This window comes from Cheilinus undulatus, linkage group 12 (genome assembly GCF_018320785.1).
Source record: "Cheilinus undulatus linkage group 12, ASM1832078v1, whole genome shotgun sequence".
In the NCBI taxonomy this organism is placed as follows: domain Eukaryota; kingdom Metazoa; phylum Chordata; class Actinopteri; order Labriformes; family Labridae; genus Cheilinus; species Cheilinus undulatus.
Window position 1 is genome coordinate 26,792,804 of NC_054876.1, and position 144,179 is coordinate 26,936,982.

The window sequence follows — 144,179 nt, forward strand, 5'->3', positions numbered from 1 at the left end:
GCTTTAAAGGTTAATGAGTTGTCTGATTCCGCCCCTGACTACACCCCTCTCAGGAAATGGATGTTGCTTAATGGATGTGACAGCGGAGAGGAGGATCAGGAAAGGAGGGCAGAACTTTCTTCCAAGCAGAGAGGGCCAATCAAACCTGGGGGCAGTGCTAACTCCCCACATGACATCTTGAGGGAAAAATCTGCAAATGGCTTGTTTTAGCACACATTTGAAAGGAAGAGAAAGGTGGTGGTGGTGGTGGTGGTGGTGGTGGACAGGCCAGGGGCACATATTTTTGCTAGAAAAGCCTTAGCTGTGGCTAAGTCTGAGCTAATCACTCCAGTAGTAGCCACTGTATACACCCACTCACTCAGCAACTAAACCCCCCCCCAGTTCTCACAAACGCATACCATGTGAAAGAGTTGTTTTTTATACTTTATTTCATTATTTCATGCAGAAAAGTGATCAAGTTCTGGTTAAACTGATGCCATACTAGAGATATACACTATAGTACCATAATTATTCGCTCACCTGCCTTGACTTGCATATGAACTTAAGTGACATCCTATTCTCAATCCATAGGGTTTAATATGACGTCAGTCAACACTCTGCAGCTATAACAGCTTCAACTCTTCTGGGAAGGCTTTCCACAAGGTTTAGGAGTGTGTTTAAGGGAATTTTTTACCATTCTTCCAGAAGCAGATTTGTGAGGTCACACACTGATGTTGGACAAGAAGGCCTGGCTCTCAGTCTACGCTTTAATTCATCCCAAAGGTGTTCTATCGGGTTGAGGTCAGGACTCTGTGTAGGCCAGTCAAGTTCATCCACACCAAACTCTCTCATCCATGTCTTTATGGACCTTGCTTTGTGCACTGGTGCACAGTCATGTTGGAACAGGAAGGGGCCATCCCCAAACTGTTCCACAAAGTTAGGAGCATGGAATTGTCCAAAACCTCTTGGTATGCTGAAGCATTCAGAGTTCCTTTCATTGGAACTAAGGAGCCAAGTCCAGCTCCTGAAAACAACCCCGCACCATAATCCCCCTCCACCAAACACTACACTTGGCACAATGCAGTCAGATAAGTACTGTTCTCCTGGCGACTGCCAAACCCAGACTCATCCATCAGATTGCCAGATGGAGAAGCACGATTCATCACTCCAGAAAATGCGTCTCCACTGCTCTAGAGTCCAGTGGCGGCATGCTTTACACCACTGCATCTGACGCTTTGCATTGCACTTGGTGATGTATGGCTTGGATGCAGCTGCTCAGCCATGGAAACCCATTGTATGAAGCTCTCTACGCACTGTTCTTGAGCTAATCTGGAGGCCACATGAAGTTTGGAGGTCTTTGGCGACCTCTGCGCACTATGTGCCTCAGCATCCGCTGACCCCGCTCCCGCATTTTACGTGACCTACCAATTCGTGGCTGAGCTGCTGTCGTTCCCAATTGCTTCTACTTCATTATAATACCACTGATAGTTGACCATGGAATATTTAGGAGCGAGGAAATTTCATGACTGGACTTTTTACACAAGTGGCATCCAATCACAGTACCATACTTTGAATTCACTGAGCTCCTTAGAGCGACTGATTCTTTTACAAATGTTTGTAGAAACAGTCTGCATGTCTAGGTGCTTGATTTTGTACACCTGTTGCCATGGAAGTGATTGGAACACCTGATTTCAATTATTTGGATGGGTGAGTGAATACTTTTGGCAATAAAGTGTATCTAAGCTAATTACCACAATGGAGGAAGCTATAGCAAACAGCTTTGAGTACATTGAAACCCCACCTGTAGCTACCAGCTTGCTCTCCTCAATTAACAGTGATTGGTCCAAACAGCATTCTCCACATTCCATAAAATGTCATTAGATGTTGCTACTCCTGCTGATGCAGCTCTGAAAGTATAGTCAGTCACTCAGGCAAGCAGGCAGGCAGGCAGTCACATACAGACCCATGTGTTGGGCTGACCCTAGCAGTCAGTAAAAAATAAATGCTCTCTGTGTATAATAGTTATTTTTAAAGTGTATCTAGCATTGCTCAGACTGTGTTTACCCCCAGCACAGCTCATCAGTGTTGATGATGTTATGGTATGAATTATGCTTGATTAAGGTTGTGGCTAAACTGAATGAAAGTGTCAAACAAAGTCAGGTTTAGATAGTATTTTCAATACAGTGATCTCCATCACTGGGCTTTAAAACTCTACTCCCAACACTAAGCTTGTCCACCAAAGGTAAACCATGACAAAGTGTGTGACAGTGTAAGTGCGTGGGAATAAAGCTGTTGGAACTTATCCAACACAACAATGGTGTGTGACATTATTTGCCGAAGTTCAAGTTTTTTCATCATGTTTGTAGTTATTTACTGCAAAAGTCAATGTCATGGCGCATGATGAACTAAGATGTGTTATCTGTGTACTCAGGCACAGTCATCTTTCGCTCTCTCTCTCTCACACACACACACACGCGCACAATTTCCATCATCTTGCCATGATTCCTGCAAACAAACCCTTGTTTACTGACATGACACAACACAAATGCCTTTTTGAAGCACAGGGGACATGCTTTTTTTATACCTCAGCACAGGACAGCCTTGCACAGGCAGAATGCATGGTATTTTACTACAGGGCTCAAAAAGCAGGCATTATATTTATGTAAGAGCAAAGACGCAGTAAGACAGCAAGAGAGAGGAGCTAAAGCCCTTTTGGGAAAGTTAGACAATTCAGTAAATCAAGCATTAAGAGCAGCATAGCAGGTCAACATATTTATTTGCTTGCATCAGTGCCAGTTTGTGAGGGATGTGAACATCCACCCACTGACTTTGAAGGGTTACAATACAAGTTTCTTCTTGATTTATACTCATAATATTGTAATTGCTGAAGCATTTTATGGATCCACCATCTGTTTGCCCTCCGATTAATATTAATGAGCTATGAAAGGCATGCTGAAGAGATCAGGAAATGTAAACCCTGATTGATTCTGATCCTCTCTCTCTCTCAACACCCCCCCAATACCCCCCCCCCCCCCACACACACACACACACACACACACACACACACACACACACACATGTCCAGACTTGTTTATTACTTAGAATTAGTGGCTTTGCATGCAGGAAAACAAAACATTTGAGTTTTAGTTCTGATGGAAGCGGGTTTTTTTTTTTTTTTTTTTTGAAAGGGGGGTTGATTACACAACTGATATAAAGTGTAGTGGCAGGCCCATTAGGAAAAATAGTGCCAGTTGTCATGAGTGTTTTTCCATGGTGCTGATCCCTCTGCACACAGGCAGTGTCTTGGTCACACTCCAGAGTTCTATTTGTTCTTATCAGAGGGTTACCAGATAGCACTACTACTCACCACTCTTACTGTTTTTGAGTAATTGGAGCAATGTATAGAACAGTTATTGTAGACTTGTGAGTGATACAAAAGTTAGAATACATGTAGATCAAACTGATAAAACAATGCCACCTAATGCTACCTCTGTCGTTTTGTTACTGCATAGACCAGTGGTTCTCAAGCGGTGGGTCGGGACCCAATAGTGGGTTACAAAGTTTTTCTAGTGGGTTGCATCTACAGTATCTGCAAGGAGAAAAAATATAGCAAGATGTCTGTTAAGTGGACATACAGTAAATCCACACATGTACTTTTGAGGTTTCTCTATCATGATGAGCAAATTAGAGTATTTGACTCAAAGTTTTGACTAATTTATCTCCTTTCCATTTGATAATATACCTGTTTTTCTTGGGAAATGGAGTAAAATGCATCCATGTCCTTCTGTAATGATATGACCCTGATCCCCACTTTGGGAACCACTGACTTAGAGGGCAACATCTATTTTATTCTCACTGCCTGAGGAGCTTTTTTTTCACAAATTGCAGGATACTCTCAATTGAATTTTCATAAATTATGATCCAATGTAAGGAACAAATATATAGATTCTATTACAATCTATTATACCATTTATATTTTTAAACTCCAATGCAAGTACTTATTTCAGTCAACTAAACACATAACTTACATCAATTTGAACTACTTTTGAATGCATTGACATAACCATTTCGAGTTAGTTTTGTATGTTTTATTTGCATACCTGCTTTTTTATACAAGTTAGTTGGCGGATCTAAAAGATTTTACAGAAAAAAATGATAGCTAATTATGTCTTTTATATCAGAGATAAAGACAAGATAAAGACAAGTTACATAATGTATTTTTTTTCTGTTTTTATTTTTACATGGCAAATTTTATCTTGTTTCCTTAATATTCACAGTTTCTTGAAATTTGAAATGGATTCCTGGGCCACGTTGGGTAAGGATGAGGGCCACATGTGGCCCCTGGGCCACAAGTTGCCCACCACTGATATACTGTAAATCACAAATGTGGTCTCAATGACATCCACCCCTGGATTTCTGAAAAATGCGTTATGAAATCAGATGACAGTGGTTGCCATTCTTGAAATGCAGGGCCTTTAACATTTTGGCAAACAGCGTCAATGTATTTACTTCAAATAGGCCACTAATAATGTATGTTTATACAAACTTTTAGACTTATTATAATCAAAACTGAGTCTACCCTGCATCCCTTTTCCAATAATACATAAGCTATGACAGTTTTTCTCAGTCATTTTAGTACATTTCTCAGAACAGAATTGAAATTCTCAAAACTACTTTTTCAATCATCACATCATTGTGTCACTTGTGCACATCAAAAAAGCAGTTTCTAATTTCTTTGAACAAGTTGCAAATGCTTTGGTACATCCATGCAAATGACGATGTACAATTCTCTGCTGTTTCCTATATTATCAGTTGCTTATGTCATGTTGTTCAAAATGTATCATAATGCCGAAATGTTGAATAGTCCCACCCCCCACAACATTTAGGCCTTAGTTCATCGCATAAGTCTTTATATGCAAAATGGCTGAACAAATTGTCATAATATGTCAAGCATATTTCTATAAATTTCCCTTAGACTTTTTTTTTCCTAAATCGGTCCTGAATTGGTGAATTATTCTCAGGTGAATCTTTACTTTCTCTAACGAAGGGATATGTGTGAAGCATTAGATCAACCAATGATCAAGGAATCTGATTAAGAAGAATTTGATGATTGAGGAATTTTCTCAGCATGGAGATGAAAAGTATATGATCACCGGCCACATACACAGATGACCCTCCTGGCCATGGATGCAGCGTTTGATGACATCACAGCAGATACCTGCAGAGGATGGATAAGACACTCTAAAAATTCTTTCCATTCTTTCTGCTGCATCGCAAGTGAAGACATTCGTTGTGATGTTTGTGGCCCAACAGACAGGAACGTCAGGAGGTGTAGGAAGACTACACTATAATTCAAACAGCACTGCATGTACAGTTTTCCTGAAGAAGATTGACCTATGTTCACATTTCTACTTTTGTTGTTTTTTTCTTTGTTTTTTTCTTTGTGCCATACAGTGCTGTCTTTCCTTTCTGTATTCCAATGACATCGTCTGTCAACAAATTACAGTGCAAACAGTAAAGCGTAAATGTGAATCTTGTCCAGTCTCTTACAATCAATCTCCCACATACACTAAGGTGTAACTTACAATTTACAATAATTGTCATCAAAACTTTAGCCATAGTTTACATCAGAACATCCCTCCAGAGCACACTGTTATATTGACAACATGCCTAAATAATTTGACTGTCTTATCCGTACACAATGACACAAGGACCTGTCATTCTGATGGCACTGACATGTTCATTGACACAGATATTTACTTTTGAGAGATGAACTAAGGATTTTGAGCAAGAGACTGGCTTTTGCAGGTAATCCATGGTGTTTTGCTATTTGAACGAATTGTTTTGAGAAATGCACTTACAGTTTTTCAAATGTCAAGGATGATTCAAGAAATGTACCGAAGCGACTGAGAAAAACTGTAAGCAGAAAACATCTTATTTTACCAAGGCTGATAACGTTTATGTATTCTGTAAAGTACACAGTTTAACATGAAGATTATGGTCCCAACCTTGAGATTTTTGCACTTCTGTGTTTGCTTTATTTCTTATTGATTGGTGGTTAGTGCTGATATGTGTTTTCTCTGTCTTCAAGTTACCATATAAGATAACAAGACAGTAATCTACAATACTTTTCAGATGACAAAAAATGGTTTACTTGCATGAGGGAGATTACAAAAACACTGCCGGTGAAGTGCCTTGGCTCAAAAGTAATTCATCAAAATAAAAATTTAAAAAATGTTGTTATGGAGGAGGCTCATCTGCCAATTTTATGCTACAAAAGAGGTCTGACATTTAGCACTGTTGACATGTGAGTAATTATGGCTAGACTGGGGCCAAATTATCTGTGCAGGTGCATCTTTTGAAAACTATTAAATGAATTGTAATGTCAAGTAGAACAGGATGGAGATCAGTGACAACACACTCTTTCAGAGATGCACATCCCAGTATGGATTTAGCTTTTGTATGTGTATTGTTATGATAGATAGATAGATAGATAGATAGATAGATAGATAGATAGATAGATAGATAGATAGATAGATAGATAGATAGATAGATAGATGTGTGCATTTAAGGGCTGCAGAATTATAAAGGATTTTTTGGCAAGAGCAGATTTAATTAAAAGGCATGAATGCAGCAAGCAAATTAAGGTTTGTTGCCAAGCAACTGCATATCAACCTCCTATAAATATGATATCACTGTGTGTAATGGGGATGGGAAAAAAATATGTTGAATTCGACTCTGAAAATCTTCACATTTCACAACGCCCCCCTAAGGTCATAGAGGACACAGAATAGTCAACTATAACTGTGATTTTTAAATTTTAAGAAACAACGAAATGCAATAAAATATCGAATGTTTAAATCATATGTAACACAGTCTTCATTTTCCATTAGTGCTTTTAAATCGCTGTACAACTAGCGTCTTCCTGCTCGGATCACTTCTGCCCCCCTCCTCTCCCGGGCAGGGGAGCCGCTGCAGGACTCCTACACAGAGCTCACTGCTAACATCCGCCTCTGATCCCACCATATCCATGACGTTTCGTGTCCGAGTTTAAACAGTGAGTGGCGCACATCCTGCTCACCAGTGCGTGGAGCTACAAGCGTGCATGTTTGCAAGAGATGCCTCTGACTGTAGGCTTCAGTGCCTACTGCTCTGCTCCATGCATCCCGCTTTCAACCCCGAGGCTCTGCACTGGCAACGTGCCTCTCAAAGTACGGAGCCCCACTTCTCTTTTGTCATCAGAGGCCCGAGTGCGTGGAGATCGATGCGTGAGCAAGTGTTGAAGCAGGGATGCATTGATAGCACGGAACCCCCCTTTGTGTCGAGAGAGAGGAGGCACATTCAGCACCATGGACAGCGTCAGAGGGAGGGGGCGAGTGAATTCAGGAATTTCAGCACCATGGACAGAGACACAAACTAATAGTGATTTCTAATCATCATATCAGACTGTCTTTTATCGATTTTTCTTTTTTTAATCTTTCACGAAGAATTTTTTTTTCAGTTCCCTCAGCCTGCCAGAATTAAGTAGCTATCTTATAATAATATCTATCATGAGCTGCAATTACAGTAACGATCTTATGTCACGAATCACTGTCAGTAATTTTGGCAACACCAAATTAGGGATATTTACCTAAAACTAAAAATCATGACCTTTGTCTCTTTTGTTGTTGTCTTTTGCACTTTTGGGTGGAATTTTGCATCATTTTATTTTATTTGAAAGAAAAAAAAGACCAAAATTGGTATTGATTTTCACTCTCAATAAGTCGCGCTCATTCGACCTATAGGAGATGTCCGGTCCAAACATCAGTCAAAAGAGTCCCAACAGTTCTGAAAGAGCAGCAGGGTTTACTGCCTTGCCTTTGCAGGGAACTCTCTGTAAGTTTGCAGCCGGATATGTAAAAAGCGAATGGAGAGAGACAACCCCCACCCACAGTTCCCCACACGCCCCCGTGGATTCAAACCACCAACTTTCCAGCTAGTGCTCTTAAAAGCTACTCCGGGTCTGAATAAAAGACAGAAAGAAAGAAAGAAAAAACCGGGGATATCCCAGCGTGCCCCAGAGCAACTTGAAGTCTTGGTTCTCCTTTAAATTTCCTCCGTGGCTGGGTGCTACCTCTGCCACTACCAGCAGCAGTAGCAGCAGCAGAGCCGCTTCTTGATGTTGTGGTCTCTAATACGCATGCGCCCGGCATTGGAATTACTGCACTGGCGAGAATAAGTTGCTCCTCGTCTCTCTTCACTAAAAGAAAAAAAAAACATTCACATAAAATAACAATGGCTGTGTTGAGAATAAGAAGAATGAGGTGTTTCTGCGTGTGGTTGTTTCCTCTCGTAGTGACCGTGGTAAGCGCCCAAAGGTAAGTGGAAGAGGTCGGAGGATGCTCCACTCATTTTTTACTTAGTGTAACAGACGGCGTGGAAAATACTTGGTACACTTTATGTCTCAAAAATGTTTCGTTTTAAAACCCCTGTGTTCCTTTTCTCTCTTTTTTCTTCCATAGTACGAGTGACAATGACCCAAGCAATATGTCTGTGGTTAAAGATACGGTGGATAGACTGTTGAAAGGTTATGATATACGATTGAGGCCAGATTTCGGAGGTAAATGATCTCGTTTTATCACCAACTCTGTTCGAGTTTGAGCCTTGTCAGCCTGTACTGGGGCACAGTGTTTATTATTTCTAAAATCATCGATAACTGAATGAGGTTTGGTTCGGAGAGTGAGGTGCCACTTTATTATGGCATTTATATGAAAGGCAACATGAAGTGCTGACAAAAACGCACGAGCTTAAGAGGCAACGTGATACATTTGGACGATAAATTCACGAGCTCGTGTATTATAAAGAATAATGAATGTTGTCACGTCTGTTGGAATTTAACATACAAAAAAAAGCCTGTTTCAGTTCATGATCCTGTCTAGGTGTTTACTGCCAGTGGAACATGTTTGGGCATGTCCGGGGTTTCATGATTAAATGTCAACAACTTTAGGGGAATTACCAGCACTTTTACCTCGGCTCAGCGAATGTAATCCCACCCGAAATGAACACTGTAAACTATTAACAGGCTGACAACTGCGAAATTCTCACATCTGTTCCCATCACGCACATATCAGTCACCGTTAACCGTAAATATATGTTGATGAATCATTCCGTTTGCGTTTCTTGTACCCTAATTTAATGGTAACCGTTGTTTTGGTGTGTCCCAGGTCCTCCGGTTGGCGTGGGGATGAATATTGACATAGCAAGCATAGACATGGTATCAGAAGTCAATATGGTAAGTAGGCCATTATTATCTTTTCTTCGAATGACCACTCTCGGCTGCTAAGAATTAAGCTAACAGGGGAACCGGGGAACCCCCTCTGAAAGTAGAGCTGTGTGCATGAGTGTTCCCCCAGTTCACGAGCTTAGATTTGTGCCTCTTGAAGCTTATACATTATAATAGTTTTCTTTCAGAGTTGATACCATGGGGTTTTACTATAGATTGGCATAGTTTGGAAAGCAAATGCACGAGCAAGCATTCACAAAATCAATTATTTCGGGACTTAAAAGTTCACATTTTTATCCCCAACACGGACAGAAGTATTAACTCGCATTAATCCGCAGCAGTATGTCACACTGGCACGTGTGTTGCTTTTTATTAAATGTTTAGCATGGTTGCTTTGCAGATGCTTCATCAGAAATAGTGTCAGTAGAAAAGTTGAGAGCTGTGGGTGTGAGAAGTGCAAGTCAAGTTTTGCTTCATCCAAGTGCACCTCCTAGTGTTAAGATATTAGAACTGCAAGACAGTGTCAGAAACTGAAGGCTGTATTTCATCATCAGAAGGTCACTCTTGACACTTATAATGCAGCCAACAAGGTGAGCAAAAATTGATATTAATGCTAATATGCATGAGATTCTGACAGGTCCATTGTCATCTGTAGTTTTTTTTCTTTTTTTCCATCTTTGACCTCTATTGAGGGAGTAAGCTGATTGTCATTTGCATCTCTTCTGTTCAATCGTGTCCTGCTGTTGCAGCTGCTACTTCTGTGTTACTAGCTGTGATGTGAGTCATGTTGTGATGTCGAGGAATGATTACATACTGGAATATTTTTGGCAGCAGCACCCAAAGGCTGTTTCTCATGTTGTTAGCTTTGTGCTCCTGGAGACTGTGTTGATGTGTGTGGATGAGGTGAGAAAATAGATGGTGAGTTTTTGCATGTATATACCCTAAAGACCTGTGCAATCATACAAACATACATGTACCATACATACACGTACAGACTCAGAGCAGGTCTATAGAGGCCTCCACAGCGGCCTTGAATGCTTAATTAAAATCCTGTTTTCCTTGTGTAACAGATGCAAGAGCTTGAAAGATACCATGCATTGTTTTCTTGCATTTGTGTTTGTGTACTTGAAAGTCAGTGTGTAGCCTCACAGGGAAATTGGATGTATTTTACAGGAATCAAATAAAATAGTGTTATGTAAGCCAGATCATGTATAATGCCTATTTCATGAAATCCATATGTAGCTTTATCTTAAGAAAGAAGATAATTTTTTTTAATGTTAAATTTTATGTCTCCATTGATAATGGGATAAAAAGAGAGGAATACACTGGATAATCTGACAGTGGTGTAAAGAAGCTGAAAAGTGTGATAAGAGGTTAAACCGGCACCAAGTGCTTCTGTTGGTAAGTTTTGCCAGACATGTGAGTATGGCTGTTCAAATGCTGCAGTGACTGTTTCCCTTGTTTGTTATGATTTCTTGAATAAGACTAAGTAGACAATGAAACAGAACTGCCCTTCTGGGATTGCCTACAAATTTTCCTGGGCTTATTTATGTATTGTTCAGTTAAAGAGAACTTGTTCTATCATGTATCTTTATATGATTTTCTTTTAGTGTATCAACTGTCACATGATTTCTTTACCACAATATTATTCTATGGATGAGGTAGGCCTAGGCAATATGGCCTTGATATCATATTACAGTATTTCTTGTCCGTTATGATAAAGGTTTTATATCGCACTATTACAAAATTGAAATAGATGGAAACCTGTGATGGCATACTGAACTCACTGGAGCTCACAGAAAAATTATCTAATATCCCTCATTCCTCCACTTCTTCAGTTCTTTGTTACTTCTTCTGAGGTTATAAGTCTCACTTCTGCAATGCTGAGGTGTGTCAAGCTGATACTGGCTATACCATATTTCCTAATGGGAGCATTCACAATACAAGTACTTGAGAAACAATAACAACTACAAATTTTAATCGTGAAGGGATTGATGGAAGTAGCGTGTTTATCATTAATTTAACTCTGCTTCAACTTTAGACGTCTTTAGACGGCTGCAGTGTTTACAGCTGCACCTGACTTCATTTAATGTCTAAGCTCACTTCTTGGACTTGACATGGACTCACCTTTAGAGAGTTGCCAAAGCTGAATCACAGAACGACAAATACACTCTGCAGCGTCAGCACAGTCGCTATGTTACATCAAACTTGGAGAGGTTTTACCAGTTTACTGTATTGCAAGTTAAGTGGAATGGTATAAGTATGTGACATTCGGCTGGTTACCGAGCTGCTCATAACACTACAGCAAAACTTGCTGCCAACCAGACTCAGAATGAGCTGTTGACTGTCACTTCACTTTGTTATTCCAGTGGTGGCATCGGTTAAGTACCATATGGGAACTACAACACAAAGCACGCAATTAAACCGGTGATGACAGTGTTGCAAACAATCCTTTGTGTAGCAGAAATTTTACCAGAGATGGTATTAATACCAGTTTACCACCCACCACTAGAACAAGGTATTGTGTGGTGTATCATATCATATGATATCGTATCATGAGTTAACCTGCAATTTTTTACCGCTGTTCTTTAGAAATTAAACGTATTCACCTCTTTAGAGAAGTGGACCTAAGAATTACAATTATGTAATCAAATTTGTTCCTTAATTTGTGTCTCCTATCATCAGATATCACCTATGTGGAATACTTTTGTCTGACCCAAACTGTGAGCTTTGGCCCAAACCTAACCAAAAGCTAATTAATATGCTCCTGTGTTTATGATTGCTTCACTCCCAAATCCAAAGAGCCATCAGGACAGTTTGTGGTTCTTTGCATCCATCATGTTGCATGGCAACTATATCAGTGCATTGTAGCTTTAAATAAAGTTTTAAAAATATGGTTGAGGATTAACATGACTCATGATGAGTCCAAACTAGTACTGTTAATTGATTTAAAAAAAAATCAAGTTAATCACATCACTATGCTTTGATTAATCATGATTAATCACAGCATTTCATTTTTAAATGTTCTTATTACCAAGTGTTTATTTTCATTATTTTAACTTTATGTACAGCTTTTTACTAAAAATGTATTATTATTATTATTATTATTATTATTATTATTATTATTATTCTATATATCAACATTTAAAATACTTGCATTTTTGTTTGAGATAAATTAGTACAAGTTTTACTTTTGAAGTTTTACTTCAGACTCGTGCTTTGGTGTAAAGACAGTTCATCACCTCAGTATGTACACACAACTTTTATCCAGACTTCCATTAGGCAGCTTTGGCCATGAAGCAGACCTGGGTCTGTGTCCTTACTCATCACTGCTGGCTGCATTTGACCCACCTTTAACTTTTTCACCCCAGGGACGTAAACATCCACGAAGAAGGACTACGGGAGGAAGTTGTGGTCAAATTTGGTCATATGATTAAATTGCGTCATTATTTTTTTTTACACGTTAAACTTTCCAGATTAATCAAGGGCATTAACGTGTTCATATTAACAGGCCTAGTCCAAACTAAAGCGTTTTATTTTCAGTAATCACATGCTCATTAGGGGCATTGTAGTTAAGATATCGTAACAGGGGAAACAGCCAGATGCCACTCACCTCAGCATCTTCCTTTTCCCACAGTAACGGAAAATGAGAATACTATTATTCTGCAGTGAAGCAAATGTTATCACCTTCAAGAAGTTATTTATTTTTCCCACAAAAAGGCATATTTCTATCAGAACAGGAAGTAAAATAGTCTTAGCTTAATTCAGTACATATACAAACTATAACTCAAAGTATAACAAAGAACACTTTGTTGAGAAAATCTCCTGGCCTTAATTGTTAATCTTAATTTAGTTTTTTTTTTTTTTTTTTTAACAGAGGAAGCAACTAACCTGGAGCTCCTTAAAAGACTAAATTCAGTAGTGTTAAACAATGGATACTGGATTTTTTTTTTTTTTTTTTTTTTTTCATATTTCTTCATGCGAAGTGGTTAAACAGCTAGGTTACCACTAGGTTGGGATTTCTGGCCTAACTGGTGTAACAGTGCAGTAGTCATTAATACAGTAATCAAAAAGTTTAGATCATATAGTATATTTCTTTGCATTCATTGGATTACTGGCTCAAAAAAAGGTGATAAGAATTGTTTCAGATTGTTGATGTGGAATTTTAAAATATATTTTAAAATGCAAAAAATATACTTAATCAAGATTAACTATCAAAATTCATTGATTAAACAAGATTTAATAATTTGACATCCCTAGTATGAAAATAAACCAGATGCATTTCCCCTGCCAAAAAGAACATCAGGTCTTGCTTGTGTCCTCACACCCTCCTACACACATGCCAAAACAAAAAAAAAAATCCCACTCTCCTGTCTTACAAAACCAGGGTTGCACGGCTTCTTTGATCATTCCACTCTTTTTTGTCAAGTTTGGCCCACTAAACACCCTCTAATGTGAAAGGGTAGTCATTACCACCTGACCCATTAGAGCCTCATGAAAAGAAGAGGCCACATGCGCGCGTAATGGTTTTTCGGCATCTTTGATCTGCTCCCCTTCCTGTAAATGTAACCACTTTTCAGGATAGCAGCTGGTGTAGAAGGACTCTTTTTTTCTTTCTTCCATTTCCTCTTGCCCATCTGGCTCTCTGTCTGCCACTTATTTTTGGGCAGGGAGAGAGAACCACCCTGGGTACTTTCTTTTAGAGAACAAATAAGAAACAGGGCTGAGGATAATGGAGAGATGCCACTGAGAAAGATGTATCCAACGGTGTCCCATTAGCCATTATGGCAGAGCGGGACATCCATGCTTTAGTGTGTATTAACAATATATTCTTCTATCCGCCCACCGCTACTCTCTGTCGAGGGCCTTGCATTAAAAGCAGAGACATGGACCCATGATAACATGGTGTATTATTTGATTTTTCCAGGGGGGCCATTAAAATAGAGAACTGCAAAGAGGGTTGTCTTAAACCATCTGTTTTAGCACTTTGTTACCAATGTCACAAAGCAGAAACCCATTTAGAAACAACATAGGCCTCTAGCACACTCCAGATGAGTCACCAAACTAAGTATGCAAGCCTTGGAGCGTCAGTGGCCCAGAGGACATGGAGTCCTCTTCTGTATTTTGTCACGTAAGCAGTTCTGATGTCCAGACACACAACCTGGACTCAAGCATTTTACAGGAATTACTCCCAAAAAGCCACAGGTTTTTTTTCTCTCTTTCAAAGTTCCTCAGTAAACTGTAGTAATGGCTGACTGTTAAGGTTCTCTAAGGATAAAGTACCAGCTTTACTGAGTCATATAGCATGCATAAAACTACATTACATGTCACTTAGGCTTGGAGCCAGACATGGGGATGAGGAGGCTGTGTCTGGTGTTCATTACATACCCATGAAAGGTCACTTGTTCTGCGGGTGTTATAGCCAAAGTCCCAAGCCTTCCGGGGTGAAAAGGCATACGATATAATTGTGCAACACCTAGGGGTCAAATTTTTCACCTCTGTGGGTGCGACAGAGAGAGAGAGACAGAGATAGACAGAGGCGAGAGAGTGACATTAACAAGTTACCATGTGGAGAGCCAGAAGCAGGGCATGGAGTTGGAAGGAAGGTCATGTACCTAGTGCTGCTGAGGGTTCATCCAGTATGACTCAGAGGTGGACATACAGAGAGGGCCACGCAATGAATACCAATGCCATGTTAGACATTCCACCCAAGGCCCAGTGACTTTGCAAGGCTTAATGCATGCACTGGTAGGAAGACTGAAAGATACAGTGCTTCCAAGAATAGAAAGGTTTATTTTATGTCCCTTATTCTGAAAGAATCTCTTTTTGGTGCCTCCTCCAATGCCATTTTAGTCTTAATATTTGCTTCTAGTTGAGCTTCTGAGCACTTGAATCCTAATCCACCAGTTTTCACAGTGGAAGAAATACTCCCGTCTGAGGATAAACTCAAATTTTTATCCTCCTCCAAAAGGCAGAAATACCATTATTGATGCTCATAAAGGTCAAGAGGAGCTTATTGATTGTTGGAGAGGGAGCCCCTTGAATTTTAGAGCCCAGTTATTTTTTCTTCTGAGAAGAAGATATCCCAGATGTCTGCTATAAATGCAAAAAGATTCCAGTGAAAACTATACCATATATTAAACAAATGTGATGCAATCTAATGGATGTTGGCTGGAAGGAAAGAGATTATTGCTTGGCATATGATAATAAAGGGAAGAAAGATTGCAAAGCACTTATGTGGTATTGAGTCATATCTCATCCAGACCTGAGAGCTTTAAAATGATATTAAGTCTGCATCTGTACTTGTGTCTGTGTCTATTCCACTGCAGTCATCAATATAATATCACTGATGTGGGCAGAACTGTAAATTGATGAGCAGCCAGAGTAATAAGTCAGAGTGATTTTAATAGATTTGCACAGCACGGATTTGATATTTAATGCTAAGTATATAATGTTGAGGAAACATCCACCTAATCAGCCTACTGTCATGTTAATGATACTTATCAAAGGATGAATGATAGAGTATAATTATTCTTTAATGTTAATGAATGCTGCTTAATTTTATTCTTCTGAAATACGACAATGAAAATGGCTGATTCTTTTGTCGTTCCAAATACACGTTTGCTGGCAGGGTTTTACCAGAAGAATTACACACAAGGCTGGAGACTTTGTCAAGCACTCATATTATCTCCAAACCTGCTCCATGACGGTTGTGCGGGAACTAATGAGAGTGTAGATGCAATGTGCGAAGAATCGCAGACTGCAACACAGTCCAAATGTGGTGGGAAATAAATAAAAAGTAAAGTGCGAGGCTCAATTAAAATGTGTGAATTCATGGAGGCACTGTCAAACTATTAAAACCATCCTCACGCTATCTTTGAAACTCATAACAAGCTTATGAGCAAATGGGGATTGGCCTGAGTCCCCAGATAAAATCATGGGTGATCAAGTGTTAAAATTAGTGGACAAGCTCAAGAAATAAGTGTAATAATGAGAGAGATGGGAATACTTAGTTTGCACTCTTCAAAAAAAGTTTAAAATCCTATTTTTCTTTGATTTATGATGTTCTTGAGTTATTTTTAAAGGGTAGTTCCTACTAAAAACCTACTCCATTAAAAGTTTTACTTCCTGAAGTCCTTCAGAGGACTCTTGCAGTGTCCTTTTCATACCCGCTGTCTATAATAAGCCTCCTATACATAGGGCAGACATGGACATACACTTTGAAAGCCTTGAGTGAGGATGTACACTTTCTATGTCTTCCATGTTCCTACTCAATTTTGGAAACCCTGATCCTCATGTTTCTAATAAACTGTTATTTTAATGTAGCTACCAGGAAAGTAGCTGTTATATTAGAGACAGAGTAGTCCAACAACAACAATGGGTCAGGAAGGGTTTGTTATAGAGAGAGATGGAGTGTATATAATGTATGAAGAAAGCCAGTCTGTAATGTTATTGATCCATTTTCACTGCTTGGGATGGGTGATGGATCAGTAAGAGACAACCTAGACTGCCTTTAAACTCTGTTTCCATGTCAATACCATTACAGATAGTTTGAGTATGTTTTGAAATACATTACAGGCCCCACTCATGTCTTGGTGCACTGTGCTGAAGAAGGGACCTTGCAGCATGTTTACAGTAGTGATGCATGTTAAGTATATTTTTGAATGATACTGATTGTTTCCTACTCCCGATGGTTGAATTCAGAATTCAGCTGATACTCATCCAATCAGACATGTTAATAGTAGAGTGCAATCCTCAGACAAAATTAAGGAACTTAAGGCCTGTTGTTAATTTGTGTGCCAATAAAACATACCAATGATAACACACTGTCATGCTTAATAAATGTAAAGGTTTGCATTTTTCTTTTGGTCAGGAGTCAGAAGATGCAAAATAACTTTTGAATAATAAAATAAAAATAAAGTTATTATATTGTATTGTTTTTGTCACATAAAGAAAAAGATCATGCAAAAATTGCAGAACAGCGACTTTATCAGTGGACACCATTTCTGCTATTATTCTTATACTTCAAAGTTTTTGATGTGCATGGACACCTTGGACATCCTCTCTGCCTGCACAAAATTGTCTGTACCATTCAAACAAATGTGCAATTCACATGCATTAATCCCCATACACCTCAGTTAATGTACAAAAAGATTCAGCTGCTGTTTTGTTCAGCTTCACCAAATAATATAGAGACCTAACAAGCATGTCTTTGGTGGTGTGAGGAAGCTGGAGTACCCGGAGAGAGCCCACGCATGCACAGGGAGAACATGTAAACTCTGCACAGAAAGGCCCTGACTGGGAAGTGAACCAGGGACCTTCTTGCTGTGAAGCAACAGTACTAACCCCCCACGCCGCCATGCAACCCTCTTTGAATCATCACGGACTTAAAACAAGCAAATCAACAGTTTAAACACACCTTTCAACAGTTATTAAGCCATTTGTAATACGAGTCACTGCAGCACTAGACTAAAGACAGACTGTCCTGAGATCTGCTCGTTTTAAAGCCGCAGCCCGGCTTAGGGGTTTAAGGCAATTCCGGCCTGTGGACCTTTGCCGCATGTCTCTCCCTGCTCTATTCCTTATTTCCGTCTCTATCCACTGTCCTCCTCTATGCAATAAAGGCACAAAATGCCCAAAAATAAATCTTTTAAAACATCAGTTGGCTCTCACTTAAGTGTCACAATAGTACACTATAGTAGAGGCAGAAACTGGATGCATTTTGTTTCAATCATTTCAATTTGCCACAAACCAACAGAATTCATCATTCATGCAGCAATGATATGAATACTGGTAACTTTCACCATGCTTTTTCAAGCACTGGATGATCACAATGCTAGAGCAAATGCTGATTTCTGTTTCTGGCCCCAGTGACTTTAAACCCTGGGGTTTCCTTCTTGTACTCTTAAAATGGTACGTAGGAAGTCATTTGAGAGATTTTTCTGGCTTTATCTGCTAAACTCTCATTTTGTGTAGCAGGTGGTTACCTATTTCCAGTTTGGTTCAAGGCAGGTGGCGTGCAGTATCTTAATCAGAACATTTTCTCTCACATCAGCCATGAAACTGTCGGAAACTGGGTAGTTGGAAGAACTGGAACTGAGCTCAAACAGTTAAAGGTGTAAACAATTAGTGGCATGTTTTAAAACCATGCCATTGATTTGATATATCTTTCAGTAGCGTTTCTAAAGACAAATTATTTGAAATATTTGTTAACGTTTCAATTTTTATCCGTCTGACATATCACTGTCCACCTGCTTTGAATTCACTAACTCATTCCCTTTACGTGCTTTTATTCAGCAAGTGTGAAACGGCCACTTTATAGGGTAGGCCATATGAACTGAAGCACACTTTTGGGCAAGATAAAGTTCCAATATTGCAACGGGATTCCCATTATTTTCACCGAGTATTTTTGAAGGGTTATGGCTGTAACCTAAGACCTTTTAAAGGATTATCCTTGATTCAGGTCTTTGACCATCATATAAGAGAAAGAGGATTATATCACTTGAACCTTCAATATCTTGGGGGGAAAAAAAATTGTTGCTCATTATTTTTCCTCCTATGTTTTGCAGCTCTATAGGAAACATTTTTATTTTTATAAGTTTCTATTTTACATTTGTTTTCACAAGCAGTATCATTACACCTTAAAATCAAACAATAGCCAGCTATACTGACCAAGCAACTGATCAGAAAAGGCAAAAGAAACTGGCAGAGAAACTGTATGTGCTGATTTTATAGCAGAGGAATACAGAAAATAAAGCAATCTCATGCTAAAGAAAGTCACAAGGGATCTAGGAGTGGATGTATTGTGTTGGTGGAGTGCAAAAACAGCCCATGCTCCAGGCTGCATTATTCATGCTCGGAGCTTCAGAAACAGAGCTGATCTGATTATTAGCTGTAGGGGTGACCTGGAGTAGTCGGCGATTCGACGATTCACTTCGGAGGAGTCTGATTCGACTATGAGCCTCAAAGTCGAATCAGACCCCACCCACTGTCCTGCCGTGCTGGGGTTGTTTATCACCTCAGATGGCAAGCACGTGGCTAAGTATGTATCCACAATGACTTCAAAGCAAGCCTATCTCTGCGCAAGCTCAGTATCGCTGGGGACTATGCAGGGAAAGTGGGAAAGTTTGACCAGAACTTCCTCGTAAAGCTGAATTTTAATCTAAGTGAGGTTTTCCTGGTTAACAAAAGGCTTCATATCATCACCGGTATGGAGGGATTTTGTGTCAACGCTGCGAGTGATGAAGAGGTTGAAACAAAGGGAACTTTAGCTGAGCGGCTGAAACACTGATGCAGCAGCAGAGAGAGAGAGGTCTATGCCAGCTAATTAGCAGAAGTAGTCTTGGATAAGCCGTTAATGAGAGGAGGACTGGACCGAACTATCTACTGTGGAGCTTTTGTCTTTCCGGGACTAGTCCAAATAAACCAGGATGGTTGGATTTCCAGCTTTAGCAGAGGTTACAGCTGTCATCATGAGGACTGATTTTAGCAACTTATGGTAAGACTCATTTTTCTGTGTTTGGATGCTTCGTTGTTGTCGCTGGAGGATGGTATTTGGCTGTTGTAAGCTGCTAATTTATAGTAGCAGCCAATGAGCCAACAGGCTAACGGTGCTGATGTGAAGCTAACTGTTGTTGTTTATGAGTTTAACGTTGGCGTATATTGTATAACTGACTGCGTGTGTAAGGAAAAGCACGCAGCTTTCATTTTGATACTTTAAACCACTTACACAAAAAAATAGAGAGATTTATGCGTTATGCTGCTGTTAATGCAGCAAAATAATGTTAAAGCAAATGTCCAGAAGTTGTTCTAAATGGCCAGAATTCTTGAGGACTGCCGGTCCGGGGACAAAAAAAGTCTAGCAGAAACACCGTTCAACTATGAGTCGACTATAGGCAAAATCTGATGAATCAGATTCGACTATGAAAAACCTTAGTCGTTGACACCCCTAATTAGCTGATAGTGTCACTGTTGGATAGTGTTACTTTTAAAGTAACTAAACTAGTTACTGCTAATTATAAATTTACTACTCCTTCTGGCACACAGCCAGCTGAATGTCTGCTGATTCAGTATTGCACATAGGCTTTGTACATTACGGCCAGGCGGTTCATAATTCTTCATGCCTCATTGGCTCTGTGGCAAAGCTGACAATACAAGGAACTTGAACTTTTCCCTGCAAACCTTTCATGCAAAAATTCATCATAATGTGGATATTTCCATAGTGTGATACCATCCTCGCTACCATCTCACTAGCTCAATAAGATAGGGAAATGTGCACAGACATGGCTGTGTTTATGTTCCACTGGCTACACACCAGAATGCCAGAATGTAGGAGAGAAACAGAAACTGTGCTTTATGTTTATGCACTGATCTGACACCTATGTTAATGTATACGACGAGAAGTGACAGAGGTTATTAAAAGTTGACTTTTAATCACTTTTGAACCATGAACATAGCCCCTTTTCTTCCTCTTGAAGCTAGCCATTGTGCTGTTCCAGTGATGCTATCCATACCTTCGTAGCCCTTAAAGTAGCTTTTCTAGGGAGCCTGGAACTCAAGTGACCATTGGGGACTTAAAACATTAAATCCACCCTAGGAGATCTGATATTGAATGTCTTTTATCCATGCTTTTATCCATTTTTGATTATTTATTGCCACTGGCTTGATTGCTAACAGCAGTATTTTCCCTAGAATGCTTTGTGAGGGGCTGTCAATCAATGGCAGGCTGTTCCATCATTACGTCATGCTGTGTCAAACTATGCATGCTTAAGCATGCAGATCCTTATAGAGTCTGCCAGAGAAGAGCATAATGGACAGAAAGGATAGAGAAACTTTGATTCCCCCCTATTTCTAATATTTAGCATTAAAACACAATAATTAACCAGAAAAACAACTTTTAAGTGTCACAGAGAGGCTGTACATAACATTTCTATTTGCTGAGCCATGTTCTGAGTTCACTATAGGGCTAAAATAATGTGACAGTTATCCACAGCACAGCCAGTCAAATCTGTGTTGGATTGGTACTCACTGGACTAGTATAGCCAATACCCAGTGCTCTGGTATCTAAATCGGTATTAGGAAGGAAAAAATGGTATTGAAAAATCTCTTCTATAGAAGACTCAATCCCACAATCCTAGAGTGTCACAGCGGCATCTCAGTAGAGTCGGCTCTTTCTCCCAAGCTTCTGTATTCCGGTGGTACTGCTATTTTAAAGTAATTTTATAACCATGGATGATTTGAAAGGGAAGTAATCGTACATGGTCTTCATGGTAGAAGAAACAGGCTTGAATGCTGGGTCTCATTTTAAGGAAAACATAGTTTATTAAAGGTTCCCATAATCTTTGAGTATCACAGCAAAATATCTGAATGGTGAATTTCACTGTTACCTGCAATTTCAGCTAACAGCCTTTACTGCTGAAGACAATAGAAGCTGAAAAAATGAGTAGCAATTCTGAGCTCTGTGGTGATAAAAGCTGGTACCGTATACACCATCTACCTCTAGATCTGAAAAATTTGTTTTAGTTAACTGGGTTTCAACCTGTAGATGGCCGTCACTATGTATATCCTTGACATTTTGTACTCAGCTCTTAAGATTTGGACCCAAACTGATCAACAACAGTCTTTGATAGTCACAGTGTGGAAGAGAATGGTTAACCAGGCGGAAGTCCTACATGCAAACAGGTAAACTGAGGGAAACCACTCAAGGCTGGAACAGCTATGCCATTTGAAGGCAACAACAGTCTGGATAACTGAGACAATATAAAAAAGGTTATGCTTTTTAAAATTTGTCGTTTGGATTTTCTGGGAGACTAAATCACAGTATGGGGCAGGTGAGAAAATTCTCATTTAAAATAGCGAAGGATTCAGAACAGAGGGAAATATTGGGATGAACTCAAGGCAGAGGAGGCTGAGGAGGGAGGGGATGTAGACGGAGCAGCTGTCATCATGACAAGATTACCACAGGTTTTTGTGCAGTCAAAATCTCATAAGCTGTGTGTACAAAGATGTCTGGGTAAATGGTGAATCAAGTATTATTTCTGTTCTCACTGTAGATTTCTCTGCAAATATCACAGGGTAGACAATACAACCATTTCTCCTTTTATTTAAACTTTTATGCATTGAATGATCTTTAAATGGACTTTTACCTCACATTTTAGAAAGGTTGCTGCCTTTCCAAATCACTTTTTTTATTTTGAAGTTTTTATCGCTCATTTTTCTCTATCTGAACCTAATTTTTTCTCCAACTCTTTGTCCCTTTATTCATGTCTTTATGGATGTCCTTATTGCTTTGACAAGTCTAATATTTTCTAACCAGTGACTTTAGTTAGGTCCTGAGTTCCCCACAAATGAAATATCGTGTCTCTCGAAAGGATAACCAGGAAATATAGCCACTAGCTGACCAGGTACTGATGTGTTTCATCACTTTTTTGTCTCTCTTTCTCCTTCTTTGAGCTATCTTGTTGAAAGTATTTGAATTTTTGTTTGTAGTCCCTCATCTTGAAATTTCGCTGGAACATGTCTTAGAAACTGCACAATGCTCATCTTCGGTGGAAGGCGGAGACACACTGAGAGATAACTGGGCTGATTTTGGGCTTGATGCCATCTTTGGCCCCAAATCAACAAAGGCCCAATTGTCTGATGGTTCTAGAGATCTTGAGAGATTTCCCTGTATGTAAGAGGTGCTGAGAGTGATTTGACTCTCTCTGGTGGAAGGTGATCAGGGCTGCCCTGATCTCAACAGTGCCTGCCCACTTTTTCAGTGGTGCTGGTTCCAGAAGTGAAATTCGCCATCAAAACCCTCATAGAAATTTTCCAGAATCGTTATTGCAACACTTTAAATGCTTGAACCAGGCTATAGCTACCTGAGCACTCATTAGTGTTAGGCATTTTTTTCAGCCCAAATATGACATTCCAAAATAGAGAAAAGGCAAAGTTGCAAGACTGTGCACATATTTCTGTATGAGGATGAAGGAACTACATAGCCCATAATCCATTGCAACTTCACATTATAATCATTATATCATTATAATCATTAATGATAGCTGCAGGGGGGGTAGCTATTTGATTTTATTTGACCAGCAATATATGCAACTCTTTTTTACACTTTACTTTATTGTAGTTGCATTTTTAATGATAATGTTGTAAAATATTATAGTTTGCAAATGTATTTCTTCATATTGCAGTGGCATGTGTTGTCATCAACAGTCGACAGCCCTCATTTGAGGGCTTAGTAGACATTTCCATGGTAACCAGAGACTCCACCAATCAGAGATGACACTGTGACACTCAAGCATTGTAGAAATTGTAGTATTTTTGGCTGAGATCACAAATAACCATTGTTGGCTAGAGGTTGATATGTTACAAACTTCTGTCTTCTATAGGAGCACATGAAGTATGGCTATTAAATAATGAGACTGCACTAAAACCACATGGTTCACAGTCACACTGAGTTTTTTATATTAAAGCTTGGGTATTCAGGCACAACTACTGTAAGTTTCCAATAAGTGACGTCTTTAGTTCACAGCTACTGGTTGAAGTTCACCTGTTTTACTAAGATGTTGGTCAAATTATAAGCTTAAAAGTTGAGCAATGCGTGAAGCTGAACAACACAGCAGCCGAATCTTTTTGTTCATTAACTGAGGTGTATAGGATTCAATGCATGTGAATTGCGAATCAACACAAACAGGTTCAAGAAAAACTGCGAGAAGAAGTCCAAAAAAAGAGACCACAATTGTGGAAAAATGGTTTCATTCTTCATCAAAACAACACAACAGCTCACATTCACACTGTGTTCTTTTTAAAGCAGTTTCTTGCCCAAAAAACAAATCACAGTGCTTGATCACCCTCCCTATTCACCTGATTTGGCACCTTGTGACTTTTTTCCTTTTTCCCGAAGATCAAATCTTTGCTCAAAGGAGCATGTTCTGAGTCTGTCAGAAGTTAAAAATAGAACAACAGGATCTGAGACAACTGTCCGAATTAGACCTAAAGCGCTGCTTTGATCAGTGGAAGACCTGAATGTGTGATGATGCAGAATATTGAAAGAGAAATACATGGAGAAATGTTTTTGTTCAATAAAATTGTATTATAGCATTAGTCCTCATAAATCATTGTTTCACTCTGAAGTAGCTCATGGTAAGTCTAAATTGTATACTTCTGAAAATATGTCTAATAATCAAATCTGCTATGGGGAAAATAAATGGGATTTTTCACTTCTGGAACTACACTGTTGAGCCATATATGGAGGCAGATTGGCAGAAAGAAGCACAACAAACGCACCAGTGGCAAAGAGAGTAAAAATGAAGTTAGACATGGAGGGCCAACTTCTGGATTTATGGCAACAACATGAGCATCGAACTGACAAAGAGAGGAGTTGGAATGAATTGCAACTGTGGTGGACGTACTTTTTCCTCACAATTTTTTTTTTCTGAATCAGCAGTTACACTAGCTTGCCAGCACTACATTTTAATATTGGCGTATGCCACTTTTTTTGCCAATGGATTGATGTATCAACTGATGCATCATGGCAGCACCTTGAAGTATAATTTGACCTTATGTTACCCTTGTATTTTTAAATGTAATATCTTAAAACTAGTGGAATTTCCATCATTCTAATGCTAAACAAAAAATTAAAATGGTATAATGTGGCCAAAAAGAGCTGCTTGCATTGTTTAATTTAGGGCTCTTTTTGTTCAAAAAGAATCCTTGACACAACTTTAGGGAAAACTTTATGTAACCGAAGCCTCGGCATTGACGTGATAAAAAGCCTTCTCCCAGTTTTCCTTTGCAAAACATGCTCTCTGACGCAGTTCAGCCTCTCTAGGAGCCCTGCAGCAACACTTTGTTGTCAGCCTGTGTGGAGTAATTCCTCATGTGTTTGATCTGAAACATAATACTACGTCCTTTTTAATTTCTTGTCATATGAAATTTTCAATTTTCAAAACCTGTGGCGTAATCCGGAGCATCTGACATTAATAAATGGAATGACGTACGTAGATCTGTCACAGTACATAAACACACACAGACATCATAAAGTACTAGCGTCATAAAGACATGCTGATCATTAATAATGGTTCAGACAGTGCTTATTGTACAATTAGTAGCACAACTCTAAATGTCAGGGGGAGGAAAGCGTGTAATCAATTCCCTCAGGTTAAACAAGCTCACTAGTTAAGCATCTGATTCACTGCTGCCTGTGACAGTGAATGATGGGCTGGATGTTCAGCCATCAAACAACAGGCCAGTCCCCGCAGCTGCAGGTCTGCTAAGCAGCAGCATCTTGTTGTCTTGTCGGTGGGGAATTGACAACATATTGCCGGGCAATAATTTCCACACCTGTCCCACATCAAGCTGATGTTATTCCCCTGGTACAGTCACTCGTCCCTCTGATTCTCTCTCACTCCCTGTTTCTCCCTCATATTCGTGTTCTCTTTGCCTGTGTGTTAATGACACAAGGCTTGGGCCCTGCTGCAGGGGGGATTACACAGAGTTACAAATCGAAGTGGGTTAATCGGCCAGCCTACCATTTCTGGAAGCATCTCTCGGTTCACTGGCCCCACTGCTCTATTTGTATGTGTGCCATTGCTTACAGTTTGATTTAGTCGTGGTGAAAACCCCACTAATCACATTTGCTGAGTTTCACATACACTTGTGCAAAATGAATTTCACCGTGAACCCATAAATACGTAAATATGCTTCGTTTTATGTTCCAAAAATGTAAGGAGATGCACTTTTAAATCTAACATGGCAAAGAATTCAGGTACCTTTTGCTTTTTTGTAACCTTTATTGAAGTTTAGAGACTATGACATTGAATAAAGACCAATAGGATACCCATTCACACAGTGTACGTGAATATGCAGTACGTTTTTGCTGTGAAACTTTAAAGTGGCTTCCCTTGACTGATTTTTACATGTCAAGTGTCCCAAGGTTTTTAAATCTGCTTTGTAAACATAAACATAATCCTGCACACAACCTCTGCAAGCCAGCTTATAGTTAAAATCTATACACTCGCTAACATCCATTGGCAGTTTTAGATTAAAAAAAACACAAATGACCTCACTCTGATTAAACACATGTTCAGTGTTCCTTTTAAAAGTACATTATGAAAACATTTTGCTCCGAAATGTCAACATTTATTAAAAATGACTACTAATATTTTATTTAAGTTATTGCATTACCTTAAATATTGGCAACATTTGTCAGAGAGAGAGAGAAATTCTTAATTTTTATAGTTTTAATGGTCTCATGAGAGTCATGTGATATTGCTACCATAATGGACGAAATAAACTGATATAGCCTATGGCAAGACCTGATGTTACGTCAGAGACTGCTACATATGAAAGTGTGAACTATGACCGAAAAATGTTGTGTTGCTGTATCTGGTTTATGTATTTTTTTGTCTTATATTTTAGTGGACCACAATAATTCTCTGCCATTGGATGCAGATTATATTGCCCACACTTACCCCAGTAATCCAGAACTCCATCCTCCCATATCTGAACCCCCCATCTCCCCAGGTGGGATTCCATAGGGTGTATGAATTTAGCAGTAAACAGGGGTCGAGTGCACCGGCTGGTTGCAACTGAAGTTGGTCTTATCTCCTACGTCCAATGTAGCTATGACCAACTTGAAGGCTCAACTATACACCAAGTGCATCAGGTGCATCCCACAGGGTTTTAGGAAACTATGGTGGGGGGAACTCGAACCTCCTTGGGGGGTCTGGGAGTGTGCTCCTCGGGAGAAAAATTTGGACATTTGAAATTAAATTCACTAATCTTGTGCATTTTAAGGGCAAAATGAGAGACTTTATCAATGGAAATTTTGTTCCATTTTCTAAAAAAATCTCTTCTCTTAATTAAATCAGAAGTTTACTGATTATAATTTCATTGGCTAATTACAGTTTTAACGTTTTTCCTTCAACATCAACTGTCTGTAAATGTTTAAAAATCTTCCAACCTGCAACAGGTTATAGTATGACCATCTCCAATTTAATTTAAACTAATCTCCACCAGAAAACTGTCTCACAGCTTTTATTTCCTCTATTAGTGTTTACTTTTATTCCATCATTTTTTGTGAAATTGATACTTTATGTTTGTTAGCCTAAGTAACACAAAATCTATTTGAATGCAAGGTAAATTTAACTTCTGTTAAGTTGCAATCCTGTAAAAGTTGCAATTTCTCAGCAACAAGCTCACCAGCTTAAATTTGAGAATAATAGCACATTAGGCAGCCAGCACGTGCCAAACATATCTGAACAGTGAAGAGAAACAAGTGTTCCTCCTGAAATGTCTCAGGCTTTGTCTCCTGTAGTTTGAATGTCTGAAGCTCAGTCACACAGTGCAGAGTGTTCATCCACACTTTAAAGACAGTTTATTAGCAATGCATTGTGTTTGCATGGCAGTTGACTTGCTTAGCTTATGTATGAACTGATGATGGACTGTAACAATCATCAGTGTCACCAGTAGCCTTAAGAAGTGCACCTCACCTCACTGGTGATGAAAAACAATGTGTCAGCTCTTCTGTGATTTACAATGCATTACTTGATTAAAGCTTTCTATAAAGGGCAGATCAATTTATTTGTCGTATCTCTAAGAGGTACATGGTTTTAAAAGACATCAAGCTTATAAGAATTTGCTAGTTAAACATGCCCTACCTTATAGGTGTAAATAGTATAACCCAAATGCATGCATTTTAGAACTAAACCTGAATGTGTAATGAGTGACAAATGAAAAATCAAGCATGCGCTGCATCATTTGAGAAACAGAAAAAAAGGATTCATAAAGATTCTACTTAACCAGTTCAAAAGTCTACAAAGACAAGGAAGAGTTGCACAATTTCATAGGAAGGACATATATTTAGTAAAGCTGAGTGTGGGTCAGACAGAATGAAACAAAGGAAACGACAGGATGAGAAGGTGACTGTGGGGTTACCTTTGTTTCCCTTTAATCTTTGCCATAATCCAGACACAACAGATGAGTTTTACTGCTGTGATCAGTTTTGCATTAACTCCAAAGCCCATTGTTGTCCACTTCTGCCTTCAGTGTGTAAGCATTCATGTGTTGTGCAGCGGGGATAACTCTCATTATTATGTGGGAGGACTATTTTTAGATTGTTAATCAAGGTAACATGTCCAGACTGACACACTCAGTATGATATCCCATAAAGTGTGAGTAGAGTGCGATTGCTTCATTTCAGCTCATCCATCCGCAGTGACCTAACAAAGGTTGTAATGGTGTGCATTAGGTGTGTGAGGGTGCTTGCTGTGTGTATTTGCTGAAACACCAAAGAGTGTCACTGCAGGTATGACGTAAAGGTGGAACGAAGCTTAACAATGGCTATCAGTATGTGCTGATTTGGTTTCCTTGACAGCTATCATAAAACCCCTTGATATACAGTATAAGGTATTGTTCCATTCCATTTTGTACAGTTATGTCCACAATGTGAACTTTACTGTATTGATATTATCTGTTTTCACCATGTGGAGTATGCATTACTGCTAGCTACAGGTACGGTATTTCAGCTCTATGTCTGTGGCAGCAGTTGTGAAGTACAGACCTAGACTCGGGGTCCACAGGTCACTTTTTGCATTTAATTGAGGAGTCTTAGTCGAACCAGCACATCACAAGATTATTTACTAAACTACTACTACTGCATCCTTTAAATGCAAGATTATGACTTTGGGAGAAAAGCTGTTAAAAATGTGTACACCAGCTTCGTCCATGTTGCTATCTTGCATGCTTTAAGCAGTGAAGCAGCCATTTGCAATATTCAAATATGTCAGATTTTAAGTTTAAGTTAAGATGATAAGAATGATATTTAATAAAAGATAAAAATGAAAAAGCCATTCCAAAAATAGACATTTTAATTTTACATTTTGTATGTACTTTGAAAAAAAAAAAAAGTCCTGCATGCCATCCATAGTTCCAGGCTCTAACGTGAGAACAACATTCAATAGCAACCAAAACCCATGGTTATCTCGAACAGTACAACTTGTGTATTATTTTCTGATACCAAATACTAAAAAAATCAAACTAGGCACTGCCTTAACATCCATGTTTTTGCAAAAAAAAAACAAAAAACAAGATGTTGTGGGCAAATATCAATAATTCAAAGTCATGCAGCTTTGTTTTACTTGCAGTTTCAGTTTACAACAACTTGAATTACTTAAGAGATTTACGGAAATGTCTAAATCTTGTATTAATTAGAAGATGTAAGGTTGTAAGACGTCTTTTATTAATCATCTTTAGGTGGCAAAAATGTGATGTAAAACCCAATTAGTGAAGCTTTAAAATAATCATACAAACTGATTTCCTGAAAAAGACTAAGTTAAAATAACTTTTTGACTTCAGTTAATTTAACTAGATATTATGTGTTGCATTTTTTTTTTAAAGCCTTTTTAGTGTTGTGCACTTGAACTTGAGTTTAAGTAACTAAAGATACTCTGCAATTGATACTGGATAAACTAAGTAAGGTGTACAATGGCTAAGTGAAGAGTTGAAGTAATGCTTCACACTACACTGTAAAACAGAACAGTTGAAGGTTGTTTAAAAAATGAGTTGTGTTTAATGTTTGATCCTACAGTGAAAGATTGAAAGGTGCAATTGGCCCAGAAAGTACTCTGTCATGGAGTTCAGTGTATCATGCTTTACATGATTACCGGTAAGTAGGTTATCACTCCTAACTGAGTCAGTAATTTCACTCATGGTGCAAAAGTGTCTAATACCAAAGGCATTCTGGGAAAACTCTGCAGATTAAGGGATGATTGTAAGATCGTTAGAGTAAAATGGCAAAAAAATATTGAACAACTTACTTTAAACTAAAATTGTGTTCTATCAGCTCAGAAAAAAATAGATTAGATTAGATTTTAAGTTAAAACAAATCATGATAATTTTTTAACAACCTTCAAGAGTTCGGACTTACTGGACAGTTGTGTAGTTTCTTGAGTACAAGATAATGTAATTTGATACATTGTTTCGCCTTTCTACTACTTTATCAAGAACAGCTAAAGTAGGAAAACAGCAGTCTGTCATGCTCTGCCCACATGTGTAAAGAGCATGTTGGCAGACTTTTTTTAGAATTTGCATCACAATAAACTTCTTACTATCAGAGTAAATATGCGGTTATATGCCTTACAGTAACTTGGCCGTACCTTCTGATTTCAAAATAGAGCCACGCAAAAATTGAAATAAAAAATGTTGTGTCGATCTCACTTCTGTTTCCAGTACAGGCAAACATTGGCTCAGTCACATGCTCAGATGACTCAGACTGGTACATTTCTTCTTCTTTTTCTGCTTGATGAGCGCTGCTTTAACATAACTTAATGAAACCTAAAACTTAAATTCTTGATTACTGAGGACAGTTAACTGAATTTGTGTGAGTCTGAATAGCTATCAGGGTTTTCAGTGTGCAGGTGCCCCATTTGGGTTCAGGTGTGAGAACTCTGCTCGTTCACCTTCAACTCTCATTTCTATTTTGTGTTTCGATAAATTAGTTTCACTACCACAGCTGCTGCCATTGATATATCTTTCTATTTCCTCTCTCAGACAACTCCACAAGTATCAAGCTGTAATTTATGACTGATTTGATCAATGTTACCTTTGCACCATGACTAATAACTGTCTCCTGGCTGCTGCATTTAGAGTCTGAATCAAATCAGTGTGTTATACACATCCTGCCAGCAACAGCATAGATATTTGTCAATGGCAGCACCTGTTATGTGTAAAATGATTTTGGAAGCATCTCTGAAGTGTAAATAGTAAGTAGGATATTACATAAAAGAGGATATCAGATTCAGGGTCTACTCAGTCTTGGCCCACTTGCCCCCTGCTGGCCTGACATTGCACCTGACCCACGCAGGCCTAAATGCAGTTTGCTCTAGTACAAACATCATCATTACGTCCCAATACACATATGACTTTGATTACAAGAAGCTGATGACTTTTTATACGACGCACACCTCTTCGTCCGTGCCAGAGCCAGGAAAGTGTACCTTGTTTGACCACGATACAAAGCACTCACACTAAAGTCAAACAAACTTGACTTTGGAGGTCAAATATGCTTAAAGATTGCCCAGTATGAGAGTGCTTTAAGTCATTTTGAATATTCTGGTATCCACATTTACACAAAGCCAATGGGATGAAGTGAATTTGAAAGGGCTCTCTATCTGATTTTTGCAGGATAAATGTGTTTTTGAGATGTATATCGATTTGTGTGTTTCTTACAAGCTGTAAAGATTTACCCACAAGGTTCTGCTGTTGTGTCCTGTCATCAAAGCCTTATAATTGGTCTTGTGGGTCGCTGCGGTTTGGCACTCACACAGATTTCACAGAGCGTGGAAACTCATACTTCCTGTTGTCAATAGAGCAAAACTCTGCAGTAGATTCTGTTTCCTCACAGCTTGTCAAAAATACAAGAAAGTTGATAATGGCCAAGCAGGAGAGGCACACGGGTGTGGATTGGTTTTCACAGCAGCTGAACATGACACCGAGAGCTGATAATAGGATCGCCTCCAGAGGGATAATGAAGCCATTGACCTGTGTTTGGAGTTACTTTTACCATTACTTTTATCTTGCAGTTGTCACCAGCTGTTAACTGATAAAAACTACTGTATGTACTGATGTGCAGCTTTAGCACAGTTTATTAATGTGCATTTCTTTGAGTGCAAAAAAAAAAAAAAACAATAGATAACAAGCTATTGCATTCACAGCCTTGTTGTTCAGGGTTTTCGGTTAATGTTTTCTTTGTAGTGCCCTCTCTGGATTCTAGGAGGTGGCACATTTTGGATAATGAAGCCGAAAACAATTGCTTGTGTTGTGATTTAAAGAGGCGAGTTTACGTCAGCACTGACGCCAAAGATGATGCCAGGAACAATTTCCAGCTTTTTTTTAATTATTAAGCCTTATATTGTCAGCTGTGGGAGTGTATTCAAGGATAAGAGATAAAGAGAAAGGAAACCTGGCTGTGAGGTTAGTCAAGCATGTAAGCATCTTGAAATGCTTTCCCTCTGATTGCTGTAATTCTTCCCACTTGTGCAGCTCCCACCCATGGAGGCTGTATGCAACAAATGCAAGTTCATGTCTTTGTATTTGTACATCTGCTTCTTTTTCACTGATGCACTCAAGATTTCCAACTTTTGTTTTTTGTGACTGAGGTTTTGCAAGAGTAGTGTTGACTTTGCTGGTAAGTTTAGGATGCAAAAAATAACATTCTGCAACAAAAAAGACTGCAAAATGAATAACATTATTTAATGTAACTGGGTTTGTATTTTTTTCTTTCAGTTGGAATGGAAAATGAAAAACAAGTGTACAACCTTGATCTCCTTTTCCAGTTAAACAGGTCAGATAGGGTGAGATGCAGGGAACATCTCCCCTGGAAAACAAATAACATTGTGAGGATTAGTGTTGACTACCATGTTTGTGCTGGTTTTTGTGAGATGCACTTTCATTCCTGAGTACTATGGGTATTAAAGCATCTTCATGCTCACGTCAGTGCATTACTGGTTGTTGCTCATATTAAACCAAATTCATGTTCTTTTTTTTCTGAAACACTTCATCAAGTTTTAATATGAAATTAAATCAGAGGAGCTTAGTCTTTAATGCAGACGTAAAATGAGACAATGTTACTGCCATCAGTTAAATTAGAAAGCTAAAGATAATAAAATGAACATGTTTTATGCACCCTGGCTGTACACTTCTATCAGGCTACAGCACACTGAGACCTTTGTCAAAGGGTGCTGTCGCCTGATAGAAGTATTATTCTTGTTTTTTGTCAATGGACTGTATTTGTAGATTCAGGTTGGTGTAATACTAGTGAGATTAAATTGAAGCATTTAAATGGATGATTTTAAGCCTACTATTCTGTATAGTCATAACAAAAAGATAAAAATGATTGTATTAAATGATGGCACTACATTGAGCTAGTGATAATACGTCCTCTAGCATTATTTATTTATTTAGGTACAGTAGATAGACCGAGTAAAATGACATAACTTTCTGGTTGTGTTTTAATCAGTTTTTGCTGTCTATGCCCCAATTTTTGTCACTATTTGCAATATTTTACCACTTTCAACCCATTCTGCCTCTTTTTCCCATTTTTCTGCCTATTTTCTCAATTTTTACTCAGTTTTTGCCCCTTTTTACACTATTTGCACTCCTAACCCTTTTTGTAACTTTTAAACCATTTTATGCCACACATTTTGCCACTTTTTGCATGGGCTGGGCGAATATGGTAAAAATCAAAATCACTATTAATTGAACTTTTTACCTTGATTATGGTTAATGAACAATTATTCCACTGCCAACCTCTGACTTTGTTTGTTCTGTGAATATTTGTATCATTTTAAAACCAATAACTGAAAGGCACAGGCCCAGTTAAAAAATGTATGGTTATTTATTGAAACAATTAAAATCAAAACACACTTCAGCTGAAATGAAAATGTTTTTTGTAAAAAGTAGAACTTTCCAAGAAAAGCAGAAAAAATCCTAACTTGTATTCCTTGGTAACAACCTACATTATTTTATACTGTTGTATGAAAAGTAGAAATAACTTACTCAAGCTGCACAGTCAGCTCCATGTTTGACTTCTAATGGACTGGATGGGATGGTGTCACATGATGTGGTGCATTTGTAGAGAGAGAATTGCACGGGGAAAAAAAAAGAAATAATTGACACAACAGGTTTACGTCAGTTAGAGGCTCTAAATGTTGGTTTTGATTATTTTTAGATTAATTATCTAGCCCTACTTTCTGCCCATTTCTGTCACTTCTTTGTAATGTCTGAGGGTCTGTGTCTGATTCTATCATAAAGAACCTGGTTGTATAAACACTTGTGTTATTGTCAACAAGCTGGTCCTCCATTTTTGATGTCCATTTAGCTTTATTCTTGTGTTTACCACCATTGTCATGGCTGTGTTTGTTGTGCCCAATCAGCAAAGTGATCATGTAGTGTATTCCCCTCCTTTGCACTTGGCTTCAATTTGTAACATGCTATTTAAAAATATGACTGTTTGTGCTATGTGTTGTCAATTGGAAAAATACCCTGTGGGATAAACATCTCCTTTGGCTCATAAGTGGACAAAAGGAAACTCGCTTTTTCGATGTTTAAAGCATTTTTTTTTTTTTAAATAGTGCAGGAATTATTTGAGTTTCAATTTTTGATTGGATTATTAAAGCAAGATAATCTTGATTGAATGATGACTGTGCCACATGTGGGGTTGAACTTTATTTTTTTTTTCCAAAATACTGTCTTTAGGTAATCTTTCAGTGTTAGTTGTGATATATTGACAATAAAAGCAAATCTTTTTGTCTATGAATTCTTATTATAGATCATTATTTTTATATAATGATGTTTATGAGTCATTTACACCATAAAATCATGCAGTAATTTTGCCCTGATTGAGCAGCCCTATGTAAGACAAAAAATATTTTGTCCCCTTTAGCTTTCAGGTCTTTTGTTGCTGAAGTGATAATGGCTAAGTCCGATGTTTGATGGCTTTGCCAGGTGCACACACACTCCTAAGCTGACACCCTCCCGAAGCACCCCCTGCATCTCTTGTAGGTCAGTCCAACTGTGAGGAGATATTGCTTCTTTGTGGGTGTCCTTGTTCAAGGAGATACTGTACGCAAGCCATCAAATCCAGACCCACACAACCTTGCCCATGGACAAAGAAAAAAGACATACACTGAAACACACACGTGTGTAAACTTAATTTGTGGTTCAGGCACAGGTTGATAAGCACTTTTGTGTACTTACACAGGCTCTATACAGGCCATCGATCCACACAACTCTACTACATATTGCATTATCTCATTGTTGACAATGTGTAGATGTGCTGTGGGCTTCTTGGTACTCTCTTTGAATAGCAATAGGCTTATTTCTTCCTTCTGCAGACTTCCATAATGCATGAGGCATGGGTCTCCTCTACTGGATCAGTGTGTTTGTGTGTTTATTGAGAATGTGGGAGTGAAAGGACAACTGTCAGGAGCCAAGGCAGCAACAGAAATGCAGAAATTTGGCACATATCTTGGAAAAACACACCGGTGCATCCATGCCACCCACACACATTATCTCTTCAAGCAACTGAAGTGGGGCAGAGGGACAGAGGCTCTTTTTATTCCTCGTCTTTTTGGCCTCCTAACCTTCCATCTTGTGTAAATGACGGCAATGAAACCTTCATCAGCTTCCTCTCTGTCTTCCAGTGGAATTCAAAAGCGCTCTAATAATCTGGTCCCAGCTCTGCCATGTCTCCTCTTCCCCTTCAACCCCTCTGACACACAAACAGCATACCCCTCTTTGAATTGCCACTCCACTCTACTCCTCTCCAGGGACACAAAAGGGCCTGCAGATGCTCCAATCGACTTTAATAAATTGCATGTAGTCAGTTAAGCTCTGCGGCTGCCAACTGGCAGAGCTGTGAGCCTATGCTTTGGGAGAGCTTTGAGAAAAAGAAAGAGAAGTAGGTCCCTCTAAATTTGATTCACCTTCAACAGTGAGCTCTTCTGAAAGCCATGTCCAGACAGGAGTAAATGATAAAAGAGCGCTGGAGTAAAGTGGATATACATACAAGAGAGAGAGGGCGGTGAGAGAGAGAGAGCGAGATGGGTGAGTAGTGTGATGGAAATGAAGGTTAGACAAAGAACAAGTAAACAAGCAGCAGTCTGGGCTTTATTGAAATCCGTCATCTAGTTTCCGACATGCCATAAACTCAGGAGAATGTCTTTAGGGAAGGAAAAATACAAAATGTGTAGTGTGCCTAAAAGCTTTGGTCTTAGTAATGTCCTTGTAGGAGTTCAATCTGGAGACAACACACAAACAAGCAAGCACATACTCCACAGGTGTCTGCACTTTTCATTTTTATTCAGAAACACATCCAAGGATCCACATCCCCATGTGCTATTAATTATTAGTTCATGATTAAAGGGAGTGTTTGCCACTGTTCAACCTTATCCGTCCTTATTCATTACTTTCTATTTGCATCTACTTCTATCCCACTTTTACAGCTCAAAACAGTTGAGGCAAAAGGCTGTTCAACATGAGTCTGGTTCTGTTCCAAGTTCTTTTCCCTCGAGACTTCTCTTTTCATGAACACTAGTGATGAATTGACACAATACAAAAAAATGTTTTTAATGATTGATATGTCTTTCCAGTTTGAATGAAACACAAGATACTTGTGCCTTACACAACTTGTTTTTATCTGTTTGACTAGAAAAAAAAACCTCTTTGAGATTAAGAATCCCTTTAGCAAGAGGGACCTGGCTGACACAGGCAGTTGCTCATTTAACAAAGTTACAGACTTAAAAGATATAAACTATAACTATGGCAGGCTGTTCTGTCATTGTGTCGCATCATGCTGTGTAAACTAAAACTTAGATTATGGTGGAGATGGCCTGAATAGCTCGTAATGGAGAGAAATAGAGACAGAGCCTGTGATGTGACCCTCTGTGTCACTGCAGACAGGAACTGCTTTGGATAATGGCACAAACAGAGTCAATACAAAGAAGCACAAGGACTTTTTTTGTAAATTTGTGAAGATTTTGAAGGTTTTTTTAGTCATACTTTGTCATCCCCAAGAGATGGAAGAACAAGTCCATGCAAAAAAATGTTATTCATTATTGTTTACTGTGAGTCATATATAAAATGTTTAAGTTTAGTTTCATTTTGTCTTTTATCTTCATAGTCCCATAACTTTTTGAAAATTCAAATGACATTGCTGCAGCACACAATTTTTTTTAAAGCCCAGGTTGTCCTGCAATATAAAGGATGTTTAGAGCTTGACTAGCTAACTGAGCTACATAGTTAACATTACTTGGGCTAAAGTACACATGCTCATGGATATCTATACTAATAACAAAGCTAATGTTAGCTTTGTAGGCTATGTAGCTACATTATCTATGTAGCTTGTGTAGCAACGTTTGTTACATTGGCTTATGTGGTTAACGTCATAACTAGTGTAGCTATGTTAACTTTTAGTGAAGCGCTGCTTGCGTATCTACTTCTTAAACAGGTCTACAGCCTACATAATTTACCCCAGGGTTAGTCCTCTTACTTTTTTATCTGTTTAATTTAAGAGGGGATGCTTCTTTGCAATGTAGTATGTGTCTGCCAGACTTTATGATACAGTTGAATATAGAAGAAAAATCTTATTCTGTAAATATGTTGTACTGGAAAATTGCAGCGCTGTCATTCTGATGGAGATAGTGTCTTACATTAATGGTTTGTGAGAGGGATCCAGTCTGCAGCCAGACTATCTTGAGATACTGATATCAAACCAATCCATGTGCGCCCCAAGTTTTCACTTTTCTGAGTATTTTTTTTTTTTAACTAGTAGTTTGATGTAACATCTTGACTGACAGCTCTGCTGGAAAACACACTTCTTTGTAGCATTTCCTACTGGATTTTCAGGGTGAGAAGAGCAAAAAAGGGATAAAAACAAACAATAGTCATTGTACTATCCTCAGTCTATTCTACTGTGGTTGGCACTGATCTGAGGGGACTTTTGACATTTATTAGTCGGTTAAATATGTGCTTTGATTAGTAAAAGGGGAGTGGTGTAAAATCTGTAGTTCCAAAAGCCAGCTCCTTTCTCCTTTCCATGTCGGCTCAAAATTAAGTCACAAGCACTAAATGTCAGCAGCCATCCCAGGGCTAGTTTAGCTTCATTTTTGTCCCAAGAAAGGAATTGGTGATCTGTTGTCACTTGTAATAGTCTCTGGTTTTAACCAAAACTAACAATGTACCAGTAAGTCTAGCTATTAATGCACAGTAAGTGGCTGGACTATTCACTTGACATATGAACTTAACAAATACACAGTGCTGTGAAAAGTGTTTGCCCCCTTTCTGATTCCTGACTTTTTTGCATATTTATCACACTTAAATGTTTCAGATCATCAAACCAATTTTTATATTTCACAAAGAAAACACAAGTAAATAGAAAATGTAGTGTCTGAATGATTATTTAATTTTTTTTTTGGGGGGGGGGGGGGTCCAAACGTATCTGACCCTGTGTGAAAAAGTATCTGTAGAAAATGCAATGAAAAATTCAAAGTACAGTATCTTTGAAGGGTCACAAAGGTTATCACAGTAAGGTCATGCCCCATGTGTAGAAGCTGGTATTCAAAGTGGGCAGCATTGGTTTAAATCCCACCTGTGGCTCCTTTCCAGAATGTCAATGTCATGTTTCCTCCAAATAAAGTCAGGAACCCCTCAAAAAGTGCACACCTTGTGTTTCTAGTGGAAGAGGACATAACTGATACAGTTTCCAAATAACCTCAAATACACATCCATCACTGTTTGTTTTGTTTTGTTTTGTTCTGTTTTGTTTTTTGTAACATTTCCTATATTTTAGGTCATTTGCTGTTAGTTTTACTGATGTGGTATAAATATATAGTTGTTATTTATTCTGGAGCAAATTGGCCAAATGAAACCCCTGCAGCAGTACCTGCATGCTCTCCTGTTGCAGATTTACTCCATGCAGTGCACAAGCTGTTCCAGAAAGAGAGCTGAATCGTAAAGACTGCATACACAGATCTCCAGAGACCAGTATATATGTCACTCAGCTCTGTGGGGATCACCGTGTTTATTATTAGGCATCTTTGGAAAGGCTGTGCCCTCTGCCAGGTGCCTTATACCCTGTCGCTGAAGGCATGAGGACAGGAAATTGAAAGCCACTTGTTGTTGGAGGGCTTTTTGGAGGGACTGAAGTAGGTGGATGACAGAGTGTGGTATGGACATATGGCTGAGCTGTGGAGGGATCACATTTCCTCTCGGCTCGAGGAATTTCAAAAAGGAGGAGGAGGAGAAAGAAAGATGGTCTCAGAGAGGATAGAGGCGGAGAGGGACTGGCTGCTTTACAATTCAGTCCCACGCTTCAAGGTTGGTGCACTATAGAAATAATTCATCGCGATGTATACCTTTTCAGGAGGGTCATTTTTCTCCTAAAATGGAAGAAAAAATCTGAATCACATCAAAACTACATCATTGACATAACTTTTATTAACATTTATGAAATATTTACTCCATCCATTTTTAGAAAACAATCATTTGGTTGACGTAAATGCGAAATGTACCATTGTGAAAATACAAGCGTTTTAGCTGCAGGCATCTATGAATTCTTCACCGGGTCCTTCAGAACCCATCTAGCACCTCAGAGGTTGATCCAACACCTGTCATGTTCTCTCGACGTCTCCCTTGACTCTTGTCAGTTTAGCAGTAATGATCTAAGCTATTCACACTCAGCATGTGTTAATGCTTCCTCCTTTTTTCTCCCATCACATGCACATGCAACAGGAATTCCACTGAGATTGAGTTGAATGTAGGGAGAGGGAATATTCAGAAGAGAGAGAGAGAGTGAGAGAGTGACGGAGGCCATAGGGAGAAGAAGATGGAAGGAGATTTGTGTTAAAGAATAGGGGAAAATCTGAGATGAAAAGAAGAAAAGTAACATAAAAGAAAAGGAGGATAAAGGGGCACATGAGGAGAAGGATAAAAGAGAAGGGGGAGGAAGGTAGCAGAGGGAGGTCACCGCTGGTACTGAAATCAGAGACTGGAAGTGGAAAGCTGTGAGAATAAAAGCAATTTGCATCACTGCTCCGCTGAGCTTTCCTGTGCCTTTCATTTACCCCCCCTCATCTAAAACCCTCCACCATCCACCCCCACCTCCATCCATCCATCCATCCCTTCCAGCAAATTCACCACACCATTCCTCGGCTCTCAAATGGAAAAACCAGCTTCAAGGGTAAAGTGGGAAAAAAAGGTATATATAACCAGTATTCACTATTTAGTCAGCTCCATTCTTCTCAATTCTATTTTCTCTCTCCCTGAAGACAACAAGCCCCCTTTCCCCTCCCTCAGTCCTCATCATCCCATCAGACCTCATCAGCTTTTCTCAGTGTTATATTTCCTGTTTCAAGACTTTCCTCGCATTCTTTTATTGCTGCTGTAGTCTAAGGTTCTGACTCATACTTCTTTCCTCACCTTCAGAGAAATAAGAAGAATTTAAACCTTACAGGTACAGTCTAGCTTCAAGTTGAGGTTGTTTGCAGATGACGTTATATGACAGTGGAATTGTTGGTGGGAGGCAGAAAGTAATTTCTGCCAAAAGAACGCGATCAGACTGACCTCTTTTAGCTGTTTAGTGTTTGAATTGCAATATTTGTTTAAAAATGGAATAATAAGTTTGTGCAAAAAAAGAAAATGTTAGTCATTATTGTGTGCTGTGGGTCACACATAAAAATCTTTGAGTTTTTTGTTTTTGTTTTTGTTTTTTTGTCCTTATAGTCACATAACTTTTTTCAGAATTCAAGTGACATTACTGCAGCAAACATATTGTTAAAGCCAAGGCTGTCCTGAAAAAAGGATGTTTAGAGCTTGACTGTACACTACATGGTTGAAGCTTTTTAAGACAATAAGTCCAGGCAAGACAAAATGCTTCAAGTGGCTAACCAACAAAGGTGTTAAAGGACCACTGCTGGCCTGTTAGCTTAGTACAAGACTCCTCAATACCCCCCTCCCCCCCCCCCACTTGTATTAGGAGGTCTGCAGGACTTGGGCTTTTGTGATGTTGATCACCTACATGCTGGGGTAATTGACAAACATGGGAAATCACTTTATTGTCATTGTAGGGATCATACCCCATGTATGTAAAGAAATTTTGATGATAATTTCAGGGTGCTGATCTACAGCCTTATTATTATATTTGATTTTATCATTAACTTTTCTCCATCCCCATTGATTCCTAACTGGGGTTCCTCACTTTTAACCATCCATCCATCAATGCATCCATCCATCCATCCATCCATCCATCCTCCTCCTTCTGCTAATCTGAGGTCAGGTTGCAGTGGCAGATGCAGCAAAGTAGTTCAACCCAGACATTCCTCTCCCCAGCAATGTTTTCCAGTTCCTCCTGAGGGATTCTGAGGCATCCCCAGGCCAGATATGATATCTAATCCCTCCAGCATGTGCTGGTGCTGCCCCGGGGTCTCCTCCCAGTTGGACATGCCTAAAAGACCTCCTGCAGGAGGCGACCAGGAGGCATCCTGATCAGATACCCGAACTTTAAGGTAGAGCCCAGCCACCCTCCTATAGAATCTCTCTTCGACAGCTTGCATCCCCAATCTTTTTCTTTTGGCCATTACTCAAAGCTAATGACCAAAGGAGAGTGTCTGAACATAGATTGACTGGTAGATCGAAAACTTTGCCTTCCTTCAGCCCCCTCTTTCCCACAACAAGCAGGGCCTCTAGTTGACAAACACTAGAAACTCCTGGCGAAAAAGTAAGCGATTACATATTCATGAATATTTCTAGTTTTTAAAACATATATTAGTTGCATAATTTTGAGTCAAAACCAGTGTTCTTTAGCTTAACCTTGACCACATAGGCAGAAGCATGAAAAAGGCTGACTTTATTTTAAAAAGAGAGTGTATATGATTGGCAAAACACAACAATAAGAAAAAAAAAACAAATGTTTTGGTATATATAGTAGGACGCGACCTGAAAGGCAATATTTCATATTGTTTCTTGCTGTTTGCAGACTCAGTAGAAGCCATGTGGTGTTCAGGTGGGAAATAGATGTGAAGGTTTAGTAGACGAGGCAGCTCTGGGGTTGACGAGGTTGAAGTGGGCAGTGGGAGTGCCCTTTTCTTTTTCCAGATCTTTTGTCTGTGCTCCACAGGTTTATAGCAATGCAGTTAGAGGCAGACAGATTTAAAATAGGGTATGTATGGTTCATTTGTGGAGCAGACAAGTCTTCACCAATGCCAAATTGAGTCTTTAATTTATCACCAATATAAGGGTTACTAGCTGACACTTTTTCAATTACTGAGTCCACCTGGCCTCCTGTTGGTAAATGGTTTTAGACTCAATATCCATGGCGTGAAATGCCAATATGAGATTTACACAGTTAGGCTGCTTTAAGGCTTGAGTTAAATTTACTCTGTAGAAGTTTTGTCTGGAATCTTTGACATTGTCTGAGACATCAGCCCACACAGTGACTCTGGCTATAAAATGCTCCCTCTCTGTTATGAAACTAAAACTTCAAGTTTACAGGAGTTTTTGTTTGTTTTTTGCGACACGTCATTGTGGAGTGTGTAGGATGGGCTTGTCACATATTATAGGTTCGTGCAGACATACAGATGAACATTAGATGAACTTTATTGACTCTTCATTGGGTGACATTCATGAACATAAATGGTCATAAGTTTACTTCTTGAGTATCAGCTCCCACTTTCAGTGTTTTTGTCCTGGCCATGTCTGCTTTGTAGTTCACCAATCAGCACCAGCTTTTTATCCATTATCTTTAATAAGTGGCTTTTTCCTGAATAACTGCACTAAACCTTGAAGTTCTATCAGCCATCATTTAAGACAGTTTGTGTACCAGATTCAGCAGCAGAGAGGACCTGAGCTGAACCCAAAATTGGAACAACTGTTAAAGGTCCAGAGCCAGATCTTCATCACTCTTCTTTTTTACAGTTTAGCCATGCAGCGTGCTTTACTTTTGGTGTATGCATTTTTGTTCAATATCACAGAATTGCTACCCCAAACATTGCTTTAACTTTGCCAACCCACTCTCATAATGAGAGTCTAATGTCCTGCTGTAAAATGATGCTGAGTAGGCATGAATATCAATTCTGTATTTTTCACAACCTGAAAATCAATAATGTTCTACTTAATGATACAGCTATCAAGACAGATAGGTTCTTTGATGTAATGTCATTTTATATCACCAATTTAAAATACCAGTATGTTACTTTGGTTCCTGCAAGGGGAACATAAGCTAAAAGCAGATCAGCTTTGTGTACAAATTAAACCAAAATGCAGAAGCTTAAACTTTCGCCTGGGAGAAAAAAAAAAACTCCGGCTTTTCTGCAAATAACATGCAATAATATCACTGGCTTTAGCAGCTGCAGCACAATTTTCCATCATCTGCTCACATCAGTACTGAAAAGTGCCCCCACACTTTGGAGCAAGTCCCACCAATTTAAAATCTTAATTCCGGGTCATTCTGTGAATTTGTCATATATTTAGAAAATGTCATACCATCTCCAAATGTCACTAAAAAGAACAGAAAAGAAAAACATTTTGATGAGAAACTTTAATGAATACAACTGTGAAGATGAGGAAAGGGTTTGTATTTTTCAGAATATAAAATAGAAACAGGGACATTAGTTGTTTGTTGGTTCGGAATCAAAGTTAGTTGCACACAGTCCCACCATGAAGTTCTTTCTACAGTCTCTGGTCTGAATGGAGGGAAAATAACAGTCACAAATTTAGGGATGCACAGATACCCAGCCCAGTACAAGTTATCAGTGCCGACACCATGTACTCGTACCTGTATTCATAAAACATAGCATATACTGTACTCAGTAGTGATTTTAGCCACTCAGTTGAGTAAGTAGTTGAAGTTGGAGCCATGTCTGCAGTTTGGTGATACATGAACATAAATGAGGATGACAGTAGTAGAAGAGAATAAAAAATATGCACTGATAAATTGTCAAGAGGTGAGATGAAGAACATGAAGAAAAGCACTCGGAGAGCGCAGACCTCTGATCTCCCAATAGTGCAGAATCCTTTAAAAACTTCCTGGATCCGTCCCCATGTGCCCCCCACCACAGCATTCGTCGATTACCCCCCGTTGCGGTGGGAACACGGTGAGGCAAAGCATTGGCTTCGCTATGGGTGGATTGTCATGGAGGAAGCGTTGCCTGCCGGTGCCAACAGATGCACTGACAGTCTCATCCATGGTCTCATTGGATGACTGAAATCATGGCAGAGGGTGAATATTCCTCTATTCCTTCCAGCATTGTGAGTATTCTCGCTACAATTCGCTGGCTTTCTCTCTGTTACACTCCAACTCGTCTCCTCGACCGAGTGTGCGTCTTTCAAACTCTTTAAACTCCAAAACTTTGAATAGAAACACACTCAAAATGTTGCTGGGTTTGAAGTTACTTATGTACGCCATCTCCTGGTATAAAGTGGTAACAGCGCAGACCATAGCCATTAGCTTCATCTCCCAATAGTACAAAATCCTTTAAAAAATTCCTGGATCCAGACGGTGATCCAGATACCTCCCAAAATCTAATCAGTTCTTCCTTATGCCATGTCTGACATTTCCTGAAAATTTAATCAAAATCCGTCCACAACTTTTTGGGTTATGTTGCTAACAAACAAACAAACAAAACCACCAGATCACAAAACCTACTTGGTGGAGGTAATAATTTCAAGAACAGTTTGGCGTTATTAAGTACTCAGTATTGCTAAGTACTCCAATGTAAGTACAAGTACTGTCAGGACAAAGGGGGTTTTGGGACACAATTGCAGATAGGGGGTTTCTCAAAGTTATCCTCAAAGGATAACCACTAAGGATCACAAGTGATCAGTTGGGAGATGGGAATAAAATAAACAATAAACCAAAAGCTCCCGCTCACAAATAACTAAGAACTAAACCACCACTGCTATGCAGCTGACTATTAACTCAAACTTCTAGGGAGACTGAGAAACTCTTAATAAGTAAAACTCAAAGGCCACGAGGCTTATGTCAGAAGAGGAACAAAAATTATTGACTAAGGATACTCAACCCTGATTCTTTCTTTTTTTTGTCAAACTACTTCAAGACGACATTTTTCCTAATCAGTGCTGCCATGGTGCATAGATGCTAATGTCAGCACTGATTACTTGAGCACCTGACTAGTCGTACCCACCACTTGTTCTTATATGGTCTGAAGTTTGTCATCAAAAGTCATAAAACAAATATCCGACGATAGCATAAAGTCATCAAAATAGGGGAAAGAATACCCTACAACAGGAGTCATCAGCTCAATTAAGTCTGTACTGAAGGTTTTCATTGTTTTTATTAAACTCTGACGTAAAATTATCTTGTCAAAATCATTTTAATTTCCAGCTCAGATGTTTGACAGCTTTTAGAACAAAGAGTAGCTTCATGGAACAATTGAAAGTTTGATAGATCTTTGAGAAAAGTGTTTTCATATAAAAACAATCCAAATATGGAAGCATTAACATGACAGGAAGTGTTCTGCAAAACTGGATATTAGAGCTAATGGACTCTCACGCTCTGTAGTGTGGGGATGTAATGATGATCACTCTGTTTGGTCCTCTTCTTCACAGCCTGGCAGAAAAGCATTTCCTGCTCTTAATATACATTAACATCGCTCTTCTTGTATCCTTCTCTGCCTCTTTTCCTTCCTCTCTTTATCCCACTCTCCCTCACACAGTTTATGTACTGATGCTCATTATGTCTGCTGTTATGACAGCCTCCCTTGCACACAGCCGTTGCAGTTATTCTGGTGATTTACAACCTCCTCCTCCTCCCACAGAGAGAGAAACAGAGAGGCACACTATAGCTGTCTAGGAGGAGAGCTTAATGTTCACAGTAAACTAGCCACAGTGGCACCTCCACACAGTCCGTCCCACAAAGAAAACCACAAGCAGATAGGGCTGCGATAACAGGCTCTTAGGGATGACAATGGGAACAGTCACTCAGTTCATAAGTACATCGCATGTCACGCAGCACCCCTCTTACTCCACCGTCGCGGTCGGTTTTCTTCACAGCTACTTAAGAGTACTTCAGATTCATAAAGTGCTGCAGAGGATTGTGCATATGCTGGAGAGACTGATGGTTTTATAAAAGGATGCTCATTATGAGTGCTAACTGTGATACAATAGATCAGGACTCTTGTTATCCAATCCCTGCTGTCACAGTTTGTGAAGAATATTTAACATATTCACCACAGTACCAAACAAAAGTCACAGCTTCATTGTTTACTTCTTTAAAGCATGTGTCTATGCAGACCCACATGGACAAAACTATGCAAATGCTACTTATTTGGCATCCCAACACATTTGTGCTCATTGTGTGCTTGATCAGGGGCTTCAAACATGAAAATGGAGGTACCACACTAACATCAGTTAGACACATGCAGAGATCTGTTTTCAAGTTTGCAGTGACACATACCAACACCTAGTTGAATTTGAAAACAAAGCAGTCAGTTTAGCAATTTGAGGTTGGCATCATCTGCCTTGATTTTCTGAAAATAAAACGGCCCTTTCACTTTCTATGGATTTCAGATATGCTTTAACACGTGAGCAACAGGTTGCAAAACTGTCGCACTTAGGTGATATAGAGGCAGAAAATAATTCTTGAGTATCTTAAAGCTGTGCACTTAAATCATCAGGTTCACAGGCTGATACAGGAGTGGCAAGGGGTGGCCTAGAGTATTGGTTCTTAACCTGGGGTCCGGGGGGGGGGCGCCAAAGACCAGATGCATTCTCTCAGACACCTGAAGAGGTTGTCAACACAACTCCTATTTACTCGTTTCTCGTTGGATCTGTGAGTGGCATTTAAAGTTACAGAGTTGTTATCATGTTTTGCAAGGCCGGAGAGGAAGTCCTTTAAGCCCTGGAATTTCATGGCTCAGAAAAGGCCATATTAATTAACAACCTTGTACTGAAGATGTATAAATGTGGTGTAAGTATAATAATGCTCAACTATTGATCATTTTTACAGAAAAGTATTAAAGTTTACTTTTAGCTTTCAAGTTCAGATATTGTGGAACCAGTTTAATCATGTATAATTGTTCACACACAGTTGAACAATAGCTAACCTGGACCTTGTGAGATACTGATAGCAACAATTACACTGGGCTCAATACTGGGGCCTGGCACTGCTTCTGACAAAAAAACTAAGGTAAAAACCTTTATGAATTATTTTCTCAAGTCAATGAAAGCCAGTTTCCACCATAAAAAATGGTTTAAAAAACTACATTATATGACTTTGACTGTTTCGTCATTATGACCTACCATGTCACTCATACATTTTTAAAGACAGGTTACTTTTAGTTCTTGTAACACACATACTACTTTGGAGGCTTATTTCTGCAGCCAAAGCCTGCTGAGAAGAGAGAGAGCGGGAGCGTTCAGATGAACAAGAATAGCATGGAGGTGTGGATCCTCCTGCTCCTCTTTCAGGCAGGAGTAGCAAGAGCAGGTCTTTGACTATCCTTCCTGACACCTTTGTATGCCAGTATTTTTCAGTATCTCAAAACTGTGCTGCTGACATGTTCGCTTATCTGTGTGTGTTACATTAATGTTTGTGTTGCTGTGCATATGGCATGAAACAGCAGTGATGTCACATACAATCTTTCCAGTGATCAGGGAAGCTATTCTACCTCTGTGTGTCTAAAAAAAAATCATTGGCATGTTAAAGTCTGGAAATATGACTTTATTGTGACTATTATGAATATAAGCAGAGGTTAAATCAGTGTGGGGCATCACACTTCATCCACATGAATGGAGATGGTGCCGAGTCATTACCATGTCGAGGATGAATATTGCTTTTTTTTGGCAGAAATGCAGAGGGAGAGGGTCAGAGCAGGATTATGACAGCTCTCCAAAGCAGGGCTCATGTTGGATCTCGCATGGAGATGCAGAAGAATTGTAATTACTTTGTAATGTTTATTTTTTTGTACTTAGGGCAGAGGATGGGTGTTATTAATGCGCCATCATAATAATAAAGCTTTATAAAGTGTCGATATTGGTGGATAAAATGATAAAAATGAAGAGTCACAGGAAGTTTTATAAACTATAAATATGTGTGAGAGGCCAGATTGACTTATTGATGGCTGAAATGCAAAACCTCTTATCTGAAAAATGCACGTTTTTGAGGAAAAAATAAAAAAAAACATTTGCTGTTTTCTTGCAGGATGCTTATTGTTCAGGATACCCTATACATAATACACTGTTTTGGACTATATTACAATATTATGTGTTAACAATACTATGAGCAGAAGATTTCGGATAGGAGGTTTTGTGCTTTGGCCATTGATATGGCCTGCATTGTCCTTTTTACATCATATCATGTCACTCACCTGTGGCCAGTAAACCCATATTTACAGCCTCTTATATGTGAAAGGAAATATTATGTTTGTTAAAGGAGAATCAGTGTGTTTGAGGAGACTCATAGCCACATGTGCTGTTGTGCACAGCATTGAAGAGAGAGTGGAGCGTGAGCTGTTACATAACCACCAAGCAGGGATTGAAGTGTGGGGAAGGCAGCACGTGCAGCCAGTGATCCTTTGGTGCTAAAATAAAGCCAGCCAGATATCAGACCCCTACAGTTGTTTGCTGGGTTCTTTTTCCTTCATGTGAGGGAAATAGTACAGATTTGCTCTGCCATTTTTATGTTTTCATTTAGCAACCTACTGCCTCATTTATGTGGCAACATCTCATTAAAGAAGACATTCCCCCTGTAAATGCTTTTCTTCAAATGAACCCAAACGCACAGGTTTTTATTGTAAAAGCAATCAAAATGGAAGTTTTGTCAACCCTATGTAACGTTTTACCCTGGATTAACTCAGATCGCTCTATTCCAAGTCCAATTACAGAGCTGAGCGCTAGAATTGCCATTGTTTATTGCTTTAGAAAAACTCAACTTTTAAACCCATAGTTGTCAGCACCCCAAGCCAAATAAGGTACAAACAGCAATATGACAAAACCTATTAAAGTCAAACAAGTTCTTCACTGAGAGCTGCTCCTGTTTCCCTGACTCTATCCAGTCAATATCCAAGCCTCAAGTTCCCAAGGTGCAATAGGATGTCAGATTTATAACCGTCGGGCATTTTCAAAAATGCATGTTCAGCCTCTTTGCAAGGAAGCGGATGTGCCAGTCATGACACAAAAAAGTTCCCTACGACAGCAACTTATTTAACTTAGTTTCTTGTGGATGATTGGTAGGCGTCTTACTTCAGTGAGCTGCATGAGCATCTGACTGCTGGCTTGACTGTTTTATCCTGTCCTAAATTGAGCATCAGGGAGTTTTACTGCAAGTAATCAAACTTGCTTGAAATGTTTATGAAATATTAACCTACAGGATGTGTTGCAGGTCGTGGTGTGTTCTGTCATGCCAGCTAAAAAATTTTTCCTTGTGCATACAGTTCAACCCTGAGTATAAGAACTGATGGCCTGGATGATTTGTATGAGGATTTGAACACTAGTATGTTAAAGAACCTGCTAAGTTATCCTTTATTTTGATTTGTTTTCATATCTAACAGATGTGGTGTCTTTGTTAAATAATTCAGAGCGACCTTTCATTATTTCACCATACTAAAGCACAACAACAAGAGAACCTTTAATTTAACAGTGAAAACTTCAAGCAATAAGTGTTACCTCCTGATTGAGACAGCGGGGGGGGGCTTTGGTTCCCAATTCACGTGTAGAATCCTGTGAAAGTCTCACCCAGCCTTTGTAGACAAATGAAATGAAATGATCTGGCCTACAGATGATTTCCTGTTGTGTCACCAGTTTTCAGCCTTGAAAGCTGTACTGGTACTACAGGAACTATATAAAGTATTCAGATCCTTAATGTCAAAGTGAAAACAGATTTCTACAAAGTAATGTTAATTCAGTAAAAGTATGTAGGATAAATTAAATGACTGTATAATATTTATTCCCTTTAAAGTGACTGACCTAATTCAACAGAGGTCCTAGCAATTGGTACAGGGTTAGTCTCACATTTAGTGAATTAGGGATCACCCGAGTGCAGTAAATGCATATCAAATGGTTGCAGTATAAAGACACCTATGTCTGGAAGGTCCAGCCAGTGGTTAATCAGCATTCCTGGCAACCATTACACCATGAAGACAAAAGAATACTCCAAGCAACTCAGAGAAATAGTAATTGGAAAGAGTAAGTCAGGATATGGATACAAAAAAGTATCCAAGACACTGAACATACCCTGGAGTTCAGTTAAATCCATCATCAAGAAATGGAGGGAATATATTAGGTGTGTAAATCTGCCTGGATTCCTGACAAACTGAGATGCTATGTGTGGCAGACACCAAACACTGTACATCACCACAAACACACCATCCCCACTGTTAGGCATGATGGTGGAAGCATCATGCTGTGAGGATGCTTCTTGGCAGTCAGCCCTGGAAGGCTTGCAATGGTAGAGGGTAAAATGAATGCGGCAAAATATAGGAAAATTCTGAAGGACAATCTCATTCCATCCACAAGAGAACTACAACAGGGGAGAAGATTTATTTTCCAGCAAGACAGTGAACCAAAGCATACAGCGAAAGCTTCACAGAAATGGTTTAAAGACAACAAGATGAATGTCTTAGAGTGGCTGAGTCAAAACCCAGACTTTAATCCAAAAGAGAATTTGTGGTTGGACTTGAAGAGCACACCTGATCCCAACCTGACAGAGCTTGAGCAGTTCTGCAAGGAAGAGTTGAGTAAAATGACAGTGTTCAGATGTGCATACCCTTAATGCGACTTATCCACAAGAACTCAGTGCTGTGATTGCAACAGAAACATGAACAGACAGACAGGTAGTCAGACAAACAAACAGCCCATCCGACATTCAAACAGTTTCAAACTTTTCTTTACAAGATATCTAGAGGTTCTAAGGAAATGTAACCAGCCTGTCCTCAGGAATACTGCTGCAATAAGAGGTTTGTTTGCCATCTATCCTGTGCATAAAGGGTGGCAGTTCTAAACTTATCAAAAAGCTGTTTACACTGCCCATGTAGACAGTGAAAGATGTGCATATTATGTCCATTACACTTTGATGTCTGAGCCTTCTATGTAAATTAGACAAATACCGTCCCTTCAAAGACTCCTTGCTGTCTGTGCATGACTTGATGTGATGCGAGAGGATGGTTTACTGTCCTGGTTCTTGGACGAGAAACAGAAGAAAATGGGTGAATATGTTATTCGAGTAATACATATCGAGGCCCATTTCACAAACAAGGCTTAATCCCAGAAAGACAGCGACTGTCAAAGCAAATAGAGCATGTAGGAGATATTCTGTAAAACAGATTTTTGAGGTTGCTTGGAGGTTATTTTCATTTGTCGGAAACATGTCATCTCTCTTGCTCTCTATCTTCTCTTCTCCATGCGTTTGTGCGTGCGTCACAAAAACACACAAGCATGCACAATAAGTCAATTGAGCAAGCCACACATCCACACAAATACACATTTTTTATCATGTATTAGCAGACTCCAAACTTAGACACACAACCATCTGCCTCTTCTCCCCTTTCTGACTCAAACACACACACTTTTCACACTTTCTCTTTCAACCTCATGTTTCTATAAAAAGAGAGATATTCCCCGTTGCGTTGTACAGAGAGTTTTTTGGCCTGTAGTGCTACTGTTCCATTTGCTTTTAAGTGAGCTTCATCCAATATTGAAGCCTAGTCTGGTCTAATCTGAGAGCATGCAGTGAAAATGTATAACAGAGCAGCTGTGTAAAATGGTTGCTTTTGGGGTAACCCTCTCTCCATCTCTACTCTCTTTTGTCCCTCTCCCTTTCTCCCTTTTTCTCCTCTTTGTCTGTCTACTTCCTCTCTGATGTCCTGGCTCTTTCCCTCCCTCCCTCCCTCCCTTATCCCGCTCTGTCCTTCTTTGCTCCCTCTCTGTGCACTTACAGGACTACACATTGACGATGTACTTCCAGCAAGCCTGGCGAGACAAGCGGCTGTCCTACTCTGAGATCCCGCTCAACCTGACCTTAGATAACCGGGTGGCTGATCAGCTCTGGGTCCCAGACACCTACTTCCTCAATGACAAGAAATCATTCGTCCACGGTGTCACTGTGAAAAACAGAATGATCCGACTGCACCCAGATGGTACTGTTCTGTATGGTCTAAGGTGAGATTTTAATCTCTTTCTAAGGACACTCTTGACAGTATAACAAGATCAATGTTTCTGATATTTGGGTTTATACAAAAGTTGGAGCAAATAATCTTTGACACGACACACTCCTTGAGTGCTGATATTGAGTACAACATTGGAAGAACTTGTGACCGTTTTATCAGGTGTTCTGAATCGTTGCCCTTTAACATTACTGGTACAAATACTAAGGAAGCAACTATTACAGCAACTACATGCAAAGTGGCTGGTCTGATCAATGTGAACCTACACAAAACTTTAAAAATCAAGGGTGCTTTCACATTAGACATGATTTTTTCAAACTGTGCTGCTGCATGATTGCCCCCTGACTTGCTTTCACATTAGTAACATCGTTCTGTGCCTGAGCCCACTTGTGTGTGTGATTCTTTTGATGTGGTGGTATGCACATGGCTGGCTTGCAAACCCACCAAGAAGAAGAGAGAAGAAGAAGCTTCCATGCCACCCACTCTGGTCATGACCTGAGAATAGATTGTTTATGTGTTACAAGTTTATTCACTGGCACAATGTATGTTAGTAAAACCATTTTTTAGGAGCCAGCAATACCTCTCTTTGTAGTTATGCATCTATGTGCAGCTCAGAGAATGAAATAGGTCTGCACCGTGCATATACAATGGTTTTTGAGGTGACAGGAGACGTTTGTTACCTTTCTGGTCATCTTTAACGTCAGTCATTACAGACAATTGGTTGACTTTATTCGGACTGTTTATCAAGAAAATATGTGAACAATCTGCCATGCTGAGGAAGTTTTGCACTGACGTCATATAGCCAACGCATCTTTGTGTTCCATATTGGGGTGCATGTGAATTAACATCTCATTCAAACTGGGCCAGAATCCACTTCACTGGCTGCTGAGACCGCCTGCTGCATTCAGACTGAACAAAATGGAACCAGACTTTGGGCAAAAGTGTACTGGTTAGCTATTTGTGTTAACAAGCAATTGAATAGGTATACCTAATAAAGTGGTCAGTGAGTGTTTATTGATACATCAATTGGTTGATTAATTATCCAGTCAGATTGATAGAAAGTCAAAATGTGGATCTATCATCAATGCTTCAAGCTATGCTTTTATTTTGAAATTTCCCCAGCTCACCTGTTGACAGCTTCCTCCAGTTGCTGAAAGCTTCCACACTTCTCTCAGCTGGGTGGACAAATGTGAGTCAGAGACTACACCAGAGCAGGCCTCATGCCTTAATTTGCCAACTACGTCTGCATCTTTATCCATATAAAACTTCTGTATGAGATCATTCACGGATGAAAATACCACTTTTATCTTGTTCTAACTGAAGTAGCACAAGTGTTGTCTGATACAGACGCTTATGGACAAATAAAGAGGGAAAAGTCCTCTCCTGCATGTCTCCATTGATACTCTGATTTTAGTCTCTGTCCCATATTAGATTTATAATAAAGAGTATAAGCTGTCTGAACTTCATGAGGTTTAAGCAGGACAGCTGCTCTCTTTATACTCACTCCCACCCTCTTACCCTCTTGTTATGAGGCTGCTCATTACAAGAGCGTCCTTTGAAATAAAAATTTGCTCTAGTCTAACCTCTCCATTCATCAAAATCAAGATTGCAATAAATAAAAAATAATAAAGATACATTACTACTGCCATCCCCAAATGGCGGCCCGCGGACCACTTTCAGCCCACCAGCAGGTGTCATCTGGCCCGCAAGACATTTGGGAAAAAGATTTTTTTAGATATATTCATTTTTAATATTTACCCTTTTAGGTGTTTCAAATACAAATTGTCACTTACCATGCTCTTTCTATAATTATAGCAAGAAAAGGTTGTACTACTATGCAATAAATGAGTAAGTTATGGTACTTTGAGCTCTCTTTAGAGCAAGGAGGAGCATCGTAAAAAGATGCACAGCAGACTGCTTCATCACCTCAACTCTGCAAAGACACACACTCTCCCTGCGTAATTGTCCGTCGGCCCCAAACACAGACATATCTTGCTTTGGTGATTCAGTTCAATGTCAGCCTGATTTAATCCCTCATTATAAAGAATCTATTATGCCAAACTAATATCAACTACATTTATTTACATACAATTTAATTTTACGTCAACGAGACGTTCAATTATGGTCTTGATCACTTACGTTTAAACGGGACATTGTTTATAAATCCTACTTTGACTCCAGGTCTCATCAAAAATGGTAAAAATGACTCTCATAACGATAAAACTAATTGTGTATAACTAAAAAAATAAATCCTAACCTGGACACAGGCTATCCTATGACATGAGAGATTGTCATTTTTGGTCTTGGTGCAGCGCTAAAAGGCATAATTACGCACAGAGATGTGCCACCTTGTGGCGTGCGCTGGGATGTCAGGGGGATACAGAGAGAACTGACATGCAGAAGAACAACTGTTGTGGCTCAGACATGTGCTTGGTCAAGTTTTCACTCAGTAGGTGAAGGTTTATAGCTCTTTGAGCAGTAGGCTAATAGCACAGCAGTCAGGGAAACATCTCAGCAGGATCCTCCTCTCTCTCTCTCTCTTTCTGGACTTTGCACTGATCCCAGGTCAGGTGAAATAATCTCAGGGTTTGATCAGATATTGTGGACAATCCATAAATAGTCATGTTGAATGTATTAGAGCCCGACCGATATGGGATTTTTGGGACCAATGCCAATACCGATATTGGGGGCTAAAAAAAGCTGATATCCTTTATCTTTGTTTATTTTACAAAGATGCAACTTACACAACTTTAAAACGCTGTGTAATAGTCTTCTATTAGATAATGGTGGACGTGTGAATTAACGGTTGCATTTATCATTGTTTATTTCACAAAGATGTGACTTAGACGATGTTGCAACGCCGTAATACGTTCTCTAAAACTTGCGTAAAAAAAAACTAGCATGCTCTCCTTGACATGCCCTAACAGCGTGTTTCCGCGAGAACGTTATTGTCATGGGGCACTAAAGTGTAGTGTTATATTGTTTTCTAAAGTCACAGCTTACCATGGAGTAAAAAAAAGGCAGTTTCTCTCACCATTTCTCTGGTCTTTGTCTTCTTCTCTGCTGCAGCTGAGTGAGTAAGTGGGGGAGAGCTGCTGCTGCACTCTCTTGTGTGTGAGGGGGAGGGGCCAGGCACTCAGGCTGAGTTCAGCAGGGACACACAGGAGCAGAGCGACAGGAGCGAAGTGACAGAATCCCCACGCAGCAAAAAAGTTAATATATCGGCAACATATTGGCCGATGTTGATTAATCTGTGATACACTATAATCAGCCAGATTAATCAGCCTGCCGATCAATTGGTCTGGCTCTAGAATGTATATTTATAATGAATGTTCCAGTCTTGAAAAATTTGGCATCCACTTAAAAATGTAAAAAAATGCGGAAAACTGCCACCTGATACAAGGACAGTATATTTATGCCTCACCTATTTAGATTAGTTGCAAGTAAATCCTGTCTAAAGAGGCTAACTAGGCCATACTGTGTTTGTGTGTGTGTCTATACATACATACATATATATATATATATACAGTGCTAAACAAAGTTATTAGACCACCTGTCTCAGACACCATCCAGCATCATGAAGTGCTTTAATGTGGACTCTCATTTTCAGTGAGCTCTCCACGTTTTACCATTTTGAACAGGAATGAGGGATTTCAAACTGAATTCACCTTTTTAAACCCAAATTTGAGCCAGCTTACTGGGCTTCTCTGAGAAGTCAGAAATGAATCAAACATAACATTCAACCACTAAAACTCATTTTTCTCTTCAGGAATGAAAGTAATTAACTATAATTTGACATATTAATCAACAAATATTAATGTGCTTAACTATTTTTTTCAGTTTTTTTGTAAATCAGTACATTTGAAAATTCATGGATAACAACTATAATTATATTTTAGTATTAAAAATATCATTTGGGTTAAAGAGCTTCTACATATTGGTGTATTAACCATTGCAGAAACATAAAAAATGATTTTGGTAATTACCAATGCTGTTATTTTAGGGCAGCTGTGGCATAAACCTTACTTTGGGTGGTGGTCTAATAAATTTGTTAAGTTGTGTATATACATGTGAACATCCCAGAAATTTGAATGATGTCAAAAAAAAGATCCATGTCTGGCCCTCGGCTTTCTGTCCTTGAAAAATTAGGAGGTTCAAATCTCCTAATTTAAGAATTAAACTACAAATGAACTATATGGCACATTAATAGGCCCCTATAAGTATGAAGCAGATATAAAGCAGAAATATCTGTTCAAGTCCACATGTGTACATAAGTTCAACAAAAAAAAAAAACTTATAAGTGGGAAAACAGGTCAAAACTTTGATCATGAACATAAAGGGTTGCAGGAAAAAGTCCACATTGGTGTTTTAGAGTGATCAGAGGGCATGGGGAAGTAGAAATGTTTGTTACTGAAAATGTTTGCTGTTTTAAAATCAATATGTTTACTACAGTTGTTCATACTATGTACCTAATTTAAAGGTAATCAGGGGCCCTTAATTTTAAATAATGAGACAAAATGACATTAAAAATGTAACTGTTGTGAAATGCAGGTCTTGGTTCATTTTGTTAAAAGAGTTTGTTTTTTGTATTAAGTACAGAGATCTGTCAGTAATCAAATTGCAGAAACTTCTGTTTTTATGTGAAATTTGTGCATAAAATCACCTGATATTAATCATAGGGTCCTATTTTAAATTAAATCAAAATTGATTGATCACAAATATTTTAGCTTGATAGATGTATCTGCCTGATGAGAAACAGTAAATCTGGGCAAGATTAAAATCTAGTTGTGTTGTTAGGTCAAATGAGTTCAAACCGTGCATTTTTTTTAACACCTATATACTACTTTTATAACCAATGTCAAACAGTTATACTTCACTCTGGGCTATGCTGTCACACTCAGTATCTGCACTGAACAGGTCGCAGGCCAAGTATCTTGATCTTTGTGTACAATCCATCTGCACTGTGGCTTTACTCCATTTCACAGCTCACCATATCCTGAAGCTGACCACAGCTCAGAGCAGCTTTATTCATGAGTACACAAGATTATGCAGGATGAAAGAGAACATACAAACATGTTACTCACCTCACAAAGACTGACCAACTGTTCTTTCAGCTCCTGTCTTGACATGATGTTATTATAGTGATAGGGTATGTGATCATCAGTCTCTATATGTTGTTTTACTTTGCTCTTTGCATTCTTTTGTCTCACTTCCTGTCTGGGATGATGAGCATGCTGGCACCTATGATGAAAAATTTTGTGTATTTCAAAGCAGAGTGGGGATTCTGGGACAAGCCAGACAAACTGTAGTGTGGGCTGTGGAAGCGTGAGCACTGACCAGCTTGGACACAGTCGGCTCAGGTTGTGTGGTGTGGACAGAACGTGGTGCACACAGATGCTGTGGGGTCTGGAGGTAACAGCTGTGTGGGTCATCAGTGTAACAGCTCTCTCTGCTGTGGTATTAAGTGTAGTTAAACAGATAATGAATTCCTATATGTTGTGTAACTCTACTCACTTGCCATTTCCTCAGGTCTACCTTCTTTTTAAAGAACCAAACAAACAACAGGGGGGAAAAAATCCAAACTGTGCTAACTTCAAAATAACAATGAGTCAACAATTGCTGCTTTGGACTCAGTCAGTAATTAGCTCATTAGAGTCAGATGAAAAAAAACTACTGATGTAAGGTGCAACATTGCCCCTGAGCAGAAATTACTTTGTTGATTAAGTGACCTACTTGTGTCCTCATTTATGAGATTTGCTCCCATCACCTTCTCTATTCTTCTCTTTAACAAAGTTTCTAAATTACATCATTTGTTTTGCAATGAAAAGTCATATTTGGTTCATGAACAGCATGTATGCATTTGCTTTTAAAATGTCCCTTTGCATATTCACAGAGAAAATGATCTGTAACTAAAATAGGTATTGCAGCAGGAAATGCAATAGCTTTTGAAGTACTTAAAATGTTCATACTTGAATTTTACTTGTTCATAAGACCAAAACATTGTCTGTGTCTAGTTACATTATTATTTCCTCTTTTGCTCCATTATCCAGTTGCTCAGCAGCCTGTAAACTGTGTCAATCTATCCATACCTTAACATTCTGCTCCAGAGGCTGAATTGAAAAGAAGCTTCTCGATAAAACACATTTTCTGTTCTAGAGAATAAAACATCTTTTAAAAATGTAAACAATAAAAGCTGTTGACAAGGAACACAACAGTGACATTAGTTTTACAGCAATACTGTGATTTCTTTTTTTAATCTGGACTTTGAATGGAATCCTTTCTCATGACTGACACATCCATTCATCTCCGTCAAACTCCGCACACGGCTTTGATTCTTTACAAACTAATCAAACCTACGATGTGATGTATGAGTGTCTCAGTAAATGACAGCTTTCAGCATTTATCAAGTTTTTTGACAACCTCAAAGCTACAGAGAATAATACAACTTTTCCGGTTTGATCTTTTTTTAGACAATGTTCTTTTGGGAGGGCACTTAATTTGATATTCTGAATATTTCCCCAGGCTGCGGCTTGCATGTTTGATATGTAAATATGACGTGTCCCATCTGTTTTTCTATTGCCAAAAACAACCCCCCTATTGTACCGTAGAAATTGATTGACCCATTCCACTGAGCTTCAACCTCTCAAAGTTAACATGATTACAGTGCACTTCCTGCACATCACTGATGTCTCATCAGCTCACTTTGAAAATAGGCCTCAGATGCCCAAACTCTATAAAAAGTTATTGAAAACCATAACGTCTTAATGGCAATCACTGCAGCACATTGGCACTGCTCTGGGAGAGACAAATTAAATAGAGAGAAAACTAGACATAGAAGGAGAGAGAGGGCTGTTAATAAGAGGATAAGAGAGAAATCTTGTCAGTGTTGCTTTCTTAAGCCTTCTTCTTCAATGTTGTTTATCTTAATTACTCATCCATAGGTCTGTTCACACGCTCAGTTTCTTGTAATGTGTTCAGATTTCCTACACATATATTTGCATTATGGCTCTCAATATGTTCTTACTCACAGTTTCTTGGACATGAGGCATCTTTGGCAGTGGCTCAGTGCATGGATATAAAACCTTTTAGGGTATTTTATCTCATGCAAAATCATATTATAAATACTGTTGGGTTGATTTTGGCAACCCCTTTGGACTAAGCAGTACATCTGACCTCTTTACTGAGCTGTTCCTATACATCTGGGAGAAGAATTGTCTTATGTACCATCACCTTACTCATTGTAACCATGAATTACAGCATTTTAGTGTGAAATTTTGCCATGAAAAAAGCTTTTATAAAAAAAAAAAGCATGATGCTTTTCTATCAAAAGTAGCAGGAACTTTTAGTTCCAGGGACTAAATGGTTCCTGTGGCCTTGTGTTTCCATTTTCTAAATCAGATCCTAAAGCTCTTAGAAAGACTGGGAGGTTATCCAAATCACTCATCCTTAGTGCCACTCTATAGAAAATAAGAAATAGAGAGTATCCATAAATTTTCAAAAAGAAGGAAAAAAAAATGTGAGGAAAAAATATACCAGATGAAGCTGTGTTCCTTGCACAAGTCCTGCAGTTGAGAGCTTTTTTTGAAACTGTACTTTTATCTGGGACTGATCAGAAGGAAACACATTTGAATTTCTGCAAAGTGGAGTTATCCAACAGCTTTTTACAATTGGTTTCTCTCAAATTTTTGACTTCACAGTTTAATGAATTCAGGACTTAAAAAACTTGAAAATTTTGAGTTTAAGATTTCAGAGTTGACAGCTCTTTAAATTTTAAAATTTTTAGGCTTTTTTGGTAAATTTTTGAATGTTTAGGCTCAGATATTCTGAGTTTGGTTTCCTGTTAAATATAAGAATTTAAAATCTTAAAAATGTTGACTTTTTTCCTCAAAATTTAATAATCCTCTTTTTTATCTTTTGGATGACCCTTCTACACTGTCGTGAATTAAAAAGAATAAATGAACATCTAATTTTGACAACAACTGGGCCCCACACCCCCTCTGAGGTATTTGGTGCCCCTTAGGGGTGCCGATACCCCAGTTTGGGAACCAATGATGTATAGTTATGGTCTGGTCGGGGGATGGACACTGTCTCTATAATCAATTAGAAATATTAAACTTAAGATTAAGATTAGTTTCCAATCAGAAACATTTAGCACTGCAGCCTCGCCCCCATAGTTCTGGAACTCTTGAAAAGTACTAAACCCTGAGAAAGAACTTTTTAAGGCATGGATTTTTTTTTTTTTAACCGCAAAACTAAATTTAGACTCTGGTTATTGCAGTTGAGGACCACAACATTTTTGAAAGGTTCCTGCTTCCTGGGAAAAGTTCTTGCTGTCAAAAGGCAGCTATAGATTAATTTAGCAGCACACTTAAAATATCACCAAAAACCCTAACAAAGGGGCAGTCTATATGGTACGGAGGAGTATTAAGGCCACCGAAAAAAAAAATTTTGAGACGAATTTTTTTTTTTCAATCGTGAGAAAAAAGTCAGAATTCTGAGATTTAAGTCAGAATTCTGAGAAATAAGTCAGAATTCTGACTTTATTATTCAAATGAAAAAAGTCTCAAGAGGCAAAAAATAAGAGCAGCTGAAATTCAAACAGATGGCTGATTTTCTTTAAAGAGTCCCTTAACTTTACTAAAACTCTTACTTATACTGCATCCACAATTGGTAATGATTGACTGTTGGAGGAACAAGTGATCAGGCCTTGAATGGAAAAGTAAGGCAGTGATCATGAATACATAAAAAATGTGCCCACATGAGGACTGTTTTGTTGTGATAATTAGATTCTTTACAGGGTGTTATAGTTAGGAAACTACACTTGAACATTGTGTCCAATTATTCCAGTGCATTCAAGAGTGGAAACAAATGAGAAGAATTTAAATTAATCTCTTTATGCTCATTGATACATTGTATTGCCTTCAGATTAAATCAGAAATCCCCTGGAGGAACCAATCCCACCATCAAACTCACTGACACAACCATTCTTCCTGAATCACAGTCATATAAAAGTAATTTGTAGGTACTTGACACGAAGACAAAAGGAAACCTTAGACATCAGGATTCTATTTGTAGAAAACACAGCATTTATCACAGTGCTTAATGGGATATGAAGTTGCTTGAAAATGCCCTTTTATGAATCCTTTGAAGTTTATGTCAGGAGTTACAGGGAATAAAGGGATTCTGAACACAATCTGTGTCATCTTGGACATACTGTACCCAGAATAGTGTCAGTGACATGAAGTACCACAGCGGCTTCATCCACATTCAATAATAATATTGCTATGTCATTATATTAAAGTGCTTCTATCATGGGTTTTAGCCAATGCGTGTCAATGCCCAGTATGTCAAGAGTGGGCATAAGGACACAGAGAAACTGCAGAGCAGCACCAGACATTGTGTGGGTCAGATTATACTAAAATAAAACTCAAAATAGCACAAATAATCTTTCTGTCTGGACATTTGAGTTAAAATAGATAACCCACACTATCAACCTATAATCCAATATGGAAATGAAAGCCATAAGTGCTTGGAATATGGTGTTGCACTGCTGAAGTTGTGACACAAAGTCAGTGCAAATATTACTTTGGATGAAGTGGGATTAGATTGAAAGGAAATCCATCACCCTTGACACTCAATATCATGTAAGTAGGATGGCCAGATTCTTACAAATCCTCAATTGGGTCATGGGATCTTACGCAGGCTAGTGAGAGCACACAAATCCATGCAGAGCAAGCAGATACAGCATATCACTGCCCACTGAAAGCCTAATACACATTATCTATTTGTTTACTTGTTTACTCCGACAGAAATTTAGAGATCATCAAACTTGATAGAAACATTCATCTCTACTTCTTTGGTTTGGATTTTTCAGTCCAGCTTGTAAATGTTCTTGCAGTTATGAAATGAGACGTGACTCTCAGCAGAAGCACTGTCTATCACATTCAAAAAGATGGACACTTTCCTATCAAGAGAGTGAATATCATGACATTACTGTAAGTGCACTGTACAATTAGACAAGCAGGGGGTGAATCCTCAAGTGAAGGGGGATTACATCCTTTCCCTGGCCATCCCAAGCATGGGGAGTTTAAAATGGCCTGATTTGATTGGATCAAGACTCCACATGTGGTGTTTTAGGTCATGTTTGTGTTCACTGTGTTCCCATTCACATTTACAGCTGAGCTAATGCCAACATTCGTGAAGTCCTTATGGTATCTCGTTGAGATGCATAAATTACTTAAATGACTGTTACATATGGAGTTTTTCCAACTCCAATACCAGTATCAAAATATGTCCAATACTGTTTAAAATGCAGGTATTAGTAACAGTGGGTACATGTTTTTATGCACTGATCTGATACCATTTGGTTTCATTTAGCCATGCTATATGCTTGCATTATAAACTGTAAACTCCTCAGTTCTTTTCAGAACCTAACAAAAGAGCCACTGCAGCAGTAAAGTTTGGAGGCAGCGTAACATTCACATGTATGTATTTGTTCAAACCTTTTTAGACCAGCATTGTCGTATACCACAAGAAGTGACACAGGCTATTAAAATTGAAATAACTTTTGATCCATAAATCGTATTGCAGCTAGATCGATTGCAATCTGTCACATTGTTTTCCCTTAGTGAGGGGCTGTTAGCCAATGGCAGGCTGTTCCATCATCGTTACATCATGCTGCCTCAATTCAACAACATAGAGAGAGGCCCTCTGAGTCATTTTTATTTTAATATTTAGCTGTCAAACCCACAATTATCAGCAGGGAAAAAAGTAGGGGTCACAGAAAGGCTGTACATTATGATCCTATTTGTTGAGCCATGTTCTGAGTTCAGTGTAGGGCTAAAGTTATCTGCTGGTCTTGTACAGGACAGTCAGTCCAGAGAGTTTACACTGATGTTAGATCGGCTTGGTATCAATCCAACGCTGGTATCGGAATTGGTATCAGGAAGAGAAAAATGGAATTGAAACACCTCTAGTCACAGACTAATGCAGAAGAAGGAAGCTGCCATGTTAAGTCCTGACCTGTAAAGTGAATAACTGCAAGCTCTGCACTACTGTTTAATGATGGCAGTCAGTAACACAGTGAGAAAACCCAACAAGCTGAGCAGTTAACTGAACATTTAAACAATAAAAACCTGCCGCACCTGATGCAATGCGGCGTCAGAGCAAAACACTCCACTGAAACTGCATGTTGTTACTTCTTAGAAGCTATAAAATCTAGTCTTGACAAGGGAGGCCTGGTTGGCGCTGTTTATCTGGACCTCTGTAAGGCATTTGACACTGTTAACGACTCTATGCTACAGATTAAACTGTTAAACTTTAAATTCTTGTCAACTACTATTAAATGGTTTAATTGTATTTTACAGACCATTTCCAGTGTGTAAGGATCAAGGATAAAATATCTTCCCAGAGAGCCTGTACCACAGGTGTGCCGCAAGGGTCAGTCTTGGGGCCGCTACTCTTCAGCTTGTACATCAACAGACTACTATCCATCTGTGACGGCGTGGAGGCCTTGATGTACGCTGATGACACGGTCATCTTTGCGCATGGGACAGACTCAAATCTAGCTGCAGTTAAATTATCTACAGCTATGGGGAAGATATCAGAGTGGCTTAACCAGTCATGCCTTACGTTGAACACAGAGAAAACCATCACTGTGTTCTTCTCAAACAAATGTAATCAAAGCGACTATCCCAACATTGTTGTAGGTAGCCAGGTCATTAAAAATGTGGAGGAATTTAAATATCTGGGTGTCATTCTGGACCCCAAACTCAGCTTTAAAAAACACGTGAAAAAGTGTGCCGTGTGCTGAAATTTAACATTGCTAATTCCCGCCACATCAGGAACTCACTATCAATTGAAGCTGCATAATCTTACATAAATGCTATGATTATGTCTCACATACTATACTGCTCGTCATCTTGGTCTCAGGCCAAATTGTCTGTCCTGAACCCACTTAGACCACTCTACAACCAGGCTCTAAAAATCCTTGACAAGAAGCCGTGCCGGCACTATCATTGTAATGTACTTGAGAAATATGGAATGCTAAGCTTCAACAATCTAATCGTGTATTCTGATGTCCGTCTGGTACACAAAATCTTACATGATGCTGCCCCACCCTCCTTGAAGAACTTTGTTCAGCCTTGCTCCGAGTCACTGAGCAGAACGTTAAGGTCTGCATCCAGAGGTGACTGCAGAATTCCACAGAGAAGGTCTGCCTTCTCCCAGTCAGCCTTCTCCTACAAAGCTACCAAAGAATGAAATAGGCTCCCAGACAATATGAAAAATATATCAGATTACCACAGTTTCTCATGCACTGTCAAAGACTGGATACTTAGCAGCCAGTGCTGTCTGCACTGAGGTTAAGTGTGCCTCTAGTTTTCAAAGGTTACCTGTATGAGCATCATATAACAGATACCAGGACTTGTAATATGAACCTCATTTAATTATGTAACATGAGTGTATAGGCACTTTAAACAAGGTAATGACTGAATAAAATACTGCATTTAATGGACTTATTGTGTACTCATTAACTGTATTTTGATGATTGAGGATTGTTGTATGTATTCACTTTAGTATGCATTTTACAGCAAATGCCTCCTATTTGTCATCATACGCGGCACCTGTATCTTACATATGTTACTCTGTTTATAGCACTCTGTACATGTCTGTCTTTAATGTGAGGACTACAGATGGAAATTAGTGTTACGCTAAATCTGGTGCAGCCATCTTTTTATTTTTGTAAATAATTAATGACACTGCACGCTGTCCTGTTAAATAAACTCAAACTCAATACAGACAGAGGCCAGGATCTGTGTTTACACAGACAATGTTGTCACAGTTATACTAAACTATGAGTGAGAATTATTAAAATAATTTTTCAAGACTACATATAACTCCCCTAACCCTCATGTCTGTGCCTCTCATTTGTCACAACATAAATTCCTTGATAATGAAATAAGCTGCACTGTGTATACAAACAAACAGGAAGAAACCTTTTTGAACAAGCGAATCTTCTCGTTCAGGCCATTTATTGGAAACGTAATTGGATGCAGCAAGTCTATTGATGCTGATAGCAAAGAAAGCCTCACATTCACACCATTCACAGATACATCGCCACTGCACTGCCAATTCATCCAAGGGATTCATTATGGTGGCTAAAAGGCAAACACCAACAGACTGTTTTCATGTGGGTTGATACACATCCATTTAGACTCATTTTGTTTACATGCAAAATACTGCTCCTTTGTAACACATCAACACAGATCTTCTAAACCAAATACGCCTTTTCAAGTCCAGTCTTTTACCCAAGGAAGCGACAGCAGAAGGCTGAAATTGCCTTTGGGAAGTACTACGGTGCAAATGCAAATGACAGAGAACAAAGGTCTGCATGAGGGTAAGCCTGAGAAGCCACATCTAAAGCAGAGTCTTGACTTTGTTCTTAATGAGGGTGAGTTACCACTGAGTAAACCAGTATTCTGTTTTTGTACTGACAGATGTACAGTGACTAAGAAGTGGATTTTCTGACAATGACAGAGATCAGTATACTATGAGTCATATCTGATATCTGATATAAATAAAGGGTGACTAAACACCAAAGTCAATATTTTATCTCCCACCATTAAATAGCAGGGTTTTTATAGAATATGTAATTAGAGTTACAGCTTCCAAGTGATTTGATTCCATTGGCACTCTCCTCCCTATGTTTTCCTAATAGGTTGTAGGTGGGAACCAGCTGGCTGTGGGGGAAGATTGCACCCTGAATACTGTTATTTCTTGTATATCAATTAATGCAGCTCTGGAACTCAGTGGGAAATAGTAGTGTTGATCAGAACTGGTATGAAATTAAAGATATTTGTCATGTATTGTACCACTAATGAAGATAATGGAATTGACAAAAAATGATTGGGTTTCAGTCAGGTCATACATTTAGCCTTTCTTTACAAACTGGACATATAGTTTTGTTAGGTGATAAAAGCTTTGCTCAAAAGATGCTCTTTGGATTAGCCTAGCAGCCTGCTTTTACTTTCCAGGGAGATCAGTGCTACAAATTATTGTGTGTCCAAAAGAGTAATACTGCACATTAGAGCCCTGCGCGGGACTGTTTTCTTCATCCCACTCCTGCCCGCTGAATTTCTGACCATTACCGCCCGCACCTGCAACGTGTGTGTTACACTCCCACCCACACCTGCAATGTGTATGTCCACTACCGCCTGCACCCGCAAAACCCTGAAAGCACGTCATTTTATAGACTATTAATAGAGATTCATGAGCAGTGCTTAATTTGTAAATCTCCAGGACCCATAACACAGACCGGGTATTTATGAAACTGTACTTGTCTCGCCATTTAGTATTCAGTAGTAGATATTAATCTGTTATTCCTTTAGAGCTTGTCTGCAGAAACAAAACTTTTCAGACTTGCCTTGTTTTCTTTTTCTGTTGTAAAGACCTCATTTGAGCTTCTTTTTTACATAATTTGTTGACTCCATCATCCTGTCGCTAGGCTACATCCTGATCCTACAGTGTTTTTTTTTAGCTGCCCGTTCCCGCCCGCAGCAAAGTTCAAACCTGCTCCCGTGAGATTTGCGTTGGGTCCCGCGGGACCCAGTGGGACCCAATCCCAATGCAGCCCTCTAATCCACATGATCTCACACGATGCTTCATGTGATCTCTCTTTACTGTACAGGTTCTGTTCCCTTGATGAATTGTAACATTCCAGATTTTAAATTTGAAAGAAAAACTTGATTTGGGCTACATTCAGACCTGGATCATTTTGATAAGTTCTGCAGAAACAAAGAGGCATTCGATCTTTGCCGGGGTATATTAAAAACGGCTATCAAAGCATTTGGAACCAAACATCCAAGCCAAGTTTGCTTTGAAGAGGAATAGTGTGTTCCAAATCGCATACTTCTGTGTGAAATACTAAATATTATAAGTGCACAAGGTGCGTTCTCACTGAGAAGTAGATTTAAACACATTGTACTACTGGCGCTCTTGGAATTATCCAAGAATTTTGTGTGGAATTATGCACCCTCAATTTTGGCTGTGGTCATGCCATGCTACACCAAGCAGTGCACAGAGTGGTCATCCTCTGGAGTGGAGCCCAAGCGCGCCCACACCACCTACAAGCGCGCCATGGTGATGTCACAGTTGTTCGTCATAATTCAGAGATGCCTCATAGCTGCGCAGTTGCAACTGCTGCAACAAACTTTTAAATACCAGTCAGATTACCAAAGAAGAAGAAGTCTCTTTGAATTGGAAACAATGACCAACCTCTAACCAAACAATACTTACTAAAGCACAGCTATTTCATGTCACCAACTGTAAACTTTGTGTCACCAGCTCTAGACGCGCCCATAAACAAGTAGCTCGGTTGTGATGGAAAAGCAAATGCCCTGCCATTCTGGGCTGCCATGCTGAGTCAAATCAAGTAAAGCCAAGCTTCTTAATTATAATGGAAAAGACCCAAATAAGCACCTTATTTGTGACCCAGTGGATATGGTACTGTTAGCATACTAGCATACTAGCTTAAATTAGCATCCACTAGCAAACAAAAGTGTTTCTTGCATCAGCCACATATTTAATCAAGACAGAGGCATACAAGTCAAAATAAGTTAATTTTCTTTAAGTGATCAGTAAAACAAAATGCAAGTTAAATAGATTTTATAGTGACTGAAAACAGCTAGCAAATTTTAATGATGAATGCCTAACATCTGTGTGCAACTTGCTGTAAAAAAAGAAAAGGAGGACAGGTGGTGCAAAATGGCAGTGGGCAATTTGGTACAATACATACAATAAATCAAAGAAATTAAGAGTAGATCTGTTATCTCTTCACATTGCCATAAAATCAAAGAAAACATCCCCACTTTAAATGTTGCCACACCAGCTTTTCCAACATATTCTAAGGTAAGGTAGGCAGGGTAAAACACACTCAAATATCAGATTATCTAAGCCCAGTCTGAAGCAAAATAACCAGGGTCTGACAAATGTTGAATGGTTGGGAGGATATAGACTGGAAATGACTGCACACAGTTGGTAGTAAATGAAAAAACTGTGTTTGATAAAAGTGCTCAACCTTCCCCAAGCATGTCTGTTCTCAAATCATGTGACCACCAGTCCAACATATCTATTTGGTCTGAATCCCAGTGTCTGCTGGAAACCCTTAAGGCTACTTGGCCCTGATTTGACCTCACAAGATTTTTCCATCAAGGAACAGAGTCTTCGAGCACAGTCTGGTAAACACGGAGGGCCACTGCAGGTGATGCAACATATGGGCCTCAGTCGGTGCAGGTTGGCAGTGTCCTCAGGCGGTTACCAGGCAACCAATGGCTGCACTAAGACTGAGCGAGAGATGTGTCTGTGCATCATTTAATGGATGGGACAAGCGGGGAAGTATGTGAGGTTAAATGGAGTGCCATCCTAACACAATACAGCACTTCTACACATGCACACATCCTGAATGCCGGTGTACATGTGCACACACTTTACTCCACACAAACATGCATTACCCTTTCTTTACCCAGACAGTTTGTTTTAAAGCCTTTGCCAGCGGCTCTTTGCTCTCAGTTCTACACCGTTGACTCCCTCTTGACACAGAGATCAGAAAGTTGCCAGGAAGTAACCGGCAATTTACTCCTTGGTTAAACACTTGGATGCTACAGAGCCCCGTCACCAGGAGCAAATCCATCTGAGAGAAATAAATGCTGACAAAGACAGGGGACAGGGAGGAGAGAAAAGGAGACGATGTCTAAACGTCTTAAGTTGAACCAACCTTTCTGTCTCACTCCAGGGCATGGGTAACCCCATAAATGGTAATATCAGAATCTTTCATTATTTAAAGATATTGTTATGAAAGTCTCATCTGAAACATCTGACCTGAAATATTTATATATGCTTGTGCCTATGCTTGCTTTGCTAAGACATCATCACTGATGATTTAAAAACAATTGGTCACCATGTTCATATTAAAATAACCAAGATTTGTAAAGCATTCACATATTGCTGCATAATCACTTAAAAAAGTATGCCAAATAATAATATCACATTCAGCATTTGTGCTGATGTCCAACATGCAATTGCATGATTCTTGGATAGCCTGGATTTCAGACATGCATGGATTATGAGATGCAAAACAGATTGTTATTGCATTTGCTGTTGGTCTGAATTATGAAACAGTGAAAGAAAGAGAGCAAGGAGAATAGGGAGCAAAAGAGAGAGAGAGAGACACAGAGACACACAAGGGTGATTATCTCGGCTGTGTAACACAGAGGATTGGACTCAAGATGAGCCTCTCCTCTGGCACAAATTTATCTATGCTGTCAGGTGTGCCTAGACGATTACCCGCCATGCCGCGCTGCTCTGTGGCGACTCCCTCAGTGGGAGTCAAGTTCTCGCATTAGACCAGAGCAGTAGAAAGAACAGCAGCCCATTACTCACTGCCTCATCCTTAAGTTCCCCTCACAAAGTCTGATAGACAACATAACATTATCTATTGACTCACGGTCAGCTGCTGTTATTATCCCTTATCACCCAGCTCTGCCTATTTGTTTTGATAGGGTAATTGCTACTATGCTGACATACACACAAAGTATTATATGGGCAGTAAACCAGAGGAGTGTAGTTCCCTGGGTCACCCTGTATATAGCTTTTCTTAAAGCAATCAGCTTACTAAAAACGTTGTATGCATTGTAAATGAAGTTTGTGTTGATTTAAGGTGCAGTATATAATATTGAGCCTGTTAGCATTTAGCACAGCAATTAAAACGCCTCTCTGAGTTAATGTTTTATCACCTGATTATACAAAATTGTTTTATTTCTAATAACTTAGAATAAGCCTTTATTCATACATAGTGAGGGACCCCTCCATTGGAGTCCACCACCTTGGATTTCTGCATTTTGCATGTTTCTATGGTACCACAGAAAGAACAAAATAACATATTTTTAATCTACTGGTTACTACAATTACCACTAGAAACTAGTATAAATCAAATCAATCAAATCTGACTGTTATATGTTGTTGAATTTTACATGCTGCACCTTTCATAGGGCTCTGTCTTGAATTCTTTTGTTTGAAAATGCTTTGGTTGAAAATTGATTTTAAGGTGGAATTTAAAAACAAATGAAGCAGTGGCATTGGATGTTTGTTAAAGAATCACAGACAGGTGTCTGAAGGTGCCTTAAACCCTTTCGTGCATGAATTATTACAAACTGAGCAGGATGTTGCTACATATTTTCCATGTCTAAGGGCATTGGAAAGAGGTAATTTTTCTAATTTTTGCAATTATACAAAACTTTACGTATAGGTAGAAAAAAACAGTTTAATCAGTTTAAGCAGGGTCTGCTCAAAAGATGCTCCCTGGGTTTGCAGGCTTTGACTTTCCAGGGAGCGCATGGCTAGAAATCCCCATACGTATAGATACAGTGCTTAACAAATTTATTAGACCACCTGTCATATTTGTCTCAAAGACCATCCAGCATCATGAAGTGCTTTAATGCGGACTCTTTCATTTTCAGTCAGCTCTCCAAGTTTTACCATTTTGAACAGGAATGAGGGATTTCAAACTGAATTCACCCAAATTTGAGCCGGCCCACTGGGCTTCTCTGAGAAGTCAGAAATGAATCACGCATAACATTCAACCACTAAAACTCATTTTTCTCCTCAGGAATGCAAGTAAATAACTATAATTTGACATATTAATCAAGAAATATTAATGTGCTTTACTATTTTTTCAGTTTTTTGTAAATCAGAAAATTCATGGATAACAATAATAATTATATTTTAGCATTAAAAATATCATTTTAGTTAAAGAGCGTCTACATATTGCAGAAACACAAAAAAATGATTTTGGTAATTACCAATGCTGTTAATTTAGGGCAGCTGTGGCATAAACTTTACTTTGGTTAGGGTTAGGGTGGTCTAATGAATTTGTTAAGCATGGTACATTTATGACAATGCATACTGAATTCAATGAATTAGTTCAGAAGCAATTAACCCATAGTAGCATGAAACTGAATTGGAGCTTGCAACAAGATTTATGCAAAAGGAGGAGGCTGGGGTGGAGGAGGTGAAGCTTTTCCAGCAGCGGCAGTGTGGTGCATCAGCATTAATGCAAACAGGGACATCAAATTTCAATGGACTGAGAGAAAGAGCTGTGATTGGCCATTGGAGCTGGGAGATGATAAATAGAATCCGCTGGCCATCAGCTGATTGCAGCTGGACCTATGAATCCATGTCCTGCATGAACTAACACTAAGCTTCATTTAATGACTCTAACATTAGAACTGGCACAAAATATTGTCTTTGTTTAAAAAGAACACCCTGCCAGATCCTAACCTGACACGCCAGATGGATTTGTTTCACACATCCATCTGGGAAACCTTTAATACTAAGCATTTGGGAAAGGGCAGAGGATTTGAAAAAAAACCTGGAGTGTGACTGGATGAACATTCTGTCACATTTTTACAGGCCAATCAGAGCAACAAAACACGTGACATTGTCACCGCAACCGAGGTGCACGTGCGCAGCTACCGAGGAATAACGTGAATTATGGCAACTATAGAAATGTCAGTACACGGCTTTTGTCACTTCTGAAAAGAAGACAACTCACTGCTGTTCTTTGTTCTTTCAACAAAGAAATGTCGTCAAAATCTGATAAATCTGGTGCTTTAGCAGCATCCATGCTAAGCTCTTCCACCATAAAGGCACCAGCCTCTTATTACTGCTTGCTTACGTCACGACTCTGACACACCTGAAAGTACTGCCCCTCGATTGGTCCTGTCACTTTCTAACCGGGTCCAAACGGTTCAGACAAGAGCTTTGCAAGATGGATTCACCAGTGAGAAACACCGAAACAGGCATATCCATCTGCTTTGCAATGTTAGATCCTGTCTAACTATATAAATTAAAACATTTAATGAAAAATTTTATTCCATATCAAATAGTTTAAGAAATGGCAATATCTCAGTATAAATATGAATTGTAACTAAAATACAGCCTGCAATGTCCATTTTGTCCAGTTTATCAATCATAGGTTTTTCCAAACCTAAAACCCACTCTAGAAAATTATTGTAACAATATTTTTCCAAAGTTTTTACTTTAGTAAAGTAATTTATCATCTACAAGGATCGTGTGGAATAAAAGGATTAGCAACACTTTGCAGAGCCGTACAGCATTTGTGACACTCTGTTACACTAAAAGAAGTGATGAAAAATCATAGGTATCAGGATCAGCTAAAAATATATTTTAAACTTCAGTATTGGCCCTAATTGTCACAGTCAGTGCACTTCTAATTCAAAGTCAAAACCCATGCATTTAGTACAGAGCGTTATTTTTTACTTTCTACTGCAGTGACCAATGTCCATGAAATGGAATAAAAACAGCCTGTGCCACAGAGTTGGGCATTCTTTTAAATGACTTTTTATTTGACATTTAAACTTTTTGGTAAACAAGCAAATTTTTCCCCTTTAGAATCTGTTTAAAAGAAGTTACTGATTCACTTATCCTTCTGCCTCCATACTCTTGTATTTTCCGTACAATCCCCCTTAAGGCCATCCCAGTTGAAGTAAAGATAACAATCCACAGCCTTATTGATCTTTTTTTCTCATCATGTTCCATAGAGGCAGGTGCTGTTGATCTTTGACACTTCAGCTGCTGGAGATTAAACCTCAAATCCCATTTCAGTTTGCTCCAGGATAATAGGATTTGCATTTGTCATTTAAAGTAGTTCCTCAGATGAAACTTGTTGAATGAATGATAACTCTGAGACCTTTTGTTAATGAAGACTGCTGGGATTAAAACAGTGTTTTAGAGGCTTATTAAAGATGATTTAAATGGCTCCCTTGATTACAAAGAGAAATTTATTTATGCACAGAATAGATGCCATTTCATCTGAATGATACAGTCATTAAACTTTATAGACATCATAAATGCAGAAGGATAATGTTATGACCGTAAAGATCAACACCTGACTTATGTATTCCACGATCTTTTAGAAATGTGTCAGAAACATTAATGTACTTGTATAGTTTCTTTCATTCAGAAATTCAAATACTTCAGTTGATCATTTGCTCTTATGCAAATCAGTTTAACAATAAAATGACTGAAGAGCAGTGCAGACTGTAGATGCTTCTCTTTTTCTCTACACAGTGATGTTTGCATGTGTGCTCCTCATCCTCACTGCTCTGTTTATCATAAACAATCAATAGGCCACATCTGTAAATACATGCTCCCAGGTAGCGCTCATTTCTGTATCTGAAAATATTTTTGTCATTAAACTTAGAATTGTAGTTCAGACTTTAACTTATAAGGCTGGGTTATTAAAAACATTTTTTAATTACTGGGCTTGGACCCATTAATATGGTTACTGGTACTGGATGAGGGTGGAGAAAATGATAGGGTCAGGCTGGAACTTTTTGGCCTGATTTTAGTTCTTCTCAGTTGTTATAAAATAACAGTAGTAAACAAATTATGTTTACAATATTTTTCTACCTTCTATTTTATGAAATGTCTTCGTTCTCTTAACTGAGACTTAAAATGGCATATGGATGTTGGTATTCAGTTATTATTCAACTCTAGACTGTATCCACTGACTTAATGTGGATAAAATTGTATTGAAGAGACATTGCCCTACAGATATGGTGTTGTATCCGAACCATATGTGAAAGTAAAGAACATTGTTTCTTAATTTTCCATACATAAATAGAAGTTGTATGTGTATCAAGCTAGTTTGGGGTATCTGATGTGACACTAAAGCATTTTTTTATTCCATATTTTTCATGTTGATGTGACATACAACAGAGTACAAACACTACTTCTGTTATCTGTTGCCTTTTGCTGCCACCACTGTCTCAAAGAGCTTGATCCCTGCAGTGACTCGCATCTCAGGTGGGCCTGACACAGGATTATCCAAACAATGCTAAAACTGGGACATAAGGATTAGCTTTGGCCCTGTAATCCCCAAAGGGCTTCCCACCACTGCTGCCGCCACCCCCGAACTCTCAACAGCTCCTGGTTTACCAGGAAGTGCATGAGCTGGAAGATTTGAAGTGTAGTTTAGTTACTTTAGTCATGCACTCAGTGATAACTGACATAATTATGTAACATGGTATTGGTTATTTGGCTAGTGGTCTACCAGGGGAAACAGTTTTCCAAAAGGGATAGACAGTACATTGAGCATATTGTAAAACACATGATACATTTAACCATCTTGATTTGTTCTTGTACTGGGTAATGTGCAACAACATGAGCAACACAGCACACCACACATTAACCCATTCATTCACCAACAACTAGTCCTGGTTAAGTCTTGATTATCAAACTTCATGTCTTGAGAGGTCAGATGCTACTTTAGAGGAGACAGGCTAATCATGGTTAACTGTTAGCTACCTAATACACCCATGGTGGCTGCAATTTTGGTCTGGCCCCTCTCTTTATTGAAGTGGTGGATTTTACAGAACAAGAACAACAAGTCAGTTAATCATTTCTGCTGTCCATCTGACCTTATGCTTCCTATTTAACATCATTACCAAAGTGCCCCCTTCCTGCAGTCACCTTGCTCTCTGATTAGCTACATAGTCCACACATATTTATTGATAATCACAATTTCGAATAGGGTCATCCCTGATCATAATTTGAGCAGATTGGAGAGGGTAAAATCACTCCTAACACATCTTTCACTACAGGAAAATCATGCTTAAAATCAAACCTTAGAACCATCCACTTATGTGTTGTGTTGTGTTGTGTTGTGTTGTGTTGTGTTGTGTTGTGTTATGAAGTGGACTTTGTTGAATCAGGCCCAAAATAAAATAAGATTTTTTAAATGAAGCATTAAGTCACTGTACAATGTATGAATTGGTTGGTTTGCAGTCACCAACTCTACACAGACAACTTCATTTCTACATTTTTGTGTATAAGGTAGTGTTGGATAAACTCCCCTCATATTTATGATTACTGGAAACTTCCAGTAGTTTTCATCTTCATTCTTCCAGGTGCCAAGTGTTTGTTCTGAGCTGGGTAAAAGAGCCTTTGATTATTTTGCTCCCAGATCTGAAATAATAACCTATTGAAAACACTCTGCATGTGTTACATTCACATATACAGCGCTTAACAGATTTGTTAGACCACCTGTCATTTTTGTCTCAGAAACCACCCAACATCATGAAGTGCTTTAATGCCGACTCTTTCGTTTGCAGTAATTCTCCACATTTTACCATTTTGAACAGGAATGTGGAATTTCAAACTGAATTCACCCAAATTTGAGCCGGCTCACTGGGCTTCTCTGAGAAGTCAGAAATGAATCAAGCAAAACATTCACCCACTAAAACTCATTTTTCTGTTCAGGAATGCAAGTAAATAACTATAATTTGACATACAAATCAAGAAATAATAATGTGCTTTACGATTTTTTCAGTTTTTTTGTAAATCAGTAAATTTGAAAATTCATGGACAACAATAATAATTATATTTTAGCATAAAAAATATCATTTGGGTTAAAGAGCTTGTACATATTGGTGTATTAACCATTGCAGAAACATAAAAAATGATTTTTACCAATGCTGTTAATTTAGGGCAGCTGTGGCATAAACCTTACTTTGGGTGGTGGTCTAATAAATTTGTTAAGCACTATATATCTAGATAGTCTTTAGAAAATAGTCACTTAAAACCAGCATTGACAATGTTGATCATTCATGTCTTTTTATATTTGCTGTTGTATGTTTCAGATCCTTGGTTCCCAACTGGAGGGTCCAGACCCAAAAGTGGGAAGCCATTATCAATGAGTTGCAGATGAGTGTCTAGAAAAAAAAATGTGGAGTAAAGTCAATAACACACTTTATTCTGAAGGAAATATCTCTATCTCTTTGTTTTGTTACATCTTTTGTTCCAGTTCATTTCCAAACTACCACATTTTTCATTAAAAACATTTGGGTATGGTTAAAAGAAGGCAGAAATTTGGGCTGTGATTGGTCAATGAGGAGACTGACTCTGTTCTAATACAATGAAGTTTGTAGTGATTTTTCACCCAGCATCAACATGCAGCTAAATTGCTGTGAATGACTCAGAGTTTATTGCAAGGCCACTTGTCAAGCATATATTTCCTGTGTTCCAGGATCACTACCACGGCTGCTTGTATGATGGACCTCAGAAGATATCCGCTGGATGAGCAAAACTGCACACTGGAGATAGAAAGTTGTGAGTACATATTTTATTTAACTTTTAATAATTATAATGTTTCCTGTCGGTGCTATCAATCCCTGCACCTAAACTAGTGTAAGAAACCATCTGTCAGTTTAAGGCATAAGCTTGGTCAGCTGAGTCACAAGGATTTTCTCCGAGCTGTGGTCTTTTCAATGTTATTCATCCCATCAAGTTACTCTATTTATATGGGTAAAAGTTCAAGCATCCCAAATAGGATATGATCCTCCAAAGTTCAGATATTTTTTCTTTTTTATCAAATTGTCCTTACAGCTATATTAAAGGGCTCAAAGACTTTGAAAAATCAGTGAGAATTTGGCCCAGAAACTTTTTATTCATGCAATTTGCATTGTGATCTATTGCTCCAGAGCTGAGTGTGAATGTTTTACTTGTAACCAGATAGCCATCATAAAATAAGGTAATGATCATAGCTAAAGGAGATCTTCTTCCTGCATAAGAGACTCTTTTTGTTATGTGAGCTGTCCATGGTGCTGGAGTGATAAATGAGGATGATTAAGGAGAGCTATTACAGATGCAATACTCAAAACTGAGAACATGTCCAAAAAGGCAAGAATTTATTAGCGATCCATCGAAAGCAATGTTCAGGAGCAGCTGTCGCACCCTGTGTGACCTACCATTTAACCATAGTGCATGAATTTGACGCACCTTTGCTGTGACGCTATTAGTCTCGTTTTCAATATTTGAGCTTGACTATCCTTCTTTTGAAAAACACACAAATAAGAGGAAACAACATCCTTAATGGCTGCAGTTTGATTCATGATTAGAAAATCTAAAATGTTCTCTTCTTTCCTAATATCTGCACTTGTGACAGCCCTAATGTTGACTGCTTGACCCCTCCTGCCAAGTTCTTTGGCACACAAGAGAAACACTGAAGTGGAGTTTGGGTTGAAAGACAGTCATCTGCCATCACAAGGAAAATGAAGTTTGATTCCAAACCAAGCTGGTTAAATTTTCACAAGCTCAGTCAGATCTCCTCTAGATGACTGGAAATACTTCCAAATGTTGTTGTCACATACAGATGGCTGAAGGATGTTGCACTCAGCTGTGCTCAGAGGCCTACAGCTGGTGCTGGTGTACAAAAGGAAGTAGAGCATAAGGAGCAAAAGAGGCTGTTTAAAAGTTTTTGATGAACTCAAGATCGCACAATAGCGAGGTCAGGCAGGGGTCTGATACTACTAGCAATGGGTTTGTGGAGAAAGTGTGACTATCACAGAGTTGTAATAAAGATATTTTCTGGTACAGTACCTCCATGATCGCCTTATCCAACGTTTTCCTCTTTCCTCTAAATTTGAGACTAAGCCCTGGAACTATCACTATGCAAGGCTAATGATGCACACAGCTCCATAGTCACTTTGCAAAATGTGCTGTACTTAGATAGATACAGGCCATTTGTCCAGTAGCAGCCTGCTGAGTTCTCTGGGAGTGCGGTTACAGGAATTCATGAAGACTCTTCTGTCCGGTAGTCAGCTAATGGACTAGAATATGCTCTGCGTGGTGCATTATGTGCACATCAGGCTCTCTAGCTGAATTGTATATTGCATCATGTTCTATAACACCTAGGAAAACAGTTCATTGATTTAAAAGCTGCAAGAAAACACAGTCTATCCACATGTAAAACTGAGGCCATCTGGGTTTGAGTTTGGTGCAGGAAAGTTGGCAAAGAAAATGTCCAAAATAAACTGAAAGAAAAACTAGGGAAAGAGTGACCACAAGCAGAGAGCGACTTTAAATCAAGCTGTGTCAGATTAGAATGAAATAGAAATGGATTGGGAAGAGAAACAGTCTTGTTTATAGGTGGTTAGGATAAATGGTTGAAGAGATTCAGGAGGGAGAACCCGATTAAACCTGTTTTTCAGCAGGTTTGACAAGGTGACCTCATGCCAGCTGCACAGCCTCTTATTGATGACATCACAGCTTCCTATCAAACATAAACTGCCCATCAAGATATGTTCCTAACCTGTCCACCCCTCTCTTGGACTTAAGAATGTCTTGTGCAAGATGATGATAAGCTCAGGCAGAGATTTTACTTCAAGCTTTAAAACCCCTAATTGACTTTAAAATTAATGCAAATTTTTTTTCTTGCCACTCAGATATGACTGACATTATTTAGATTAATAAAAAAAATATTGTATGACTTATTTTCTTTAATTTTAGGATGTATACATTTGTGTGTTTGGGCTTAAACATGAGTCAGCCAGTCAGAGTGACACATGGCAGATTTTAATCTTTTAATGAAAGCTGGAATGAATGCCAAACACCAATTCATTTTAAGACCAGCACATCCACAGAGTAAGATAGCGCCAAATGTTTTATTCAGTTTTGGTTAGGATTTGTTGTAGTGCAAATATGTCTAGCAATTATAACAATTTCCAGTTTCTTTAAATGTTTGCTTTCATTTAGAGGCCTATAAGAAAACTTTTATTGCATTTCACTACATGCAGTATTATTGTTGTGGCCTTGAATATTCTTGAGTATACCATATATTTAGATGAGAGATAGATTGTTACATGCTGGCTAGAACCTTAGGGATATTTTGGTATGTTTGAAGTTGGACTGCATTCGGTACTTGGCGATAATAGTAGTGGCATTATCCTCCAGTGATTTCAGGCCAGTGTTACCCCTTCTTACAGGTTGAGCTTAGTGAAGCTAGGATATAGCACCACAAATGGACATAGCTGCTCTGCATTATTTAGTGAGTGAGCCAAAAAACAATGCTGATTTTGTTGCACACTGTATCGAACATTTTTTAAGCATTTCATTTTTCACTCAGAAAGTCTCTGTATTTGGCACTATTTTTCAATGCCAGCTTCAGCTACCGGCTATGTGCTCTTCCACCTTTGGATATTTGATGAGATGTTTACATCCGAGGGCTTCGTCAGAGAAAAAATCTCCAAATTAAGCACAAGCCAGTGCTTTCAAGTGAGTTTTCCACTTCAACAGCTGATACAATGTTTTCAGAATGTAAACATATTGTGCCAACTTTAACTTCTCAAGTTATGAGCCATTAGAGAAGTAAAAGTGACGACCGATAACTTACCTGGATAGCAAATTTCCATTCAACTTTTGTGGTTGGAGCCAGTTTCTCCAGAAAGTTGAAGATGGTCTGTAAAACACCAACACTCAAGGGCGCAGAAGGCCTACTTGTTTGAGGCGTGCCCCAGTACATGTATTCTCCCCAGTCTCTCGCCCCTGTTTCCAACTATATCCACTGTCCTCCTCTATCAATAAAGGCACAAAAAGCCCCCACCCCCAAAGAAAAAAAAAAAAAAAACACCACCACTCAGTAAGGCAGGGAACTCTGGATGGGGAGTGATGCAGGCTACTGGCATCCCTGAACCACTATCCTCCATCAGAAATGTCCTGAAGAAATGTTGTAACTAAGTCCCACTCATGATGACAGTAGCTCTTGTGGACAGTTTCCTACTAACCAATCTCCAATAAAGTTTCTCTCCCTCTCTGTCTTCCCGCTGAGTCGCCATCTGAAGAAGTTCCTCTTCATACTACCGGTCATAAAAGTATCTCCTTGTATCTCCAGTAAACACATCATTGTAGCTCAAGTTAAATGCTCATATTAGTGTTGTTTTAGCTCAGTTACTTCTTGTTTTCCCTGATAAAGCCTGCAGACCCAAACAGCTGTTCAGATACAATGAGCATGCCCACATTGCAAAACAATGCCAAACACAGCAGCTTTCTGGGTGAAAAATACTAGCTTCAAAAATGTTTGTTACAGTAAACAACTAAGCCAACATTATTTTCTTTAACACCTTTTTTACCTTAAACCTGTTAAATTATGCAAGGTAGCTATGCCTGTCTGTGGTGCATCATAGCCCAGCTTCCCCAAACTTCCATGCTCTAAATTTCTTCACCCTTGGTTTCTAAGTTTAAATTTGATTTCTAAAACTCAAAGTCAAGAAATGTCTTCAAAGTCTCTATTTTACCTGTGAATGGGCTTAAATCTCAGCTGAGACATGACAGAAACGTTATCTAATCTACCAACTTAAGACGTGAGGGGACTTGCAAGAAATGCAGGTAGGACTGTGAACTCATAACATTAGGGAATCAAAGCTGTCGAGTTCCAGATGTAATCAGAAAATCATCAATGCTACGTCATGAAAACTGAATTCTATTTATAGTGTTTCTTGAGGTATTGACCCACTTTAGGGATGGGCAAACTTTCGCTCAGTAAAAAGATTGGTTACAGTAAGAACCACAATCATTGTTGTACTAAATTAGCAATACAGTAGATGATCCGTTTGGAAGGCCAGTGTTAAGAAGGGACTTCTGTGGTACTTTATTATTATATCCTAGTGGACATCCTGCAGCTGGTTGTTAATGAAAGTATCTGTGTGACATTCTGCATTTGCCGTTGTGGATTTGACTTTGTTTTTGTCACTTTTTTCCAAAAACAAAAACCTCAAGATACAAAGTAAAGATCATCACCATATCCCTCAGGATTAACCAATCTGCTGTCCCAGAAAAAAAAGTGAATGGAAACTGCGACGTGTGAGAGCACCTATACAAACATCTTTGATCTGCTAGAAAACCATGTGCCTCATTTCCTGATTCTCACATTTTGCACAAAAAGTCATAGACCAGGGAGAAATCAGGAATGTGTTTGAGCAGAAGTGTGTCTGTGCTTGCTCTTGTTAAAAGCATGACCTTCATGCTGACGCCACTGGTCATTTGTTATAAGTCGTTTCTCTTGCAAAGGGGAAGCAACAAGCAAACAATATCTCATTCAAACCTAATTGGGTACCTGGTTTGTGTTTGGTAAAATGTTGTAGAGCCTGTAACTACACGTTACCTCATAGTGTTCTCCATCCACACATGTTTGAAAGTAGTGAGGGACAGGCAGAGAGGCCTGTTTACAAATTAGTCTGCCTCCCAACACTATGCTAGTCATCAGCACCCCGAGCGCACATCCTTCTCTTTTAATTTGGTGACAGGCTTGTTCCCAACAACTTTAAAAAGACCAGCTGGGGAGTGGCAGCACTGCTGTGTGTGTGCATGCATAGATGTGTGAGTGTTTACAGTATGTCCTGAAGATTTGATGTGCCCTGCAGATGAAAATGTGAAAACAAACGGGGCTTACATGGTGTCTCTGTTGTTTCATGTGAGCTGAGGGGCTCACTGAGCAACAGTTAAAAGGGATATCTGCTGTTATCATCTGCCCTACATCCACTGTGGTCTTTGATGACTCTACTGGTTGAGTTGTATGTTGTATGTTTTTTGCCACTGGGCTCTCTCTGATCTCCAAATCATTATGTGGGTCTGGTTTTTGTTGCAAACCTGGCACCCGGTCTGCTCCTTTTCTTATCTGACACATTTTTATGTGCAATAACTTCCTCTCTTTTTCTGTTGGCTTGCTTTTATTGAAATTGATTGCTTCAATGTCTCCATGATTATAAACAGTGTTTAAGTCTCTAAGTGATGCCTGTCATTTAATAAGCTTTGACAGGTTAAATATAATACCACACAGGTTCATTCATGGATCAAGCTTTTCAATTATTTGAGGCCACAGTTAATGTCGACCCTTGTTTGATTATTCACTTTCAGTAATGCAATAACATGCCTTTTTTTGTATGGTTGCTGATTTAGTGGGATTATTTCATGCAAGGTGGAATGGAGCAAAGTTCATTCATCTCTTTTTTTTTTTTTTACTGTTACTATGCACAAATATCCTCAATAGAGTTTTAGTAAAGCTCCTGCTAGGAGTTTTTAACTGCATATAAAACAGAATAAAGTCAACACTGATGCCTCTTTGTGACCTATGCATGCTAACAAAACCATTACTATTTCTACAAGGTTATTTTTGTGATTGTAAAAGCTGCTGTAGGGCAGGTGTTGGTCAAAAAAGCATGACAAGCTGCCAAAACAGCCTTTTAAAAGTTTTACTTAGCAAATATTTTCTATAGCCTGCTTGTATTCACGATTGCACAAAAGTCATGAAAACTTCTGGAATTAACCCGGGAGAGCTGAACGCAAGAAAATGAAGTTTTCCCTAAATTTTTTTTTTTTCTCTCTCACCTGAAAACATCTTTCACCTGCTCACTGTCTACCACCCCGCTCTGACTCTAAAGGTCATCAGATCAAAACCTGGAGGGGGGCTTTTTCTTGCTGTGGTCCTTTTCTCTGCAACCACATTCCACTTTTGGGCCATCACAACTGGGTCTACATTTAAAACTAAACCAAAAACGTTTCTGTTTTTGGAATGACATAGATATAACAATGTGTATTTATGTGATCCCTTGTGCTGTTGCAGATATAAATGTGCAAATTCTCTATTGAAACAAGGTCTGGGCTTTGACTCATTTAACCATTTCTGTGTAGATTTTGCTGTTTGCTACAGGTCATCTTGCCGGAAAATAAATCTTCTCCCAAGCTGTAGTTCTCATGCAGAGTGAATAAGGTTGTCCTCCAGGATTTTCCTGTATGTTGCCAAGAAGCCCTCAACAGCATGATGCTGCCACCACTGTGCTTCACGGTGGAGATGGTGTGTTTGTGGTGATGTATCTTGTTTGGTGTCTGACCAACAAAGCATCATGTCTGATGGTCAAAAAGCACCATTTTAGTTTCATCAGACCAAAGAACTTTCTTCCACTTGACCATGGAGTCTTCCATATGCCATTTGGGGAACTCTAGTAAAGATTTGATATGAGTTTTCTTTAACAGTGGTTTTCTCTTTGCCACTCTCTCATAAAGCTTTGACTGGTGAAGAACAAAGGCAACAGTTGTTGATTGCATCTCGGCTGCTGAACTTGTAACTCCTTCAGAGTAGTCACAGGTGTCTTGCTTGCCTCTCTCAGTAGTCGCCTTCTTGCACAGTCCCTCAGTTTGTGAGGACAGCCTAGGCAGATTCATACATGTGCCATATTTCTTCCATTTCTTGATGATGGATTTAACTGAGCTCCAGGGGATGCTCAATCCCTTGGATTTTTTTTGTATCCCTGACTTATTCTTTTCAGTAACCTTTTCTCTGAGTTGCTTTGAGTGTTCTTTATCCCTCATGGTGTAATGGTAACCAGGAATACAGACTAACCAGGGACTGGACCTGGACAATGACTTGAGACACATTCACTGCACTCATGTGATCCCCATTTCACTAATTGTGAGACTAGTAGCACCAACTGGTTGGACATTGGTTGAATTAGGTCAGTCACTTTAAAGGGCTTTCAATGTGCAGTCACTTACTTTCCCGAGCATACAGTATTTTTGTTTAACTGACATTACTTTGTTGAAATCTGTTTTTACTTTTATAATAAAGAGGGGTTTTTGTCTTTTTTTTTTCCTAAAAAAAGCCAACTTATATTGACTATCATTTGTTTATAAAATCAATAAAAGAGTAAAACATCCAAGGGGGTGAATACTTTTCATAGGAAGTGTTCTACCAAGTGTTTTTTCATCCACTTTTGTGACTTGATTAATCTGGGAAATATTGCACTGTTTTCAGACTGTGTCTTGTGCCAGGAGAAAGAATAAGTGAAGTATTTTTTACTCAGAGATTTCATTTAAACTACAAGTGTCTCTATATGCACAGGATTTGGACTATTTTCCTTTTTTAAGATTTATTGTTGGACTTTCTTTAGAAAGGACTGCTGATAGTGCCATAAGTTGGGAAGGAGAGTAAGTATGGATGACATGGGAAAGGAGCCACAAGCTGGATTGTAACCCAGGCTTTCCACTGTAAAGACAACAGTGCATTGGGTGCATGGGCATGGGCTGCCAGCACACCCAGGCTGTGCCTTTTTTCCAACCATTTCTTTGTGTATCTGCCTTTTATTCTCATGGCAATCACGTCCCCTTGGCTCATCACTGGTGGCATTGCTGAAATGAGTAAGAGGTTCACACAGAATGATGAAAGGGATTATACAAGGCCTCGTGCTCAAAGTAGTTGGGATGGAGTTATGAAAATGATTCGTTCTGGATAGTCCAGGGACTTTTCCCATGATTCCTGTGACTAATGGTCTGTTGGATTTACAAACTGCTCACCCATTTTTTGGATTGCAACAATGAATAAATAATGAATAAGAATCCATAACACTTTCCAGCATTTTTCTCTAATGTCTTTCTGTTACTGGTGACTCAAAACACAGCCGGCTGCAACCTGCTCACCATCAATGGCTGAACAATGTTTGGAGAAACTTAAATTCGGATGTTTTTACTTTCTGCAAATATATTGCAGTTTTGGAAAAAAAAATAGATGCAGTGTCTTTTTCTGGGGGTTTTAAAATCATACTCAGATTTCATCTATCACACACTGAGTTAGCCCTCTGATTTGTTGCTTGTAATTGTGTTGCTTAAACATTATCAACTATTTCCAGCAGCATTCAAAGTTATATTTAGTCTTCATCATCAGCTTCGTCAGTTTGTTTGTAGAAATAGTCTGCAGCTAACAACATCATTTCCTGTTTCTTCGTTGGTGTTTATATGCTGTTGGCATTTGCTTCCTTCTTCTTCTATTACCAAAACTTAGCTTCCGTCTGAGATATGCTGCGTCTCACATAAGCGGTCTGCTGGAGGGTTGTTTGAGATCAACATTCTACTGCCAGACCTGTCACACTCTAGTTGAAATATAATAGTCTGTACTTTAAAAGTGGTTTTCTTTTTTGCCAAGCTCCCATAAATCTTTGGCTGGTAAAGAACCAGGGCAACAGTTGTTGAATGCAGAGTCTCTCCCAACTCAGCTGTTGAGGCTGTAACTCCAAAGGAGGTTTTAGGATGTTTTTTTTTTTTTTACTTTCTTTTTTGAAGCTCAATTATATTGACCATGATTGATTCATATGTCAGCAAAAGGGTAAAATATCCAAGGTGCTGAATACTTTTAGTAGCCACTGTAATTGAGAATTTTTGTTGATGATTATTTTTGATTGATTATTTTGCATTTGTTTGGTTACTGCCTCCTCAGCATCATTATAATACATCTGTAACCCAGGTTTTCAGCATAGTAGGTAGGTAGTAGTAGTTATGTCAGTGTGAGGAAACACCAATCCTTTCATTATTTAGAAGGGTTAAACCCCATGATGTTCTGGGTCACTGTTACAGTAATGCAGTTTACACTGCTGCACTATGCAGAGGCCATACCTTTCACAGGATGTTGGTTCTAGTAAAATATGTAGTATGGACATACATGTACAGCAGCTGTGCAGCTTTTCAATAAATTATGCCAAGAGTAGAGTCACTCTGCTGTTAAACACTGAATATTACAAAGGTGAATTTTAGCCCTTAGCTTTAGCACATTTGCAGCAAAAGATCTTCTTCAGGAGACAGGATAAAAACATACACTTAAGTGATAAGACTGTTAAAAAGTAATGAGAGGGAATGGCACTGCAAACAAGACAGACTTTCAATCTTCAGTAACGTTCAAATGCTCTCATATCTCTGCCAAAACAGACAAAAACAGTCCTTTCTGAGAGAGCTGAGTGAAAGGCCCATTCTGTTATTGCACACTGTTGCTGTGCACTTACAATGAAACTATCATTTCATTACAGCATCTCTACCAAGTAATAGTTATATTTTCTGCACCAGCGATCCACATCATATGGACAGAGCTACTCCTACCATCTATCTCTCTTCCTCCCTATATCCATGCCCATCAGAGTCCATTTTTAGAAATTGCACACATCCTCTGGTGTGTGAATGCCTTCCACGCTCGGACTTGCATGGCTTATTTATTTATCTTTGCTTTAGATGTTCATTCCCTGTCCGTGTAGGCATGCAGTTAGCTGTGGCTTGGCTTTGTGTACCGCAAAAAAAAGTTTGAAGGCATTTCTAATTGGACACCAGGAAGAACATTAAAGTCCCTTTGAACTGAGCAAAATCAAAAATTCATCCGAGACATATTTAAGAGGGAAGTAGCCGCCTCAGCTCACAGGGGAGAGTGAGATGGAAGCAGATCTAGAGGGGGGTTGATTTGAGATGCCTGTGTGTGGGTGTGTATATGTGTGTGTGGGAGGATGTTTCTGTCCATGCAAGCATGTGTTTGCCCATGTAAGTGGACAGGTTTTTACTCATGCACCATAAATCCTGGGCTATTAATATGCACTGACTTGACATGCTTTTGCTACTGAAAGCTTTTATCCAAACAACCATGCGCCGTGGATCTCACAAGCTTTTTGTTTCATAATTTTTAGTCATTTAACACTAATACACTGATACTTATGTGTCTTCAGGAATATCCTTTTCTAATGGTGCAACATGCTAATAGTTCACAATATTACTGGACTCTTACACAACTCAGGCATCACATTTTGATTTTAATGCAGATCTTTAAACACATTGGTTAATTATTTTATTATTAACCATAATTATTATTATTGTGTTGAATTCAGTTTTCATTAACATCATTTTTATTCCATTAAAACAATGACCAAGTGCTTGGTTTAGCCACAGTGTGTCTGTTTACCTAAGAAAGAAGATGGTTAGAGACCCTGCTCCGAAATCGTAAAATAGACTGGGGACTACCTAAGACTGTACCACCCCCTGTACACTAGAGTGAGGTCTAATGACTTATCAGTTCAAATATTGATACCAATTTTTAAAAGTTCATGAGACCAATTACAGATATCTAGAACAGACATGTGTGTTCCATTTACAACATGTGATACGATGTAGTCATGTGCATACGTTTTAGGCAAGAAGGATGCTAAGCATTCCTCACAGGGCCCTTAGTGCCACAACCCAGTGCTGAAGAGGGGGGCCAGGGCAGCCAGAGTCAATCTCAAACACATGTCGACACACTTGTGTTTCCTCAGCAGTCAACATCAAGCTTGATGGCATCTTATTTATTTCATTTATTTCACCTGGTAATACGCCTGGAGACTGCAGACAGTTTACGAGCCCTTGGGACATCCAAAGCAATGCTCATGGCAGCCCTACTGTCCACTTGGACAGTACCCTAAGCCAGTGGTTGACAACCTTTTTTCTCATTGACACACCAGGCAGAGGAGACAGAGGTACAAAAAGAGGCCACAGTGAGAGAAGCTTACTGCTAAGCTAGGGTGTAGTTAAAAAGAAAACAATTAGATCAGCTGCTAAGGAGCAAAAGTGCTTAATGATAACTTGCATTAATCTAGATGTCCACTGATCTGATAACAGCAGGGATCACCAGCTCTGTTGGCAAGGGAAACAGGGCAGAGAAACAAAACAGTTGCTCAAAAACAGGAAGTGATGCAATACACCTGTTGCGCATCGCTCAGGCTACAGTGTTGACTGGTTATTACTGACATGATATCTAGCCATAGAGTTGTAGTGGGGTAGAAGAGAGTGGATGTAACCAAGGAGGGAAAACGCAATTCGGAGCAGAGCTAAAAATGCCAAATTGAGTTCGTTGCAAAAGAAAAAAGAAAAAAAGAAAAAAAAAAAACAGCAATACGGATTATTGGCCAAGTGAAGAATATAAGCCCAGACAATAGGTCAGACTGATAATCAGTTGACCCTTTCATAAAAAATATGATAAAAAGTCTATGCCCTGAACTCCTTTGTTGTGAAATACTGCTTGACTTACATGAGTTCCAGACCAGACCACCCATTGCATAAAGCTGATGTTCTTTATACATTTTTAGACAGTACTGGTAAATGTTTATGTTAATTCCAGTTAATTATCAACAGAATGCACTGATTAACTGATATTGAAAGTTAAGTCTTTTAAACCTTTAGAATAAAACTTTTGATATTTACAACCAGAAGTTTTGATCACAGAGACATGATATTCCAGATTTCAGAAGTTAAAACAAAAAAGTTTGGTGACCCTTTGAACTGTTTTGCCAACAGCCATATAAAAGCCACTGTTTTATGTTCATACAAAATCCTTCTCTGCCCATTAAAAAAAGATCAACTGAGACATTATTTCATCAAAGCTCAAAAAGAGGGCTGGCGTCAGATTTGGTCAGGAGGATATGCCAGAGTCTCAGTTAAATAGCTTTAGTATTGAATGGCTCTCTCCTCTGATGCTATCATGAATTTTTCATTTACTTTTTTTTTTTGGTCTGCACATGCTTCCAGGCTGTGAATACACAAGAGAAGCCTTTGTGCTTGTGTTAAATACATATTGTCACACCTATGGTTTTTTTCTTAAGCTGAAGGAAGTTCTCACCTCAAACCACAAAGGAATAGGGAGCTAATTTTGTCCTCTGCTCTTGTATGTTTTGTCTAACAGTGCCTTTACTGCTGTAAGTTACTTTCATGCAGCATTGGAGTCAGTGTGATGAAATTTTTGCTGACACCATGATGTTAGCATGAAGGAATATTGGCTAGAAGTTATACAAACAGCCTTGACGACATATGAAACAATGGTACATTTAAAAGTCTGAGTGTGAGTGGTTATTTTGTGCATGATGAAAATAAATATTTTGTTTTAGAATCAAGCACAATGCAATACTTTAAGATATGTCATTGTATATGACTCAATCCTATTATCTATGATATCATACAACACATACAAAATGCACAACAAAATTTTATGAATTATTGTGGAACTGGTAATATATAAAACATAAATATTCAGGCCTTTTTATACAGAAGGAAAGAATATGACACAATGAGGCGAGACAACATATGAAACAAAACGACTCTATGTGACAGGATACAACAGTATAGATACATGACAATACTATAAATTACATTACATTATGATTCTAAACAATACGATAAGTCGTGATATGATGCGATACATCATGATATGAGAATATATGTTATGATATGTTAATATTACGTCATGTTACTGTTCTGATATGATACAATACAATATGATATACGATACGATAGGAATTGTTAGGATATGAGACGATTAATTACCATATGCAGTTTACAAATAGTATGGTATTGTACAGTATGATGCAATATGATTCATTATCAAAGTGTGATTGTATAATGCAAGATAATAATGTAAAAAAGAGTTAATATAATTTGTGTGTGTTTGATATTACCATCAGCAGTCAAGAAACTGATTAATGTGCATGCACAGTCTATTCTTAGAGAACCAGAAAAATACGCCTACAGCCAGAGATCCCATGTGCTGTCTCCTGTGGTCTGTGTCACTTTGAGGTCAGGGGCTGTCTCTGACGGGGATGCTGGCTTGTTCACCTGTCTGAGCTTAGAGCTTCTCAACTTTGAAAACAACAGAGAACATTTCCAATTCGATGTCAGACTTAGTAAATCTGTAAATATTTACCATCATCAACATCAGTTTCTTACCCTAAATATTCCCTAAAGTTGTTTGGTGATGTAATAGTACCCGAAAGTCAAAACTCCCTGTTGCTGCTGTGAAGTTTCAGACACTTAAGTTGAGTTGTTGTTGGGTTTTTTTGGGGGGGGGGTTTTTGTTTTGTTTTTTTGGGGGGGGGAGTCACTAAAATTGCATGTTGTTAGAAATTTTAAGTTGTTTATAATAAAAATTGAATATTTGATAACTGGATTATCACTTTTATTGCGACTTCACAAATTTTTTTTTCACTTTCATCACATTTTTGAAGATTAATATTTTCTTCATCATCACTTTTGTTACTTTCAACATTAAGGACTCTTTCCTTAAATGAAAAATGTTTGCACCGTTTAATGATAAATAATGAATTAGAAAATGATCAAATTTGCCACTATTTTCATCAAATCAACCTCAAATCATCAAATAAATACATTATTTTTCACTTCATTCTTCAATTCACATGACTTTTTATCACATTTAATGAAGCGTTACTTTCACCCTTCATACATCAGTGTGGATTTTAAGACTGAACCATTAACTACTAACATGTGCAGTGTTCAAATGATTAAAGGGGCCATTCTTCAGAGAAATGGCAGTTGTCCTGCCGTTTATGGTTACCAAACATTTTGATGCATCCTGTGTTCAAGTGGAATTGCTGGCAACATGTGCTGTAATCTTTGAGGACAATCCTCTGGCTCTGACCCCCCTGCCTTGAATCTAAATTCTGAATCTCAGGTACAGGATGTTATTCAGTCCCCGCTTTTATCACTTAAGAAATGTATCCAAAATTAAGTTATTTGTCTCTGCCCCTGACCTGACCTGCCTTTATTTCATCCCATCTAGACTAATACAATTTCCTTATTCGCTGCACTTAGTAGAGAAGCACTTAATCGTCTGCAGTTGGTTGGAAATGCAGTAGGCAGGCTTTTTAGTGCAATCTAATTTCAACCTTCCTCCTTTGGCTGCTTATTGCCTTTGGAAAACATTCTGGGGATTTTATTGATCGTCTTTTGTAAGTTGTTGATAATGATGATGTTATTGTGCTACACAAACTACATACGACCTGATTTGCAGTGAGTGCTTAGGCCTACCTTCACCAAGAAAAACAAGCAATGTCACAGTGTGAGGCTGTTGAAGGCAGAGTCTGCTTTAATAATTCAGAGCTACTAAATAGGTCACATAAGTATTAATTAAGCATAACAGGGTATACTGTATGTGTGAAGAAGATGGAAGATTGAGTGAAAGCCAGAGAGACAAAAGTTATGTCAGAGAAATAACAGGAAGGAAAGAAGGCCAGGTAGCAATGTGATGGGAAAATGGTCAGGAAAAAGGTGATTAAACAAGATAACAGCAAGAAAAAGAGTGGGGAAGAAAAGAAGAGGAAGAGGAGCTGGGATTAGTGTGGTGTAATGGTCTGTATTGTGTGCAATAATCAATGAAAGAGCGTGGGAGTTCCATCTTGCAATCCTCATTCAGCTTGGCCTCGTCATTCCCGCCATCCCACACACAAATATCCAAATAAGCACACACGGATGCACACATTTTTGTTCATACTCCTGCACATCAAACATGTTAATTCACTTTCTTTCAGTGTGTGTGACCATTACCCTGCCAAATGTTGATGAAGGGGAGATTTAGCAGCAGGAGGGAGTCAACTTCCATGCATGCAATCAAATCATTCACTCAGGAAACTCAACAAAACACACATGCAAATCCCCACTGCTGAAAACATGAACTTGTAACAACTGCAGCGAGCATCACAAATGATTAATATGTTGCATGTTGAGTTACAGACAACATTCCCGATTATTGTTTAATCCATCTCCTGCTGTTATAGACCAAAGGGGCACGACACGTGCACATTCAGAGTGACTCAACAGTTTGATCAGGTTTTTGATGTGAGGCTGTTTTTATTGTATTTGTTTTAAGGCAGAAAAGTTTGCTGTGATTTCCTACCACTCAGTTAGGCAAGGTCAGACTCAGCTGGGCTCATTGGACCTTATTCACCAATATCTTCATGATATTTTTCTGAAATTTGTCTTTCCTAAGAAACATCATAATCCTATTCAATATGTGCAGAATTTTTGGCATCTTTGTTCTTAAATTGATGAAAGCTTTTCCTTCTAAGTGCAAGTTTGCGCCTGTTATTGCTCCTGCAATAAAAAAAAAAAAAAGTCAAAAAGCACACAGGATTTTAAAGAAAAGAAGAGAAATTTGGGGATTTTCTAAATTGAAATCTAAAAAGGAGGCTGCACTCAACTTCAAATGCAGGAAACCCATGAGTCATTCTGAAATTAAAGTAGTGCTGTCAGAAAAAAACAAGATCTTTCATTATACTTAAAATGAAAAGTCTGTAAAATATACGTTGCAAAAACACTGGACAATATAACTGGTCAATTGCCACAAAGGATAAACACCAGGCAACGTGAAATAAAATGGCTTGACTTGAATCTAAAATTTAAAAAAATAGCTAGAAGCAGCAGAACAGCGCTAACATCTTATCATTTTTAAGAATAAAATTTGGCAGTGCATTTGTTAAAAAACTAGCACCGTTTGACAGAATATGCTAAGATCTGTAAATACGTTTTACTATATGTGTGTTTTTAGATTTCAAAAATGTTTTTAAAGGTAACCACTAAGGAGCAACAGTCAAGTTTACTGCTTGACCAAATATTGCATGATTGACATTTTATTTAATTGCATTTAACCAGGAAACTCTCATTGAGATTAAGAAATAAAACCGACTCCATTTATGTCATGTATTTATCTTCCTGGTGCTGTTTGGTGTATGTCTTCCCCCTGACTCAGAGCAGTTAATAGATCAACAGTAAATCTGTGAGTGACACTTACTATGCCTAAAAGTAGGTGTAGATTGATTATCAGCCTGACTGATTATTGAGGCAGATATTTGGCATTTACCCCTTTATTGGTATTGGCATTTTATTTTACTAATAATCGACAAAGTGTGTTTGTCATCAAGTGCACCACTTTAGTTCCACTCCAGAGTCTGTCTTTCCCTCTGGCTTTATTGCCACTCTCCATAGTCTCACCAAATTTTTTGCATACAACACAATCTGACTGACTTGATGTCAAATAAATTCTAGCCAATCAGCACTTAACCCTGGGTGCCACTGACACAGTGAGCACATGGCATCACTTCCTGTTTTCCTGCTTCTACTGTGTTGCTCTGTGCTGTTGTCTTTATTATTTCTTCCTTCATTTTTTTGATCAAGCAATTTCACTTTTCATTGTGTACATCATAATAGATGCATAATGGTTCCAAATATCAGTACATCTGTTAATACTGAAGGTAACAAAGATAAACAAAACAAATATACATGCATATTACAAAGCTGCCCTGAGCCAAGAGTGAGAGAAAGACAATGCACAGCGTAGGGTGATTAGGTTGCTGGGGAAGATGTTATTTCCTGATTGTTTTATTACAGTTACTCTCTAACAAAGTTAGAAACACACCAACACATCTACACAGACATGCAGAAAGATTCAAGACTTTGTTTGATTGATGGAGAAGACGTGCCTCTTCCTATTTGCTGTGTCCCTCGACACTCTGCCCTCCATCACAGCCTCTATCCCATTAAATATTTATTTCACCAGTTGACAAATGAGCTTTATTGAGTCTCTTTAGTGTTCATTTCAGTGTCTGTTACAGACAGGAGGGAGACAGCTATTTCTCCTGGTCCCTAAAATGTTCCTTTAGATCCCAACCTGTTGACTGAAAATAGCCTTACAAAACACTGCAAAAACACTGACACCCATAAAATAACTGTAATAAGAAAATATAATAATTAATAATGATCATTCAGGGGAAATACTTGATTTTAGGGAGCCACTTTACATTTTAATGATCTTCTTTTATTTATTTAGCCTTTTAATACTATAAACAGTATATCAGATGTGGTAATTTAAAAATAACTTAATGAAGACGTTTTGGATATCCAGGAGGTCATTTTTGTTGCTGTGGTAACAGAACAGGTATTGGTGTTGTCTGAGTTTAACTAGTATAGTCTCTGAATGCAAAGTTCTGGCAAGAGTACCTGGATCCATCAGAGGACCTCCACTTCACCCCGTAAGTCAGAAAATCGCCGCCATATCTCGTCTTCTAATACCGGAATTTACTTGAACTGAACAGCTTCTTTGTTGTTTTCTCCATTTGTCGTCACCATGTTAAGTAAGGAAATACAAGTAGACAAAAAATTTGTGAGTTTTCGGGTTAACAACCACAGCGTTAACATTACATTTATTTTACTGAAACGATTTATAATCCAAATTCATGTATCACTGAGTACAGACATAATATACGAGGGGAGACTGGTTGGCTGGATGTTGGCATCACTGCCATGTTGCCGAAGGCAAGTCGCTACGTCATTCAATACAGTAGACAAGGATTGTGCAAGCTTTTGGAATAAAAAGTCCAAACGATGAGAATTGCATGGATTTTACTAAATCGTTTATAACAAATGATCCACGTTCAAATAATAACTGACAGTGAAATATAAAAGCAGAATCCCCTTTCTTGTATTTTCTCAGTTAAATGAAAAGATGTACTTCATGATTTAAAATAAGATCATTTTATATATAATACAGTTTCATACATGTATAGATATTTTTTATTTTGAACCTATACATACATATTTATATATTAATCTGATCATTTGACCTTTTTATTCTGATAACTTGCACAACAAGGCCTTTTTCACGAAGTACTTCCGGTTCAGCATTTATTGTGCTGGACCACTTCCACCAAAATGAACCACCTGCACAAAAAACGATTTACGACTTATTTATAACTTATATTTCACTACCATTTATTATCTTTATATGGATCATTTATTAAATGATTATTTAAAATTAATTTAATCCCATCATCTGACTTTTTATTCCGAAAACCTGCACAATCCTTGTCTACTGTATTAAATGACATAGCGACTTGCTTCGGGCAACATGGCGGCAACATCAGCGTCCAGCCAGCCAATCTCCCGTCGCATATTATGTCTGTGCAAAGTGATACTTGAATTTGGATCATAAATCGATTTAGTAAAATAAATGTGATGTCACATTATGTGCTTGTTAGTCTGCAAAGTCACATATTTTTCGTCTACTTATATTTCCTTATGTGACAAACTTGCCCATATTAATATGGAGGCGTTGCACAAAGCAAGCAACGAAGAAGCCGTTTAGTTCAAATGACTTCCGGTATTAGAAGACGAGATATGGTGGCGCTCCATCTTCCAGTGTGAAGTGGAGGTCCTCCGATGCATCCATATCCCTCTCAGTTCTGGTATCATGATAACTCTAAAAAGTAAAATGCTTCTTTTTAACCCTAAAACATGGTGAAAAGAAAAAGCTACTATGCCCCCACTGTTTTAAAACAAACTAGTTTTCTGGAAATTATGTGTTTAGGGAATTTGTTTGTTATTATGGAACAGGAAAGCCTCTAATAGCCTCTGTATTTTTGATCCGTTTTCTTAAGTTTTAAATCTCAGTGTGGCTTTACTTGTGAGCCACCAAGTTCCTCTAACCCCAGCTGCCTCCTGTCCTTCCTCTTCTCCTCTCTTGGAGACCAAAGCTCTCATGCCCTGAAGTCAGCAGACATGACAACTGCACCCAAGCAGACAGTCGGCTGTGGATTATGCAAGAGCCCCGTTTCATGGTCTAATGAAATTGTTCCTCTCTCCTCCCTGCAACAGCGCTTGTCTTCAGCTATAACTACAGTGCAGCTCAATCATTTATCGCTCCTGCCCACTGGCCACTTTGCCGTCTGTGTCTCTACTGATTCGGCCGAAGTAAGAGCAAAAGAGCGACTAGCTTTGCTTCAGATTAATATTAATGGACTTGGGTCTTGTCCCTTTGCACGTTTTAATGGGTTTTGGTGATGAAAATGGATGTAAAGCCTGGTTATTTAATCATTCTTGCTCTTGTGTTTAATAATTTACTTTCTCATGGCACAAAACATAGGAAATAAAGTTGACTCATATATATGTAGTTCCATATATAAGGGGTTCCCTCAGCTGCTGTGTGGGATGTTATGTGCTCAGTTTGATTTCATAATTTATTGTTAGCAGGTTTCTTTCATGGTGCTGTTATCATTAAGAATGCAGGACAAAGATCTCAGCGTGTGCTTCGTTTAGATGAACATGGTATGAGGCTGTTTGGGTGGCTAACCACTCGTTTTTTTTTCCCTTTTAATAATAATAATAAATAATAATAATAAACTTTATTTATATAGCACCTTTAAAAACAGATGTTTACAAAGTGCTTTAACAGACATGACAACAACAAGAACTCAAGGATTCACAAAAAACAAAGAACAAATTAGCAATAAACCAGACAGAAAAGTCTTGACAGTCGAACAGAAAATCAGTGAAACACAAAAGTCTACAAAAATGGCACAGTTGAAAGGAATGGGAAGTACGTAGATGATCCTGAGGGCAGTTAAGATAGTAAAAGATGAAATTATCCAGGAAAAAACAGTATGATATGAAATGAACATACAACTGTTTACACACAATTAAGATGATGACATCACATAATTAGCAATAAAACAAAAATAAAGAGATTAAAATCAAATAGAAAGGAAGGAACAGGTTAAATATTGAAAATAGAGGATACTGAGGTTGCAATGTCTGTTAAGGTCAAGGATTAAAAGGAGTAAGAACAGCAAAATGAGTAAAAGAGTGAAAATAAAAATAGTTAAAGGAAGTGTCACATAAAAGCAATTCTGTAAAAGTGAGTTTTAAGGAGTGATTTAAAAGATGTTACCGAATTTGCTAGCCGTATCTCCTCTGGCAGGTGGTTCCAAAGTCGAGGGACCCTGATAGCAAATGCCCTGTCTCATTTAGATTTGAGTCTTGACTTTGGAACGACCAGGAACCCCCCGCCCAAAGACTGCGTGAAGGCTCATAAAGGGTTAGCATCTCAGTGATATAACCTGAGGCTAAACCCCTGAGAGTTTTAAAAGTGATCAGTAAAACCTTAAAATCGATTCTGAAAGTGACAGGAAGCCAGTGGAGGGAAGCGAGGATAGGTGTGATGTGATGTCATCTGTTAAAACCAGTTAAAAGCTTAGCTGCTGTGTTCTGGACCAGTTGGAGGCGGTACAGGGATTTTTTGGAGATGCCAGAGAGGAGGGAGTTACAGTAGTCCAAGCGGGAGAATATGAGAGCATGTATGATTTTTTTCCAGATCAGCAGGGGGCAGGATGGGTTTGATTTTTGCGATTGTTCCAGTGTGGAAGAAGCAGGACTGTATAACTGTTTTGATGTGTTTTTCAAAGGTGAGATTTGTGTCAAAGGTAACTCCTAAGTTTCTGGCTGTGGTGGTGATGTTTGAGGACAGTGGACCGAGGGAACTTTGGATCTGAGGAATCCGTGGGTTTGGGTGGTTGAAAAAAATTACTTCGGATTTTGAGTCATTTAATTGTAAAAAACTTTGGGCCATCCAACATTTGATGTCTTTAAGACAGTTAAAAACAGCAGCTAGGCTAATAAAACCACCAGGTCTCAGCGGGAGGTATATCTGTGTGTCATCAGCATAAAAATGGAAAGACAGGTTATGATGTTTTATGATAAAACCTAAAGGAAGAATATAAACAGAGAATAAAAGTGGACCTAAAATAGAACCTTGTACACCACAGGTAATATGAGAGGTGGATGTGTGGTTACCCATGGTGACCACGAAGGTTCTGTCTAACAGGTAGGAATAAAAACCAACGAAGTGCAGAGCCCTTGTCACCAACCCAGGTCTGGAGACAGTCAATTAAAATGGCATGATCAACTGTATCAAATGCCGCACTCAAGTCTAAAAGAATTAAAATTGCACTCTCTCCTCGGTCTGCAGCTAAAAGAAGGTCATTTGTTACTTTGAGGAGGGCGGTGTCTGTGCTGTGTTGAGCTCTAAAACCTGATTGAAATTTTTCAAAGACGTCATTTTCATTCATAAAATCTAAAATCTGTGTTAAAACTACTTTCTCTAAGACTTTGGATAAAAATGGGAGTTTAGAAATTGGTCTAAAATTACTAAGATCAGATGGGTTAAGATTTGGTTTCTTTTAAAGCGGTTGGATCACAGCGTGTTTAAATCTAGAACAGATAAATACATTGGTAAATAAAATCATTGACATTCTCCCTGGATGTTTCAATGGTTTTATGCCATAGCTAGTTAAATCTACCATGGCAGTTAGATGAATGCTGACCTACTTCAGTGTAAGTCGATGTTAGATCTGCCTCTGTATTCTTTAATAAAAGGCAAAACATGCAATATATGAAATAAATGGATTTCAAGAGTCAGAAAATAAAAGGATTAATAAAATGTAATAATAAAAATATATTAACACTTCAAATGTATGCTGTTTGCTTTAATATTAAAAAATATGTAACTGGTATTGTTTCCTTGTGAATTATCGCTTATTTCCTGTCTCTGATCTAAACAACGATTACTATGCCTGCTGTCAGCAGATGGTGAAATGGTAATGAATGCAAACCTACTCATGCTATGTGATTAATTAACTGGACTGTATGAGATCCAGATGGGACATGATTATGAACATATATACAGACCCACTAATTCCTTTTCTCTCCACCTTTTTCTCAGATGGTTACACCACAGATGACATTGAGTTCTACTGGAGGGGAGGGAACAACGCCGTGACAGGGGTGGACAAGATTGAGTTGCCCCAGTTCTCCATTGTGGATCACAAACTCATCTCCAAGAATGTGGTCTTCTCTACTGGTAATGGAAAATAAAATCAATGAGTTACAATAACCAAGTGAATAAATTGCATTAAAAAACAACTGATTGTGCAAAATTATGCAACCTCATTCCATTAGCTTTGTAAAATGTGTTTTCTAGGATAGATATATATCAAAGTTTGTACATATTCATACAAATAGGCTTAAAATCCCCTAAAAAAGCAATTTAATCCTTTATAGGGCACTCATTAAAATACTTTGAAATATAAATATACTCAAAAATGTGAATCCTAGAATATTATTGGTGAACTGTTTTAACTTTTGTCACTTTTCTATATATTTACAGGTAACTCTTTATTTTAGTGGGCCCTAATTACATAGTAATTACATCGTAATTTTAGTGTCATTATGGAGGGATTTTATTGTAATATGTGAAATTATCTAGGAACTTCTCAAGAATAAGGTTATAATTACCTGGTGATAACTTGGAATGTTACAAGTAAATACTTGGGGAAATATGGTAATATTAAGGTGGTATTTTTACCTTACCAAACCCTCTCAGCCTAACCCTAACCCTAATATTGTGGCAGTTCTCTGGTAATTAGGTAGTATTTTATACTAACCCTAACTCTCTAAACTTAACCTCACCCTCATAATGTGGCAGTTCTCTAAGGCATTGGTTCCCAGCTTCAGGACCGGGACCCTTTGGGGAGGGGGGCTTTGTCTGCTCTGAAGTTGTCAAAATTAAACCAGCAATTATTTAGTAAAATCATGATAAAGCACGTAATAAACACTTTATACAATGGTCTTTTGGTAAGAAAAACCCCTGAAGAGCCATTTCCCTAGGGGTTTATCAATAAATCAATTAATGGATGTTGATTTTTGGCAACAATGACGATCTAATTTTTTTGTTAAGGTCTTGGGGGGTGAGGGGGGGCTGCTTGTCTCTGAAAAGAATAGGATGGCACTCCAAATAAAAATGGTTGGGAACCACTGCTCTAAGGAATAACTCACTGAGTCTTTTTCAGAATTAAGATGATAGTTTTTCTTTATAAGTTGCTTGTGAATTGTGAAGGAATGTGCTCAGATATTCTCTGTTTCACTGTTGCTATTCATACCATTAATTTTTCTGTAGAATCCATCAGGGAAAAAAATCACAAATATTGAATCTCCAAATGAGTTTAAGCAAAACAAGGCTCACAGTAAAACTAAAAACCAACACAAACCACATAAGTATCCTTAGGGCCATTTGTTTGGGACCTTAAGAGACGTAAAATTGTATTGTGTAAGTTCTGGAGGAATGAGGAAGTTTGAGGCCTTCCTGTTTAATCAGGGCCACTGCTGACTGGTCAGATAGTGTGATGTCACTACCTGTGCCATGAAGGAAGTCTACAGAAACAACCATATATGGCCCCCTGCCCCATAAAGGGTTAAGTCTAAATTGCTGGTGTTGCTTAGGGGTCTTTCATTGAATTATCACTATGCCTGTGTAAAGAGGGTAATAAGGCAGTTCATGAATATTGACTCCTTTCACTGTTTGCACTTATTGATATGAAAACAGCATCAGCTAATTTCCATTGTGCAAACTGTTATGTAAATGTACCAACAAACCTTCAAATGAAACGCCGTCCTGGAAAAACAGAAGACACCATGACTTATTTAACAGCAATAAACAAAAAGAACGCTGTCTGATACAATGAAATATTCATTCGCTCTCCTTTGCATTTTCATATTCATGAATTTGTCATGCAAGCAAGAAAGCAATTGTAAGCAGGATAGCACTTCTGCTGAATGTAGTTTCGGGGTAGCACTGTGCTGAATGGGAGCAGAACATTAATGCTACAAGAATGTGGAGACTTGGCCAGTGAGTAGGCTTGGCCTTATTCAAAACGAGCCTATTAATAACACAATGCTTCCTGATGAATGCACAATGTTTGTATGCATCAGTGTATGTGCTGTCCATTAGCATGCATGCAGGGAAGTCAACCCAACTGTGTCCCTGCAGGGTGTCTGATTTTATTATCTTTATACAGAGATGTGGTAGACAGGGGATTCCCTTTTAATGTGATGTCTATTGCGATATAGAGGGAGCGACCCAAGGGTCACTCTGAGATGCAAACATCAGCACAAGTGCCTGGGCATTTATCCAATACAAGTGTCATGTTCCACTCCAAGGATAGGCAATGTCATTCTTGTCTTTATGAATAAGATATATTTATTGCTGCACCTCCATCCTGCCATTTTCTCCTCGAGTGGTTTCCTCACTGCATAGAGAAATAATTCAGTGATTGTCTCAGTGACTCATGCTGACATTAGCTAACTGTAATAGCAGATCTAAATGACTGCTGGATTGTTGGTGCTTTCATTAAACTGACTTAATCTTCCTCTCTTGCATCTCATCTGTCTCTTCATGACTTTCCAATAAGCAGTATAGCGCAGGGTGTTCCAGCTCTTCATCCTCTTCTCAGCTGCAATGCAACTCAAACCAAAATACAGCCAATTCCCTATGGAGAGAAATATATGTGCTGATACAGTTTTCCCTGACCATTGCCCTGCTGTACGTTCATTTCAAATAGAGCAGTGATAAGCACAAAAAAGACCATCAACAGACAAACCATCAAACCCTTTGCACAGGCAGAAGACAGCGTGTAATCTTAGCGCACAGATGTTTCAATTCCAAGGAGACCACAGCAGTGGGGTTTTGACCTAGTGCTTTTGCAATATACAGTAATGGGTTTAGGAATATATTCAGTATGGACCTATGAGAACTTGAAATAAGAAAGCCTGGAAGTTTCTCAAGAGCTTGAAGTAGAATAATAATAATTTTGCTTTTCCTGACATCTTAATTATGCTGTGCATGGATATTCAAAATATTAACCATGGGGCAGAGTAGTCTTTGAGATAAAGTTGTCATAGAAAAACTCAAGTTTTTGTTGTGTATGAGTGTTTTGGGATGTGCTGTGGAATTATTTTCTCTCTATGTGCTACTGTGTAGTCAAAAGAGAGGGAAAAGGTACAAGAGTGTTGTATTCAAGTAAAAGTACAGCTTCTTTAGTTTAAACTTAGTTAAGTAGAAGTTAAAGTACCAATTTCAAAATATAATAAAAAAAAACACCCCCCCCCCCCCCCCAAAAAAAAAAAAAAAACTCAGTTACAATAATTTGAGTAAATCTAAGTAGTTACTTTCTTATTTCTAGATGGTGCATCTTGAATATCTTGATTGAAAGTGTCTTGAAAACAGCTTGTTTGAAGTTATTTCTCAGATGAAACAAGTTTTTTGGACTTGCCACAATATTTTTAAACTGCAAAAGCTGTCGTTTTTTAACATCAGCTTACTCTGTCCTTCCATCCATACTCATCTCCTCCATATGTAGAATATGAGGCTCTTTGATAACATCATCTAAAAAAGTAGTAAGAATTAGGGCTGGATGATATAGTTTAAAATTGATATCCTGATATATTTTTGTTATATCCCGATACACAATATATATCGCAATATTTTGAAATGGCCTCTCAGCAGCTGTATTTGATTTGGCCACAAATGACACTAGTTTGGTGATAAAAATAGACTGTTCTTTTGGATTTTTAATAAAATTGTATGCAGAAAGTAAAAATCAATATAAAGTCAAATTTAGCAGTTTTATTTTTAAAAGGACTTCACTCAGTCTTTTACCAATAAATCAAAAATACATAAATCATGAAATACTCTGTCTTTTACAGTGTATGGACAGTCCTGAAATATTGTTCTGTGTTATGTTTACTATTACTGTTTATAAAATGATTATTTCCCTCATTAAGGGTGAAGCAAACCTACACAAAACTCACCAATCATGCATGCAGTAAATGGCCAAAACCCTGCAGTCTAGTCCTCCATTCAGGCTCACAGCTGTGATTATATTAGTCCGTTATACGTGCTGATGAATCCTGGACCAGTTTCTGACAAGTTCATAACATGAGAACGTCTTTAGACCTTATTCGATAAACTCTCCTGTGTGATCATGGGGGAAAATGCTCGTCTGGAAGCAGGAACATTTTAACTACTCATTGTCGGTGTTTTGAACTGTAAGGCTGAGATAAGCCTCCATTGTTGTGGAGATGTGGATCATATCTGTCTGCTGCTGGGCCGTCTTCTCTCTGACGTGTACGACTCTGGCAGGGAGTTTTCAGCAAGATGCTTGCACCCAGGCAAATCTCGTATCCTGAGTTGAGTGTCTTTATGAGATTTTTAAATCCTGGCTTTTCAGCAACACTGGGCTCATGTCTTTAGCGGTGTGTTGTGTTACTGCTGCCGTTATCTCTGAGTCATCTTGCGGCGTATTTTAACGCATACCATGTAAGTTCGACCTCCTCCTTTTCAAAGTTGAACGACTGCTCAACACTGTAAATCCAGGGCTGTTTCTCTTTGTCAATTTCAAAAGGCAGCTAACTAGCTGCTAACTCGCCACGCTGCTCTGTTTACCTTCCTCCTTCTTGCTTCTCTCGCTGCTCACACAAAAACGCACATGTGCAGAGAGAGCAAGCTCTCTGCTGTGAGATATGCATTCAGGGACAATGGAAGAAGTGAAACTCCAGCGCTGGCAGCTCGAAACTTCCACATAATTTATACTCGGATATTCGCAATATAGTCATTTTATACATTGTGCGTGGCAAAATACATTGAGTATACTAGATATATATTGCCCAGCCCTAGTAAGAATGGTTAGCAGTGTCAAAACAATGCAAAAAACAGCAAAGTCAGGTAAAATGGGCAAAAAAGGTAGAAAAAAAGGGTTAGAAAATTGACAAAAAATCCCAATTAAAAGTTGCAAAACAGGTTAAAAGTGGCACAAAAAGAGGCAAAATGGTGTAAAAAATGTGAAATGGGGTTCAAAAGTAGCACAAATCTCTAAGTTCAGAACTCTCGCGCCAATGCAACTCATCCAACACACATGCTATGACATCTTCAATAAATCACAACCGGAATGAGATGAATCTAGAGCAGGGGTCATCAACTACATTCAGACAAGGGCCAGCTTTTTCCTACTCAGGCACTTTAGGGAGCTGAACTTCTTATAAAACTAAAGACATATAAAAATGGTCTAGTTAGCATATTTTGGTTTAAATATTTTTATTTTCTTTCAAATGCAAGCAATTTTTATGTTCCAACAGTGAGATCAGTCCCTTTATCACAGCCTGCCATAGGAGGGCGACTGAGATATTTTAGTTGAATATTTCTGTGGCTGTCATGTTGTCTGTCACTGGGTTTGATGCTAATGTGTTGTGTTGTTGTAAGTGGAAAAACCCCAAGTGGGAAGATTGTACTCACAAAGTGCTTGTTTCCAAAGAAAACTGCAGTTTTATCAAGAAAATAGATAGATAGATAGATAGATAGATAGATAGATAGATAGATAGATACTTTATTGTCATTCAAAAATACACCACTGTGCAATTGAACTCACTTTGTCTATGCCTTTCTCTCGTTGTATAAGCCCATAAATTTAGCAGTGTGTCTTGGGACAACTTTCTCACTGAAAAGACAAGAAAAAACTTAGGAGAACATACATCTTTAATGACAACATTCAGCACCTCCCGAATTCATTTCTGAGAATTGTACAAGTTTGCAGCTGAGAGGAAGGCAGTCTGCATCACTGAAGACTCCTCACTACTCTTTTTAGCTGCAATCTGGCAGCCAAACTCATTTAATCCCACTGCAATATGCATTCTTAACAAGACAAGTCTCTTTTAAAGTGCTTTACACACTTGCGCCATTATTTTATGGAATTTTTGTGGTGTTTTTCTGCCAGTATATTTGTATGAATAATAATTATGTTGGTGAGTTTTTCACCAAATGTCATTCTGTCACTATGTAATAGATAATACAGATTTTTTGAATCTTGAATCTCACACTTTGCTTACTGCTGACAGCTGTTGGCAAATTTTGTGAGAAGTGTCACCAAACTCAGCCTTTGCTTGCTATTTTTGCCCCGTTTCTTGCCTGCAGGTGCTTATCCTCGCCTGTCCCTGAGTTTCAAGCTAAAGAGAAATATCGGCTACTTCATCCTTCAGACGTACATGCCTTCTATACTTATCACCATCCTCTCCTGGGTCTCCTTCTGGATCAACTATGACGCCTCTGCTGCCCGAGTGGCTCTAGGTGAGGCCTTGTGTACAAATATAGACACAGAGGCAGGACTTGTTTAAACAAGGGAGGACATGAAGAAGTAAGACTGAAAAGGAAGTTAAGTAGACTGAACAGGGAGTACCAAGGATAAGCACATAACAGATTTCTTTCTTTCTTTGTTTTTTCTCTCACTTAGATTCCAATAATTCACTTACAGGCAAATGAGAAACACAAGGTGTGATGGACTGGTGGAAACAAGGTTCACGTTTTGGCAAAAACCTCACAAACCTAAATGTTTAATTAGACTCAACTCATTGCAGTGCCAGCTCAAAGTTTTAATTTGAACAGGACCAGCAGTCATCTACATTTACAACTCATTAAAAATAGTTGAATTTGATCAAGTATTCTGACTAGACAAGAGCCATTCCATTAGTGCTGATGTAGAGTACAACAGCACTGGGACTTTTCACTTTGTCTATCATTTTGCATAAGCCATCATAGTTAAGATAAAAGCAGAGACTTTGTCCTTACTAATTGTACTGTCAATTCTGAATTACACAACGGATTTACAATATTAGGTTTTTGCCAATATTTACAAATTGATTTTAGCGGATACTGATATCAATACCACTATACAAATGTAGTTTAGACCTTAAAGGGGACATATTTTACCCTTTTAAGACAAGTTTATATTGTTCTCAGAGGTCCCCAAAACATGCCTGTGAAGGTTGTTGCTGAAAAAAAAAACACTTCAGTACAAATTTTTGCATGTCTAAAAACCCCTCTGTTTCAGCCCTTCTCAGAACGAGCTGTTTCTGTGTCTGTGGCTTTAAATGGTAATAAGCTGTCTGACTCTGCTCCTGACCACACCCCTCTCAGGAAATAGATATGGCACTCCTGATGTTACAGTTTTACAGCAATTTTAACCAAAGTTAAGGGTGGGTCCTTACTCTCCATGTGACATCATGAGGGTAAAGTCTGAGGACGGCTTGTTTTAGCACACATTTCCTGAAAGGTGGAGAAAGAGAAGGGGGGGAGGGAATGATTTTTTCTGGTATTTTAGGGGATTGTGGACAGTCCTTACAGTTTAAGAAGAAAAACATCAGCTGATCATATATTGGCAGAATTTCTTTGTTGTTGTTTTTTTGCCCATATTGTGTACCTCTAATCAAAGCATAAAACTAAGGCCTGCTATACACTAAACAACTACATACAGTGCTTAACAAATTTATTAGACCACCTGTCATATTTGTCTCAGGGACCATCCAGCATCATCAAGTGCTTTAATGCGGACTCTTTCATTTTCAGTCAGCTCTCCACGTTTCACCATTTTGAACAGGAATGAGGGATTTCAAACTGAATTCACCCAAATTTGAGCCGGCTCACTGGGCTTCGCATTCTTTTGCTATACCAAGCCAACTTTGTTTAAATACATTTTCTGTTTATTTGAATAATATAATTAATAATATTTTGGCATTTCAAACCCTAAAAGTGTCCGGTGACATGACCATCAAAGTAAATAACAGATTACTGACACTGTTAAAAATGCTGTTTTGATTGTGAGACATAGTCAAAATAGTTTTATCAATATAAAGCAAAGAAGACGGTCGAAAAATTTTTGTCCTGGAATTAGCTAGTCCTTAAATGTCAGGGTGGTGCAACTGTAGTCATGGGTCTTTTACATTTAAAGTGAAGTGATAAAAACATATTAAAAATGAAATGAAGTGAATTGGTTTGTAGACCCTTTTCAAATTAAGATAAAAAACATTTCTTTTCAGTCACAGGTGGGCAGGTACAATTTCCATGCTAATGTGAAACTGCTAAAAATGTGTTTTACTATAAAACTCTTGATTTTAAATAAGTCGCAAATGTCAGGTGGTGCAACCAGTATCCCAGGCTTTAAAACTGCGAAGTTTCAATATATGAAATGAATACTATTATTTAAAGCTCAATGAATATTTACTCCAAATTGGGTAGATGAGGTATCACATATAAAAAAATTACTAATTACAGTTTTGCTTAGATAAGCAGGTACATTGCACAAAACAACTAAATTATTTATTATGAAATTCTTACCATGAAATTCCTAATTTTATCTCAAAAAAAATGTATCCAATTTCTAATAAGGTAAAAGTAACATTGCTGAAGTATTTGCCTATTTAATTTGAAATTAATTGCAAATGTCAGGTGGTGCAACCACAAAAGATTGAAGCCTTATGTCACTGATTCACACATAGCTGAAATACAGCACTGTCAAAAATGCTTTCTCCCACATGCACACTCAGCATCACCAACAAACACAAGCTAACAAGCAATCCAAGTCCCAATAAATATTCTGTGTCAATTGGAGGCCTGCAGATATTTCCTACTAACATTTATCTTATTACATCTTGCTCATACACATTGCTGCTGCTGTTGTGGTGCTTTCAGGCAATGTCTGACAACATGCACAGTTGCAATCAGTGAAAAAAAGACCTGAAGTCATGTAATGGGTTCATGGACTATGCAATAGTTGAAGATATGTCATAAATTCATCTGACTGTGGGCAGCTGAGCAGGTCATGAACATGGCTAACAACATATGATTATGCTGAAATAAAGCTTGATTTCAAAATGTATAAAGGCAATATCCCACTTGAGGTCCAGATGTTGTTCTGTATCAGCACTGCTGTGGTTATCTCCAGCATTTGGTCTTCAGGACTTCATCCCAGCAGTGCTGATATTTAGTACAGTATTGCTCCCTCTTATGTGATTTTGCGTACATGTCTTAGCTTTCAGAAATATTTTCGAATAGGTCACATTATTCCTACAATCTTCATCAGTGCACATCCGATTTGAGGCTAAAGATGTTTAATTTTGGGACGCTTTTTTCCAACTCTTCACTTTTATGTTGTATTTTTTTAATTTCCTTTGTTTCTCTTTGTTCGTTATGTATTCATTTTTTATGTAATCTTTGTAGAGCGGTAGAGAGAGTTGAATAGGACTCTGCTGATCCACAACATTCTTCACATAATTTAAGGTCACCATGGACGTAGCCATTTGCAGTATCTTCTTTATTTGATTCTGAGAGCTCCAATGCTTTCCCGGAATTCAGTTTTCCCCCTCGTCCTCCTCGATTACATAAACCCCCCCATAGCCTGTGAGGTTGTTTTTGAGCTTCTAGCTTACTCTGTCTTTATCTAAGACTCCCTCTATTCTTTTTCACTCAACTACATCCAACCAGCTCCATCCATTCTTCTGCCCATCCCTCGCTTTAGTCGACAAGGCAATTTCACTGATTGACGACTGAGCTGCGTTTAGTGATCCGATGGGGGAGGCATGCCTGGGATTTAGAGAAAGAAAGGTAATGCTCCATAATGGAGGCAGTCACCGTAGTTGGTAAAATGTTTGGTCACTCTCTGATCTACACCAGATTCAGAAGCCGCTTCACTGACCTGCTTTTCAGCATTAAAATAGGCCTGTACTGGCTGAATCACATGGCCACGGTGCTGCAGAAATCCTTTGTTGTTGTTGTTAAGCTCTTGCAGCAACAGCTCAGGAAAATTGCCTGAATCCCATTTTGAGTGGTGGTCACCTGACAGCTTTGTGACAGCTGTATAATAAATATCAATTGTCGAGTGAGACTCTTAATAGAAATCGCCTTGAATAACAGCACTGCATGTGCTTTTACACTGGAATGTACTGTATAGGGCCCTGCTGGTGTCAGAAAATGAGCTTCAAACACAACTGCATGATCATGCATGGAACTCTCTGCATAAAGGTACTACCATAGACTCACTTAAAAAAGACCATACTGAGGAACCATTGCTTTCCATGTCTCTGCTCTAGCAAGTTATGGATTCACTTGGTCTATCTTTACCCTCCATTATCAGTAACTCAGTAACAGCTGCCCTCTTCCCTTTTATTTCAAACATCCTGCTGCCCAACCTGTCCCTTTTTTCTTAAATACCTATTGAATGATATCAGAGCATGCTTTCTTCTTCCTCAGATCTAAGAAAATTTGACCGCCAAGCAGCTAACATCTAATTTGGAGGGGCATGACTCTGTAAATTTCAGTCTGGTTTCCACCATCAGCATTTCAACAGAAATTAATGATCCTAATGTCTGTTGATGTAAGCTGTTGATATTGCTCAGGGTTCGTCCTGTTGGACTTCAATGCAGCATTTGACACAGTGGAGCACAGTGAGAAGCTCAGACAGAGGGTATGTGTCTCTGATGCTGACTTGGATACTTTAGGTTCCACTGTTATATGTCTGACATAACATCTTCCATTCCATCCAACAGGGTTCCTTTCTGGGTCATCTGATTTTTTTTGTGTGTGTTTTCCTCTGTATGTGCTCCCTTAGGGCATTTTAAAAGGACTGTTATACATACAGTGCTTAACAAATTTATTAGACCACCCTAACCCTAACGAAAGTAAGGTTTATGTCACAGCTGCCCTAAATTAACAGCATTGGTAATTACCAAAATCATTTTTTATGTTTCTGCAATGGTTAATACACCAATATGTAGAAGCTCTTTAACCCAAATGATATTTTTTATGCTAAAATATAGTTATTATTGTTATCCATGAATTTTCCAATTTACTGATTTACAAAAAAACTGAAAAAATAGTAAAGCACATTATTATTTGTTGATTAATATATCAAATTATAGTTATTTACTTGCCTTTCTGAAGAGAAAAATTAGTTTTAGTGGTTGAATGTTATGCTTGATTCATTTCTGACTTCTCAGAGAAGCCCAGTGAGCTGGCTCAAATTTGGGTGAATTCAGTTTGAAATCCCTCATTCCTGTTCAAAATGGTAAAATGTGGAGAGCTGACTGAAAATGAAAGAGTCCGCATTAAAGCACTTGATGATGCTGGATGGTCTTTGAGACAAATATGACAGGTGGTCTAGTAAATTTGTTAAGCACTGTATGTTTATTCAGTATGCAAATGACGCTCAGTTGTACATGTCTACTGAATATGAAAAGATCTTTACTACTTGATGGTATTGACTTAATAAAAGCTTAAATGATAGGGATTATTCTGCAGGTGAAATTGCAGTTCTTATCTTTGCTACAGAAAATTTTTTCTATGTATTGACAATATGTGCTTTTCTTTCTTCTGTCGTTAAACCTGCTCTGAGTTGTTTGGTGTCCAAATTGGACTGACAGCTGCAGAAAAATTGTTTTCTCACAGCTTTCATAAAGTCAATACCATGAAGTAGTGCAGACATTTTCATGTTTAACAGACATATACGACTGAGCATCATCTGCATAATGATCAAAATAATATAGAAAGATCTTTTAGAATGTCCAAAAAGGAGCACATACAGGAAAAAATAAATCTCAGAGAGCCCAGAAAAGAACTCTGAGGGAAACCACAAGACAGGGTTTCAACAGACAGCACATGCTTTGTACTGTAATAGAAGATGTATAACAGGGAAAACCTACAGTATACACATCAGTTTTAGAGACTCATACCCTGAGCCTAAGCCTCTCACCATACTCCACAGTGTTAGATGCTGTATTTAGGTCCAATAGGACCAACCCTGAGCCTGGACCAGCATTTCAAATGTTTAGTTTGCTCCTGTTTGTATCAGTTAAGGAAGTGGTCTTGTCTGTGTCTTGGGATTAACAACAGATTCCTGCCCATAGTTATTTTTCGTCATGGCTCATTTTTCACCTGTGGTCCTGAATTCCACTGCTTAGCTCCACACATTTATCTTCATTCCTTCTTGTGTTTTTGCACTGTCTTGATTGAATTTAGAAATTATCATAATATTCTTGTTGCAGTCTATAGAGTATCAGCACTCTTTTTTTCTTGTTGTTGTTGTTGTTCAGGCTCTTTTGCAAGACTCAGAACTGAAGGAGACTTTGGATGCTGGTACTCTGGAATTATGCAATGATTAAAAATGAGTTGAGGACCCATTTGTTTAGATTTGCCTTTTTTACAATCCTTGGATGTCCAATTTAATGTAGTTATCTGTATTTTGTATCTCTTTTTTAATCTTTTGTTGTAAAGCACTTTGTTGCATTTGCTCTTGGAAGTTTCACTAAGCTTCCCATTAAAATGCCACAAACTTGACATTCAATTACAACTAGCAACAGTTGTATCACTCATCAAAAGCACAAACTCAAAACTGAAATGCACAGTCTACCAGAAACTATCCCCACAGTTCACTTAGACTTCTGAAAAGTGTCGACAACTTTTCTCAGAAGGTGTTCTTCGCTAATGAATAAGACCAAGGCTGACATCTGAATTTCAAATCGTTGCAAAGCTTCAGTTGCCCGTCTTTTAGTTGCTCTCTCATTGCAGAGTTTGAAGTCATCAGGGATGGCCCATTGGTTTGATTGATCCTGACAGGCTTAATGAAACACAGACATGGAATCAAGTTTATTACAAAGATGTCTCATATTCAGAAGGATTAAAAATGCCAGCATAGTCAGAATTGTAAAGTAACTTGGGGTTTAATGGATTTTTGCCAGTGAAGTTAATTTTTGAACCAGAATGTTTGGCTATAAGGAAATATTGGTTAGATTAAGTTTAAGAAGAAGCTCTATAAATATTTTAATTTTTTTATATTTTTAAGCTTTTATTTCAAACAGTTTTAAGTTACTGTCATCCTTTGGTTTTCTCTGATAGGTATAACCACGGTGCTCACCATGACAACTATCAACACTCACCTGAGAGAAACCCTTCCCAAGATCCCTTACGTCAAGGCTATTGACATGTACCTCATGGGTTGTTTCGTCTTTGTTTTCATGGCTCTGCTTGAGTACGCACTGGTGAACTACATCTTCTTTGGACGAGGCCCTCAGCGTCAGAAAAAGGCAGCTGAGAAGTCAGCAATAGCCAACAATGAAAAGATGAGGATGGATCCCAACAAGGTAAGAGTAGCTTAGCTTAGCTTTTCAGCCCGTAGATATGCATTTTAATTTGATAAGAAAGGGCAGGTCTCAGGAGCATCTTCTGCCTAAAGCAAGCACACTCAAGGACAGGTTCTTGATGAGTTCACTTGTGCTCAAATGGGGGCCAATGAAGCAAGCAGATTAAAAGTTTAACTTTCTCTGTTTGAAAGAAAAGCTGAAAAGTTGTCTTCTGAAACGTAGGAAAAGGAGGTCTCTGACTATGTTTATTCTTTGTCTTAATAGAAAGACATAATTGCATTTTTGTACTTCCTGCTGAATGTTCTTGCATTGAAGCGAGAATGCTGTTAAGCATGGCTGTATGTGCTAGTGTATTGAGCTATTCAGATTATATTAGTATTCAAATCTATATTTTGATAAAAGAATACTTTTTTCAAAGAAATAGGAGAACAGTCTTCAAGTATCCTTAGTATTCTTGTGCAAATACAAATTCATTTATGTCATAAAATGTGCTTTGCTTGCAATGCACACACACCTACACAAATGAAACTCTACATTTTAGTTGCTCCAGTTACCATGGTGAGTCTGTTTGCTTGCAGTGGCTGGTAGGGAATGTAGTCGGCAGAGATGACACCCTGTATGCCAGAATGAAACAGAGAGATCTTGATGGTCATGACTCCATATGGGAACCAATCTTTGTGGATGATACAGCACTAGGGCTTGGTGTTCAAAAGAACAAGGTGATTATTGCATCAATAACATGCCAAAAATGCAAACTCTACATTGTTAGAGATGATTACCTGTTGGTTCTTCAAAAGAAGAAACTCTTCTTTCCTTTTCTTTCCATTTCAGATGGACCCACATGAAAACATCCTTTTGGGCACCCTGGACATCAAGAACGACATGGGTGTTACGGAGCTGGCTCTGGGTCTCAATGACCCAAGAAATACCATGCTGAAGTATGACAGCTCGACTCTTCAATACCGCAAAGCAGGACTGGCCAGGCACAACTTTGGCAGAAACACGCTGGAGTGTCACATGACTCAAAAGAAGAGCAGACTACGGAGGCGTGCGTCACAGCTCAAGATCAACATCCCAGACTTGACTGACGTAAACATTATCGACAGATGGTCGAGGATGATCTTCCCTACGGTCTTCTCCTTCTTCAACATTGTTTACTGGCTTTACTATGTCAATTAAAAGAACAGGACATCAGTGAGAGCAGAAACAAACAGCAAAACATGTTGCTCATTTCTTGTTTGTATCTGGTTTCTTTCATTTTTTATGTGATCTTTAGAAACGGACTGAATAAGTGTATTCAGGACTGGATCCATCATATCTTGCAATACCACATTTGCTGGCTAACACGTGAAAACCTTATAAAAAGAGATTACAAACATATAAGGTGCCTCTTCCTGAGTAGATGTTGACAATTTAGTGTATTTTGTGAATTGTGTATCTTTTTAAAATGATTTTTTATGTTCTTATCATGTTAATGTAAACTTTTCTTTTTTTTGCCAAAACATTTCAGTTATATACAAATCGACGATGTCCATCTACTCTCACTGACACTACTTAAAAGTGCTAAAGCAAGTTTCCAGTCAGAAGAGGTTCTCTAAGTTCAATTTGCTTAAAAAACTTAAATGTGGCGTCACAAAGTGATTTGATACAGACGTTATAAGGGCCCCTGAGTTCACAGTTTATAGCACTGTTTATTGGAAAGATTTTTGAAATGGGTGTTTTTCTACTAAAGTGTCTTAGAAGAATCATTTTATTTAATTGTTAGCATTTTCTAAGTTCATAAACCACATTGGTAGGATGGTATTTAGTTAAATCAACTGAGATCATTCCAAAACGTTCAAGTGTTTACTCAAATTGCGCTTCGTGAGCTGTTCGGGGAAAGAAGTCACTTTTAACTGGTTGAAGTCAATGGATACATCTGCTGGAAAAATAACTCAGATAGTTTTAGTCACCCAAATTGGCTCGATTTTTATATATCATGGGATTTTTTAATATTAGATTTAAGCCCTATTCATGTACTGTGTCCTATGCATGGTATAAATATTAATCAAGGACCTATCCATAGATTAGTTGTTAGACAGCTTCAATACTGCATGAATAGCATTTACTATAGGAATAATGGCCAACCAAAAATTGTTCTGAGCCCTGGATTTTTTGGCAAGATTTTCAAAACTGCCTGAAAACATTCACTCATGCTGCTAAGGCATTTTGAAAGATCATTTAATTGTTGAAGATGAACTTAAAGTAAACTGAAAAGCTAATACAACTGCTAGAACAAAGAATGCCAATAACAAAAAGCACAAAAGTCATCTATATATACGTTTTAGCAAAGTAATTCCAATATAATTTATTTACTTCTGATTTTAGTTGCTGTATCTGCCTATGAGCAAGATATTATTTTAGTTTTAAACCTTGAAAAGTTATTTATAGCTTTTACTTATGTCCAGATTTTTTAAGAAGGTATTGATCATAAAGGATGTAGACTTAAATCCAAACTGACTTCATTACTGATTCTTACAAACTACTTAGTGACAATACTGTGCTTTTGACTGATTTTATATGAAGCTTTTGCACACAAGTTCTTAAAAGCCACTGAACTGTACCAGATTTCTTCTACTACCCGGTGCTTATGGGATCTTTTTATCAACATGACTTTGATTCTACCTTATGGTTTAGTTACAACAAGGTTGCTAATGTAAAAGTAAAACTAGGGCTGCAACACACAACACTGACATTTCCCCCTCAGCATATACTTGCCACATTGTCTGAATGAATAAACTGTGGTGTTATGGCTTCCTCTCCATTAAGACAAAGTAACAAATTATACATTAGAGAGAAAAGCAAGCTGTCTGAAGTCAGTGGAGCAAAAAATAAATGAGGTTTCTCTTTAAATCATACACTAAAATAGGAATAAGTAGCTGGAGCTTTTATCTCCTCTGTCTCAAGTGCTTCTACTGAGTTCACCTAAACGAACAAAGATTTCATTCAAAAGGGACTACATCTCTTGGTACATCACTCATTTTATTTGTGAAGGTGTGAGTGAACATTAAACATTAATATTCTACTTATTTACTTCAAATGTAGCTTCATACATGCATGCTGTGTAGAATAGTAACTTCACAATATTATTTATTCTCTGGATTAATTCTTTCATTTATGCTCTTTGTATTCAGTTCACCTCACAGGTGTATGCATAATGTCTGTATTTTTTTTCAAGACCTATGTCTGGTTTGGTTCATGATGCAAATATTGAGGGTGATGATGATGATGTTAAACATATGTACTTTTGTATAAAACATTTACAGAACAGTAACAACATTCATCAATGACAAAGTGATGCTTTTTTAAAACACGTCTCTATAACAAGAACATAGAAAAAGTCAAAATGTTACGGTGGCCTGGAAGTGCAATACAAAATAACAGTCTCAAATAATTTTACAAATCATTTTTACGTTAATGAAACATTTTTAAATTTCAGTGAACGCTTTTACATTAGCAATACAAAAAAATTACAGTTTACAAAAAATTACAAGAAAATCTAATACAAAACTACAAAACTGAAATACTTTTAAAAGTGAAAAACAATCTGCTTGGGTTTCTTTTTTTCAGACAATTTATTGTAGGAGATGTTTTTACCTTGAAATGTTTCGACTGTCATCTGCAGTCTTCCTCAGAAGCGTCAGCTGCCGCTGTGGCGTGTCCTTATATGCTGTTTTTCTGAGGCGTGGTCAGCCCGACGGACCTGACAGGCCTATCAGGCTGACCACGCCCCCTGCTGCCAGATGGTCTCTGGAGAAACAAATTTACAAAAAGTCACTGAAACACTTTTATTGAACTTGAAACAGATTTAAAAAGTCTGATATAAAATGTAAAAGTCTTAAACAATTTTACAAAACTTAAAACAAATTAACGAAGTCTGACCTAAAATTACAAAGTCTATAATACTTTTGCAAAACTCAAAACAAATTTACAAAGCATGATACAAAATTAAAAGGTTTGAAACCATTTTTTGCAGAACTTGAAAATTGGGTCTTATCTGGCATTTGGTACATTCCCTTTCCATAATATATTGTTGATTTTCAAATTTGTCTCAGCTCATGTAAATGTGTTTCCTGTTTTGTAAATGTATTTTGTAAAAGGTAAATTTAGAAATTTGAAATTCATTTTTAAATTTTTTTTTTCATTAATTTTATAGTTAAAAGTGTTTCACACTTTGTAACGTTGGTTTATTTGTAGATTTGTTTTGTGAAGTTCATATTTGCTTTGTCATTTGTAAAAGTTTTTTGCTAATGTAAATGTTTTTAATGAATTGTAAAAATGTTTTGGTCAAGGTAAATCTATTTCATGCTTTGTAAAAGTGTTTCAGACTTAGTAAATTTGTGTGGCACTTCCAGGCCACCATACAGATCAGTCAGAATCTTTGAAATTCACCTCACTGGTGTTTGCATATTATTTATCCTGATAAATCATTAATTTTTCTTCTTATAGGTTAAAAACCTAAACCATGTATAATCATTTTTATATGTCTGGTATTTATTTCAACAAATTATGCTCATGTGTATTTTCTTTCCAAAGGCTGTGTTGACTTTGTACATGAATTTATAAAAAAGGTATGTAAATGAAGGGATCCTGATAGACTCCAGTTTGAAAAAAGTAATAGTGTCAATGTAAATGTGTTACATAACAGCAATTTTAATTAAAATTGAGGATTTGGTCCTGAAAGGTCTTATTCAAATAAGTTTGTATATATCAGATAGAATATTATTAATCATTGATTGGAACATGAATATATGATTCCTGTAAATAAGTAATAAAAACTACGAGCTTCGGCAGACAAGAAGAAACAGTGATTTAAATATGATATTTATTTAACATAAGAGAATGCAAAGGCTGATGTGGAAAAATTGTAAATAGTCTATTTTAGTGTCACTTGATCACTTTTTGTTGTTTCTATTTGCTCTATTCAACAAAGCACATTTTCTTTGGTTTTGCCAAAATGTAACATATATTCATGAATGTAGTTGATATTCTTATACAGCATGTATTGCTGTAATGTGTCAGCAAAAGTATGATAATTTCTGTACCAATGATCAGCTAAATACAGCTCAGTGTACACCACTTTTTCAGACACAAACATACACATACACACAAAGGGTGAAAAAGTGATAAAAAGGCAAGAGCTGCCTTTATATATGCCCAAAAGCAAACCATCTCAGGTCAGCACAAATCACACTACTTACAACACAACACGAAGTACAGTTTCAACCCAAGAATTGTATTTAAGGAAAAGTACCTTAATGAGCTTGTTTCACATAGTTTTCTAGCACACTATGTTTACTTCCTGTCTTTTTTCCACAAGTATCACATTGCTGTACTCATTTACAGTCCTTACAGTGTTATATTTTTCCCAACAATATATTATGAAGTCATTAAGGTACTTAATCCACCTCAGCCATAGACAAGTTTCATCCTACCCTGTATAAATATATTTCTTAATCTTCACAGTTATACTGTGTGTGATATGACATGGTGTATTTGAGTGTGAGAGTGTGTACTGGATGTTTGCAGCCAGACTTGATGGTGTTTTAAAAGCACAGTGTAACCTGGCGAGAAAGGTCGGCTTCATACACTTTGAATATGTGTTTGTACTTCACATGATTCTTTTGTTTCATATATTTTTATACTTCTATATTCCTGCTGGAAAAAAGGAAAAAAAAAACTGCAAACACTATTGTTGTAAATTTAAACTTTGGCTATTTTCACATTTATACTATACAGAATGATGAAATTATACTGTAGGGGTTCTGAAAAAGCAATGACATGTATGTTATGAAATCCTTTCATTCTCCTTGTATAAATTGAAAAAATACATGATGGAATGTTGATTGAAAATGGCTTTTTTTCTATGTTGGTTGAAAGTTGTTTTTTTTTTTAAATACAAGGTTTTCACCAGAGTCAACGGCAGAGAGCAAGGATAAAGTGACATCCTAAAAGCCTAAATGACACATCTTGGTGGCAGTGTATGTTTGCACACACTCACAGAAGAAGCCTTAGCCTCCTGCTGCCCTGGACTTCACTCCAAGGAGCATCAATCCTTCTTACCCTCTCAGCACCCACCACCTTGAACAATCCTTGTATGTGCCACTCACGAGAACATTCCCAGAAACTCAGAGCTGTACCCTTTTCAAAGATGAGCCCTGAAAAAGTCGGTCTGTCTTTACTATGAACAACCTATGGAAATTAATACATTGTCAATAAATATTGTATACAGTTCTACATCTGTGTTTATTTTTCCACTATTTAGACCAAAAAGCAAACATATATATTCTATCTTTGCTATGTATTTAGTCTGAAAGTGCATTTTGAATTTGAATCGTGTGATGCTAAAAGACACTCGTGCACCATAAGAATGCTGGGCTGCTACATGAGATTCAGTATCCAACACTGGCTCTTAACTTAGAACGGACTTCCTGTCAGTTTTTCAAATGCAGCCAAGAGAGGAAGCGCAATAAAGCCAGAGTCAGAGGGACCTGAGTCAGCCCTTTACTTAAACAGCTGCTCATCCTGACCTGAATCAGGCCAGGTGGAAATCCATCTAACAGAGACAGGTCCATCATGAAATTCCCAAAACAAATACGAACTAGCTTTATAGCCTACTACTTGGCTATCTGTTGAGACTATTGTTTGTTTTGTTTTGTTTTTTTTTTTTGTATTTATCACACTACAGGGTTAATTGTAGGCCAATTTCAAAATTACACTGATAATTTTGTGTCATTTTTTTAAATAAGCAGTTCTTATGTTAAGAGGTAAACTGTTCCATGTCTAGGAGCAGCCACAGCAAATTTTCAGATTGCATCTTGGAACATCGAGAAACATCTGGGGAGCTGACTGCTCTGACTGCAATAACCCCAACAAGAAGTTGCCAACCTCTACAATGCTTTAAAGACAAGTTACAAATTCTAAACTCTTTTCTGATACTGACAGGAAGCCAGTGGAGAGAAGCCAGCACTAGTGTGATGTGATCTCAACATCTCTTGCCAGTTAGAAGCCATGCAGCTGCTTTTTTAAAACTGCAAGCGGTGGTGAGATGGTTGATCCACACCAAAATACAAAGATTTACAATAATCCAAGTGAGAAGTAATAAACAAATAGATCACCCTCTTGAAGTCATATAGAGGTGGGTGGGGCTTCACCCACCCCAACAGTCTCAGGTGAAAGAAGCTTGTCTTGACCACCAAATTGATCTGTTGGTCAAATTAAAATGAGCTATCAAGGGGCGTGGATTCCCTAGTGGTTAGGTGGCACCCCATGCAAGCAGGATAACCAGGTTTTTTTAGTCCAGCCTGAGCACTGCATGTCATTCCCCACTCTCATCCCCATTTTGCAGCTTTATCCACTGTCTTATCCCTCAAATAAAGGCAAAAAGCCCTAAACTAAAGCCTTTAAGGAGAAAAGAATGGGGCCTTTAATGGAGCTTTGTGGAACCTCATGTCAAAGGTTTGCAGCTGAGGAGTTCTGACCTAGACTGATGGGGTCCTTTCCGATAGGTATGGTTGAAACCATTTCAGGGCAGTACCTTTATTACCAGCACATGGTTCAATATGAGTTTAAAAAAAAAAAAACAAAAAAAAAAACAAACAACAAAAAAAACAGGTGGTCAAGAGTGTCAAATGCAGTAGGGAGATCTAAAAGCACCAGCACAGCTGAGTTTCAAGCATCAACAGTTAAACAGATATTATTAAAATCTCTTTAAAGGGCAGTTTCTGTGCTGTGACATAATTAAAATCCAGACTTTCTAAAGAAAGTTTAGAAATGGGCCTGAATTTTGGAAGCAAAGAGTGGTCAAGATAGCCCCTGTGCTTTGTGCACGCCAATAAATGAAAAAGCTTTTCTTTTTTAAGTACATTTTTACATTCATCAACCCATGAACATAGGTGCGAACAATTCAGCAACTTAAGAACATGAATTCCACAAAGGTTTCTCTTTAAAACTTTCTTTGGAACTGACGTTGGTAATTCTGGCACAACTTCAACTTCCAAGGTGCATGGATGATGAAAAACTGTCTTGAAGAACACAGATATGCAACCCAGTCTCGACTGGGTAGCATATCTCCAGCAACACTTCGTAGTTTAGAGAATTTTAATGATACAGTGTTTTTTCCTTCCCTGAAAAGTAGTGATTTTGGAGAAAGGAGTTTTTGGCCCAATGGCAGTGAAATTTAAGAAAAATCTTGGGAAGACATAGGTGAATGAGGCCCAAAGAGATCAGAGACGTCATGGGGAAAATGAACTGGACTTGAAAAATGCTCTCCTTCTCACAAATCACTTTAACTACACGTTTATGAAAGTTTAAACGTGGGGTCCAATATTTTAACACTCTGTTTCTGAACAGTTTTAACAATCAATCAATAAATAAATAAATAAATAATATTTTAGGAGTGGTCTGAGTTTTAATTTACGTGATGACCTTAAAGTAACCGTTAGCCCTTTGAACGTTGCTGCTTGTGATTTGATATGCTAGGTCGCCTCATAGCTTGTCTGCTTGACAACACTGTAGCAGTTTCCAGAAGTTTCTGCAGATGAGGGAGCTACTAACAAATGCACGCTTATAACGTGTATACAGCTCGGGGCATAATGAACAATGGACGGATGATTTCTTATTTATTTTTTTGAGAAATGAGGGAGAGTGGAAGCGTGGAAGTGGCGCTCATTTCATCAAGGAGGGATAACAAACATGGCGGAAGACGGTGTGGTTACGCAGGTGGACGACAGCTAAACAAGAAAGAAGAGGACTGTTGGCCGAGCTTTCGTATAACTGTAAGTTTTCATGAGCTGAAAGTAAATGACTTCTGTTATTGCTTTGTGCCTCAAGCTAACATTAACTAGCAGGTGGTGGCTAGCTCGCTTGCTTGTTAGCATGAGTTATGTTTGGCTGTTTCCATGGGAAAGACACTTGAAATTGCTTTAGCATACGGTTTTGTAGGCTATTCTGGTCACTGCCGGTGCTTTTTTTATTACACAGCTTGCCCTTGAAGGGACTTTGCTTTGATCTGAGGGTTGTGTGGCTGTTGTGGTTAAACTCCTGTATGTGTGTGTCTGTGTCAACATTGACAGCTAATTGCGCTGGAGTTGTGTGAAGTAAGATGCATTTCATTTCGATAAAGACGGCAGGACATCTCTCCAAACAGAGAATTAGCTTTTTCATTTTAAGCTTTCTTGTGCAGGATGTTTTCACTCTCCACTTGGCCATCAGTGCACACATTTGGAGTTTTTGGATTCCCCTCTGTGTAGATATGGGTCTCTGTGTTTTCTCATTGTTCCAAATTCCTGCAAATGTGATCTCTTGACGTATATCAATCTGACTGTTACATATTCCTGGTAAAATGGCGTCACTTGATCCTTATCCTTAAATCCTTATCCTTTCATAAATTGTATTGGAGCAGCTTGTTAGACCAAGACCAAAAGAGCCTGGCTCCCCCCCGTGGAAGGCAAACAGTCCCCCATCAAATAAATATTTAGACAGATGGGGCACTATCCCACATCATTTTACCCTCTTTGATATTTATTGCAGGGAATGGGAAAGATAGCAATTTGCAAGTAATTACGGCACTTAAAAGCTTGGGACATTTTTCTTTCCTAATCTTAAGTTTTGAGTGTTAGTGCAAAATAACATTGCTAGGTTGATGGGTTTAAATGAGATGGTGTTCATAGTGTCTTAAATATAAAACATCAATATATAAACTATGTGGTTTATTCAGAAAAGCAATTTAAACACAATGAGGAAAAAACAACAAATATCCAGTATGCAATTTTTATAAAATTTGGGAAATATAGTCTGATATTACAAAGAAACCAGGAGACTACCCAGCTCACTGCATTAAATCAGCAAGTGCAATAACAGTGCAGCTGTCTTTTCAAGATCTAGATATATGTTCCACTTAACTTTATAGACTGAATATTTCACTTTCATTAAGAGCAGACAGAGTGGAGTCATTCTTGACTCACACTCCTCAGTCATGGTGAAGAACAATATTTATTTGGTTTGAAATAAGTATGGCCCCTTGGCCTTTGAATGCATTGCTTCATGCATTGATGCTAAACAGTGTTTAGCTGTGAGTGCTACAGGTGTGAGCTGATGCCTCGGGTATTTTGGCAAATGCTCTTGTTCTGTAAATAGTTCCTTTTGCAATCTCTAGCTCCTCCACAGCTTAGGGGTGCAACAATTAGAGATTTTAATAGTGCACAGTGCTTCAAGTGGGCCGGTATGCACTGCCACTTTTAAATTTTACCCCTTGTTTATAGGGACTTTTTGAGACTTCCCTCCAGTTGCAGGTACGCCCTCCTGTCCTCTCCATAGCTTACAGTTTTATGGATGATTCATGGCAGCATCTAAAAAATGCACTTCTGTCACGCACTTCCCATTGTGTGCCGTGGCGTTCGTCTCTATGTCCAAATTCACCTTAACTTATTAGTTACTGTGCTGGAGGAAAACAACACAGCCACAGGCTGGACGTGAACCAGAGCCAACCACAGCCTAACCATTAGGCTATCTGTGTCACTATCACTGTAACTTTTGAGAAAGCCAATCACTGATGGAGAAGGTAGAGACAAAAAGAGGGGTGAGGCAGGTAGCCCAGGCAGCACACAGAAGTGTAAGAGAGAAAAACAGCAAATTTTGGAGGTGTTACCATTAATTAACCGTGACATTTTTAAGCACGGTTATCAAACTTAACAATTTCTGTTAATGTTCCTTCTACAGAATTAATGTATGGATAATTGAGATTCTACAAAACGGTGCATGGGGAAATCCTTGGGCACTGACAGAGTTTGATGTTTCACTGGAAGTTTTTTGTTGGCAAGTATTATGCCAGCTTCTAGTGTGTGTATTCAAAATGCATTTCTTGCACTGTGTGTGTAAGCCTCATCAAAAGGATCTGCATCCCATGGCAACCAAAATCTTTTCAATTTTACATACAAGCACAGCGTGGTGCTGGGATGTGAGACTGAGCTACAGTGGTAGAGAAGTAGAGCACTGGTGGATCCGGATAGGACATGAGTCATGACACAGAACTGTGGGCAGCACTGGCATTACAACAAAGACATTAGGAGACTAATTCAAAATGCTCCTTTTCATCTCTCACCCACAGCACCCTGTTTGGTCATCACCCACAGCCTGTGTGTTTGTGTGTGCGTGTGCATGTCTGTGCACTGCATGGTTTCATCTTGCATTTCAGATTAAACTGACAAAAGGAAGCAAGGCTTGTACAGCCAAGATGCCTTACAAGCATTATTGTAGCGGGTGACTCACCTTTTATGGAAAATTGTAATATAAATGCATGAATTCGTGAGAAAATGTGTCTTAAGCAAGTGAAGAGGATGAGAAGCAGGAGGTGTGTGATCTTCAGTAAAAGGCCTGAATCCCACTTATGTGACTATTATGACTCATGCTTGACACTGTCGACATCCTCCTGCAATACCCTGTAACAGCATTCCTGATACATTAATAGTCTACCCTCCACTGAAATGGTTTTAACCACATCAAGCTAAGATAAACCCAGGAATCAACAGTAAATAGCATCCAGAGACAAATAGCTATAACAGGCACAAACACTACGCAGTCACTCTTCTTTCTTCCAATAGGATCTTCTTTGCTCCTCTGCTTTAAATGATTTTTAATATTGTGTTTTCTTCTGTTTTTATTTTGATTGACAGAAGTGACTTTAAAGTGGAAGGAAACTGTAAATCAATTTATATCAATCACTTGTCAATCAAAACATTTAACACTGACAGATAATCTGAAGTCTCAGCTTGATGTTGACAGATTGAAAAATGTCAGGGAAGAAAACATAAAATTGAATGTTCTTCACTGGATATTGGACAGCGCTGGCTTTGTCAAGTGGATGAGTTAACATTCTTTTGTAATACAAATGTAGTTCTTTCTTTCAAACTTGTCACAGAAAAGGTTCTTTGTTGCGTGGATTTATTGTAAATCATTGTCACAGCTTCTTCAAATCAATAGTGCATTTCCTTGTTCACAATGATGTAGGAGAGCAGGTGCTATGGTTTAACAAGTGATGTTAGCTGATGACATTCAGCTGAATATGTCAGATGTTGTAGTTGAAAAATACTTACTTCAGTGGTATCAAAAATTATACTTGGCAGATGGGATTTAAAAAAAATAAAAAAGGGACTCTTTGAAGTGACTGACCTATAGTCAACAGAGGTCCAACAAATTGGTGCTAGTAGTTCTAAAAGACACCTGTGTCTGGAAGGTCTAGTCATTGGTTAATCAGTATTTCTGGCTACCATTACACCATGAAGACAAAAGAACACTCCAAGAAACTCAGAGAAAGGGGTATTGAAAAGTATAAGTCAAGGGATGGATACAAAAAACTTACGAGGCACTGAACATCTCCTCAGAGTCCTGCTAAAATCCATCATCAAAAAATAGAAGGAGCAATGGCATGTGAACATGCCTAGCTCAGGCAAAAAGGAGACTAGCGAGAGAAGCCACCAAGACACCCATGACTACTCTGACAGAGTTAACAAGCTTCAGCAGCTGAGATGGGAGAGACTCTGCACACAACAACTGATGCCCGGGTTCTTAACCAGTCAAAGCTTTATAGAAGAGTGGCAAAGAGAAAGCCACTGCTGAAGAATACATTAAATCTAGATTAGAGTTCACTAAAAGGCATGTGTGAGAGACTCCATGGTCAAGTGGAAGAAAGTTCCTTGATCTGATGAGACCAAAAATGGTGCTCTTTCATCAGACAAGACGGTATGTTTTGCAGACACCGAAAATTGCATATTAACGCACCTGGAAGGCTTGTAAAGGTAGAGGGTGAAATGACTGAGGCAAAATATAAGAAAATCCTAGAGGACAGTCTTATTCAGTTTGCAAGAGAGCTACCACTTGGGAAGTCCTAGTGCTCAACCTGTCTCCATTTAATATAGCTTAATATTGTTTTTGGATGGTAAAAACTGCAGAGGACCAGAACTGCCTTTTTAAAAAGTGCAGGGGACATGTCCCCCCTGCCCCCCCCCCCCCCAAATTACGTCCCTGTGTGCAAGCCTGACTGGGACCCATCCACACAAACTACTTACTTTTGGTCAAAAAAGCCAGATTAGAGTCAGTAAAAGGAAACCAAGGGGATGGATACTTTTTATAGCCACTGTGTAGTCACTATGGTCACTCATTTGATATGAGTGATCACTCATTTTTTTGTCCATGTCTGCCAGCAGTTGTTTGCCTTTCTGCTTATTTTAACTCAAGGGGGTGTGCAATGTGAGCTCGGACTTTTGATTCATTCAAGTCGGATATATTATTTATACATTTTCTTTGAGCATACATGTCGGGGCAGGCTTCCTCTTTCCTGGGAATTGTAGAATCCATAGCACATCTTAACAATTTCTTTGGGAGAACAGGATGGGCTGAATAACTCGCAGCTTGTCAGACACAGAAATGTAAACTTTACCGCCGTTTTTGAGATTGAGAGTCTTAAAAATGAATATTTGCAGTTCTGATGTGAATGCATCTTTTTTCCAACACCTCTAGTTCTTACTACTTGTTAGCTTGCTGTTTAATTATAATAACCCCACTCTGCACACACAGTGTTTCTCTCAGCCGCAGACATCAGAGTATTGACTACAGGTGATCAGAACGTTGACTAGAGGCGTTAATTCCAGTCTACAGATCTCATATTTTAATGAACACTGGCTGATAAAGATTGGCTCCCAGTCAATCGAGGCATCTCTACTAAACAGAGCTGTCTCTCAGCATCCCAGCCAAGCAGTCGACATATTAAAGCTTTACTTCTGCCAGTCTGCTTTGTTCATTTATGTCCCAATCTTACCAAACTTCAAAATAATCTCTTTAATTTCTCACTCTCAGCCTCTCTGCATCTGTATGTGTGTCCCCAGCTAATTAGGAGGAATATATGTTAATGGGACGCTGCTAGCAGACTAATTAAGATTCTGATTAGAGCGAAGATACTGTCAGACTAGTCCCAGTGTGTGTGTTGGTATATATGTGTGTGTGTTGCTGCTGGCTCCCTTGTCGAGGAAATCACCCGCACTCTAACATGAGCTGGAGGAACAGATTACACAATGTTCTCTATCTGTTTGTTCTCTGGTAAGAAAATGAAACAGATTCGGAGCTACAATGGTGATTTAACCATTTTATTAAAAAACAAAACAGCTTGATGAACTTTCAGAGCCAGATAATGTAATGTTGGGTTTGTTGAGTTGGAGGTGGCTGTACCCAGGGGTGCTATCTCCTAATTTGCATGACAGGCTGAATCTAAGTCAGGAACACAGTGATCCACTAATAATGACTTTATTTGTGTATATATGTTGGGTATGTGAATGCTTTATGTTTGTGTCTTATGTTAGCTGCTTTTTACAACTTGTGTTTCATGGTTTCACTTTGAACCTTGCATGCTGCAGTGTGCAAGCAGGCTATCTCTTTCCCTCTGAAAGAAAATCAAAAGATTTTCCCCTCGTCTTGTACGTCTGCCATAGCAACAGTATATAGACAAGAGCCAAAGAAGGAGCCATATCAACAATTCCTTTTGTGTGTCTCTGTCTGCCTTCCTCCGCTCAGTTTCTCTTCATCTGAGTCACACTGTCTTCATTTCTTCCCCTCTGATTATTTTCTTTAACACTCTCTTTTCATCCCTCTCTTCTGTCTTCTCGTTTCATCCATTTTTTTCCTATTTTGATGGCTTTTCTCCAGTTTTTTCTCCAGTCAGTTTTGCTCACATGCTGTGCCATGTGGATTGCAAGAAGGAAGTGAGAAACCAGCATCTGTAGTTTGTAGAAAAAAAAGGTGACACTGCTCTGGTGCAGGGAGCTCTCCCTTATTCTCTGCACTGAGATGATGCATCTTCACTCGTGACTCACTCATCCAGTATGCAGATCATGATTGATGAGTGCATTGATGTATGTATTGCAGAATGAACTGCAAAGATTAGATTAATTTACAACATGGGGAGATGTTTTGCTTGAAGTCACTTTGATAGACATACTGAGCATCATTCAGTGGTGATGGATGAAGAAGACACAACCACTGGGTGAAAGGCGGTGCAACTGAGCTAAGACTGTATATGACTTGATGGGTGGACAGAATTAGGTCCCGATGAGAATAGAGATTCAATGATTATGGGTCATGTTGGCCCCATTATAATCTTAGGAATAATCTCAGTACTATGCTTGTTGCGTTTATTTTGCATTAATTCTTGAATTCTGATCTATGGATTCACATGAACATGCTATAGAAATGTATGGTTTTTATTGCTGCCCTTTTTGAATCTTAAAAAACACAATGATCAAGTATTACAGTACAATATAATAAATGAATACAAAAAAGTCTAACCTAGCTCTTCTTTTGAATCTGAGGTGCTTGTCATCAAAATTAAGTTGTTGGCTTCTTACTATTGTAGGCGATAAAATAAAATTTTGTTGTCGTCATCATCCATGAAGGCTATGTTTAAAAAATATAGTTTTAATAACTAATTTAATCTTACATATGGCCTACGAAAAATATTTCATTTCATTTTTTATTTGTAATTATGTCAATAAAATGTTTGAAAATAAAACAAAGATGAGGACATCTTTCATACAGTTTCATTATATGTGAATTACAGTAATTAAATCAAAAGTTATAGTGCCGGAAGTAGGGTGTGATGAGACTTCATGCCACAAGATCTCGTGAGACTGAAATGTAAGATTTATTGTTGAAGGGAAAAATGTCTTTTGAGATTAACAGGAAGTCATGAAGTGGTCCAAATGAAGTTTAAAGTGCCCTTCTTTTGCTCCAGACACTTTAACATTTTTGGGTGGCAGCTAGTAAAGAAATAAGGCACAGCTGATAAATAAATCATCAGCGAAATAAATTCACTGCTTCTAAACACCTGTGTGTAGTCATGGTGAGAATAATATAGTTTTTAATTTGTGAATATACACATTCTTGCACAGAGACGGCTTGTAAGTGATGATGTGCATTACCTACTCAACTTTTGCTCCTGTCCTTTCCTCCTGCCTCAGCCTTCCTGCGTTTATCTCACTGCATCTGTGTCACTCATCTATCAGCTGTTGGATACATGTCAGCAAATTAATGTAAGTAACGTAAGAGCTCGTTTTACACTGCGGTGCTGAACTTGGTGGGACCCAAATGCAAGGCACGGATGCAAAAATGTTTTAAACTACAAATGCAAAAATAACAGCTAAACTAATAGAAAACTAGAAAGATCAAAAGTCAAAAAAGCACTGATACAAAACGTCACCATAATTTCACTGGAGACACTGGGAGTCAGGAGTCACGGAAGAAAAAACACATAAACATTCACATTCTGGAGATTGACACACCAAGTTACAAAGACACAGAAACTAAATAGACCGGGAGTGATCAGACACAGGTGAACTTAATGAGGTGCAATCAAGGTGGAGGGGGAAACACAAGGGCAGGAAGAAAACCAGAAAGCACACACAAGGAATACAAAGTACAAAATAAAACGGGAAACACCGAAGAGTTAACTGGAGACAAAGCCTATTTTCCTGCTCAGATCTCTGTTATGATACTTTCAATGATCCATAGATCACTCTGGCTGATAGATTTGGCAAATTTACCTCACAGTGAACAAAAATCAGCATTTAACTGACTGTTAACGTTCAATAAAGGCAGTGACATCAGCTAACAACAGACTGTACTGAGATAAACTGCTCTGTGATTTTATATTATAGTGTTAGAGGGGCGGGGTCATTCCCTACTATTTGCCCCGCCCACATGAAACCAAGCAAGGAAAACTTTCTAGCAGATTAAATCCAGAATTCAGTCACATGTAGATCTCAGTGTTTTCACATGTTTACAGCAACCTTTTCCCAACAGATCTAGTGTGTTAAGACACAAATTTGGGATTTCACTTTACAGGGTCTTTAAAAAAAACAAGAACACACAGAGGGACTGAACAAGATAGCACATAATTAAAAATTAAACTGGGAAAGACTCAAGGACTACACAAGAGGTGAAACAAACACAAAGAACAGAGAAAACATAAAAACCTTAAAATTTTACACAAGATAAACTAAAACCATGACACCCTGAACAAACTCTATCATAAAGTGCTTTATACACACACCCAGAGATGTAAGCATCTAGTGTGGTTATGTGTTATGTATCCAAGACTGTCAATGCTCATATGAGGAAACAGACCACGAAATGATTTCACAGAAATATATCCTGGTGGTCTGGCATTACACTGGCACAGCACATACCTGCATATATGCATGTACATAGGCACATGGTTTCATTTGAAATCAGGCTGGATTTCAAGAAACACACCGCTGCAAACTATCAGAGTTTCCTCCCTTTCTAAAAGTGCGCTATGGTTCTCTGACAGCTCGGTGGACATCAAACATCTGCAGTGCAGACCTGCATAAACTGACGTTCTTGTGTAGGAGGTACTAAAGCACAAAGTATAAAAGACAAAACACCCTAAATTTGTTGAGCCTGGATGGATAAATCACATTCGCTAAATGCAAGATTGCTCTCGTGCCAGAATGAGCACAGCCCATTATAAGACACTGTTCAGTAATTCCAGGCAAAGAGCCAAAACAAACATTGATAGTGGCCTAGATTTTACTTGCTAAAGAACATACTTGGTTCCAGAAGAGATACAGTATCACTAAGGACACCATGCAGAAATAAATGAATAACTACAACAAGCACATCCTATATAAACTGTTCATCTGTATCAGTTCATAAACTCCCTCCTGTGGCATTTATGGATGACAAATGAAACAAACTGAAATAACTGTGAACACATGACTGGTCAAACATCATAAAACACACATGTTCTCATGAAGCACAAAAGAGCCAACAAAACCGACTGATGAAAACACAAATGTTGTGACAATAAACAACCTTTCTCCACCCTTCTTTGATAATTCATTGTGTTAACATTGCTTGATAATATAACTTTGCTTGATTCAAACTTTGATACTTATATGTTGATGCCTGCATCTTATCTATTATAGTTCCTTTTACTTTTTTAAGACATCGAGCATTTAGATAGCTTGGTCTTTAGTAGATGAAAATCACAGTAATATGGCAGACTAACTTTAATACTTGATGTGTTTACGTTCCCTATTTCACCTCGCAGCCAACCAAAGTGTTGTATGTGTGATAAAACAGCTCATACAATGTCATAGTAATGTCAGGCACTGAAACCTTCTGAGTAACATTTTCCAGAGAGAAGCGAGACACTTCCCACTGTCTGTTTTCTCATTATTACACACCTTATTCACACATCCAGGTTGAAGCCATGCTGTCTGTTACCAGGTGGCCATCACAGCTATTTAAAATCCTCTGCTCATAGCCATGCCACTTGCCTCCTCCTCTCACTCATCAAAAAGCTGTTTCTCACCTCAGTATGAAAGACAAAAAAAGCTACTTATGAACTTGATAGCAACATGTAGCTCAGTGAGGGTTAGCTGGTCTGTTTTATGATTCAGACCAAAGACAGTGGCCACATGCCTGTGTCTTTACAACGGGACACAGACATATCCTGGTCTTCGTTTAAGACGTTCTTTCCATTTCACCCATTTCATTCGTTTCCATGAAGTGTTAAGACTCCCTCTACTGTCTCCGTCATTCATATTAATCAACATTCCCTCTGTTGTGAAACATTTATAGTGCAAGCATGGACGTAACAGCATGCCTGTTTTTTTATGTGCTGCCAACCATGAAAGATCGTTGCTTATGTATTTAGGTCGTTACTGATGATGCAAAGAGCAACGGAGGAAGTTTCAGAGGGAAAACCGAGCTGAGTGATCCCTTTGAGGATATCAACAGAGGCAAGACAATGAAGAGATGAAATGTCTGATGTGCATCAATCATTTGACACATTGTCAAGATCTAGTGATTATTTACAGAAACACATAAAACTTTAGGATGTTCAAGACATCAAAACTTATATTAAATGTGCATTTCTACTTTGTTTCTAGATTTAATTAAAAAAACAGATTATTTCATTGTTTTTAAAACCTACATTTAAAGGGTTGAACAACCTGAAGAGGCACAACACCAGAAAATAGCATAGGATTAATAGGATAAATCCAAGGTTAAGGAATGAAGGATTCATACCAACATAAATAAAAAGACAAAGAGAAAAAAAATCCGCCACACACTGAAATAGATGTGAGCGAACAGCGGGTTTCACTTCTAGCGTCTTCAGGCTCTCAGTATTTAGATTCTTATAGTCAGTCAACTCACTTAAAACTCTCTTAAAACTGAAAACCTTTTGACAATATTGATCATGTTTCTGTCATGTAATACTGCAGCGGTCATGGTGATTATTAGAGCATCAATAATGGCTTTTAATTTTTTGAGGCACTGTACTCTATCAAAGAAAACTAGAAAAAGACTGTAAACTTCACTTGAATCTTATATTTAATATATGCCAATATGCATGGCCTACCATGGTACCTACTACTGAGGTAACAAAGGTCAGGACCTCAGTATTTCCCTGAGGTGTACACCTAAAATAACTTACATTCCCATTGCAAATGCAAAGATATTAAGATGCCAAGAGAATGATTTGCTCCTTCAGTAACAGTTATTGATTGAGTGTGTGAATTGGGGATAGAGTGAATGCCCTTGCCATCAATATGAAATCTTTGGTTGGTCCCAAGGGTGCAGTAGCTTAACCAAAGATTAAAGGAAAAAAATGTACAGCAAAGAGAAGTGCAGTTCCCCCAAACAGAACAGGCCTACAGTTTCTGGCGTGCGATTTAATGGGCAGTTAACATTCAGCATGTTAATTAATGGAGCCCACAGCTTGTTAATGTGTGTCTGCCTGTGCCATTTTCAGTCATGGACTCACAGCTGATAAAAACTAAAAACACAGGCACGTCAGTCATGTTGTGAATCAGCTGCATTACTGAACTGTAGCTGACAAAACAAATGTGTCCTGCACGTTTAAAATAACACTCTTTTCTTAAAGTTTTCTTTTGAGGTCTGAACATTTACAGTAAACACTGATCTACTCCTGTAAGGTGTGAGTCTGTCCATTGATGCCGTAGACTCTGTGTTACCCTGTCACACACACGCTGTGCATAGCAGATATGTTACATACAAACAGAGTCTTACTTGTTTTGAAAAAAAAAAATCTTTTAAATCACAGCAGAAGCTCATTCATTTGCCATTTGAAACAAAGTCATGATTGTTTACTTTAACATTTAATCAGGGCTGTGTTTAAAATGCTGCAGTCAGGCATGAATCATTTAGACCAAAAGATGAATAGAGAAGATTAAACTTCTACACAGTGTTAGACTCTAGAAGAGGGACGGATCTTGTTTTAGAGTTAGTTAATCTAACACGACTGACTTCAGTCACAGGGAAATGGTTAACTTGAGACTTTTGCCTCAATGCTCAATTGATTTACTTCATCTTTAGTTAAAAAATAAGATTAAAAAACAGTACAGAACACACTGCACTAAAGGAAATCCCACTTTGAGTTTAAACATTTTCTGGGGGAGGATCAGTAGACCCCACACACATTGCAGAAGTAAATCTTACATGCCTTGATCTGGGAAGTAAACATCAGATTTCCTGCTTTAACCCAAGATCTGATGTGTATGGTGTAAGCTTTCTGTAGATCTTAGATGTAAAAAGATAAAGATGCACTTATTTAGATCAGGAAAGTTAAAACAATTTTCAGGGTACCATGTCCCCAAATCTCCCTAAGCTCTGTGTTTGTGCCTCAGTATTTCTAAAACCCTTAAAACAAACCTGCCAGTTTGTTTATGCTGATAGTTTGTTTAACTATGGCAGAGTGAATTTAGTTTACAGAGATGGGAAATGATTTGCCTGATCAGAGCATCCTTAGTTCCATTACAATAAAAAAAAAAAAAAAAAAAAGGAAAAGCTAAAACTCTGTATATCTCTATTTTTTTCTAAGATGGTCATTAACATGGTCACCACTTTACCGAAGGGAAACGGTAAAGAAGGGATTAATATTCTTTTCACACACAGGTCTGAACGTCATCCAAGGACATCTCTAGCAATACCAACTTTGTGATGAATATTTGAATAAATATGCAAAGTAACAGTGTGTCACTAAATTTAAAATATGCAAGTGCATGTCATATCATAAAAATCTGAGGCAGCTTGTTGAAAAATATGTTTACTTTTCTCGTGCAGATCACAACAGCAGAAGTTAACCTGTCATTCACCAGGGCAGAATGAGGGTTGACAGCTGACAGACACTGTAATAAAATGTCAGACTTTTCTGCGCTGATGATTGAGAGGTTGCACATCGTGTTCCGCACTAAGTTGACATTAAACTGACTTTTACAGTACATGCATTGTGTTTACTGAGCCATATTGTAGAAAAATAATAGTTTAGGTTTGCAGTTTATTCATTTTACTCCTGTAACTGTACTGCAATCTGGTGCACTTGACATTTTGCGCTACCTTTAACAAATACCAATATATGGCCTACACATACCTAGATAATACTTTACAAACCTAATATCCACCCCAAAATTGCACATTGAGCAAGGACAGAATAAATACTAGTCTAAAGCCAAAGCTAATAATAGATATACAAAAAGCCCCCAAAATAGCCCAGTGGAAAATGTCACATAACCCTCCAAAGCCCCCTCTAGCCCAAACACACGTCATTGATATCATCATCACTGCTGTACAGTATACAGTATCAAAGCCCATGAATCGCAGAGAGAGTGAGGTCATCGTTTAACATAACCACTTCCTGTGAGTAGCATGTGCAGAGGAAGAGAGGTGCTGCGAACCACACTGTGGGCTGCTAAAGCCAGGTGGATCCCACAGGGCGCCCTAGCTGTGCACAAATGTTGTATAATTACGTGTTAATCTGTCTCTGTGGATCGAAAAAGATATGGGATAGAGGAAGGTGAATCTGACAGACTGAACTGTCTTTTATAGCTTTGAAAATAGAACATTAGCCACATTAGTGCTAAACTGTGTGGTTAGTTCCATTTCCACTTAACAGCACATGTGGGCCATGCAGCAGACCCATTTTTACAACACGAGCAGCATAAAAAGAGACATTATTATTTAAAGACATATGCTAATTTGGGCTTTTTCTCAACTCTGTAATGACCGTTGATGAATATTTACCAAAGCATCCATTTGTAATGCTGCAGAATCCTATACCCGCTCAGAATTTAAATGTGTCTTATATTCTGTGAGTTCAAGTTCAGGGAAAAATGGTTTCAATAGAATCAGAGACAAATATAGACAAGAACACAACACGCATTCTTCTTCGTCCCTAATCTTCCCAAGCGTTCCATGCCAAGTATTGAACAGCAAGTCTATGATTATAAAATCCTTTTACCCAGCCAGAAATACATTTCAATAAGTTATCCATTCTGTGCCTGTGATTAATTATATTTGTGAGATAAAGCAGCAAAAATCTGTAGAGAATGTAAAGATGTTTTATAGAACAACAGATACACAGTCTATTTGCATTGGCAGGGATTTTTTTAATCTGAATTTTTTTTTTTTTTTTTTTTTTAATAAAGACTCAGTAATAACACACAAATGTGAGCAGTGTTTCCCACACAAAAACAATACTAGGGCAGGCCACCCAGGTACATTCACCACCTTTGTCATCAAATTGCTGACTTTTTTTTGTGTGTTTTTTATTATATTATTGCTATCACTGCACACATGACAGAGAAAAGCAAGAGAGAGAGAGAGAGAGAGAGAGCAGTTCACTGGTGCGTCCCTCCAGCGGACTCAGTGATTGAGGTGTCTCATTAAGATGTTAGTTTTGGATAATTGTGTCACTATTCATCATATAGAAGCCTCCACACGTTTTGTGATTATGGAATATGGAGTGAAACATCTCTAAACATGCGTAATGACAGGCTATTTGAACATCTTTTTCCTACAGTCTACAAAAACACAAAAAAATCACAGTTACCAAAAGTGTGACAACATGATGCGAGAGGAGAGATACAGGGTGACATACGAGCTCCCTGAACTGAAATAAATGTTTAATTTTAAAATATTTTCTTCCCTTTGTCTTAGTCCATAAATTTGGGTTTTAATTATGTTTTAATTAACTTGGAAATTTCCCACAAAAAGAGAATAAAACACTCTGGAAAACAAGAAGCACTGGCACATAAGATGCAGTATGTCATGCTGCCCACAATCAGAGGCCACTTGTCTTTGATTACTTGGGATGCCAAGATGTGCCATGCTGATAGACTCCTACCCAAAAAGACTGAGTGCTGTAACAAAATCAAAAGGTGATTCAACAAAGTATTAACTTAAGGGTGTGCATATTTATGCAACCAGGTTATTGTATGTTTTTTTTTTTTTCACCTGAAAGATTTCAGTTTGTTTTTCAATTAAATTGTACAGGTTAAAGGTCACATTAAATGTGGAAAAAGTTCTGAAATGATTTATCTTAGTCTCATTTTGTTTACATCCAAAAAGGCTGGCATTTTAACAAGGGTGTGTAGACTTTCTATACCCACTGTAGATATAATAAAAATGGAATACATCCTGTTTCTTGAGTTTCAGTGGACAAAGGTCTATGATTCTATGTATTTATGTATAGAGTAGGTAAGTTTACAAAAACAGCAATTTTAATGCAAACTAAAACTCTGCTCTAAAATCTGCTAAGAAGGCGTTCTATCAATCAAAGATCTGTGCTGCCACTGATGCACGCAAACTCTTCTCTGCTTTTAACTCGCTCCTCTCTCCTTCAAACCCACAACCCTCCAGTATGTTGACTCCAGACATGTTCGCCTCCTACTTCACTGACAAGGTTTCTACCATCAGCAACCAATTCTCTGAGCCTGTCCAACTCAGTTTTCTGCCACCAGCTAGTGATGCATCACTTAGCTCATTCTCTCCACTAAGTGAGAGCGAGGTCACCAGGCTTCTGCTTGACTCTAAGCCCACAACCTGTCCCCTCGATCCGATACCATCACATCTCTTGCAGGCGATCAGCCCTGCTGTGAGTTGTATCATTAACTCCTCTCTGTCCACAGGTGTTTTCCCAGCTGCTTTCAAGCAAGCGCGGGTTACACCACTGCTCAAAAAACCCACTCTCAACCCAGCCCTGGTTGAAAATTACAGGCCGGTCTCACTTCTCCCATTCCTATCAAAAATACTGGAGCGCACAGTCTTCAACCAGCTCTCAGAACACTTGCAGAACAATGATCTACTTGATCAGAATCAGTCTGGCTTTAGGCGGGGCCACTCTACTGAAACTGCACTTTTGTCGGTAACGGAATCACTTCGCTTGGCCAGAGCAGCTGGTCAGTCCTCAGTTCTCTTACTGCTGGATCTGTCTGCTGCCTTTGACACAGTAAACCACCAAATCCTCCTCTCCACACTCTCTTCACTTGGTATCTCAGGATCTGCCCTACAGTGGTTTAAGTCCTACCTCACAGGGAGATCTTTTAGAGTATCATGGAAGGGAGGAGTGTCTAAACTGCATGGCTTATCAACAGGGGTGCCTCAAGGGTCTGTGCTTGGTCCCCTACTTTTCTCAATATACACCACCTCACTTGGTGCAATCATCCGCTCCCATGGCTTTTCTTATCACTGCTATGCAGACGACACACAGCTATTCCTGTCCTTTCCACCAGATGACACAACTGTCTCAGCTCGGATCTCATCCTGCCTTGCTGATATTTCTAAATGGATGAGGGAACGTCACCTTCAGCTCAACCTGCCCAAAACGGAGCTCATTATCATCCCAGCCAGTCCCACTATGGAACCGCAGATCAATATCCAGCTTGGATCAAATAATCTCTTGCCCACTAAGTCAGCCCGGAATCTGGGTGTCATGATTGATGACCAGCTAACCTTCAAGCTCCATGTGGCCTCGATTGCTCGATCCTGCCGTTTTGCCCTCTACAACATCAAGAGGATCAGACCCTACTTGACAGAGCATGCTACACAACTCCTGGTACAGGCTCTTATAATATCACGTATTGACTACTGTAACTCATTACTGGCAGGCCTACCTGCATGCACAGTTATACCTCTGCAGTTGATCCAGAACGCAGCAGCACGTCTGGTCTTCAACCAACCCAAGAGAGCTCATGTCACGCCTGTTTTAATCTCTCTACACTGGCTTCCAGTTGCAGCTCGCATTAAATTCAAAACTCTAATCATTGCTTACAAAGCAGTAACTAAAACTGCTCCTGTTTACCTGGAGTCCCTCATCCAGGTCTACACCCCTTCTCGCCCACTACGCTCAGCCAGCGAAAGGCGCCTGGTACTTCCAGCACATCATGCTCCTAAGTCACTAGCTCGACTCTTCTCCTCTGTTGTCCCTAAATGGTGGAATGAATTACCCAACTCCATTCGATCTACATACTCCCTGTCTACTTTCAAGAGAAGGCTAAAGACCCAGCTCTTCAGAGAACACTTTGCACTTAGCTAGGCAATTCTCTACTGTTGTCCCCAGTAGTAGATTGAGTCTCAGCCAGACTATTCTCCACTGCTGCCCCCAGTGGTTGAATGAGTTTCCCAACTATAGTTAGCTTGCACTGTCCTGCTCTACTTCTGGGATTTCTTTGCCCAGCTCTTTGGGAATGATCCAGCACTTGGTACTTGGTAAATAGTTGTTGTGAAGTCTAATGAATGGCGATTAGTGATCCCACATTTTCCTTGATTCATTGTTGCTGTCTAATAACAAAAAAAAAAAACCATAAAAACAACAAAAAAAAAAAAAAAAACAACAACTACATAAACAACGTATATTTTAGGTACTCTGCCTTAAACTCTACACGGCAGCACTTGCGTCCAATTGGACCTGAAGCACTTGATGGCACTTACTGATGTTGTTTCTTCTTGTCTAGATCATTGCTTGTGTTGTTCTTGCTCTCAAATGTACGTCGCTTTGGAGAAAAGCGTCTGCTAAATGACATTGTAACATTGTAACATTGTAACTACATATCTTGCTGTTCCAGTAGTAAACAAACATTTTATTAAATAAAGTTTTGTGTGCAGTTGTTATTATTTAATGCAGCATCAAATGGATCCATAGAGCTGCTTCCAGTGGTGTCGTCCTTTAAAGCTGCTGCACAGCCACTCCATTATTAAAAACCATTCATAAATGCATTGATGTTAACATGTCACAGTATATTGCTTTTCTTTCATTCCCCCTATCATGTGGAGTTTTTGCATAATGCATGGCAGCCTGTTGGAGCTTGATTGAAGTATAATATAAATTCAAGCATTTGATGTGAGCCTATAATGTGGATCCGGACATTCATCATGTACATAGGAACAGTCGATGTAAGAGCAGTGTGGCAGCTCCTGTCAGTCTGCCAGCATGTGAGTAATGAACATTCTTACATCACCTTATGAATATTATTTTAAATCACTTTCCAAGGACGTAGATTCTGAATACAGGCAGTATCACTTGACAATAATCCATAGTTATTGACAGGATAGGAATTCTCAGAGGTAAGAATATACTTGAAATTAAAGTACAGATCAAATACATGAATTTGATTTTGTTTCCGTTGAGATTTATTTAATTGTATGGATGCGATGCCTTGTCCCCCTCAGGCTGTATTTAACATGCATGATGGTGCTGGAGCTGATGTCTTTTCCTACAACACAGAGCAACAGATTTTTTTTTTCCAGAAAAACATGACAAATAACAGATGCAACATGCCAGATTCATCAAATGAGCGCAGCCACTTCAATCTCCATGAGAAAAAGCAATGCACAGAGCTCACAAATAGGGTGATCAAACATATTGAAATACAGACACCTCATCATTCGTAGTGATTCATTCTCTTATGTAGGCAGCTTTGATATGGAAAGGAAAACACTCAGCACTATATCCGTTGCATAGTTTGGAAAAAAAAATCATTATGAAGGAAGGAAGTTTGGAAAAAAAATCTTAATTTTCTTCTTTTTTCTTTTTGAGATTTTTAAATTTTAGTTTTAAAAGATAAACTTCCATGTTCCTTAGGGTAATTCAGGCTTGGTAGTGTAACCAGAGCCGAAGTCAACACATGGCCCAGTGTAACAGCAGAGACATAATCTCATTTTAAGTTCAGCAGATATGACAGGGAAATGTTGTGTATGAGTTTGGTTCCACACGAAGTAAAAGGCATTCAAATGTTAGGAATTAAATTACAAATTGTATGACATCTTTGTAATACTTTAATATTAGCTTTATTAACACTAACAATAATGCCAGACTGTCAATCCAGACCTTAAAAAGTGGTACTCTACCTGATATTCATATGTAAGTCATTTATAATCAGAAACAAATATTTTAATCTGTGTGCCCTCTTTGAAATTCACGTTACAGATTATCTATTTAATATGCTGTTGACATTTCTCTGTATACGTCTTTAACTGGGGATTTGTTTTTGTTGTGTGATTAAGTTGCACATAAACTGTGCCAGCATATGCTATATAAATAAAGAAGACGAAAAAATAAAATAAGTGGAATAAAGTGTATTTATTTATTTTACACAATTATTAATTTTTTATCTTTTTTTTTTGTTTTTTTTTTACCAATTTGGATTGATGGGTGTATATGGTGCAGTAATATCATGGCAAATTAAGGTTAAGCTATTAGTTAAAAAAAAAAAATCTTTCCATATTTACCTTTCCATGGAGTAAAAAACATCCCTTCAAATTATATTTAATTAAAAAAATTATTCCATTCAGTTTATTCCTAGGAGCAGGAGTGAATGCCTTGCACTTTGATTGCCCTGCTGATTTTGGAAAGGTGTGGCTGATCTATAGTACTTATGGCTATGTGACAAATGATGTGAATGTTAATATGCTCCACATCGCCCCACAGCATTTAGCCTCATGTTTGTGCACTCTCTGATGAAACCATGTGGCTGTGCAGGATGAGTCATTCACTCGGTCATTTAGCCAGGCCCCCCTTGGCTCCTCCTGAAGGCCATTTGGTTACTGGATGCCCGGCCATTTAACTGGACGATATTGAAATGCCGCCATAGCACAGACGGTTCCCGCTGAGTGCTCCCTCTTAGCTCATCAGTGGCAGCAGGCTCATGTCAGCCATCACTTCTCTGGTCACTCTCTGCATGCCTGCCTCAAAGCCCAGTGATGGCTTTATGATGCAGGGTTTTGATTGCCAGTCATTGTTCACCTTTGTGAGCTTTTCAGGCCCTTGCCAGAGGGGGTGGTGGTCTTTTGCTAATAAGTTGAAAGTGTAGGAATTTTCTTTTGACAAGAAAACCAAACTCATGGTGGCTCTTTTGCATTATATTTCTGTTTTAAACATCTATTAATGTTTGAAAGCTAGCAGAATACAGTAGCATAATCTTGTTCCTCATGTTTTCTGTGATAATGATAATTTTCCAATGTACTAAGACCCTAAAAAAACAAACAAAAAAGTTCGTGGGATCATCATGGTTCTTTACTTTAGTACAATTTACTAAATTAACAGTGTCTAGATAGTATCATCTTGGCTACCGCAAGATTGTATTGTCTCAGAAACAACTGTATTTTACAGACAACAAGAGGCACTGTAGTTTTTCAGTGTTTCAGATGTCCTAGTGGGCTGTGGTACTGAAGAATTCAGTCAAGGAGATAACTAAGCTGTCCACAGCAGTGTCTACAGTATCAGACTCCTATCAGCTCCTGACAGTAGATGGTGGCTGGTGATCTTGACACTGGACCTTTAAATGGATCTGTGTGTTGGGAAATGGCAAAGCACCAGGGTTGATCTGATAAAGCCATGGGACTTGGGCCCACTAGATTATAGGGGAAGTAATTAGGTCTGTAAAGGACACAGACAAGGAGTGCATGATATATCTGGCTTGGTGTTGGACAGATAAGTCTTTTTAACCATGTGATGTGAGTTTTTCTTGACTAAAGAAAACATTTCAGGGCTTTGATTTTGCGTTACGATGAAGAAGAAACACTCGTGTGTTAGACTGTCAAAGCTGTTTAGACTTAGGGTCCTGATTCATTCATAATGGTCAACTGTCATGATTCATTGAGACAAACAGAGATTTTTAATGTGATAGAAGTAAGACACCAATGCTTTCCCTGCCCTAACAGATCACCATGGCTGCAGTGTCTCAGATTCTGAGGCCTCAGAAAAAGGAGTAAAGACAGCAGTGTAAGTGTAAGGAAGAAGCTAAAATACAAGTGCTTCCACCTTTTTTAGTTGTCAGCTGTGTCAGACAACTATAATTAACTCTTCTCCTAGAAATAGAGAAACAGGTGTTCTAAATAATACTTCTGGTAATAGTAATCACAAGCCAGGGGCTTTAAATCAATTACCAGTGAAGAAAACCAATGAAGAGCTTATGGCATGGCAATTTAAACAGGAATCTGGTCATTGCATTAGCTTATGTGACTCATTTTGCATGCTCTTAAAACCATGAATGTAACGATCCTGTTATCACCCTGGCTGGCTTTACGTTTTTTTGTTGTTTTTGCTGAGCCATATTGCCTCTATTAATCAGACTAACCTAAGAAAACAAGCAACCTTGCAGAATCTCACCACTCCTGACATTCAAGTTATACTGGACTTTAATGAAAGCTCTGCTCTTTCTTCCAGTTAATACCTTTTAAATCAATACAAGTAGAGGATAACCACCCTGTTCTCTGTTTTTCATCTTCAATCCTCTTGTTACAGCAGTCAGCCAAAGCCAAGAGTAGAATCTATAAAACAATCCTTTGTGCAGATTTCAATTGTTAGACACCAGAACTTTTTATTTTGATAATATCCTAAGAAATATCAAAAAGATTGTTACCAGTTTTAATTCTAGGACCCCAAAAATGACCTCCAGGGCATCCAAACTGGTCAAATGAATGTTTTTTTTTATTTTCAACCTACACATGAGAAAGGCTCACTGAACACCACACATGATTTGACTCACTTTAGAGTAGTGAAAGGAACATAAACAAGATTTTCCTTAAAGTCTGAATGAAATAGAATATTTTCTCTGAATTAATCATCACCATCTTGAATAAATGAGACATGTATAGCTATTCTAAGCTCTGTATTTCTGATTTTCGTTGTTTAATGGGTGTTAGTGTCTATGAAGTGATGTGAAGCCCATAGTATGAAGTCGACAGGTCGAGAGAGAAATTTCTAGTGACTAGGTTATGTCACTGTTTCTGTCTTCAAACCTTGTCTGTCCACAGCAGACTCTTAAGTTTTCATGTGTATCCCGACTATGACTTCAGTGGCAATCACTCAAAATCTTTCACTTCCTGCGTGTTTGTTTTGGTTTGTCATTAAGTTCCTGGTAGGTTAACTGCTGTGAAACTATCAAAAAATAACGTCTTCTATGCTTTTTTGTAACCAGCTTTCCCACTCTCTACTCAGTCTCAATGCAGATTGCCTACTGCTGCACTCTGCCTTTCTTTCACTCACAGCTGCTTTGGGTTGAAAAAAGTTAAAATTGTTTCATGTAACACAGATACAACTCAAATCCATTATTACACAAAAGAAGGGAAATAAAGTTACTGTGTTAGTGTCTTTATCATTTCAAAGGCTTTTTAAATTCTAAGTGAAGATGTAAACCTAAAACATCTATGCTGATGCTGTTATCATTCTTTTTTCATCATTTTAATTGAGAAATATGCTCTGACAGATGATATACCATGTAGATATTTTTTTTTTCCACAAAAGCTCAACATTAGAAACATGACGAAACAGTCCCTCCCCTAAAAGCGTCTTTCAAATTTTATTATCAAGCTGGGGTTGTTAAACTGTGTTGACAATATTGTGTTTGGTCTTCAGGGGTACTGGGAGTCTGAAATGAGAAAAAAAAGCCAACAACAAGGCGTCTTACTCAGTGTAAATCCTTCCTGTGGATTGTCAGAAAATTGAATCTGAGCCTACATTCATGGGTTGGGACTATTGAAATATTTCTTAAGCATAATGCTTTTCTTGCAGCATTTAAATGCAAAGGGGGTATAGTTGCAGTTCTCTGAGGGCAGAGGTAGAACTACTTAAGGGATCTGAGGGTTTTAATGGGATCTGTCACATTCATCCCTGGTTGTTTATGTGAGCAATAACGGAGCAGAGATATTCAAAACTAGAGCATTAGACTCTCTGTAAGCATGTCAGTGCAGATGCATATTGTACTTCCTCACATAACTGAAAGAGCAGAATAATTCATAACCATGTTATTTGTTATAAAGTAAGTTTTATCTTTACTATTTAAATGAATGAAATGGTTGTGTCAGTTGTCTCGCTGTAGAACATTTTAAAATGCAGCGTGTTTTAAAGGTTCCACTTCAGAATTTTAGATATTTATTTCTCAGTATCAAAACACTTATCAAATTTCAAACATATCAAAACAGTTTCAAACACCATTTATAATGTAAGATCACAAATGTTTTTACAAATTACTCCAACGTGAAAAACTTCAAATACTTTAACTACCCAGTGTTTTTTTCTTTATATTGCACAAATTAAAACCCAGCACTAGTACATCCTATTCCTCTAATTTCCCCTCTTGGAAAACTATGTTTTGGGTTCAGTGGAGGGTGAATAAGTTTAAAAGAAATAATCAATAGAGGATGGGGCCAAAATAAATACATAAAATAAGGCTTTAATATTTTATAAATTTAAGTATTACAAACCACAAGTGAAAGTAAACAAACTACTTATTTTACCGTGAACTACATGTATTACACATTTTTTTTGCTTGTGCAGTTCTTTTTCAACAACACTAATATGACAACTTTCTCAGGTAATAGTTTCTTACCTTATGAGCCCAGGTTGTCCTTGGAGTCACATAAAAGACCAGATTTGTTGTCGGTGGAAGCAAGATGACATCTGCTTTCCATCTCTGCCCATTTAAAGAGGTCATGCAGACAATTTGCTCTGCTGACACAAATTAAAAAGCCATAGCTGATGTTGCCCTCACACCTCTAAAGACAGAGGGTTCGAAATATTCAAGCTTTAATTAGATCTCTCCAGCTGTGCCTTTGCTTTGATTTTTTGGCATATTTTTTCAGGCAGCATTATAGTTAGAAAATGTAGTTTCCTCTGAGGATAGAAATGTAATCAAATATCCCTTTCAAAGACAGAAATTAAGCTTTTACACTTGTGGTAGATTAAACATCATTTTTCCCAAAGGAAAACATATTCACGGGAGAGACTCAGTTAAAAACTCTTCTTCTTTGGTTTTATAAAACATTTGAAAACACCACAAGTGAGGTCATATGTGATATGAAATTAATGATCAGGAAAACTTTGCCAGAATGCTCATTTAAATCACTGTTTATTGCTTATTAAAATAAAAAAAAAGTTTTCTAGGAACGCATTTTTTCAACAAAAAGCTTGCATTTATTCTTGAGGGACAAATAAAATGCAAAACAAGACTTAAATGTATCCTCAAAGGAGAAATTAGCCACTATATAAAAGTCAATCTAGAAGCTAATTATAACATGAAACACTGCCCTGTATACCAAGTGTTGGTAGGTGATTTCAAGGAACCGTAAAGAATAAAGAAACATGTCCTAGAGATGGTTAATTAAGGTAGGTGTGATGGGAAATTCATCAATCTCTTAACAAAAGCATCCATTTTGATTAATTAGTGAGCTTCTACCTTCTGCAGTAATTGGACTGTTGTAAGTCATTGGGGAAATGATGCTACATCACTAACAGAGAGTTATACATTGGGTAAGACTGCAGAGGTGCGATGGGATATGTTTTATTATACACCATACAGATCATACAACAATACCTTTGTAAATCTAAAATCATGAAATAGGGCCTCAAAGTCCTATGGATTAAAATCAGTATACAGGCTGATTATGGAGGTGAAAGCAGACAGATCCTGTCAGTTGCATTTATTTATGAACACCAATCAAAAACCAGCATCAAGATAATGAGCTCAGCTGGAACACAGCCAAGGACGCCATGCTCTATTCCCCAACCGTATAGTGCACATTCACATATGTTAAGTGCATGTCATTTTTTAATGGCAAAACATTTTTGACTTTGAGAAGATTTTGATTCACATCTATCTAAGGATGTGACACACTGAGCTCATGAGACATGATGATATACTGGGCTCAAAGAAGGAGGTCAGAGAGGATTTTGCACAAGTCTCAGGTCTTAAAAATAACTGCATGGGTTTTAAGTCTTTTTGCTGCTGATCTCCTTTGTTACTTTTTTTGTTTTTTTTTTAAAGATTTATTTTTGG

At 38.3% G+C, this 144,179-nt stretch overlaps 1 protein-coding gene across 1 annotated transcript; it reads left to right on the plus strand.

Moving 5' to 3' along the window:
* Positions 1 to 8,230: 8,230 nt before the first annotated feature.
* On the plus strand, positions 8,231 to 113,715 carry LOC121518911 (gamma-aminobutyric acid receptor subunit beta-2). Its single transcript, XM_041801602.1, has 10 exons — positions 8,231 to 8,336; positions 8,481 to 8,578; positions 9,183 to 9,250; positions 51,681 to 51,901; positions 76,010 to 76,092; positions 97,925 to 98,062; positions 104,003 to 104,155; positions 110,750 to 110,994; positions 111,573 to 111,713; positions 111,826 to 113,715. Exons 1-10 carry the CDS (start codon positions 8,254 to 8,256, stop codon positions 112,171 to 112,173), a joined length of 1,578 nt encoding a protein of 525 aa, XP_041657536.1. The 5' UTR covers positions 8,231 to 8,253; the 3' UTR covers positions 112,174 to 113,715.
* Positions 113,716 to 144,179: the final 30,464 nt, after the last annotated feature.

What these genes read in the sequence shown, in the direction of transcription:
- LOC121518911 (XM_041801602.1), top strand. Translation starts at nt 8,254, where the DNA reads ATGGCTGTGTTGAGAATAAGAAGAATGAGGTGTTTCTGCGTGTGGTTG. An exon ending in ACCGTGGTAAGCGCCCAAAG is followed by an intron (nt 8,337 to 8,480) that starts GTAAGTGGAAGA and finishes TTTCTTCCATAG; the next exon opens with TACGAGTGACAATGACCCAA. An exon ending in ACTGTTCTGTATGGTCTAAG is followed by an intron (nt 51,902 to 76,009) that starts GTGAGATTTTAA and finishes CCTGTGTTCCAG; the next exon opens with GATCACTACCACGGCTGCTT.